The sequence below is a fragment of the Myodes glareolus genome, chromosome 11, assembly GCF_982192425.1.
Source record: "Myodes glareolus chromosome 11, mMyoGla1.1, whole genome shotgun sequence".
Taxonomy (NCBI): Eukaryota; Metazoa; Chordata; class Mammalia; order Rodentia; family Cricetidae; genus Myodes; species Myodes glareolus.
Genome location: NC_142036.1, coordinates 60,711,871 through 60,840,154, shown reverse-complemented (window position 1 = coordinate 60,840,154; position 128,284 = coordinate 60,711,871). Strand labels below are relative to the sequence as shown.

The window sequence follows — 128,284 nt, the reverse complement described above, 5'->3', positions numbered from 1 at the left end:
CACTAAGAAAGGACAAACCATGGGTAAAAATGTTTACATAGGTTCACACTTAAATAAACACACGCAAAGACATACACATACTAGCCAGCTTCCTAAACTTGGGCACTAGACAAACCTTAATTTTCAGATAATCTCAGATGTGGGAACCCAAAAACATGAGCCTAGTCCACTTGGTCTGAAGGTCAGAGTGTTTGAGCTTGTTTTTGCTCTTTTAAAGTTTTTGACAACAGGTGTGGCTATAAAACAAGATATCCTGACCTAGGGTGTGGTTACTTGGTGCTTTGGACATTAGGATGGCCCATAGAGATAGATCCACCCCGATCAAAGGTCAAAGAATTCAAGCATACTTCTGCTCCTTCTTTTAAAATAGGAGGTTTGACTTAGGGAGTAACTATCTGCAGGATACTTGGTCTAGGGTGTGTTCACTGACCCAAACATCAAATGTTTTGCTCAGGAATGAATGGCTTAATGTATCAAGTATTAGAGCAAGTAACTGTTCTGTTTGTCCTTTGTATCATGTTAAAGCAGTCTGTTGTCTTCTTCCCCACTTTTGTATTGAGGTATAAAATGTACAGAAAATAAATGTGGGCAGAATTCAGCAGTCAGTATTTGCTAGGTGGCCCTCCCATTACCATCCTGTGGTTCTGTGTTTCTTTCTTATCTCTATTCCTCCTACCTAACCTTTCTAATCTTCATACCCCTGCCTGGGAACATACAAACCTGCTGTGACTAGGATTGCGGCAGAGGTCACCCCAAAAATGTGGGTTATGACACTGAGATTGAACATATAGAAAGAATCAAGAGCCAAGGCAAGTCCATCAGCTGAAGCAGACCCAGGGGCAGGGTGAGCCAGGTGAGACACCTTGGGGCTTTTAATTTTGTTCTCTAGTACCTTAACTCCCTTACCGTAGCCCTCGGTCTGTACTGAATTAGTATAATAGTAAAAAAGCATCATCATTTATTAATACAGAGCACAAGCACAGAAATCCAGGTCTAACAAACAAAGTACTCAGAAGAAAATGAAAAAGCTCAGTCTTTATCACTGAGTAACCAGAACCAGGCTTACAATGACTTGTGTGTCCCATCGTGTGCAAATACTCCATAAAATTTCACCAAAATTTAAGTTAAGAGCTATTGAATTAGTTATTATTCCTACATTAACAATTTTTCATAAAATAAGTCAAGAAGTAGTTTAAACAAGGCAATTACTGCTTCACAGTTTTGTTGGCTTATGAATTAAATGTTATTACTGAGGGTCACTAACAGACTACAGTCAAGACGTTAGGGCTGTAGTCATCTCAAGGATTCCCTGAGAAAAGGTGGGCTTCCAAATTCATTCACATGGTTCTTGAATAAGTTCAATTCCTTTTTGACTATTGGCCAAAGGCTGTGCAGAGTTCTTGGCCCTCTCTATCACCTGGTATATGTCATCAAATGAAGCTTTCGTGGGTACAGGTGTTTGCCAATAAATCTGTGACCTGAGTCCAGTCCCTGGGACCTATTTGATGAAGGAAGGAACTGAGTCCCCCAACTTGCCTTCTAGCCTACAGACTCATTCAGTGGCATGCACACTGTAATGGCTATTATTGGTTGTCGACTTGACTATATCTGGAATGAACTACAATCCAGAAATGTGATCCAGGTCTTCAAGCAGGAATACAGCATGCCTTTGATCCGGATCTTGAGGCTGGATAACAAGGGCTTTTAATACAGATCAGGAACCAGGAAGGCACACATCTTTGATCCAGATCTTGAGGTAGGAAGTCACACCTCTAATCTGTGCCATACCTTCTGCTGAAAGCCTATATGACAATGGAAGAAGGAAGCGTTCATTCTTCCTTACAGAAGACCAGCTGAGACAGCCGGCCTAGTGGGAATAAGCAACTACTAGATTCTTGAACTTTCCATTCACAGCTAGCCTTTGTGGGACTGCAGTCTGTAAGTCATTCCAATAAATTCCAATGTGTGTGTGTGTGTGTGTGTGTGTGTGTGTGTGTGTGTGTGTGGAGAGAGAGAGAGAGATTCATTCTATAAATTCTGTGACTCTAGAGAACCCTGACTAATACACATACAAATAAGTAAAAAAAAAAAAATATCAACAACAACAACAAAAAAAAAACCACACAGGTCAAAGGATAAGAAGGGTATGAAAGTGACCAAAAATATGTGTCTTTTATTGCTCAGTCTTGGAATTGATGTTCCATAACTTTAGGCATACTCTATCCCTGAGGGTCAAGGCATTAGGTCCATCTCACACTCAATAGGATTACACTAGGGCATAAGTGCCACGAAGAGGGGGAATTGTAAAGAGGGACACACTTTAAAAGGCTGCCTACCACACCCATGAAGATCAGGGGGGAGAAAGCGATGAGGACAGATGATACATAAACTACAGCAGGTATATGCTATAATCCGTCTACACACCGTAACTCAAACACAAATCTCCTCATTTGAAACTTGGTGAACCTAAAAGGTGCATGCATCGTTTTAATAAATGCTTAGTACTAGGAATATACCAAAATAAACCATTTTACCACAAAGGTATCTATGTTACCACCAGATAGGTGAAACTTGTAGGGGGTATCCCTTTTAACCACCTCAGGACACTTTGTTTCCATTGGAAAACTTCCCTTCTCCATCTTGCATGACTGATGGAACTGTTACCCACCAAGCCTGTTTGATGTCTGAGGAACCACATAACTGTGCTTTCCACAATTGGTCAAGGGGTGGACATAGAAGGTGTCCAGTGTCACAGTCCACTGAGCTCTGATGAAGGAGGCTGAATGGGCAGAGGTCTGATCTCTTTTCATTTTCAACATGAACAATAAGATGAGAGCCTACTGCTATCAGGAGCCACCTTTTCCTCCACAGAGTTGAGAGAGGGAGGGAGAGGGAGTGACGATGGAGGGGAGCAAGTCCATGATGTCATCCTGGAGAGCTCTTTTTGGCTTTATTCTAATCCTCCCAGCTTTATAATGCAGTAAATCTCATTTTTTCTCATGCTTGGTTGGGTCCTAACTTTTTCTTAGCACCCAGAGTCCTAATACAAGCCTATTTCTAGGCAACTCTTAGATTTCTGTGTGAGTCTCCCACAGTGAAATTCAATAGTTACTAAAACGGTTTATGAGAATACAGATTTCTAGGCTCTACCCAACCATGGATTCAGGAATCTCTAGTAGGGCAGAACCCTCTTATATAATAAATATTATTTTTTTTGACGGGGTCTTGCTATGTAGACCAGACTGGCCTTCACCTCATAATTGACCTATTTTCTTCCCAAGTTCTGCAATGGCTGGCATGTACCACCATATCTAGCTTCTGTATTGTTTGTTTAACAATTATTCTGTATTGTTTGTTAACAATTATTAACCAAATTGTTCTGAAGCCCTGTGAATGTGGCCAGCTACTAATGTGTCTCACATCACGTTTCTAATACTGAAATTGGAGGCATGAATCTTTCCATCTAGAATTCTGCAAAGGCAACAAATATCCCTTTGCTAATTAACATTAAGCCCTATTTTCTCCAACAGAAAAATCCATGAACTAACTGCTTGTCAATATTTATACAGCATCTGTTGATTATTTTTAATTCATGGCTAGATATTGTTTGGAGGACTATTACAAGCACAAATGTGGTCATAAATATTTGTTTAGTGGGCCCTCAGTTCTCTATCATAAAATTTTAAAAAATGGCACTGAGGCTGGGCTTCCGGTTGGTGAAACCTCTGACTGAGAGACTTCCCCAGATACACTGATGAAGCAGGCCCATGCTATGAATAGAGCATCTCCCAACATTTGTAATGTCACCGTGGTTTCTTTCCACTTAGAGGCAGCCATTTGACTGCTGACAGTTGACAGCCTGGTGCAGAAAGCTCAGGTTAGACCAGTTTATTTTCAAGAGATAATTTATATGCTATGCCAAGGAAAGAGAATGAAAACAAAATATCTACCACCTTTAACACTTGAATTCTTGTTGAAATCATCATATGCTTGCTACTCCATAAATCGCTTCCTTAAAGGAGACAGCTTTCAGGATTCTAACAAGGGAAGCTAGTGATCAACTGTCATTGATGCCGACCACTTGGGGTATAAAATCAGAAGCCAGATTTCCACAGGACAAGCACGCAGTAAGAAAATAATTTCCAGAGTTTGACAGAGATCATTATCTTCCATCCACGTTTCCTAGAATGGAAAGTTTCAAAATTTGCTCATGCCCTTGAAAAATTATGTCAAGGGCTCTCGTCATTAAGAGAGGAATTGATGAGAAATCAGTGGTGTGGTGAATTTTAACATCCTCTCGAGTACAGAGTAAGGAAGGTTCATTTCAAGATGAATAATATGGTTGGCAACAATTAATTGAATCAGCATAAGCAATTGAGAGGATCTGAATTACTCTCAGAACAAAGAAATGTATGTCTGAGAAGACAGGCCAATCACCCTCATCTGGTCATTACACATCATCTACATATATTGAAGTATCACTTCATACCCCATAAATATATATAACTGTCATGTGCCAATTAAAAATAAGCGTTATTGCTTTGTGGAACCCATTCTCTATGGAAAGATACCTTGCTCAGTCTAGGCACGGGGATGAGGAAAATGGCCTTGGTCCTCCCTCAGGGAGGTGATGGGAAAGACTTAGTTGACCTCCCAGAGGAGGCCTTACCCTCTCTAAGGAGAGGATAGGGGTGGGGTAGTGGGAAGGTGAGGGGAGCAGGAGGAGAGGAGGAAGGAAAACTGAGATTGGAACATAAAAGAAAAAAAGATTTCCTCTCTGAGGGTTAGTCTAGAAAAAAAGATATTAAAGGCTAATAGATCATGAGATCTCTGCCCTCAGGAAGATATTAAATGTAGCTCCCACAAGAGCAAGTGACCACTTCAAAAATGAGATGTTACAATGTGAATTTAGCTCTACCCCCACACCCTTGCATTGGCTGCTCTGTCCTCTCTGTCTGTCTGTGTCTGTCTGCATTCCTATCTCTCTCCCGCTCTCCCGCTCTCTCTCTCTCTCTCTCTCTCTCTCTCTCTCTCTATATATATATATATATATATATATATATATATATATATATGTTTGTGTGTGTAATTTTTTAAATGTTTATTCATTTAATAAGTGTGGATGCTTTGCTGGCATTTTTATCTCTGTACTTCAGGCATGCTTGGTACCCACAGAGGTCAGAAAAAGGCATCACGGCCCATGAGATTGGAATTACAGTTATAAGATACCTTGCAGGTGCTGGGAATCAAACTTGGATCCTCTGAAAGGACAATCGTGCTCTTAAACTCTGGGCCATTTCTCTAACCCCTAATATACATTCTTTTAAAAAACAAACAAACAAACAAACAGACTCCTGACTGACACATATTTCCTGAATACTGTCATTGATTTGCTTTAAAAAGAAATAATTAATGGATGGCCCTGGCAAGAAGAGACTCTTTCCTGATATTTAGCCAATTTTTCCCTCAAAACAAAACAATTCAGAAAGCAATTGTGCACATCATCCAATTATTGTCCATTAAAATATGTATGAGGACAACTAAAATTGTGTTTGGCAGACACTATGTACACAGATGAGCGCCCTAGCCAAGGGGTTAATTTGACTGGTTATCTGAAAATCTATTCACAAACAGCATCTTAGTGGGTTCAAAGATCAATAAATTACTAAAAAATTCAACAACAAACAAACAAAAAAAACTGTCCGTAAATCAAGGATTTATTTTAGAATTCAACCCCAACCCAATCATCTTGCTGTACATACAGAATATGGTACATCCCTCAGCTCACAGAAGCGGAAGTGTCAAACCTGAGAGCTCAGCCATCAGCCGCTCAGTATAAGCCCAGAGGCTTTTCTCTCTTTTGCTTGACTGGCATCTACTCTTGCCTCCCAGAACCTTCATGCACGGCAAGGAGCTGCCTCAAGCAGACTGATATGCCTGCTCCTTTAATATATTCATGATCTTTCAGCAACCCTTCATTCCACATCTGCCAGCAACGGGAGGCGCGACCACATCAGAAAACAGAGAAATTTTCAACTGCTTCAGCTCCTAAGGGTGTTTATGACATAGTAACATAAAAGGAGCACTTTTCCTAGAGATATAAGCAACTTCCCCTGTCCTGCAGTGAGTAGGTCTTAGGCTTTTCTGTTTTAGACTACCATTCCTACTATGGAATCTATTTGACTTTTAATTTGGACTGGACTCCCCACTCATCTCTTTCATGGTTCTGCTGGGTTTGGGGGTGGGGCTGAAAACTTTCATGGGGCATATGATGATGATTCCACTGTTGCAAAGCTGCCTGCCTCCACCAAGTCATCCAGAGCCTTTGCCAGTGGGACCAAAGGTGCTGCTCATTTGTAAGCATGCATGTTTTTATGTGGTGGGAAGGGCAAGGAGGCATTGTCTTGGACCACAGAAATATCTGATCTTCCATACCCCGGAGAGCAAAGAGCCTCCCACAAAAGGGTCTTATTTAAAAGGCCTTTTGCTCACAAACCCAACGGAGGCCCTGTGAATCAGAGAGCTTGGGAGGCATAAAATGTGAAGTGTGGTTGTCTGGGGGTCTGTGTGTGGCCAGTGATTTTTTTTTTTTTGAGAACAATAAGAGATCCCAGTAGCAGCTTTGGGTACATATTTCCAGGCTTGGACTTGTAGGGTTACTCAATATGCATTAAAACTAGAATCAACCAGAAGGGACATCTTAAGGTTGCTTCGACTGGGTTTGGTGAGCCTTTGAAAGTACAAAGTGCCTCTTTCAGGGTGCCCTAAGATCAGAGAACTTGTGACTGTCTGGTAGGGAGGAAGAAATTATCGTCAGTAGATGTGTGTAAGAAGGGAGCCAGTATTGGTCTGGATATGGCTTCTCTCCTGCAGAAGTCTGAGCTGAGAAAAGCGCAAGCTTAAAGGAGTTGCAGGAGCAGGGAACAAGGAGAGGATAAAGCTCATGAGAGAATATTGTTGAGAGCCTTTTAGTGTAATTCCTACCAGATGATTAACCAACCAGCTTAGGGCTTCCTGCAAGGAAGATGGACCTGCAGGAACTGCTAGGCAAGTTTCTCACCCAGAGAACCAAAGGCTCTCATTACATAGGCAAATGGGCAATTTGGCAGTTGAGTTCCAGGCTAGATGTGTGACTATGAGACAAGTGGGAAGGAAGATGTTAACATGTTGGGTTAAATCAGAAATGGCCCATGTGTCTAAGTATGTCTCCTGCTCCCTCCCTTAGGCTGATTGCCAGTATCTGTGGGTTTCAACTGAGCCTGCATTCCCTGGCAAATAAGCGCCCACTAGCACCCAGACCTGTGCTGGTGCCAGCTGCACACAGTCCCTTCCCAGGATAGAAGGACATAACCAGCAGGGTTAGTAAGACATTTAAGATTTGCAATTCAGCTAATCAAACCACAAGCACTCAGTTTAGAAAAGGTACCAGTGTCAAGAGCAAGCTTAAAATCAGCAAAATCAAGGGTTTTTTGTTTTGTTTTGTTTGTTTTGGGTTTTTTGGGGTTTTTTTCTGATTTTTAGATTGGTTTCTAAAGAGCAGTTGTAGGTTTTCAGTGGGCACACAAGAGTGTTTTGTTGTCTCTTAGTTCTGGAGTCCTTGGAGAGATTTAACCCGGTTAAGATAAATGCAGCTGTCTATCCCAATTATATTTACTGTCATCACAGTGGCCAGGGTGGCAATATAGGGTCCCTTCCACTTAGGAGTAAGTGTCTCTGACAGGGAGCCTTCTTTCTGAGTTTTGGTTAGTACCCATTCCCTGGTGTCGATTTTAGGATCAATGGGGCTATGATCTGGAGCCAGGAAATCCTGGATCGAAACTTCTCCAGTGCCCTTGGAAACTATTACAAATTAGTAAGATATTTGAGCATCTATCCAGTCTTGGGGTCTGCTATTAAGTTTTTATATAAGCATTTTAATTTGTGTTTTGGGGGTATCCCATGTCCTCAAGGTGATAGGGAGTATGATTGGCTATTATTCTCAAGTCTCTTGGCAAAGGTTGGCTGATCTGGTTAGCTCTTCCTACTTTTCCTGAGACCTCCAGGAAGAATGTAAGTAAAAATTAATGCCTGATGACTTTGTCATTCTTTGGGTCATTTTCAAGTAAAGGAGGGATCTGCTGTTACTTTGTAGCAACTGAGGCACTCCAAAGCCAGGGACAATTTATGTTAGAAAATAGTCTTTGCTACTTTTAGAGGTCTTTCTCTTCTGGTTGGCAGAAGCTTGTATCCACCCTGTGAATATTAGACTGAGATAAGCAGGAGATCTTGGGGACAAGTGGGTGGAAGGTTATGGCTTACAGTGACGTGAAGTGTTTGTGTCAGGTTGAAAGCATGCTGGGTTGTAACAGCTAGCTTTAATTACCAAATTGCTACAACCCAGAGTCGCAGGGGATGAGAGTTTCAAAACAGGACTACCTAAATCAGATTGGCTTGTAGACATGTCTTGATATTGTGGACTGTTTTGATTGCCTTAATTAATGAGAAAAAATGGAGCCCCACAGTGGGCAGCACCATTCTCTCTTTGGGGCCCCAGGCTGTACAAAGAGTAGAGAAAACTGAGCAAGCATGCCGTCTTCTCGCTGTCACCCCGACCGTGGCTGTGTTGTGACTACCCATCCCAAGCTCCTGCCACTGTGACTTCACCACAATGAGGGACTGTAACCTGGAACTCTGAACTAAAATAAACTCTCTCTCCCCTAAGCTGCTTTTCGTCAGGATAGTTTATCACAGCAGCAGAATCAAAACGAGGACCAGGACCAAGGCCATTCTGAAGAGCAGTTGCCTCTTAGAACTGTAAGGCAGTACTGGTGAAGAGTTTCCGTACATGTTAGAGGAGGGGGGTCCACACATTTTTACATAGCAGATGCTGAATAAGTCAGAAAGACAAATAGACCCTGACCCAAAAGAATCTGCTTGGCAAACAGGAAGAACTGCTTGCTAAAACTATTCCAATAGAACTAATTATTCTCCTCCAGTTTAGAAGTAAAATGGTATGTGCAGTTACATTCATTTCTGGGAGTCATAAGTAGACTACAAGAATTCTCCAAATTCTATTATAATTGCCAAACATCGAGAAAAGATGGGGAAAACATGTCTCAACTTATGTAGCCAGTCAGACTCTGCTGATATTTTTGTTCTTAGAAACACAGCCAGAGGAGAGCATTAAAGTAGTGAGTATACTTTGGCTCAAGAACAAAATAAAAATGTAATTACTCAGACAAACATGTTGTGATACAGTAAATTCATCTCCATAATAAAGACAAACAATGATGAAGCAGTAGTGGCTAGATAGCGCATCTTCCATCTGGACCATTAGGAGACGTAAAGAGAGATTAGGCACAGGAACAGATGCACATACTCGCCGAGAAGAGACACAGAGAGGATGGTTTATGGCGTTACAGCATTGAGGGAAGGGCGCTAATTATTCTGCTGGTGACCTGACACTTTACATTGCTATTTCCTTGGAATTGGAACATTCTCTTGAGTAAGAGCTAGCTGGTGAGATTCAGACAGTTTACGAAACGTACTAAGATCAGGAGACTCTGAAAGCTCCAACCAAGGTTCACGGACACTTTCCTCAAGGTTATAAAAAGTAGTAAGTAATTGCTGGAGAGAGATATTGAGCAGCAGAACCCCTTGCAAGGTTGTGTAGGGACCTCCAAGGCTACAACTTTTGTGAGCCATCTCCTACCTACCGTGGAGTGGACTACTCAGTCAGGCAGCTGCCTTTGAGTCATCCCGGATCCTGTAAGTAACTCCTAACCCACACACCTGGCCATGTTTCCCTTGTTTTCATATTTATTTGACCTGTTCGCAACTTCACCGTGGCGCTGAGTTAACTCTGTTGCAACCACCAAGTTGTCACTGCCGTTTGGTTTTCTCATATTTAGCTCCTCGTCTGTGAAGTGTTCTGGGGTGACCTCCTAGGTGGAAGCTGCTTGTTAGAAGCTACCCTTACTTACCATATAGCCTGCTACAGTTACCTACACTGGAAGCCAGAGTAGATGCGAGGATAATCAATAGTATCTCATATCTGTTCTTCCTGGGCTTTGGGAGGTGGCGAGGAGACAGATGGGTAGACAGCCTTCTGACACTAGCCCAGAGCCCTGTCTCTCTCCTCTTGTCTGTCTTGGTTTTCTCATACCCAACTACAAACCCTCTTATTCATCTGCTTCAGTGCTCCAGATTTTAATTTTTTAATTTTATCCTAACCTTTAATCTCCCTTTAGCCCTAAAGTTCATCCTTATCATAATAAATTATAATATGTGGGAGTTGCTTCGAGTCTTAACCAAGGGTCCCTTCCCCTCACTTTATTGACTACTGAGAACTAACTTCTGTTCCCTAGGTTCTGACCTACCTGCTTCTTAGCAGGTAACAATTCATATAATTGTCACAACCACCCTTGGAAAAAGTCTAAAAGTACCAGATATTGGTGAGCATGTGGAGCAAGCAGAACCCTCATGGTAGAAATGTAAAATCACACATCAACTTTGGAAGATAATGGAGCGATTTCTTAAAAAGTTAAATATGTGTCCACCATATAATCCAGTCCTTGCACTTTAGATATCCACACAATAGCAAAGGAAATGTGTGTGCATGTATATTTTCTTGCCCAAAAATATTCACAGTAGCACTCTTGAAACTAGGTTGAAACTAGACGTGCTCTAACTGTCCATCAACAGGTGACTGGGAAAGAAACTGCAGTGCATCCAAGCAATGAGATACATTTAGCAGGGGAAAAAAAGGAACTACCGTGCAGATAGAGGAATATCCAAACAGTTACACTGCATGAAAGGAAGCAAAGCAAAAAAGAGTACCTACTGTGACTGGATTTAGCTGACGCTTAAGAGGATGGAGACGAATGGGCACTAACAAAAAAAAATCAAACTTAGATAAGGAAGCAACTATAGAGGGGCACAGGATACCTGACAATGGTGCTCTTGTCCATTCGTGGCTTTACACAGGCATACATATGTCAAAGCTTGCCAAATGATGCTCTTTAGATATGTTCCCCCTGTCAATTATACCTCAATAATTGCTGTTTTTTAAAATCCTAGACTCGGTCATCAGAATTTGAGAGTGGAAAGGGAGAACAGAAATCTGTTTAAAGGTCTCAAAGACATTTGGGGACGATGTTAAGTGTGCAAGGAATCCATTCTTGCCTCCCCCCGGCTGGCTGTCACACACGTTAATAATACATCTCGTTGCTCTTCTCCACCCACCACCATCTCTGCCGGTTTTTAAGAAAAGGGTGAACTGTTCATTATATCTCGGCGAGACTGTGCATTAAATATATAGCCAACATTTACAGATATTTTAAAAGGGTAGTATTCTAGCAAGGTAGTATCGTGTGAACTTCTTCAACACAGTGATTTTCCTAATGTCTCATCAGTAATTCTCACCTGTAAGATGCAATAAGAAACTAAGAAAGCCAGAAATTACGAACTGGCTTCGTAGGGATTACTAGTTATTATTCTTTGGGCAGCGCCATCTTTTTCTCCCACGCTTAGAGAGACCTCTGCTTCTTCTCTCCCTTGTCTGCACTCAAGTTTTTTTCCTAGTCTGCATGCTTCCGTCTCCAGCGATATTTGCAGAAGGTCCTTGCATGGCCTTGCGTTATATCGTCACGCTCAGCCTGTGAAAACTCCCATCTGATGGGCTGGCCTGCAGCTCTTCAAATCTGCCGTCTTGTATTCCAGCGTCTGAACCCCTCCACAGTCTTTATTCAAAGACTGGACGGCATACTCTCGACATCATCTCCAGTTCTACTTGAGAGTGGAGGTAGTTTTCCTGAAAGATACTTTCCAGGTACAGGTCCACACAGGGCTTTAGCTCTTCGAAGACTAAAAAGATACTAATGAAAATTCATAGTTGGAAAATACAAAAACTATAGAATTAAACATCTCTAACTTGAACTTCCATCCCTGTCACTTGTGTGGAAACTTCTTTGTGCTATTATTTGAGCACTACAATGGGGTTTAAGCTATTTTTTTAAAATAGTATTCCCTTCCATTGTAAAATACAGCACTGTAGCCAGGTGGTGGCGCTGCAGGACTTTAAACCCAGCAACCCAGCACTCTGAAGGTAGAGACAGGAGGATCTCTGTGAGTTCAAAGTCAGCAGGATCTACAGAGTGATTTCCAAGACAGCCAGGGCTACACAGAGAAAACCTGTGTGTATGTGGTGGTGGCAGGGGGTAGGGAGGAGCAGGGGGCTCAAGGGGCTCACAGACTCTGGACCAACATCCAGGGAGCCTTTATGGGCCCCACCTATGCCCTCTACTCGTGTGTAACAGTTGCGCAGCTTGGTCTATTGTGGGACTCCCAGCAGTGGGAGCAGGGACTGTCCCTAAAGCTTTGGCTGTCTCTTGGGAGCCTATGCTTCATTCTGGGTTGTCTTGCCCAGCCTTAATACAACAGGAGGAGCTTAGTCCTAACTCAACTTGATATGCCATCCTTTGTTGACCCATGGGAGGCCTGTCCCTTTCTGAGCAGAAACAGAGGAGTGAATAGGAGGGAATGAGAGGAGAGGAGGGAGGGGAAACTGCAGTCGGAATGTAAAATAAATGACTAAATTTAATTAATAAAAAAAGAAACCCTGTCTCAGAGAAAAAAAACCAAAAAGCAAACAAAACAAAACAGAAACAGCATTGTGGCTAATCTTAAACAGTATTTAAGTTATCAATTCAACTTTTGCATATATATATTTAAATCAATATCTCACATAGTCTTAACATACTGAGAAAAAAAAAGGCTTTCGCTTTGTGAGTTAAGGATTCCAGAGACCTAAAATCAAGACTAGTCAAAAAATGGCACTGTTGTCAAAAGCCCAAGCAGCAGTTTCTCAGGGAAAACCCAGCCCATTTCCGGGTGCCCCACCCACTCTGTCACGCGGGACCCCACCCCTCTCCGCGAGGACCCGCCCTCCTACACCCGATCCCGGCTCTGATTGGGCGAGTCCAAAGGCTGTACACACAGCCGACACGCGCACGCCGGGCGGGGCCTTCGCGCGTGCGCAGCAGCGCGGCCAGCGGCTGGCCTGGCCGGGCCGCGGGGGGGGGGGGAGGGGGCGGCCGGCGGAATCCTGCTCCGTAACAAGCGACGCGCCGAGCCGCGCCCCGCGGTCCCGGCTGCGTGGGCCGCTCGGGTGGGGCTGGGCGCTGCGGCTGCGGTGGCTGCCGCCGCAGCGGGCGCGATGGAGGCCGTGCCGGAGCCCCGCACGCTCGCCGGGGGCGGCCGAGGCAGCCGGAGGGGCTGGTAGATGCGGCGGCCGCGGCGGCGGCGGCCCGGGCTCTCCATGAGCGAGCGGCGGTGGCGACGGGTGCGGCGGCACCGGCGGTCTTCGGTCCCGCGGGAGGTAGGCACGGAGGAGCCGCCCGCGGCCCCGGAGGCCTGGAAGCCGCGGCGGGAGGGTGGGCGTGGCCGCGCGGGCGTGGGCCCCTCCCCCTCTCCCCGGAGGACTGCGAGTCCGGCCACCCTCTGTTGTGCGGTGTTCGGTTCCCGCGACAGGTGGTCCAGTCCTCCGGGGAACACCCTGTGACCCCGGGCATGACAGTGTGGGAAAGGGGTCAGGTTGATGGAGAAATTGCGGTTGGGGAGTTTCCCAGGCTCGATGCAACTGAGGGAGCTGGGATGGAGGCAGGTAAGAGCCAGCGAACACATCCTCCAGTGACTCCGTGCCAGGAACTCAAGGCTATTTCAGTAAAGCTCTTTGCAGCCAGCTCTCCCTCCCCCCTCCCGTTGTTTCAAGTTATACTGCAATTAACGTTTGAACAACTGACCAGTTTATTGCTGGAATTTTAAGCGTGCTCAAGATCTTCCAGTGTTCCCTTAAAGTTAGTTTCGTGCTCTATATATCCATGCAGTCTGGGCGTTGCACATTATAATCATTGCTTTGCAGAGTTATGATCACTCTTCATTTGATCACATTCAAGGGCTAGCTTGAACAGAAACACCAAGGAGTCTTTCTTCCTTTCCGGTATATGATTTAGGAATCCGAACTCAAGCTCCAAAACCTTGCGACAAAATTCTTTAAAATTCAAGAGATAAAATGAAGATCATGAAAAGTGTTTCTCTTTTTTTTTAAAAAAAAAAATGCATTAATGGCCAAGGATTTTTTTTTTTAAACTCTAAATGAAACGGGTCATTTTTTATTAAGAAATGTGTTTCTTTCCTTGGCATCATATTTGCCACTCTGCTATTTCAGAGTAATTGATGAGAGCCCGTGTGTTAACATACTATATATAAACACCCGTATTACAAACTAAATATAGTACCAAGTAATTTAGAATGCAGTATCGTATCTCAAGTGGAAAGCAGTGTACGTGTTTAATGTACAACAGAATTTGCTAGTATCACAGAATGATTTTGAACTTAATTTTGAACATAAAACTTAGATTTATCATTGTGTTTATGTTGTGTTTAGGAGGGTGTGATATTTGAAAAGAAGGGGTGACCAAAATAAGACACTGGTGGTGTTCGCCTTAACCCCAGCACTTGGAAGGCAGAGGCAGGTGGATCTCTAAGTTCAATGCCAGCCTGGTCTACAGAGTGAGTTCCAGGACAGCCAGCCCTACACAGAGAAACTGTCGTGGAAAAGACACACAGAGAGAGAGAGGAAGAGAGAGAAAGAGAGAGGGAGAGACTAACTTTAGCCATTTCTTCCTGTTTGTTTCTCAGATATATCTCCTTTTCTTAAACTTTTCTGTAAAAGTGACATATTAGAAAGCAATATTAGAAAGCAATTTGTAGTTACTTTTTCCAAGTAAAGTGAAGCAACTTTTGCAAAACAATTTCAGCAAGTTCTGAGACTCTCGTAGCATGGCCTCTGTAGTTAACATGAAGACAAGCACAATTCTAGGTTGCAAGTGAATGGAAATAACAGCTGTGCTACTGTTATAAGTGCTGTGTTCGCTTGGGCTTTTTGGGGGAGCTTTTTTTTGTTTTTGTTTTGTTTTTTTGTCTTTCAAAGTCAAATGTGAGATTAACCTTTATGTAGAGCAACAGATCCTTATATAGTTGTTCAGTAGTATAGATACACTTTGCAGTATATATTTATATTTACTAATATAAAAACCAAGACACGACTCTTTTGTATTTGAAAATATATGACGGTGTCATTTCGGTTTCTTAAGTGGAACTGCCTATATTAACAAGGAACTGGAGCACACTTGTAATTGGGAAGGTAGGAAGAGGATTACATTAAGAATAAGGCAATTAAATGTAATATGTTTCTTTGGTTCCTGTTGTCACGTTAATGTTACAAAGTGATAAGCCATTCTTAAATTTGTATCTTTTAATAGCTTTATTTTCATTTAGAATTTATTACAAGGTTTTCTTATATCACAGATAGAAACTAATATAATTAATACAAAGGCCCATCAGATAGTCATTCTATACTGTAAAAAGAGGGATTTGGCTTGGTTTTTTTTTTTTAAAAAAAAAAGATTGATCTAATTTTATGTATTCAAATGTAGTATCTGTATATGTGTACAGTATAAATGTTGTGTTCAGAGATGCCAGAAGAGGGCACTGCACTGCCTGGAACTGGAGTTTCAGGCAATTCTAAGCCTCTGTGTGGGTGCTGAAAACCGAAGTTAAATCCTCTGCAAAAACAGCAAGTATTCTTAAACACTAAGCCATCTCTACAGCCCCCATTCTATTAAAAAGTAATACAAAACCTAGGTATCAAAGCTCATTTCTTTTAAATAAAAAGATATTTGTGGGGTTTTGTGTGTGTGTGTGTCTGTGTGTGTGTGTGTGTGTGTGTGTGTGTGTGTGTAGCGGACAGGGCACAACCTTTAGTGTCATTCCTTAGGCTCCTCTTTTTTTGAGACAGAATTTCTCAGTGGCCTGAAATTTGCAGTATTTGCAAGTTTGCTTGGCGGACTGGCCAGTACCCACCAGAGAGTCTCCGATCTCCTCTCAGCACTGGGAGTATAAGAGCTCAGCACCTAACACGTGTGTGTGTGTGTGTGTGTGTGTGTGTGTGTGTGTGTGTTCATGCATATCATGTGTGTGGAGATCAGAGGGCAACTTTGTGAAGTCAGTTCTCTCTTTCCACCATTCTGTGGTTCCCGGGATTAAACTCAGGTCTCCAGACTTGAGTGATATGTCTTGCTGTCCCAAGTTTTGGCCATCATCTTTACAGAGACCATGCATATTGCCCACACCACGCACATGCAAATGCATTAAATTATTGTTGTTAGTTTCATATGGGGGGGCACCTAACAATCTAATTTGACTCTGTAAGTAGTATTTTCCATTTAAAGATATCTGCTTCCATGACATGTTTTATTTTGCACTTTTAAAATGCAGGATGAAGACACTGTTTGAGGAGATCAAAGCATCAATTAAAAATAACTATAACCAAGATCGATCATTTTGGAGGCCTGTTCTTCCTTGGGGAGGAGTTTTTACTATCAAGGCTGGCCGCAAAGCAGTATCCTGTACACCCCTCTATGTTGAAATCAGACTGAAAAATACCTGCACCATAGATGGATTCTTGATGTTACTGTATGTCATTCTTAATGAAAATGAAAATTTCCCCAGGGAACTCTCTCTCCATTTCGGCAGGGAGTTTGTAGACTGTTTTCTTTATTTAATGGACACCTACAGTTTTACAACTGTGAAGCTGCTTTGGATTTGGGACAAGATGGAAAAACAGCAATACAAATCTGAAGTTCATAAAGCTTCATTAGTAATTGATTTGTTTGGGAATGAGCATGATAATTTTACAAAAAATCTTGAAAATCTCATGTCTACCATTCAAGAGAGTTACTGTTCCAACTGGCGCTGCCCGACCCGAGTGCAGGAAGACCAGCAGCGTACAATTAGTATAAAGTAAGTTGCCCTCAGGTCTGTTCTGGCACATTAGTTTGTTAATGAGCTTTGCTTGATTCATGTATCTGTGTACAAAACCACCCGATAACTTATTTGAAGCAAAGAAAGGAATTACCCAGTATGCAAAGTAAATCATTCTTGATGCAAGTTTACTGAGTTCTTTATGACAAAGTTTGAACCTCTTAAGCGTCAAAACGGTGTTTTGGAGTGTTTTATCTTTTGAATGGTTCTCTGTCAGGAAGGCTAGTTCTGTATAAACAAGAAAACTAAAAATACTCTTTGGTGGCGAGGCCAGAGAATATTTATAGGCAGAAACTCCAAATTTGGCTTCTCATATCTGGAGAAGATGCGACTAAGAATCTTTACCATTAAGTGGAGATGGTGCTGGGGGCAGCTGAGCAATTCTGATTTTCAGAAATTCACAGACCTCCATGATGCTGAACAATGGTGGGGAAAGCCAAGCGGGAAAGGCCTGGTGGAATGACGGCAAATTAAAGTCTCAGGGGACTGATAGGGAAAAGGACTGAGGCCGCAAGCAAATCGAGACATCTTCAGAGGTGAATTTGGCCCTCGTCAGGAAAAACGGCGTAATAGGTTGGACATGTACGCCATACATGCATGTGTCCATCTACTCGTATTGCTGACAAGATGGAGCTGGTTTGAAACCCACCAAGGGAAGTTTTTTTCTGTCAGAATGGACTGAAGTGCTTCATAAATTTAGTTTTTTAATTAGCATCTTGTCAATCTGTAAATGTTTTATAACTATAATTCTGTGCTAATACTGTTTGGTATTTCTCTTTCATCATAGAACTGTGGAACTTTTTTAAGCTTATGTTTTTTTGTTTGTTTTGGTTTTTCAAGACAAGGTTTCTCCGTAGTTTTGAAGCCTGTCCTGGAACTAGCTCTTGTAGACCAGGCTGGCCTCAAACTCACAGAGATTCACCCCCTCTGCCACCTGAGTGCCAGGATTAAAGGCGTGGGCCACCACCACCTGCCCAGCTAAGCTTATGTTTTATAATCTTATATTGAAAGCAGACTCTGAAGTTGGCAGAGCAAGCATTTCTAACAGATGAGACAACAAAATTTACAAGTCACAATTGTTAGTGAGTTTACTCTTGTAATCAGCTGCTGTCTGGATTCTGCATCTAACTTTCTACTCCTCAGAACTCATCCGCCGAGGCACTTTTTTTTTTTTTAAAGTTAAAGTAGCAACAACTGTATGCATCAGGATCAGTTTACAGGAAACCTTTCCATGCAGTATTTATTGAGTTCAGCTGCTTCTGTAGTATCTGCCTAAAACACAAGCCTGGTCAGGTATGTATGCTCTTGCATAACTAATGCCGACATGCAGTGGGTTGACAAAAGGATCATTGTGAGTTTGAGTCTAGCCTGGGCTATGGAGTGAATTTCAAACCAGCCTGGGCTAAAGTTAAGATCCTGACTTAAACAAAACAGCCACACACCCAAAGATATCAGAGGTTGTGTGTTTCATGTCATTTGTTCTGCTACAAGCAGAACAAAATGCATCAGCCTCTAAAATGTAGTATTCTGATAGTGTGCTGAACTGCTAAAGCCATTCTTGTTTGCATTCCGCTACTGTGTAGTCCTCCCCAAGAAATCCCACATGGAAACTTGATACGACTGGCTGTGGACGAGTTATTCTGTTCCAAGATTGAACTTTGTGAAGAGCGTGGGTGAGTACGTGGTAGACATTTGAAAGTATTTTTGTTGTGTTTTAAAGAAATTTAGACTGGTAAGCCCTTTGAAGTTAATACACTTCTAAAACAAGAATGCATAAACATTCATGTAACCTAACCATTTTTCAGTATTCCTAGCCTAGTTTAGTATGTCATCATATATTATGTTTGTTATCAGATATAAATATATAATATGGTACTATTGCCCATTGTTGAATACAAAGCAAACACCTGTTCTCTTTTTTCCTCATTGCTGAGTAGGCACAATAAAACCTTGGTTAACCGGAACTGGCTAATCAGGACACTCAATTAAATGGACTTTTTTCTGCAGTCCTCATTTAGGAGAAAGGTAAATAAAAACCAAAAAATTTAATACAGTTTAAAAAAAAAGTCAAAGGGGCATAAATATTTATCCCTATCATTTAGCAGTTTCTATGTCCATATTATTTTATGCATTAGGAGTTAATATTTAGAAGAATGGTCTTACAAACCGTCATAAAGTAATGAAAGATAAAAGATACATAAATTATTTTTAAGATCAAACAAAAATTTTAAAAAAGGAACCTACCTGCATACTTTAGCAATGAGTAAAGAAACAAATGATTATCTGGTAACTTAGTATAGTTAGTTATGTTTGTGAACCAGAAGACTGTGTCCTGAACATTCCGGTTAATCGAGATTTTACTGTAAAGTTGTATTTTGATTAGTACTTACTAATACTAAAAAAAAAGAGAATTAATTCATGTTAATAGAAGATCCTAAATCTAAAAAGAAGGCAGTTTTTTCCCTCAGTCATTGAAACCACCTTGAAGAGAAAACTTTATGGACAAATAAAAACTATTACAATGGTTCAATAGATTTATACTTTTATAACTCTTCATATAAACAACTGACTTTTTAAAAAGTTTTTAAAGCAACACTTCTAGTATAACAGATTGACTCTAAAAACCTCCAGGACTAGGAAAATCAGGTAATAAAATACTCATACCATTACCCATTATACTAGAATAACTGTGCTTACCAGAAGATTAAATACAGTTCAGAAGTGTTGAAAAGCCATTTGTCCCAGTATGATAACGTTCATGCCTAATTTTCATTTTAGGTGTGGTGGCTTAAGAGAATTTTCCCAACGAGTTTTCTGCCATGGGGCACCCCCTTTTGTTGTATTAAATATGCAGCATTGGAAACCTGAAGATCTGGCATATGTACCCTACTACTTGGATTTATCTGATCACAAGTAGGTAGTTTTGTTTATTTGCTTATATATATATTTGTTTATGAAGATAGAAAAAACTAGTCCACCATGTTTTCAACTAGCCATTAAGAAGATACTGTCAGCTGTACATGGTGGCACATGCCTGTAACCCAGTACTCTGAACTCTACGACAGGAGGATCCTGTGAGTTGGAGGCTGACCTCTTGTACATAGGGAGTTCTGGACCAGTCAGCTACACACTGAAACCCTGGTTCTAGATTAGACTGGGATCAGAGTTCACTATGAGAATGTCAATTACTAGCAGCATGCATAATGATTAGAGACTTGAAAATGAAATCTGATCTTTCTTTATTCATTGTCATATAATTTGCAGGTATTTGCTGGAAGGTGCCACTTTATTTAACAAAGAGGAACATCATTATTCTGCAGCTTTCCAGATTGATGGACATTGGATGCACTATGATGGCCTCAGAAATGTGAATTTAATTTTGTTAAATAAACCCCCAGAGTTTCTCCTCTTGTCATCATTGGTTTATATTCGAGCAACAGAGAAATAAATATAGACTGATGCTGAATTAAATTGTTTGCCCGCTTGCCCATGCTCCCCTAGGTGAAGGGCTCTTGTTCTGTATATACTTGGTATCCAAGGAAACAGTTCAACTATACTAGTTTCAGAGATGTATTTTTCATTGTTTTGCCCCAGGTAAATGTTTTATATGGAAGATCTATGCAAAATGTATTTTTAAGTATTTTCTGAGTTATTTTTATATAAGCATATGTTATGTTCAAATAAAATATAACTTGTGGCCTTTGTAATTTTTATTTATATATACCTCAACAGTTTTTACAGTTCTATCCTTAAATCCAAGACAATACTTTGTCATTTCAATTCTGTATTTTCCTTTTTAGATATCTGAGTAAATCCTAGGGTAAAAGTCAGAGCTTTCTTTATCTGGCTTTATTCCTTTGCCTTACCTCCAAAGTGCACTATTGGATTTAATAGGATTTGAATGGTCGGCTGATGGATGGCTTATTTTACCCATTACTTAGTTTGTTTTACCCTTTGCTAATTTTATTGTGGCAATTTAAAATATACATGAAAATGTTTTGTAGATGAAACCATTTCTATGTGGTAGTAAGTTGCTGTAACTACTTGCTGAAATGTGCGCCCATCAGTTCATTTCAAGCATTAAGTAAGCCTCTGACTTAAGTTAATGTGAGCATTACAGATATATTACATAACAATCCTAAATGTCTTATTGTTAAATGTAATGAAAATTACACTAAGTTATTTTGCAGACAAGGCCACTATCAAAAATATTAGGCTGGATATTAGTGGCTATAACTGGATATTAGTGTTGGACTAATACAGAAATGTGTACTTAGGAGGAAATGTTCAGTTTTTTATTTTCACAGAGAAAAAAATATTTAAAAAAAAATTAAAGTAACATCTGGTTCCTGATCATTCCATCAGGAGGCTTGGGTTTGTGTAATGCCACGGATGCAAATTCACAGCCTTTTATAGTTAGCAGAACACATGTTTTGTTATAAGTAACCTAAAGTCACTCATCTTTTTACAATTTAAAGGGAAGCTATTTTCAAGAATACTTGAATACTTGACGAACTATCACTAATTTTAGTGTTTACAATAAAATAACATTGTTTTTTATATTGGGTTGAGATTGGGGCAGTATATCTGAAGACTTTACATGACAACAGAGTTCACTGCCAAATACCAAACTGCTAAGGTTTGATTATAAATCTTCCATTGCTGTGGTGCCGTGCTGAGACAGTTTCCTATAAGAATGGGTCAATGTGGGTGAAATCTTGCTATCACTGTCTCACTTTGAGTAAATATGAAAATTGTTTTTAATACAAGAATAAGTGGCATTTTTTTAAAAAATCACCCAGGGTTTATTTAAATAGTTCCCCCAAATATGGTAAATGGGATTTAACTTATAGCAAGCTTTCCTAGTAACGTATTGCATGAATCAAACTATAAAAAAACACAGATACTAGTGTTTGCATACATAAATTGTATGGTTACATTATTAATGTCTCAGTTATTCTTAATGCAGATTCTTCAGGGAAATGCACTTTATTTGGGACATTAGCTTATTATACAATGACTTACCTACCTCACAGGGCTGTTGTGAGGGTTAAGATGTTAAAAGTTTTCACTACTTTGAACATGCTAATAAAACATATTTCTACCTCTTGTGTATAGGCAGTCTCCCAGATTCTCTCTTATAAACTTTTTTACAATTTTTAAAAATTAGGTATTATTATATGAAAGAAAATTAGTAGTAACACTTATCACTAAAGTGTGGTGGAATTTAAATATGGCCTCTGGGCCCTGAGTGGTTGGACTTGAGGAAAGGGCTTTTAGAAGAGAAATTACCCACAACTCTCAAACAGTGGATGACACCAGGTGAACTCAGCTACAGTATCTACAGAATGTGATGGTGGAGAAGGAGGATTCTCTTTTTAAATCATGTACGCTTTGAGAAATCAAAGAAAGGGGGTCAAAATAAAGGAAGTATTTCTTTAATCTACATGCCCCAAACTACCACTTAAAGGGGAAGAAGTAATTTTATAAATCTGACTAAACTTAGGAGTGGGTTAGGGTGAGTGGTCTTGTCTTCCACACTTGTCCCAATCTTAGATTTAGTTCTTAAAATTCGTTTTTGTGTGTGTGTGTGTGTGTGTGTTTCCGTGTAGTGTATGTGTGGTAAGAAAATTGTGTGTGTGTGTGTGTGTGTGTGTGTGTGTGTGTACACTCGTACTAGCTTGTGTACCATACAGAAAAGGATATGTGTGAGCATACGTGTATGTATGTATGTGTATTCACATAGGTGCACGTGTATTATCTTGTGTGCAGTACAGAAAAAGTAGAAACCTGCTTGGACCTTGCCTGCAACTTCATTGTTTGACTTGGGATTTTTGTCTCATTTTAAATAATGTATAAAGGAGTGGATATAAAATACATGAAGAGAGAAAAGATTTCTCTACTTAGTGATAGTTATTTTATGTGGTAAAGCTTTTCTGAAAGACTACATGGCGGGCTGTATAGAACTGAAGAGAACATTGCAAGGGCGCTAGGGCCTTGGAATAATTTGCTGGAAGCAGGCACAGTGCTTTCACTTATCCAGGCTGAGCCAACTCTAACAGGATAGTGAAAATCAATGTAGCTGAAGGCAGACATGCAGTTCAGTGGCAGATCACAGTGTTGGCATATAAACAACGGCCCCCAGTTGCTCTCAACCAGAATCGCCCATGAGAATGTCAGGTGACTGTCAGCTGTGCTCATTAAAAAAATATTATTACTGAGGTGTGTGAGTGTGTGTGTTTCTGTGTGTGCAAGCGTCGTCTCCTAAAGCTCGAGTTCTGAGTGGTCATGACCCACTTGATGTGGGTGCTGGGGATCAAATATAGGCCCTCTGCAAGAGCAGTCAGCGCTCTTAACCACGGAGCCATTGCTCCAGCCCCTCAACTGCATTCTTGAGAGCAACTCATAGTCAAAGTTGGAACTAACTAATATAGCCTGAGTTATTTAAATTGCCCATGAAATAAACACATGATTTGTATTTGAAGGGAAGCACCTATTAAAATATTGCGATTGAGATTTCTTGGTTGAGTGATTGCTTCCTAAATTCTGTTTTGCAAATGAAAAGATAGGCACAGAGAACTTCCACATTACTCAGGAGGCATTGTAGAATCTGTCAGCCTCATGAGCAACTCATGGAGAAAGGTGTAGAAGAGCATCATAAACTATATCTTACAGTCCTCTGTGAAAATGAAGAGACAGCTCATATCCACTGCACCACTTGCTCGCTCAGAATGACAGAGGTGCATACTGCTCTAACCGAATGTCACTGTTCTTGGATTCTTTTGTAAAACTACAGACGGGTCTCTTGTTTTGGGGCAGTTATGAGTCAGGGGGGTGTTTGTGTAAAAGATAGCATGATGGATGGATTACAGGAGACTGGAATAATAGGATGACTAGAAACTTTCCTGTGACTAAACTAAAATGCAAGGCCAGGAATAAAACCAGGAGCTGTGATGAGAGAGACTTCTACAGCAGTCCAGCTGAGCTTTGATACCCAGGCTTTTTATTAGCTTTTAATAGAGACGAAGCTTCCACGTTCCTATCACCCAGCTTCAACTATTAACTACATCTTTCTCCTTCGGCAGCTACATGGCATCTCCTTGACTCCACCTACTCTCTCTATATCTCTTCCAACGTGGTTAAATTCTGCCCTGCCATAGACCAAAGCAGCTTCTTTATTAACCAATGGTAATAAAACATTCACAGCACACAGAGGGGAATCCCACATCAAACAGATGATTGTGCAGTTGATTACCCAAGTACTTGAATTAGGCTGAGCGCTTTTTTTGTACTTCTTAACGTCTTGTTCAGATTTTCTATAAATTGAAATTTGGGTGTAGAGTTTTATTTAGTTCTATTTTGTTGTTGATGGTTTTTTTTAAAAAAAATTTTGCCAATTCATTCATTTTAGGATGTCTAGAAAGACAGCGAATCAGTTCATGATACACATACACCTGACAATCCCACTTCTAGTGATGCCAAGCTTAACTGAGATTTGTTAGGCTCTCTTTCAGATCTGTATACCTTAGCTCTTGGTGATTGCTGCTAGAGTTGTGAGCGATTTGCCAATCCTGTTGTTCCTTCAGTTCTTTCCTTTACTTTCTGGGATTCTACAAAGGAAGCATTCCAAAGTCACAAAGCAATCATTTGATTACCCTGATATATCATGGAAAAGGTTACTCTTTTCTTATTCCTTTTCTCCTTAATGGACATTAATTGTTTCTTTTTTTTTTTTAAAGATTTATTTATTTATTTATTATGTATACAGTGTTCTGTCTGTCTATATGCTTCCTGGCCAGAAGAGGGCACCAGATCTCATTACAGATGGCCGTGAGCCACCATGTGGTTGCTGGGAATTGAACTCAGGACCTCTGGAAGAACAGTCAGTGCTCTTAACCTCTGAGCCATCTCTCCAGCCCAATTGTTTCTTTTATATAACATATCTTTATTGATTCTTTGGGGATTTTACATCATGCACCTCAATTTCGCTCACTTCCAAGTACCCATATCTGCTTTTGCAGCATCCCCTCCAAAATAAATTTTTTTTAAAATTAAAACCAAACCAAACAATAACAGAAAAAAGCCTCTTTGCTCTTCTGTATTTTCCCGCCTCTCCAACATCTCTTCATTTATCTTAGTGGTGTTGGGAGCAACAGTGTGTCACACGGTCTACCCTTCCGTCCAATCAGCTTTACTTGCTAATGTTCATTGCAATGAGTCATTGATATGATTCACGGCCCCTGGTTTCTGTCATACCATCCCTTAATGAAGATATCTTCTTCCCTGCTCCTATATCCGCCCTTCCTCCATCTCAACCCTCCCATGCCCCCAAACTCTCCCCAATCCTTCCCTTCTCTCTCCCCCTCTTGCCTTCCCCCAACCCCACCCCACTCCCACCCTCACCCCCATGCTCCCAACTTTTGCCCAGCGATCTTGTCTGCTTCCAATTTCCAGGAGGATCTATATGGTTTTTCTTTGGGTTCACCTTATTATTTGCCTTCTCTAGGCTTGTGAACTATAGGCTCAATGTCCTTTGTTTATGACTAGAGTTCACTAATGAGTGAGTACATACCATATTTATCTTTTGGGGTCTGGGTTATCTCACTCAGGATAGTGTTTTCTATTTCCATCCATTGCATGCATAATTCAAGATGTCATTGTTTTTTACCGCTAAATAGTACTCTAATGTGTATATGTTCCACACTTTCTTTATCCATTCTTCCATTGAGGGGCACCTAGGTTGTTTCCAGGTTCTGGCTATTACAAATAATGCTGCTATGAACATAGTTGAACAAATGCTTTTGTAGTATGATTGGGCATCTCTTGGGTATATTCCCAAGAGTGATATTGCTGGATCCTGAGGTAGGTTGATCCCGAATTTCCTGATAAACCGCCACACTGATTTCCAAAGTGGTTGTACAAGTTTGCATTCCCACCAGCAATGGATGGGTGTTACCCTTATTTCACATCCTCTTCAGCATAGGCTATCATTGGTGTTTTTGATTTTAGCCATTCTGACAGGTGTTAGATGGTATCTCAAAGTTGTTTTGATTTTCATTTCCCTGATCACTAAGGAAGTTGAACATGACCTTAAGTATCTTTTGGCCATTTGAACTTCTTCTGTTCAGTTTTTGTACCCCATTTTTTAATTGGGTTATTTAGAATTTTAATGTCTAGTTTCTTGAGGTCTTTATATATTTTGGAGATCAGACCTTTATCTGATGTGGGGTTGGTGAAGATCTTCTTCCATTCAGTAAGATACCTTTTTGTCTTAATGACAGTGTCCTTTGCTTTACAGAAGCTTCTCAGTTTCAGGAGGTCCCATTTATTCATTGTTGCTGTTATTGTCTGTGCTATGGGGTTTATATGTAGGAAGTGGTCTCCTGTGCCCATGTGTTGCAGTCTACTTCCCACTTATCTCAAATATCACCATAAACCTTCATCCAGCAATGGATGGAGGTAGAGACAGAGACCCACATAAGAGCACTGGACTGAGGTTCCAAGGTCCAGTTGAGAAGGAGGGAGAAGATGAGCAAGGAAGTCAGGACTGTGAGGGGTTGGTCCAGCCACTGAGACAGTGTGCCTGATCTAATAGGAGTTCACTAAATTCAGCTGGACTGGGACTGATGGAGCATGTGATCAAACCGGACTCTCTGAATGTGGCTGACAATGGGGGCTGACTGAGAAGTCATTGATAATGGCACCAGGACTTGTTTCTACTTCATGTACTGGCTTTTTGGGACCCTAGTCTATTTGGATGCTCACCTTCCTAGGCCTGGATGTAGGGGGGAGGGCCTTGGACTTCCCACAGGGCAAGGTACCCTGCTGTCTCTTAAGACTGGAAGTGGGGAGGAGGGGAAGTGGGGGAGCAGGAGGGGAATGGGAGGGGGGAGGAAGTGGAAATTTTTGAATGAAAAAATAAAAATATAAAAAAAGAATAAGAGACACTAATAGTACTTACAAGGAACTACAATATATAGGAATATTCAAAAAATAAAATTCAAAATTCGGATCTCCCCATAAGGTAACTACCCCTCATGGAATAGCATATAGACAATTCCCATTTAAGAACTGACTTTGCATTGAAAATGTGTTATCAAACCTTGAGAGATCTTAAAGTATAAAATATATGCTATATATGTGAACTCATTAGTTTGCATTTTATCTTTTAAAACTTATCCTTGCTTGTTCCCCATTTCACATGTAATACATGTAATACCTGTAAGCATCACAGCTCAGATGGAAAGGTATCCTGGCTTCCAGGAGCCAAGGATACCACTAAGTCACACCACACAACAAACTTCATATAAGAGATTTATTGGGAGGAAAACAAACCAGGAGGGTGGCTTCCTCTGCTCAGGCAAGAAACAGCAACATACTGAATAGGATACAGGGCTTATATAGAGTTTGCTGGGGAGGGGTGGAGCTTTCCAGGGTGGAGATTGGTGGTATTTCATGCCCAGAGACTGAGATTTTTACTCTGTGGAGTGGGGACAGGGTCCAGCAGTTAGGGCAGTTAAGAGTGTTCTGTAGTTGGAACCTGGCAGTTAGAGGTCTTTGGAGAAGGGCCTGATCACTCGTGTGGCTCAAGGGGCTTACAATTCCCACACATACATTTGTTTAGATATGTATGTACATTATAGGCTAAGATCCACTCATGAGGGAAAACAAGAGCTTTTGTTTTCTTTCTGAGACTGGGTCATCTTGTCTGTTATACATACTAAGTCCATCCATTTTCTTCTGATTTCATTCTTCTTTAGACCTGAATAACTATATATATCAGATCATTATCCATGAATCTTCTGATGGACAAACATACATGACTATGGTAGGGTATGGAGTTCTATGGTTATATGACCAAGAGTGGAATAGCTAATTCATATAATAGTCCTTTCAATTTTTTTTTTGAGGAACCTCCACATTGATTAATTACACTGGTTGTATTAATTTGCATACCCACTGAAGTGAGTAAGGGTTCCCCTTTCTCAACATCCTCTCCAACATTTGATGTCAGAATTCTTGACAATAGCCTTACTGACTGTCATGAGGTGTTATCTCATAGATTTAATTTGCATTTCCCTAATGACTAGGAATATTGATACCCTTAAAAGTAGTTATTGGCCATTTTTGGTGGTTTTTTTTTTTCAAACTGTCTATTCAATTTATTAGCCTTTTGTTGATTAGTGGGTTTTCCCCCACCCTTGGTGTTTATTTTTACAGTTCTTTATAAATTCTAGATATCAACCTCTTATCTGAAGTATTATAGCTGGTAAAGATTTTTTTTCCCATCTTTCAGCTGTGTGTTCTGCTGAGTTTCCTTTACCGTGTGGTTTCGATTGCTGTCTCAGGAATGCGGTACTCCTTTACTTCATTAAATGCCCCCCTTGCTTTAACTTTAACCAGATTTGTTCTATTATGAACTTCCTGGCTTTTTGAAAAAAATACAAAAAATATTTGAAATAATTTATAATATTGTCAAAGTGACAGAAATACAATGAAAGAACTTTGACGTGAATGATTGTTCCATGTTTCCTGTTCCTGTTTTTTTTCTGAGACAGGGTCTCCCCACACAGCCTATGCAGACCACCCCCTTTCTTCCTGGCCTTGAGGTCTGGTTTGGCTTGAGAAGGGTTTCTGCATTTCATTGAGTTTAGTTCTGACTCCTGCGATTCATCTGATTAATGTTTACCACCCCCTGGACACAGTTCTCCCAAATGAAACAACCATCTAGCACGTGGAAGACAGAACCCAAGAAGCCCAGGGGAAGGAAGTTCCTGGAGCAGAGCATTTTCTATTCTCTCTGTGTGGACTGGGGGAGGGGTGGTCTTGAGTACGACATCATTTCCGGTGGAGTGTAGCACAGGGTTAATACCACCCTTTGACCTTCTTTCATTACCTGCAATTACTAAATTGATCTTACAGGGACTCCTGCGTAATGTGGATGATCTCTGGGAAGGCCGTAGGGAAAATGAGCAGAACTTTGAATGCATCGCTTAAACAAGAAATTAATTTCACTCTGGCATGGTGGTGCATATATTTTAATTTCAACATTTGAGAGGCAGAGGCAGGTGATCTCTAAGTTCAAGGCCACTTTGGTCTACATAATGAGTTCCAGGACAGCCTGAGCTATGTAAACAGACCCTGTCTCAAAAACAAAAAACAAAAATAGCACCCTCCCAAAAGAAATTAAATACTGAAATTAGCCAAATTAACCTAATTCAATACCAAAACATTGAATAACTCCTCTGAAGATGCTTCTTAATATACTTAACTTCATGTACAATACATTTTAAATACTTTAGGCTGTATCTGTTAAATTCCAAATTTAAGTCTGAATTTCCAACATCAAGAAGGTAGGCATAACATATGAAGTCACAGAAACTGGCTCAACACACTCAGGGCCTACACGGGTTCAATGCAGACAGAGCCACAGCACTAAGGAGGGAAGTGCACACAAGCTCTCATCCCTAACCAAGAAGCAACTTTCAGTGGATAGCCATTGCAAAGGAAAAATCAGTTTTCCCCAAGGGATTCTCTGGGTATATTAACCACACATGACCACAGGAGTAAGGCCCATGCTCAGTGGATGGTCAACACAAGACAAACTCAATGGTATTTTTGTAGTCTTTTTTTAAATCTCAAATTGCTTTGTGCTTTTGCTTTGCTCATTTTGTTGGTCTTTTGTTAGTATATTTTGGTTTCTATTTTTGTGCATTTCTTGTTCTTTTTGCTTTGCTCTTTATTTGTTAAAGCTAGAACACGAGTTGGGCAGATAGGAGGAGCTGGGAGAAACTGAGGGGAAAAATGTGTCATAGAAAAAATTTAGTATTTTTTTTTTTTCAAACGAAAAAATCAGGCAAAGGACAATGAGCTGGCACTCACATAACTCACAGTTGAGGTGTCAGGCTGGCCATTGTCCCTTGTCAAAAGGGAGTCAGCCCCTTTAGGAAAATAAAAACTATACACTGTGAGGGGGTTAGGAAGCAGGGGAAGTGGGGTGGGACAGAGAGTTGGGGGCGGGGGAGAAAGGAGGAGCCAGGGAACAAAAACTACAACCTCTGTTAGAACAGCTCCCAGGGATTTGGGTGAACCAACAGCTGGGAGCTTGCTGTGGGCTCCGGATTCTGGGCCCTCCCTTTCCTGGCTCATTGCTGGGGTATCCTCCCTTAGGCAGGCTCTTTTTCCCCCCAGTGGATTTTTCTTCTAGATGTTGTTAGGAGTCCAACCTTGGAGCAAACTTTAGGCCTTCTTCAAGGGGCTGGTCCATTCCTGCTTTTCAGATCTGACTAAGTTAACCTGACTCTCCTTCACTAGGGTTACAGGCTCGTGCTGTGAAACTTCTGCACCTTATCTTTTGAGACATTCATTCATCCGTCCGTCCACCTGTCCATTCGTCCAACCATGCAACATCCACCTATCCATGCACCCGAAACAGCTTAAGAATTACTTAAGAGCTGAACATGACAAAGACTAGTTCAGTTCACAATAATTATTTCATGATACAAATGTACATTTTTCAGTTTTATTTTAAACACTTCACATTAAATGAAATATAACTATAACCATTACAGAGCATTACCACAATAATATGCACAAAGAACTCTTAAAATAAAATAAAAAAGAGTACAATCTTCAACAAGTTAAATGCCACTTTACTATGTAAACAAAAATAAAATAAAACCCTGATGCTAAAAGTATCTATTTAGAGGTAAAATACAGGTACAAAAACATTTAAACATGAACCTTACTGACAACCAACCACACTCTTTGCAACAGAGGACACCGACTGGTTCTCCACATCTACAATGCTTCAGACTCCTGTTACAATCACAGCCATCTCTGGTTCATGACACGACACAATTCATAAGGCAAATATAGAGGCATTGTCATCCAGTTCTTTAATTTCACATGAATATTAAGGCAAACTTGGAACTTTTTGCTTGGTATTTTAAAATATGTGGGACTTTACACATGATAACTTGACAAAATTAAATGCAGAAGACATGTGGGTAAGTAATATGAAAGGCATGGGTGACAATTTTTCTCTCTGCAGAGATGTAAACTGGATTTTTATTTGACCATTTTCACACTAGTAAGATTTGTAAACGTTTTCTATTTAAAATGTATTAAATTTATTTTCCAAATGTGAATATCAACACTGAACTCAGTACACTGGAAGTGAAGAGCCAATAAATACCCAGTCACAGAATTATTATCTCATTAAATCTTGTCTAATTAAAATGCTGTATACAGTGGGAAAGGACGGGTTAAGTAGCAGACCAGGACGGTAACTTGACATGTCACACAGCTGTGTAACTTTCTGAATTGAAAGTCTAGAGAGGCTATCATAGATTTATTGAACTTTAAGCAGTAACTTTATTGTAGAATCTGACTTTCCTAAAAAATGAGCACTTTGGTGACAGTACCAGGAATCCAACACTGCAATTGGAAAACAGCAGAACTTAGCATGAGATATACATGTATTTTCCTCAGTGTTGCCACAGCCATGATGTTCTAGAAAATGAGTTTGTGTGTGTTTTTTCCTAATTGTGTTTTTCCATTAGAAAATATACCATCCAGGAAATAGAAAACGCTTTACTGAGTGAGGTAACCCAGACCCAGAAAGAGGAATATGGTATGTACTCACTCATAAGTGGATGCTAGCCATAGTTAAAGGTCTGTGAGTCTATAATTCGTGATCCTAGAGAAGCTAAATAAGAAGGTGAACCTGAAGAAAATCATATAGTTATCCTCCTGGATATTAGAAGTAGACAAGATTGCCAGGCAAACTTGGGTGCACGGGGGGGGGGGGTTTGGAAGTAAGGGGAGATGGTTAGGGAGATGGTTAGGGAGAGGGTAGAGGGAGAGGATTGGGGATGGCTTGGGGGAATGGGAGGGGGGAGGGAGGAAGGAGGAAGGATGGTTATGGGAGCAGGGAAGTATATATCTCAACTAAGGGAGCCATTTTAGAGTTTGCAAGAGACTTGATCTGGAGTGGTTCCCAGGCCCAAGGATAGGTCCCCAGATTGTTCCCTTGGGCAGTAGAGGAGAGGGTGCCTGAATTGGCCTTGGTCCATAACCATAGTGATGAATATTTTGCATGTCACCATAGAACCTTCATATGGCGATGGATGGAGATAAAGACAGAGACACATATTGGAACACTGGACTTAACTCCCTAGGTCCAAATGAGAAGCAGAAGGAGGGAAAACGTGAGCAAGATAGGCAGGACCAGAGGGAACCTTCATCCGATGATGGATGGAGATAGAGACGGAGACCCACATTGGAGCACTGGACTGAGCCCCCAAGGTCCAAATGAGAAGCAGAAGGAGGGAGAACATGAAAAAGGAAGTCAGGACCGCGAAGGGTGCGTTCACCCACTGATATAAGGGGACTGATCGAATGAGAGCTCATCAAGGCCAGCTGGACTGGGACTGAATGAGCATGTGATCAAACCGGATTCTCTGAATGTGGCTGACATGGGGGCTGACTGAGAAGCCATTGACAATGGCACTGGGTCTGGTTTCGTCTGCATGGACTGGCTTTTTGGGATCCTGGTCTGTTTGTCTGTCTGTTTGGATGCTCACCTTCCTGGAACTGGAGGGAGGGGGGAGGAACTTGGATTTCGCACAGGGCAAGAAACCCTGACTGCTCTTGGGAATGGTGAGGGAGGAGGAGAGGGAGTGGGGGGAGCGGGAGGGTATTGGGAGGAGGGGAGGAAGTGGAAATTCTTTAAATAAATAAATAAATAAGGAAAAAAATAGAAAAAAAAAGAAAATATACCATCCAATACCAAGACACATGGAAATCTTTTTTCTAAAGGAGCTATTTTTTATTTGTGTGTGTGTGTGCGTGCGTGCGTGCGTGCGTGCGTGTGTGTGTGTGTGTGTGTGCGCGCGCGCCTAGACAGGCCAGAAAAGGACATCGGATGCCCTAAATCTGGAGCTGCGGGTCAGTTGTGTGCCTCTCTGGGCCCTGGAAACCAATCCTGGGTCCTCTGTAAGAGCAACAGCTAGTCTTAACCAATGATACATCTCTGCAGACCCCACATGGATTCTGTAAACATCACAATGTTCACAACTCTGGCTTATGTCATTAAAACCTAACTGGACACTAAGCATTTGTTTGTATATAAACTACGCTTCATGTCCCTTCCTATGACTTTAGATATAAGGAGTTAGGTTACAGATTTTCATAATCATTACCGGAGTAAATGAGCTCCACTACAGTTCCCTCTTTTGAGTGAAGAATGTAACCTGTCTACATTTCAAGAGATGCCACCACAGCACCTAACATGGTGTCTCACACATATATAGTAGATCCGTCACATATGCCCAACTACTAAAACTTTTCAAAACCAAGTACCAGTTTCCTATCATTTGATACTACATCCTATAATTTGATATTCATATTTAAAACAATATTAGCAATTACATAAAATTTGCAAATAGCCTTTGGGCTTCCCTTAAAAAGTTCTATTGCTACATACAGTAAACATTAAATAGCCAAATGTCACACACACCTCCTTTGACATAATTACAGACGACATGTAACATTGCAGTTGACCAGATTTCTGTTTTCCTGTCACTCTTTTCCAAAATATTTCTGGGCAGTTTTAAATTGCTTTCAAGTTCTTGATTGAATATATGTACACATAGACATGCAATAGTATTGAATGCATATGTGTATATATACATATATGTATGCACACATACATTTTCCTAAAAACATTAAACCTGGGGATGTTTAATCTGACACTTCATCCTTTGTTGCACAGGAAGCGTGGAGCTGTACAGTCACAACCTACCAGCACAGTACACGGTATTCACATGAAACACCTCAAGCTTGAAGAGAAATCTGTGGTAAACTTTCCAGGTGTCAGGACACACAGCAGCTCTGGTTCCTATGAACAGGAGTTCTAAGATACCATGTATTTCTAAAGTCTGAGCGCTATTTCTTCTGCTTTGTATGTTTCTGTACTTTGTTGACAGAACATGATCCTACTGTTGCCCAAAATGTTTTGCTTCAGTTTTAAAGCAAGATAAAACTTAAGATTAAAAATATTTGTCAGTACATACTTTTGATCTAACTTACCAAATGGCTATGTATTTCATACGGACTGCACACTGGAAACAATATACGAGCAAAGCGCTGTTGAAGAGGATGATTAGAATAGATGTGTTTATATCTAAAATAACTTTCTAGTCTTTCGAATTCACTCACTTCTGGGAGGAAGAGATTAAAAGTAGCGTAACAATACATTTAATAATTTGACTGATATAAACAAAAACATTTAAGCTGGGGATTTAAAAGTATGTGCTGAAATCAACTTTAAAATGCTTTTCTTTAACTAAGGTTTAGGTCAACCATAATAGTGCACCTTATTCCTAGTCAACAGATTTATTCAAATCAATGAAATAGTTATTGCTATGTGTCACTATGGTATTCAAATAAGCGACATAGAAAATACTTAGTTGATGTTATTAGCTTATCTTCAGTTCTAGGTTAAAAGAGACTAAAAATTACTTGCAAGGCTTCATAATCTGTGCAAATATTTGTAAAGCACGGTGCTACTTTATGACTAAAGATGATTTTACATAGTTTCATAGTATATTCTCAAATCTACAACGGGTAGTTCATGGAAGAACAAGAAAAACTACAAGTTGCCTGACTATAGTCTTTTGAGTAATAACATATATGCTAACAGGTACAGCTAGGCTTGTACTTACAAATGGCTTCTTAACAATAGTTAGATTAGTATGGCACTTAAGAATGCAGGACAAGCTTTTCTTCTTAGGAAAAATATTCACTGGTCTTGTAGAAGTTATAAAGAGAGAGAGAGTAGGCAGGTGAAAAAGAAAAAAATAAAGGAAATGAAAACAAAAGTACTAAATACGAAAATCCAAGTACCAACATAGTAACAAAATCAAGTTAATGTGTCTAAGACTAACAGATGTTCACTAAACCATGCTAAAATAAGTTAACTACTTTTTAAATAAGCGGTCAGTGGCTGTAACAAACAGTTTTGTTTTGAAAGACAGTTTCTTTAATCAAAGCACAACCATATTTAGAACCATTTATTCAAGTAAACATCGAGTTCCAGTTTTCCTCAGTAAGTTAAAAATCCTCAGTGACCTCGGAAATGAACAAAGTAACTGCACACCAGCCTAGCAGATGTATTCACTGCATGTAGTTCTGTGCTGCAGGGCAAGGAATTTCTACAACAGGAAGAAAATCAGAACAAAAAAAAGCATCATTCTTCACGTCACCACTAAAAAACCATGGAGTATAACTCAAGCCATTCTGACGATGTTGGAGGCTAACATTAATAGACTCACTAACACTTTTCAAAAGCACAGATGAAATCAAGCAGTAAAAATAAAAAAGATTATCATAGTACATCATGCATCTCACACTGAACACCCAAATAACATTGGTTATAGCTTTGTTATACATCCTACAGTTAGCACCATTTTTATTTGAACACTGAAAACAAAATTAAGACCTTAAAAAAATTAAAATTAAGAATATATGAGAAACACAATATGTATCAAGGGTGGTACTAAACACCTTTCAAATATATTTACATTGACTGTCCAAAGCCTGCTGGGTAACACTAAGGAACTGAAAGAGACTTGATTACTTTTCTATCTATGCTTCCCAAAGCATAGATGAGGTCATTCAGCCCATATAGAAAAAGCATAAACAATAAATATATCTTAAAACAGGGCTCTAAACATGATAATAAAAGCCATTGTTTTGCAACCTTATCACACTATTAGCCCTAAAGTCAATTAGCAGAAAGAGCCCTCAGAGGACTGACATGTTATTTACAATCCTTAAAAGTACCCGAAGTAAAAGCAGCCCTTTTTAAAAAAACAATGTGAAGCATATGAATTTATATTCCACAATCACTATCCACATTCTATGCAATCATTCACTATACTCCAAGGTCTGAAGCGTCTCTCATCCTAGTAAATCATGATACAGATAAGAAAGAAGAGCTTAAACTATTAGAAACAAAATTAAAAAGCAGCAAGGTTTTCTCTAAATTTAGGAATATAAAAACTAGTTTATCCCAGTCTTAGTGGAGAAAAGTGCACAATTCAATTGGTTAGGTCTTTCCTTTTTTTTTTCCTTTCTTTCTTTTTGTTTTTTAATTATTGATTCACTGATTAATCAAGAGCAAGTCAAACTATTTATCAGTTCAAAGTACCCAACAAGCTTTTGAGTCTTCATGCCACTTCAAGTCACAGAGAAAGCAGTGCAGCTTTCCGGTTCAGGACACTGGGCGTTCTTTCTGTGGCACCACCACGTGCAATGTCCACGAGTTCACACTTCTCAAAGTGCAGTCAATCCAAAATTGCAGCGGCAGTATATCATGCCAGCTGAGTCCAGCCATGTATCTGAGATAGGGTCGTATTTCTGTACTGTGTTCAGGTAGGAAGACCCTGAGTGACCACCGACTACATAAAGGTAGTTATCAACTACTGCAGCACCAACTCCTAAGACGGGGAGAGAACAAACAGGTTCATTATGAAGTAGACTATGCCTCACTGAGAATAATTTATATTTTAATTCATTTTGAAAATTCATTTCAACAATCCACTATAATTATACAGGTAATATAGCAATATAGACTTACTAGAGAAAACAAAACCAAAATCAAACCAAAAGAAGAACCTTTCACCAAAGCAGTCAGCTGCCTTCACCATGCCGTCTGTACTCTACTCTCCCTCCCTCCCTACTGCAGGAAAGTAATTGGCCTTGGTCACAGGGTACAGTGTGAAATTTCAATGTATGCAAAGAAAGTGCGATGTTGGATCAAGGTAACTGGCATACTTATTTTTTTTTAACTTTTTTGTTTGTTTTGTCCTTGAACTTACTTTGTGTATGTGTAGTATATGTGTGTAGGGTGTGTGTGTGTGTGTGTGTGTGTGTGTGTGTGTGTGCGCGCGCGCGCACGCGCGCTTCTTGAAAGAAAGAGATACTGATAGTTTCCCTCCATTCCTTTCTTTGCTGTGCCTCTCTCTCCTCTCTCTTTTCTGGATTGCTATCTCTACTTAACTTTAAACTCTCCCTATTATTTCTTGTGTGTATGTATGTTATATGCAAAAGTATAGGTATAGGTGAGAACAGATATCCATACAAAATCAAAAACAAAAACCCTACCAGTAACAACCAAACTCTAGATGCCTAGGCCCCCAAACCAGTAGGAATATGGAAGCCAAAGTCTCTCTATAAAGTAACACTCCTAACAGCAATGTTTTGAAATCCTGAAAAAACAAAACTTAGCTGGTACACAAGACAAGAATCTCAAAACAGAAATTATAAATATGTTTCAAGAACCCAACGAGGATACAGAAAGAAGAAAATCATGGTGAGGGCACAGAAAATATCCTCAGTAAAATAAATCACAGAAGAAAACTCCCCAACTTATGAAAGAAATGCCTGTTCAGGTAGAAGAGATCTGTGGAACGCCAAGTAGACAGGTCCAGAAGATACATGTCCATGACTATAGAGATGACACTAGAAGGAATACTTCAGTCTGAGGAAGGGATAAGCATACTCAAGCGGTCACAGGGAACAAATAACACCAGGACATGAAGTCAAATGAGATCTGAGAGGACACCATAGAACTACCAAAATGACAGGAGTTATACACACCTTTCAATAATAACTCTAAATATTGATGGTCTCAGTTCCCCAATAAAAATACATGGTTTGGCAAAAATAAAACAAAACCAACCCCCCCCCCAAAAAAAAACCACAAAAAACAAAAAATACATTAGGTCAATGGGATAGAATAGAGGACCTAGAAATAAATCCCCACAGCTATAGTCACCTTGACAAAGGAGACAAAAGCATACATCTGGCTTTTTGGGACTCTAGTCTATGTGGATGCATAGCATCCTAGGCCTGGATGTAGGGGGAGGGCCTCGGACTTCCCATAGGGTAGGGTTCCCTGCCCTCTCTCAAGCAGGGAGGGAGAGGGAGAAAGGAGTGTGGGGGAGCGGGAGGGGATTGGGAGGAGGGAAGGAAGTGTAAATATTTAAATGGAAAAATTAAAAAAAATGGTGTTGGGACAATTAGAAATCTGAATGTAGAAGAACAATACTAGATGCCAGTCTCTCACACTAGACAAAAATCCATTCAAAACAGATCAAAACCTTTCAAGTATGATATGAAGTTCTGAAGTTGTAAGAAGAAGACAAACAGAAAATGGTTCAAGTCAGAGGCGTTAGATGACAACTCTCTGAATAGGAGCGCAACAGTTCAGCAAGCAGTAAACAGTAAACAAGACTGGACAGCAAGCGGAGCTACTACCAGAGTGAAATAGCAGCCTGCAAAACAGAAGACAATCTTGGCTAGACATTTATCTAATAAGGAACTAATATAAAGGACTCAAACAGAAACCCAAATAATTCCATGAATAACTGAGCAAACAAACTAAACAGAGAACTCTCAAAAGTACAAACCATAAATACATGAAAAATGTTCAACACTCCTTAGTTATCAATGTGATGCATATCAGAGGGATATTGAGATCCCACCTTACCCCAGTGAGAATGGGGTAAGTGGCTAATATTCAGGAAAACAACACCTGCTAGAGAGGACATGGGGAAAAGGAACCTACAGACCATTGGTGAAAATGTAAATCATTCCATCCATAACTGAAATCTGAATGAACTCCCCACAATGCGAAAAACAGAACTACTATAGCATCCAGCTATCCCACTTCTTGGTACACATCCAAAGGAAAGAAAGTCAGCATGTGATTAAAAAATATCCGTTCACTCAATGTGAGAGGCAGATGGAGTCAGGAGAAAGGGCGGGAAGGTTACAGGTCAGACTGCAGCATGGCAACATGAAATCAAAACAAGGCCACAGAGAACCAATTTCTGTAAAATCTTCTCTGACCTCCACATACATGTACTATACTGTATGCCTGCTGCTCTCGCCTGCTCTCTTTCTCTGTGTATTTGTCTCTGTATGTCTCTCTCTCTCTCTCTCTCTCTCTCTCTCTCTCTCTCTCTCTCACACACACACACACACACACACACACACTTAGCCCTGCATACAGGGTTTCATGAGTTAACAGCTAAGACACAGTTCAGTTCTAGAATATTTAACAAGCCTGGGTTTCAACCCCCAATGCCACAAAACAAATAAACAAAAGAATGAGTGAATGAATGAATAATTACCTGTCCTGGGCTCTTTCATTGGTCTACACACTGTCCACTGATTTTGATGAGGGTCATATCTTTCAATGCTTGACAAATGCGAGACACCATTATGCCCACCTACCACAAAAATAAAACCTAGCATAACTCCAACGCCAAAGTGAATCCTTTTATCAGCCATGGAAGCAACCATCTCCCAGGAATCCTTACTTGGATCATAACGTTCCACACTGCAAGTATTTACATGAGGAAGAATTAATTCATAGGTCATTTTGTTACTTTTTCTGCTAAAGCAAAACTAAAATACACAGTTTAAAAAGCTAAGTAAACAGATAGATAAAAATAATAGTAATTTGTCCCAACTGTTTAGGCAACTGCAGATAAGATTTCAGGTATAAAAGTTTACTTTGTGCACAGGATATAACAATAGCTGCATGTTATTCTTTTATTCAGTTATAAGATATCCATGAGGTATTGGTTGTAGAACCAATTTCATGGATGCACGCATCCCTCACACAAAATGGCAGTGTGGTATATATAAGCACAAAACTTTTTCATTAGATTGCTCTCAATGAGTGAAATACCACTCCAAGAGATAAAATTCTTTAGAACATCAATTTTAAACAAAGGTTTAGAACTATGATTCATCGTACATACAATCAGTAACTTGTAAACTTTACTTTTCTTACCTAGATTTCTCCTTCATTCCAAGACTATACTAGAGTACAGAAACTCTCATGTTCATCCTAGCAGTGCACTGACATGTCTATGTGTTATTATTAGTTATGTATGACCATTGAATCCAAAAAGGAATATGAAATAAGATCTTAATTTTAAAATCTGCTTCTTTAAAAAAACATACTATACATACATAAATATGACTGTGAAGATACCACAGGAAAGAGAGAAGCACGTGAGACATGGCTCTTTCCTTCCACTGTGGGGTCCAAAGACTGAACTCAGTTTGTCAGGCTGGCACAGTAAGCACATTTACCCACTGAGCAATCTTACTGGCCCAAAATTTTAATGTTGCGATGTTTTATAATGTACTGGAATGCATGAATTGCACTTCTACTTGATTATAATAAGCAATTTAAGAAAATATCTAAAATGTAGTTCATTACATTAGCTGGAAATAAAATTTATTAGGAGAGATTTGAATCTCAGTGATAAAAAACAATTACACTTGGGACAGTCCAAATTCCCAAATGTCTGTCAATATTACTTAAGCATATTTAAAAAGTCGATTCATAAGCACAAGTTATTTAAAATTCAAAAATGACTCTAAATCGTGATTCTGTAAAAACCTACAAATGGAAGCAATTCAGTTATCATGTTAAATACCTGTTCATGTGAGCAGGGCCATACCCTCCAATGGCGTATATCATTCCATCCAGAACAGCCGCAGCAAAACAACTTCTTGTGGTTGTCATTGGGGCCACCGGCTGCCACTGTCTTATTTTTGGGATGTATTTCTCTACAGATTGCAAGTAAGACTGTCCGTCATAGCCACCTAAAGCATAAAGTTCTCCTGCAAGGACCACTACTCCCAGGGTGCTTCGGCTCTCGTTCATCCTCTCTAGAGAAGTCCAGGTGTTTGTATCAGGATCCCAACACTCCACTGAGTTTTCATGTTTTCTGATAGTGACACCGGGACGCACGTTCGTCTCAATACCACCTATAACATACACTTTTTGGTCTAAAACACATATTCCAAATTCATAGCGAGGAATATTTAGAGGCGCCAGACCAATCCAAGAGTCATTCTGGGGAAAGTACATCTCCACGCTAGTGAATAAGCAGAAAAATAATAGATTAAAAAACCCAAATGCTCATTAACAAGAATGTGAACTTGTTTTAGTAATCAAGGTCATGCAAATCCAAACCACAATAAATCATGATGTACCTTCATAACCACTGCCAAGAGTGTTGTGCAGACATGGACATACTGTGGCAAAGAGCATAAACTGGTACAAACTACTCTGGAACACAATTTTATCTAAGAAATTTGAAAATACATACCTTCACTTAGAATTTCATACTTAAGGTGTCTCCTCTATTGAGTATCTACTATAGACAGTTTGGTAGCAGGCAACCAGTAATGCTCAATGGAGCACAAGACAATAATTCATCAGAAAGAAAATGCTAAGTAAGGTGTAGTATACATCTGTCCCATGACTAAGAAATCACCAGAGACCAATCGCCTTTGACTCCATGGGCTGTGCATACTGGGTAGGATTTAGCAGCATAAGGCCCAAGAAAGCCTTAACTCTTTGTATGGTTTTGTTGGGTTCAGGCCACTCAATACCTCACAGTATGTGGAGTCTTATGGCCTGTAGCTCTCCCATCTCCTAGTTGCTCAGCACTTAAGGAGCAGCCTCTCTGCAGCTGTTCCATCTTTACCACAGATCTACATACCTAGGCCTATCATTGTTTCTGTTTTCTATTTAAGTAGGAAAGCCCGCCGTTACTGTGTTCTGAACCTCTGGTGAGTCAAGCTGCGTCTGGGCCTGCTTGAGCGGCAGCTGGGGTAGTCAGAGCACTGTGCTGAGTGCTGTGCCCAGAGTCCTGAGGCGGCCTTGGTCTGCAGGTTTGTGCAGCGTGCCCTGGGCCTTTGCCTAAAACTGCTCTGCCCTCCTAGAGCTATGGCTCTGTGGTAAGAAGAGCAGCCACAAAGACTATTAACATGCTGTCAGTCTCTCTTCCTCCTGCTGGCAGGTTCTGGCATCCTTACACCCTTGCTGGCATCTTTGGTCTGTGGGATTCATATGGTCCCAGCTGTGGTTTGTTCTTAAGCAAACCTTTTCAACCCTTGACAATGCAAAGGCTGTGAATTTCTCAACTTTTCCATTCTAATCCTCACTTGATTATAAATCCGATCTTTGGGTCATTTCTTTCTTCTCACATCTTAAGCATATTTACTTAAAAATAGCCACACAGCAAAACAGCTGCTTAGAACTTCTTTGGCCAGATAGTCTAGCCTGTTAAGCAGGGGGGCAGTGTTAGTAAAAGGAGAGATACGTTCTTCACAAATTTTTAAGTTCTTCACAAGTTCTTTGCAATTGTACAACAAGGGTGACATTTCCTCCAAGTTCCCAGTCCATGTTCTTCGTATCTGTCTAAGACTACATCACAACCGCCCTTCTTCTTCTCCCACCCACCACCCACGCTTCTCCCAATATGCCGGTCATGTACAGTATAGGTACACCTAGGAAGATTCAGACTGATTCTTCTTCAATCTAGAACTGTTTTTAATGTTTGGTCATAAAAACCAAGAAAAAATCCTTCAGATCTGATCAACATGCATCCTTTACCCAGTTTCCAAAGTGCTTCCACACTTCCAAGCATTTGTTACAGCAACAATCCTGCTTCCTTGCACCAATGGTTCTGTCAGGTTATTTTCTGCCCTAACAGAAAATTACCGATTGGGTATAATATAAACAATGGAAGTTTATCTGGCTCATGGCCTTTAACACTGGGAGGGCCTGGCTGTGACAAGCACATTTTTTTTTTTTTTACTACATAATAACATAGTAGAAGAAGCTATTGGCAACACACAAAAGGGAATCAAAGGAGCCAAACTCCTCTCTTGTAGAGCAAATTCACTTCCATGGTCATGCTAAATACTGCTAAATAATGGCTAAACAGCCCGGGGGTTCTTACAAAATAAGATATTTGGTTAGAGTAAGAAAAAAAAAAACAAAAACCACCTCACAGTAGAAATGAAACCAGAAGGTCTAAGGTGGATTACCCAGAATTTATGGATTTCCACTTACCTAAATCATGTTAGGTAACTCATTGAAACAGATACAGCACAAAGGTACTCATCCTAATGATTTTGAGTGCTGTTGTTCTTGTTTTTAATTTGAAGCAGTGTTTTACTATGTAGGCTTGGTTGTTTAGAACTCCTTCGGTAATGCATGGTGACCTCAAGCTCATGGCTATCCTCCTGTCCCTGTCTCCCAAGTCCTGGGATTATAGGAGTATAGTACTACACTTGGCCCCCAGTAAAGTCTTCTAAGGACAAACGGTGATCAGTTATATTGATACTTTCATGGGACGAGTATAAATCGTGCTGCTACTTATCCATCTGAGAGCTAACATATTCACACAATTACTTAAATTAGTCTCAATTACACTATCATCCTTATTACTCCACCTAGGGAGATGCTTGGTTCTTTTCTTAATTTCCTAAACTACCTAACCAACCCACTTTCTTCTCTAGCAGACCTTAGTTAGTCCTACACCAAAAAAAAAAAAAAAAAAAAAAAAATCCAGAGAACAGGATCTCCTCAGACCTTGCTCTCATCGCTCTGCTCTACCCGAACAAATATCCTAGTCTTCCCCCTCTTTTCTGTTACTGTCCTACGATCTCAAGACCTGTCCTTGTCCTATCAGGAACCATCCTTTGTCCTGCATCTTCAGCCTGCTCCCCTCTTTATTTTGGCATCTTCTTTCAAATATACCCAATGTTTCTATTCAAGAACAAAATCTAACAAAATCAGACCTTCCCAACTTGTGCACTGCTGTCTTCACAGCCACCTTCTTCACTCTTTCTCAACAGGGTATATCTACAACATTCCAACAGTTCTGCTGTCATCAAAGTCATTAGTGGTCTTTATACTGCCACATGTAACAGCTACAATCATTATCTTTCTGAACCTTTTCTATACACTTTAATCTGTTGATCATATTCCCTCCTTTTTGACAAACAAATTCCTTGAGGTCCATGACACTATTTACTCTTGGTTTTCCATCTCTAAAATGTTGCTGGATTGATATTCATTAATCAATCCTTTGTCCTTTCTGTATGTTCTTACTGGGGAAAAAAAAAGAACATTTATTCTGGTAACAGAGTTCATCAGAGATGTCATTGTTTAATTTATACCTCTCCTCCCCCACCCCCTTGGTCTTCCGAGGCAAGGTTTCTCTGTATTTTGGAGCCTGTCCTAGAACTAGCACTTATAGACCAGGCTGGCCTTGAACTCACAGAGATTCCGCCTATCTCTGCCTCCTGAGTTCTGAGATTACAGGCATGCGCCACTACTGCCCAACTTAATTTATACTTTTCAATTATGCTGTGGGACTTCCAAATTTCGAGACAAGACTACTGATAAATGCATTCATATCCAATAAGCAGTAGGACATTTTTACTTGAATATTTAATAGGTACTCAATCTCCATATATCTGAAACTGAACACACTGTTCCCTTAAAGTGGCTCCCTGTCTTGTATTTCTCCTTCTTGGTGGGTAAACCTTCAATCCATCATTAACTACAAAAATCTCATCCATATTTGCTTTCTCCCTCTCCTTCAGCATCCTTCTTCTCTATCCATCTAAGAACCAAATCCCATCAATTTACTCTCTCAAAACATCTCTTAAACTACCTTATTCTCTTGCCCATCCTTTCTTTCATTAAGACATTTATTCTTGTTATATGTGTATGCTTCCATGCCTGGTGCCTACAGGGGCCAGAAGAAGGTATCTAGAAGAGGGTGTCAGATCTCTTGGAACCGGAGTTACAGATAGTTGTGAGTGCCAAAGGGTGCTGGGAGCCTAACCTGGGACCTCTGCAAGAGCAGCCAATACTCTAAACTACTAGAACTTACATCCGGCTCCCCTTGCCTGGACTTCTACAACAGCTTCTTATCTACCCACTCCGAGGTTAATCCTGGTTCTTCTGAGTTTCTCTAAAATGCAGCCAGAATGATCTGATATGAAAATCTGATTATTACACTATCCCCTTTAAAACTCTTTTGTAACATATATAAACATCTTCTCATTGGCATACGGTAATATCAGAAATGGCTTAGGTGGACAACCACTCACTAGTCAGTCAGAACTTTTGATTTTTCGCTATCAAACAGCTTTTATTTTTATGACCTATACTGTACCATGCCTTTGTCTCTGCATTCCTTATCTTTCCCTTCTTTGCTTGACTCTTATTTTCATTTCAAAACTTACCTTAGACACTAACTTCCATACAAAATCTCCCCTAAGTTGTCCAAATGGAATAAATACTCCTCCTTAATAATTGCACAGAATTATCTTTATCAATGCATTAGTATACTATATAAAATATTTAGTTTTTCACTAAATTATGGATTTATTGAAGACCCTTTACCTAGCACCGTTTGGTGTAGAATTAAACTGAATAATCATCAGGTTGGTTCCAATTTTTCCATAGTTATTAATAATGCTTCAATAAACATCTTCGTAAAAATGATATTTTAAAATTTACTATGATAGACACAATGAGAAAAAGATTATTAGATGTAAATATAAGAATATTTTCCTAATTTTCAATGACAAGTTCATTGTTTTTAATATTTGAGAAACCAAAAGGAAATTACACAAGAAGTTTTATCAATATATATTCATATTTGAAATTTTGTCACGTCAATTACTCAGTTCATGCCAATAGTCCTTTCTTTTAAGCCTGAGTCAATGAATTAACATGCGTGAATACCGCAAGCAATACTCTACTTGTAGACCAATCTTAAAAAGAGTACTTTTAGGCTAGTAAGGAAATGCACAGTGAAACTTATTTAAAATTAGAATAAATGAATTGTTATTGATGATATAACAAGCTTCCTACAACTGGAGAAAGAAAGTAGTTAACCAAAGTTTTGGAAATGGCCAGAAAGAAATCCACAGTATTGAAAGAATATATCAAACATCAACATTTTCATGAAGTGACCTGTATGAAAAGAAAGACAAAGAACCTCAAGCTATGTTGTAAGTGTCAAAGGGTGACTTGCATAGAGAACTAAATCAAGGGTTGACAAGCCACAGTCATGGCCTAAAATTCAGTCCATCTATTTTTGCAAACAAAGTTTTATTGGAACACATCCATGCTTAATCATTTATATACTGTCTATGGTTGATCTCATCTCACAAAAGTGGAATTAAGTAGATGCAACAAAGACAAGAAGGCCCACCAGTCTGAAATACCTTCTACTGGGCTCTTTACAGAACAGACTGACAATCCCTGCTGTAAAATATTAGAAAAATAAAAACATTTTTACAATTGTAAAAAATAAAAGCAATTTCACATGGAAGTTATTTATGGTAGTTTATTTTCTCATTTCCTTGATGTTCTTCTAACCAACTATTTTCATTCTCCTCCGCCTGCCCTCATCACAGATTCCTAGCTCTCTTCTTGAACACATTGCTGGAAGGAAGACGAGAAGGAGAGAGTGAAGCATAAGGATAGAGGAAAGGGGAGAAAAAAGAAGAGGCGGAGAAGGAAGTAGAAATAAACATTAGACAATTAGTATATAACCAGGATAGATCAATGTACACATTTGGGGTAAAGGAAGGACTAATAATTGAGTATAATAGAGAATGTATGGAAATATGATTAAAATATTCTCATAAATAATTTAGAAATAAAAAGGAGAGAAAGAACATCAAAAGAGCAAATGAAAGGAAAATAAAAATATTTCTTAAATACAGAAAATTAGCACATTTAAAAAGCACAATATGTTATTGTATTACTCCTTTAAAAAACCCATTTATTTACCTATCCAAACAGGCAAAGAGTCCAGATTTTCCTCCTACTGCACACAATACTTTGGGAGCACAGCGCGGTCGTGTCATCAAGACTGTCTGATGTGAGAGTCTATGTTCAGGCATGAAGTGGTACTTTAGGGCTTCATTTAAGAGATGTTTACAAGTACGATCATCACGGATAAGGTGATTTGCTTCATAAAGCCTAGTGAGGAACTTAACACTCAGCAATGGTAACCGTACACTGTTCAGCAGCTGTGCTAAGTATTTCTGGCGTTCTTGTACATCATACTTGATCCAAGACTCTAATGCATAAAAAACTGACTCTTCAGTAGCTACATTCAAGCAGTCATTGGAGACAATTTCATCCAAATCAGCATGCGTAAGCTCAAAAAACTCTTCTGTCTGGCAAACAGATTCAAAATTCTGGCATATGTATTTAGTAGCCGCCAAATAAAGGTCATGACAACCATACGTCTCTGCAAAACGGGAAATTCCAATACAGTTACCAGGGTCAAGCTGGCTTTCAAGAAATGCACAACATTCCTTCAGGACAAGTTTTATCTGGAGTAGGTTTGCTGCCGGCAGGAGAGATTCAACCGTGTCCTGAGAAATGAAAACTGTCCCCGTGTAGGCATACTCCACGAGGGCCTGCAGCGCAGCTTCATCAATGCACTGGAACTCAACCTCACTGTTCTCCTTCTCAGAGAGGTTCCCAGTGAACATAGCCTTGAAGTACGGGCTGATGCTGGCAAGTACCACTTTATGAGCATGAATTTTAACATCACCGACTCGAAGAATGATGTCACAGAGTTCGTGATGCTGACGAAGGAGATTCAAGCCCTGCAGAAGTTGTTCTGAATGCAAGTGGGTTAGGTTAGCAAGCATGTAGGTCGGGGCTGTGTGGTCCATCTACAGAAAGTAAAAGACACAGATGGTTATTTCAAAATGCCATGCCAGTGTGAGCCTGTGTCCCAAAGTGCAAAAGTCCAACTTATTTATTCACTACTTTGCTGGGTTTTAAACAGTGAACATTAAAACAGAGGCTTTTAGAGATAAAGGAATTTAACTATCATCTAATGCAACTCCTTTGTTAAAGAGATTAGGAAGTGAAGACCCAAACTGTTCTAATGATAAGGCCAAACCATATGGACTTTTAGATATAAACTAAATGTTCCATTATTTTTATTAAAGACTCAGCAAGCACTACAATAAAATACAAACATATAGAGAAAAAATTGCTTACAGCCAAATTAGTTTTGAAACTCTCTTTTTTCAACAATAGCACCAATAATACCAACTGACAGTGACTTTGCAAAGCATAAAGTTCCATATAAAGGATATATAGCACATATGGTTCCATATCGTACATGAGGTTCACTTCATTAAATTGCCTCTTCCTATGACCTCCATGCTTACTAATTCATATTCTTTCCCATAATAGTCTTTCATCCCAATAATGCTCATATGAGTATTAATGTTACAGCTCTCTATAAAAGGTACTATCTCTCAAATGTTTTCTTAGTAAGTGTTAAGTAAGGCCTATAACCTTTCCTTTTTCAACCTTCTCAGTCTAGGTTAATATTAAATTTCTCTAAAAGTCTATTCCTTTACATGAGGTTAACTTAAGTATATATGTGCAGATTTGTAACCCCCCACTCTCATTTGTCTGATTTAACAAAGAGAATCATAGCCAGGCTGAACAGTGAACAATGAACAATGTCAATGGAAAATAGAAAGGTTGAAAAGCAAGAGCTAGATACTTTATAAGAACATATTTCTCCCAGACTAAACAATTACATTCCGAATTAGTTACAAAGACCTACAAATAAGATTCCAAAGATAGAGAACTGGACACTTATCTCAAAAGTGAGACTAAATTTTATAAACAGTCTAAGAAGATTCATCTTAACTCTAGATAATACTCTAAAATTAGCATGGATATGATTCGTGATTGCCTTAAATGGATTAAGTCAGTCTAAAGGGCACATCAGAGACTTCATTTCTTCTCACGGTGAGCTTAGGGTTTTCTATCCAAAAAGTGTATTTGTATTTTTAGAGATTAGCAAAGAATTTTACTATGCCTCTCAATATTTTTTTTAAAAACAAATCTAAAACTATAATTTAGTCCAGGTAGGCAAATAAGCAAATGCGCAGTGCATACTACTAAAAGAACAGGAACTGGGGGGGGATGATTCTAGCAGAGGACTGTAGAGTCAGGGACTGGGGGGGGGGATGACTCTAGTGGAGGACTGTAGAGTCAGGATGACCATACTCTGGTTCTGCCCATGTCCTTTGTAGTGACCATGAAATGACCAAGATGGGCAGAGAAAACACTGGACAACAAATTAAAGATCCTAAAAGACCTGACATTTAACATAATTTTAATAGGGATTAAAATATCAACATTCCAAAACATCGGCACAAGCATAAAGGAGAGAAATAACTGATCTGAGAGATGGTTTAAGGGTTTAGGGATTTTAATCTCAGTACTACTTTAACACCTAATCTGATGTGGGTTTATAATTCATGGAATGTTAGAAAGGAGACTTTGTTCTGAAATGTCAGTTCACATAGGTGCACAGACTTTAGGCATATCCTGAAGGGAACTGAAACAAACCAGACAACCCACTGAAGAGAATGCAGAACATGTCGAATGAGTAACAGAGCTGAGGGTACGGAGTCTAGAGAAAGGGAAAACTGAGGGTTATGTGGTAAGCCAGGGGATAAAGGCTTCTCAATTATAGTGAGGGTGAATTGAGGATTAGCTGAATTTATAAACACAAGATGCTATAATAGTGTTGAACAGTAAGGGTCTCAACGATTGCATTAACTTTGTCTTCATTACTTTTTAGTTGTTTACTTGAGTGGTGTTTCACTTTCTATGTTGCACTACCTCTTAGCATTAGATAAGGAACTCATTCTAGGGTCTGTGGTACAGGTGGTATAAAAGTATAACACAATATAACTTGTAAATAACATGTGCACACATACAATACATAAGCACACACATGTGATACATATTACACAGATCCAGAGAGGCACAACAATATAATTTCAAGAGACTTAACTCTAGAATCAGACTGCTCAGTTTATAGTATTGTCTAAACTGTTTAATAACTGTATGACCCTGTGAAGGTCACCTTAAAGCCTTGGTTTTCTCATGTGCACAGCACAGCAAACAGTATTAAAAGGGGGAGATGTCTTTCTGTTGCAGGCATGTAGGTACCCAACACTTATTAGATGTTACTTATCAGTAACAATATTAGCCTTAAGAAGACTTTAGTTTTCCCACTTAAAAAGTAACTCTCTTCTGTGTGTACCAAAAAAGGAAGGGAGCTTTCTTACTATCTACTGGGGCAGGGCCAATGTCTAACTATTCTATCAGTAAATATGCAGTGAGCCACGTGAGGATTTGGATATGTTAGATTTAGACAGTTTACTTCTTAGGCAGCAGAAAGAACAGCTCTAGAGTAAACTGCCTAGATCCTCGACCCACACATAGAAAAGGACAGTGGCTGACAACAGAAGCTGGCTACCTGACTTCCTACTAGTTCTTAAAAATCCCAGCCTACACTCTGAAGTTGAGCAGTTTTCTATTCGGTGACTCTATTCTAAAAGGATGTGGGTAACCCCTCACCTGTGGACATCATCATAGCAGGAGTGTAGAAGAACCTCGCTCACGACACACTTACAGGACAGATGGAAAGGCCAGTGAGTGGTGCCCACATTAGCTCCTAAGAGCCCTCTGCGTCTCTAGGGTTCCTGGCTCATGCAGGGTCAATAAGGTACTACAGCTGCATCCACACACTTACATCCTTAAGAGTATGTCTTCATCTCATTTTAGCCAATGTGCGAACTATTCATTTCCAACATCAGTTTATTTCATACCAGATTAATAATAATAACTATCAAAAATTAAAATAAATTAAAATAGATGAAGAAAGGTCCTTGGTAAAGAACACTTGTACACACTTCTTCCACGTACTGGCCAGTAGGTGAAAACGCTTTGCTATTCAGACCTTATGGCTGAGTTTGAGCTGATCCCCAAAACTCACAGTGAAAAGAGAGAACTGACTCCCAAAAGTTGTTCTCTGACCTCTATACCTGTCACATTGTTCTTTCTTTCTCCCTTCTCTCTCACACAAACAGTAACTGAAATTAAAAATGTTTAAACTAAAAACAACTATTGGGAATTAAAGTTACATAGTAAATCATATTTTTAATGCTAAACTAAAGTAATTATAAATAAAACTTTAAAAGGGGAAGGTTAAAATAGGAACTTGAAATTAATGACACACTAGGTTTATCATATTCCATTATCAAAAATTCTAATGTGACCTCTTTCCTTTCTCAAGAAATATGTCTTAAAAATTTATAGAAGTTATTCAGCTATAGAGTTTAAAACATGGTCTTTGTACCAAAAGTATCAGTATCAGTATCACTTAGGGGCCTAATAGAAATGAATATTCCTGTGTTCCATCGTGGACAGAGTGAGAAAGCACAGAGCAGAGGGAGGCTACATAGCCTGCTTCAGCTCTCCTCACAAGTTCTATGCTTGTGAACCCTGAGCATTTCTAGCCAGAATATTGCAAAGTTTACTTGTAACTTGGTCAATATTCATAACTATTATTATATTTGGTTCTTATCTATCCATAAATGTCTAAAAGTAACTCAAAGAAAAAAATATTTCTAATCTTCAAACCCCATGCTATAAAATAATTTTACTATGTTTCTTTATTTATCTCAGTAACAGTCTTATGGAGAAGGAAGGACAAGTTCCACTGAAAACAGGAAAGAACAGTGAAGAAAATATGAACTAGAGCCAGACAGGTCTGAGTTAAGTCCACATTTGGCTACCTAACAGCCAACCTACCTAACAGTGGGCGACCTTGGGCATATGTTAATTTAATATACAAATACATTTAATATGTAATTTCAGAGCTGAGACTGGTGGTTCACACCTGCAATCCAAGCACACAGATGGCTGAGCAGGAGGATTTATGATGAGTTCCAGACCCACCTGGGATAAAGGGTGAGATCCTGTCTCAAACAAATCTAAAAAAGTAAGGCTATAAAGAACAAAGGATAAATGTACACGTATGTAAACACCCAGATCACATAAATACTGTATCAGGGCATTAGAACAAACCAAAGAGGAATCCAGGCAGCAACAACTCCCTTCTGTTGATGGTCTAAGAGTTGATTTGATATACTGAATTGCCTCTACATGCTAGTCATATTTTTGTTTTAACTTTTGTTAAAACAAATACTTAAAAGTACTATATATGTATGAACTGAATTAGTCAATACTGAACAAACAGTATCAATGTCTAAGTTTCAACAAGGTAACAGCATTGTAGTTCATTTCTAATGATATTCATGCTGTGTCAATACCATATTATGTTAAAAGACTTCACAATTTTAGGCTCTAAAACCAAGATAATAAAGATAAGGCTGCGAGTTTAGTACCTGTCTACTTAATTAACATCTAAGCTACAAAGAACTGGTGCTGAAATCAGCTGGGAGGCAATTAACTGCCACCATATAAATATAGATCACAGCCACAGCAAGTAAATAGAGAAGAAATGAGAGTATACATAATGTGATTTAACAAATCAGATTTTTATCATAACTGCTCTGTCATTAAATTTTTTCCCTTTGTTCAGCTTTCTTTAGAGTAGAATTCAACCAGTTATAATATATGCTTATCATCTACAGAATAAAGTGGTAATATTGCATGCTCCCTGAAAATTATTTTTATTATATCTAGAGAAACAAAAGTAAAATCACCTGCCTGTCACTAACATGAATCCTTATGTTTTAGGTTTGGAAACATAAAGCAAAAAGCAAGGGCTATATAGGGAGACCCTGTTTCAAAACAACAAAAACAACAGCTCATAATTCCTTAACCTAATTAAAAGCTCTGACACAATTAACAAAATTTGGAACAGAAACAGAAAAAAAGGTAGATAAAAATATATAATCAAATAATACATAAAAATATAAAGATTAATTATGAAAGAAAATCAAATTTTATCCCAGTTTTAGCACCCTTTTCCCTTTCACCAATCTTCCAAAAGCTCTAAGCAAACAGTTAAATTGACTTTCTTCTTCTGATCCTTAAAATAGATCTAATACAAATGAAAAATACAGAACCTCGATCTGTTGTTATGAGTATTAGATGAGTTAATATTTGCTAAATATTAGCACAGTATTCAGCACATAGCACACAATAAACGGACTAAATCATTGGTTAATAACCTTTCATTTTCATTGTACTTATTAAGAACACCTTCTTAAATTATACACGTCCTTATTGTCTACAGAATTTATTTTCGTTTCCATTACTTCAGGGATGTTTATAAAATTTGGGTAAGAACACACAAAGGCATAAAGTGAACTTTTTGTGGAATAGAATATTTGTTTAACTATGTAAAGATGTATTGCATTTGTTTTATGTTGCAGAATAATTAGCTATGTAAAGATGTGCTGGATTTGTTTAACTATGTAAAGATGTGTTGGATTTGCTTTACTTTGCCTGCTTAAGGCCTGATTGGTTTAATAAAAAGCTGAATGGCGGGGCTGGAGGACAGAGATAAAAAATAAGAGGAGGAATCTAGGCTGGAGAGAGAACGAGGAAGGAAGAGGAGATGCCCAGGGCCAGCTATCCAGTTGCCAGAGCAGGAAAGAAAGACATACAGAATGAAAGAAAGGTAAAAGCCCCAAAGCAAAATGTAGATGGAGAGAAACAGGTTAAATTAAGTTATAAGAGCTAGTGGGACAAGCCTAAGATAAGGCCGAGCATTCAGAACTAAAATTAAGTCTCCATGTCACGATTGGGGGCTATTGGACCAGGAAAACGTGCTTCAGTGATTCATACGACAAATTCATTACCTCTGACTCTGGAAATAAAATATGCATCTAGAGCAAATGTGTTCACCCTTCTTAAGAGCAGCTCAAAGGATGAAGATAGGAAGCACATACCTTCCTGCAATCTGCTACCTTAGTTTAAATTATTTGGAAATCTTTGAAATTTTGCCTAACTCAAATTTGCAATTTTCAGTATAGCCGCAACTACTTCCTTTCAATGTTCTGAGGTTGACTTTTACAACAGAAAGTGTATTTATTATTAAAACCCTGCACTTTAGCACGTCTTTATTCCCAGCATTTGAGAAGCAGAGGCAGGCAGATCTCTGAGTTGAAGGACAGCTTGGTGTACAAAATGAGTTCCTGAACAGCCAAGGCTACACAGAGAAATTCTGTCTTGAAAATCCAAAAGAAAAAAACAAAACAAAACAAAACCAAAAAAAAAAAACCAAAACCAAAAAACTCTGTTCTTTATCTTAACTCTATTATTACACATGAATGCTTTTCTAGTAAATACAGAAAGGACTTCAAGACTTCAAAAATAAGACTAAAAGAAACTTAAGTACTTTTAATAGCTGTAAACAAAATATATACTAAACAGGACATACACTCTATAAGATCATTTAACAGATAGTAAGTCACGTGACAGTGAAGTCCCATTTCCTAAATAGTCACAATCGATCTGATGTATTTCCAGATCTTCAAGGAGATGTAACATAACAGACATAAATACAATCTGTAACACACACTGAGCTACAGGGACCTGAGAGGAAGAAGGACTCATCTTGCTTTGCTCGAAGGAAAAGGACAGGGCAATGCTCGATTTATGGGTCCCGGCCTTTTGAGTAGTGTTGTTTATAGAGAGAAAGGATCATTCTTATATTTCTGCCATAACTAATAATGAAACTATTCAAAACTAAGTTCCTTTTCTTTGATACTGATTACCACACAACCTTAGTCTGGTTAGTAACTTGGCTTCCTAAGTTCTTAGATACATGAAGAGTATGCTGGAGTTTTCAATCTGAAAATTCTCATCCCCAGAAAGAATTACCTTCTATTCCAACATAAACTGGCATTCTAACGTGTACATTCTAATGTATACATCATTCTCCTGTTTCCTTCAGTGTGGACTAGGCTCCTGAAGTCTGAGCACATATGAATAGAATAATACATTTAAGCACCTTAGGTTGGAAATAGGAATCTGTCAAGTTCTCCTCCATCCCCTTACCCCGTGCCCCCAGCCCATGCTTTTTTTTTCGTAGTACTCTAAATATAATCCAGAACCTTGCATATACTAGGCAAGTGCTCTACCAAGACCCAGCCACTTGGCAGTCGCTCTTTCTCACTGACAGGTGTTAACAGTCATCTCTTGTTTTTTTATTCCTGTCCTTATCCTGCCTCTAAAAATAGAAAAGGGGCAAGGACAGCAGGGTTTTTGTTGTTGTTTTTCTAGTAAAATATATTTGCTAAATCAAACTTGGATAGATCCACTTACACATCAAAATGGTCAACGAAGGCCAGCTTTTCCCTAGTAAGCAAAGCTTCAATGTCCAGCACAGTGAAACAAGACCAAACAGCAGCCACAGATCACAAACTACAAAAGCTAATGAGCAAATTAGCTAGGCTTGAAACCAAAGCACAGGCAACAGTGTTATACAGCCTCGATGACTATATGACTATTTTTCAAAAAAGAAAAGAGAAATCTATGATATTTAGATTGTGCAATAATAAAACAACGATAAAATTTCAACTTGCAGCACCAGGAGTATCAATTATTGTTATAAAGCATTTTGTCACACGTGACTCGATTATTGAAAGATTTCAAAAAGCAATATAATGGAGTATGGTCGCACTCGGTTTTAATCTCAGCACTTGGGAGGCAGAGGCAGGTGGATATCTGAGTTCAAGTTCAGCCTGGTCTATAGAGCTGGTTCCAGGACAGCCAGGATTACACAAGGAAACCCTGTCATGAAGAAAACAACAACAAAACAAAACAGGAAAACTAAGTAATTCAAGGGACATCCCATTTGGTACAAGGCAGGGCAGAAATACTTGCATTTGAACATAAACTTTGAACTTCAAACTTAGAAACTTAGTCTTTTATCACTAGGTCACTGAAAAGCAATTGTAGTATTTCTTTAAAAGTCCGCTTTCTCCTCCCCCTCCCCGAAATCTGTCTTTAAACCTGGAACGGCAGTGCACACTTGTAATCTCAACAGGTCGAGACGGGAGTTCAAGGCCAGCCACGTACAGCGATTGTCTGTTTCAAATACTTCAAATACAGAAACAAAAGTTGCTCTTTCATACCCAAAGCGTTTGACCTTACAGGAGATACACTTAATTCTCCTTATGGTTGCATTTACAAAGGGAAAACATCCGTCAGCCATCACATTCTCAGTTCGTTTAAAATGATGTCTATCAACCCTAAATCCTCTGGGCGGAATTCTCTTAGGGCTGTGATGGCAAGAACTTGCACCACAACTGAAATTGTCTAGCGATCTCCGTCTCCAGGAGATTGAAAGACTGCAGAGGCGCTGGAGGATCCTACTGGGAGACTGGAGAAGTGCAGGTGGGGCGAAGGGGGTGAGCCCCACAGAGGATACCTTGGAAAGATCTTAAGCACCTCGTCTAATGCAAAGTGGTCAGCTAGCTATAGAGGGAAGGTACAGATTCTGCACCTTCTAGAAAACTGAGTGATGCAGACATGAAAACTGACAGAAGCCTTTAACACTCCACAGCCAGCAGGCGACGAGAGGAAAAGGAAGCATGGAAGAGGAAGGCGGGACAAGGAAGATCCCCAAAGACTAGGAATATTTTTTAAAAAAAGATAGAGAAAAAAGGAGAAAAGAAAAAAGGAAAGTACTCTGTCTATAAGACTGACGTTTGACATCGATTGCGTTCTCCGGTACCGATGAGTAGTCTGCTGGAAGAAAGACTCTCACTCAGGAGTACAGAGTAAACCGCTTCCAATGGTAACCAGCCCTGCAGAACATGTCGCCTCTGTGCCCGGTACAGACTCTTCCTCTGGCTCATGTACACACGGGCAACACTCGGCCGAAGCCTGCACCACGGGATAAAAGCAAAACGGAGAATACCTGAGTCCCAGGAATAACACCTGCAATGACAGGAGGAGGAGCCACGGAAACTGGAACCGGGACAAGAACCTCACTTGCGCTGGTCAAACCTCAACTCTTACGGGTGGGGCGGGAAACTTCCGCTCCGGGCAGGGAAGCGTCATTTCCGTTTAAGGTCTTGACCCCGCCTCACCGCTCTGGCAGCGTTCCAACATTCCGACTTCCTCTTCCTGGCGTCTTCGGCCACGGCTTCGCTCCCTACGTGGACTACACGACCCAGAATGCACCTCGGGAGGTTGATTTCCGGGTCAAGAGGTCCGAGATGGGTGCATCACCATGGAAGCGCTCGGTTTGGTCACGTGGTGGCCCTGGTTACGCCGGGTGGCGGCTGTGGGGTCCCGGGCACAGGCGGGGGCCATTTTGCCGGAGGCTGGCTCCGGGAGTGGAGGGCCCGAGCGGCCTGGTAGCTGATCGGAGCCGTTCCTTGCCATCTCTGCACCTCGGGCCTCGGAGAGGAGCTGGAAGGCTGGGCTTCATCCAGCCCTCCCGAGACGGCAATGGTTCCCTCCAGCCGTCGCTACCCGACGACCCTCCATGGCGGCCGCACCTTCCGAGCTGCTCCTGCCGCCGCCCCTTGCAGCCGTGGGTTCCTATCGCCTCCTGAGCCGCAGTCGTTCTTCCGCTCCAGGGAATGATGGGCGCCGAGCTGGGGGCACAATGAGGGGCGAGAAAAACTACTACTGCCGCGGGGCTGCCGGGGACCACGGCTCCTGCCCCTCGACGCCGTCGCCTCTGACCTCGACCCTGCTCTTGCAGGCGGAGGCCGTGTCCAGTAGCTGGTCGGCGCCCGGGAGTGGGCTGTCAGGAGGAGATGAGGAGGAGACGCGGCTCCTTCAACTCCTGCGCACCGCCCCGGATCCCTCCGAGGCGTTCCAGGCTTTGCAGGCTGCCTTGCCGCGGCGGGGCGGCCGGCTCGGTTTTCCCCGCCGCAAGGAAGCCTTGTATCGGGCGCTCGGCCGAGTGCTGGTGGAAGGCGGGAGTGATGAGAAGAGGCTCTGCTTGCAGCTCCTCTCGGACGTTCTTCGGGGTCAGGGGGAGGCAGGTCAGCTGGAAGAGGCCTTTAGTTTAGCGCTTTTGCCCCAACTAGTTGTCTCGTTACGAGAAGATAATCCAGCCCTACGGAAGGATGCGCTGCAGATCCTGCATATATGTCTCAGGCGCAGTTCTGGCCAAGTACTTAGAACGCTTATACAAGGCCTGGAGAGTCCAGATGCCCGGCTTAGAGCATCCACCGCGCTGTTGCTCCCCATCTTGCTTACTCCTGAGGATTTGTTGCTGGGCTTGGATCTCACTGAAGTAATAATATCTCTGGCCCGAAAGCTTGGCGATCAAGAGATGGAAGAAGAATCTGAGACAGCGTTCTCCACACTTCAACAAATTGGAGAACGGCTTGGTCAAGAGAGGTTTCAATCCTACATCTCTCGTCTGCCCTCTGCTCTGCGAAGGCACTACAATCGCCGCCTGGAGTCCCAGTTTGGAAGTCAGGTTCCTTATTATTTAGAGCTTGAAGCCTCTGGGTTTTCTGAAGATCCTGCCCCTTGTATAGCGACTCTTTCCAATAGCAATCTGAAATTCGGGATTATTCCTCAGGAGCTGCACGCGAGATTGCTGGATCAGGAAGACTATAAGAACAGGACTCAGGCTGTTGAAGAACTAAAACAGCTGTTGGGAAAATTTAACCCAAGTTCTACCCCTCATTCTAGTCTTGTTGGTTTCATTAGCTTATTGTATAATTTGTTAGACGATTCCAATTTCAAAGTGGTCCATGGCACACTTCAAGTTCTGCATTTGCTGGTTATTCGCCTGGGAGAGCAGGTCCAACAGTTCTTGGGACCAGTTATAGCAGCTTCTGTGAAAGTGCTGGCCGACAACAAGTTGGTGATCAAGCAGGAGTACATGAAGATCTTTCTAAAGCTAATGAAAGAAGTAGGCCCTCAGCAGGTGCTCTGTTTGCTCCTGGAAAATCTTAAACATAAACACTCCAGGGTCAGAGAGGAAGTCGTGAACATTTGCATCTGTTCCCTCCTGACCTATCCCAGTGAGGATTTTGACTTACCCAAACTGTCTTTTGATCTTGCTCCAGCTCTCGTCGATAGCAAACGCAGGGTCCGCCAGGCAGCCCTAGAAGCCTTTGCTGTTTTGGCGTCATCAATGGGCTCAGGTAAAACCAATGTCCTTTTTAAAGCTGTAGATACTGTTGAGTTGCAAGATAACGGAGATGGAGTGATGAACGCCGTGCAGGCCAGATTGGCCAGAAAGACTCTGCCACGGCTAACAGAGCAGGGATTTGTCGAGTATGCCGTCCTCATGCCGTCTTCTGCCCAGGGTAGGTCCAGCCATTTGGCACATGGCGCAGATACAGACTGGCTTATGTCTGGAAACAGAACTCAGAGTGCACACTGTTACTGTGGTGAGCACACAAGGGACAGCATGCAGCTGTATGGATCCTACAGTCCAACGATCTGTACCCGAAGGGTCTTAAGTGCTGGGAAAGGGAAAAATAAATTACCATGGGAAAATGAGCAGCCTGGAGAAAACCAGACCTCCAATTCAAAGGACAGTAAAGACACAGAGCAGGTATGCTTAATTTTCTTGAGTTGAAAATGAAAGAATTTACAATGAAAATTTTGAATTAAGTGCTGATATCGGACATCCCTTATAGTGGTACGAGTTATGTAAGTCCATTTGATAGGGTTCCTTCTTGGTTAATTTGAGGATAAATATTGTAGGAACAAAAAATGGTTTCAGTTATGGCTTATTGTTTTCATCATGTGACTCAGTCATACAACAAGCACCAAATACCTAGTACGTACTGGATGAAGAACTAATTCCAGTTCCAAGTGGTTTCTAGAGAAGGTTGCAAGCTGGCAGTTCACCTGTCCGTTAAGTGCTAGACTAGAAATACAGAGTGCTGTTGAATGCCATCGCAAGGAAAAATAATCCCACTAGAGCAAATCAAAAAAAAAGCCTCCTGGGTTCTGATCTTTGAACTCAGGTTCCTGTCCCTGAAAAGTTTTTGTTTTAAAATGTACAAATCTACATGTAAATTCAGGGTAAGTCACTACTCATGTTCTACATCTGTATTTGCCTGTTAACATCTTGCAATATTTGCTCCATATTTTATGAACCATTTGATAGTAAATAGCACATATTTTGGGTTTCATTCCTTAATATTTTGACATACATCTCCTAAAATAAGTTATTTTATAACTGTATTGCTGTGCTTCAGAATATTAATAGTAATTGAATAGTATAAAGCTTTTATTTAAACTTCTCCATCTGTTCCCAAACTGTGCTGTATATTTTTTATTTTGCTTTTATCATCAAGATCCAGTCATGGATGTTGTGACTGTTGTCTTTTTATCTAGTGTTGTGTCCCTGCTTGTTTTTGGGGTTTGTATGTTTTTCCATGGCAGGCCCCTTTTCTTCCCAAAGGCTGGGGCAATTGTTTTGTGCACTATCTCACATTGTAAATTTATCTGATTGTTTCAGTATGATTAGACTGAAGATAAAAATTCTTAGAAAATATATTGTCTAAGTAATGGATACCACACAGTGGGATTGTCCCACCTTGAGGAACACCTCATTTTATCATTTGATCTAAACTGATAACAAGATCCAATACAAAGGTATATTTTCCCCATTACTATAGATATTACATTGAGACCCTACAAATACCTCATCAATATTTTACTCATTGTTTTTGACATCCAGTAAGTATTTTTACTTCTATTAGTTATTACTTTGAGGGCTACGAAGAGTGTAATTAAAGACAAAAAGCATTTCTTCTATATTTGTTGCCTAAAATTCTTTTTTATGTGTAATTTTTTATCTATCTTTAATTTTTGCTCCTTAAAATTGAGTTTGTTTTTTTTTAAAGATCTCTCTCTCTCTTTCTCTCTCTTTCTGTGTGTGTGTGTGTGTACATGTATGTTCATGTGTGTACAGGTCTGTGGAAACCAGAAGAGGGTGTCAGATTTGATGGAGCTAGAGAAGTTAAAGGATTCTGTGACTGGCAGTGTAAGTGCTGGGGACAGATCTCTGTCCTCTGTAAGAGCAGCAAGAGCCCTGAACTGCTGAACCTTCTTTCCAACCCCAAATTTAAGTTTTTTAAAATTTATATACAATTCAATTTTTTATTGAAAATCTTTCATGCAATATATTCTGATCAAAGTTTCTCCTCCCCCAACTCCTCCCAGCTCCCTACCCATCCAGATCTACAGTTTTTCTCCCATTAGGAAATAAACAGTCAGCTAAAAAACAACAATCCAGAATAGGACAAAATAAACAAACAGGAAAAAAAAAGCCAAAGAAAAAGCACAAGAAACAGTCCAACACATACCAGAAACCATAACATATAAGCAAAAGATCTGTAAGGTTTAAAAAAATGCCCCAACAAAGCACTATGGGACAAAACCTGTCCAAAATACCATTTAGTTCATTTTGTATTGACCATCAGGTTAAGGTTTTTGATGCTGAATTACCCATGTTTGGCCAATGACTGACTCCTGTGATCTTTGGGCGTGACTAGTGTTTGAGTATTTTCTTAAGATACAGTACCAAGGTTTACCTGGTATTTTCTTGTTTCACACTGGGATCTGCTGTTTTTTCCTGTAGGATCCTAATATTGGCAATATGATAGAGTAATATTTCAAAACCAAATTCTGCATATGTTTTTGCTCAGTGCTAATTCTTGCCATTACAGATCAGTCCTTGGCGGGCGGGCGGGGGGGGGGGGCAGGAAGTATCTTCTGTTTTAAAATGATCTCCTGAGTAATCCCAATTGAATTGTGCCATGTGGGTTCTTTGCCATTTTCTTTTATTCCATTTTTGGTCTTCATTCTTTTGTAACCAAGAGCCTAACTTCCAACATCATTGGAAATGAAGTTCAAGATTTCTTTGTGGTTCTTTTTGTTGTTTTTTGGTTTGGTTTGGTTTGGTTTGATTTTTTTTGGTGTTAGTTCTTTTTTTGTTTTTCCCCCCTGAAATAGGGTCTCACTCTGGTTCTGACCGTCCTAGAACTTATTATGTAAACCAGGCTGGCCTTGAACTCACAAAGATCCACCTCCTGAATTCTGGCATTAAGGGCATGTGCCTGCCGTTCTGTCCAGGTCCATAGTTATTGTGTGCTGTGAATTGTCACATAGTTTTATTAAGACTCTTCAGAGAGTTGGAGATGTAGCTCAGTGACACAATGTTTGCCTGACATGGCCCCTGGTTTCTTCTCCAGCACTACAAAAATGAAATAAAAGCAAAAACCTAACAACCAACAAAACTTTCAATAACCTGATTCTTTGGCAGGGGCAAATACTGATGCTCCTTATGATGGATTTATACCCCAGTAACCTTGTAACTTGAAAATGTCATAAATATCTGGCCTACTGAACGTCATAGCTTAGAAGCCTGGTATACTGTGGAGAAGAGGGTATTTCTGCTTATGACCCTGGGGCTAACTTGGTACTGGTCAGCGTTGCAAGGAAGGACCAAAATTCAAAGTACTACTTCTAATGAGTGCATATTGCTTTTGAATCGCTATAAAATAAAAATTGTAAGTCAGGGATTTACAGTTTATACAATGCATTTTCACGTTTAGACTTCGTGCCACACGCAGTACTGAAGCAGATGTTTGTTCTCATTTCTCGCCTGTTCTTCCAAAGGATTGTATTTAGTTATTTATTTCTCGTGGTGCTGGGATTGAACCTGGGGCTTCAATGTACTTGGTTATGCATTCTGCTAGGTTATATGTCCAGTTCCATCTTTTTTGTTTGCTTGACTTTTGTACTGAGGATTGAACTCAGGGCTTGTACTTGCTAGGCCAGTACTTTGTTGCTAAGCCAAATTCCTGGCCCTCCAATTCCAAATGTATAGGTTGCTTTGAAAATAGTTTTCAGATTTATATAGTCTGTTTATATGATTACTGCCATGTATTATAAACATTAACTGGTAGTAGTTAACTTTATGTAAGAATTGTTCTTAGGACTGCTTGCCCTGTGTCTAAGATGTCTAAGATGTTTAGTGAGTATATTAAGATTCTGTTCTGGTGCTCGCTTCCGCAGCAGGTATACTAAAATAGGAACATACAGAGAAGATTAGCATGGCCCCTGCGCAAGGATGACATGCAAGTCTGTGAGGTGTTCCATATTTTTTTCTCTTTAGAGGGATATCTTGCTCAGCTTAGATACAGTGTGGAGGGCCTTGGTCCTGCCTCAAAGCAATGTGCTAGACTTTGTTGGTTTCCCATGGGATGGGGGGGGGTGGGGGGGGGAGGTAGAGGCAATGGGAGGCTGGGAGTAGATTGGGATTGATATGTAAAATGAGAAAAGATTGTTTTTTTTAAATAAATAAATTAAAAAGAAATAAGTGCTAGAGAGAAGTCAGTGTTAAAAAGTGGATTCTGTTCTGGCTGGGTGTGGTGTGGCGGCACATGCTTATAGTACTGGTACTTGGGAGATGGAGGCAGGCAAACCGGGCTACAGGATATCTATATCAAAATGCTAATACTAATAATAAAATGATTCTGGTGCTGACCATAACAACAGAAATCAGAAAATAAGTACATCTCTGAAATGCCAATTTGGACTAACTTACATCAAAAGCTTCTGTGGTGAAACTGGAATTTATCATAGTAATCAAGTTGTAGATACATATTCAGAAATGCCTGTAGAAGTCCATTGGAAGTTATGTAAAATGAGGGCATGGACTTAAATAGATACACATTTGAAAATGTACACCTTTTAAAAAGTGTATATATGTATTATTGTTGCTGTTTGTTTTTAGAGCAGATTTAGGGTGATAACTGCAGTGGAAAGCACATGATTTGTGAATTCCCTGCCCACACTTACTAGCCTGCCTCCAGCACACAGGTGGTAAGCACATCACGGTGGCAGAGTCAGCGAAACCGCAGTAAGATGAACTAAAACGTTCGTCCTTTACATAAGGCTTCTCTCTTGCCTTGTATATGCTATGGGGTTTTGGCAAGTCTGTGTGCACGGGACTCTCTGTTGTGGTCACATAAGGAATAGTTTGATCGCCGTACATACATAACCTCTGTGCTATGAATGCTCATCCCTGCTCCCCTCTCCATCCCTTATTTCCTCACATTTGCCTTCTGAGTGGCATGAAGTTGCATCTGTGCCAGCGTCCTAGAATGAGGTAGGAAGTGGGCCTTATGCATCTGCCTTCTAAGGAAGACTATAGAGAATTATAATTCCTTCCACAAATGGTGAACAGATTTCACTAGTGAACACGGCTGAGCGTGGTGCTTCCTGCTCCCGAAGGTGCCGATTCAGTGAATTTAGAGGTAAATCTGCTCAAAATAGGTTTCTTCCTAATATTGATGTGATTTGTGTGCTTTTCTTTAGTTTCTGCTGTTAGAAATATGTGTCTTCTATTTGTAGCCTAACTAAAAGCTTATCAGTTTTATTGATCTTTTCAAAAAGCCTCCCTCTGGTTTTCATTGATTTCTGTGCTAATTTTTGTTACTTTTTCCCTCTACTTTTAGTTACTTGTTCTTTTTCTTGTTTACATTTTATTTATTTTTTGGAAGGAAGTAGGGGAACATTTGTGCCATAACACCTGTAGGGAAGTCATAGGACGGACAGCTTGAGGGAGTTGGTTTTCTCCTTGAGCCATGTGGGCTGTGGAGATTGAACTGTGGTCATCAGGTTTGGCTTCAGTCTTTACCTGATAGCCATCTTGCTGGCCCAACACTTCAATTTTTAATGATGGAAACAATTTTCTCATTCCAGAAACATCTTTATCTAATTTGAAATTCATTTAAATTTCGCTTAATATTTCTTCTTTGACTTAAGTGTAATTTTGAAGTATATTATTTGATTTCCAATTATGGGGGTTTTTCTTTTTTTCTTAAGTATTATCTTTATGTTGCTTAACATTTTTTGTCTTTTGTAGATTTAATTGGGAATTGTTATGATTCTGTTTTCTTTTTCAAAGCTTATCAATTGTTTTTCAATTTTTCCTCTTTCTTTTCTCTCTTATTTATTCTCTATATTTTATGCTTGTTGGTTTTCTTTTAACTCTGTTTTTTGCCTTACAATTTGTAGTATGCATTTACAGACATGATAAATAGAAACATTAATAGTATCGTTTGGAGTTGTTCTTGGAACAACTAAGACCAAAAAAAATAGGAGCTAAAGATATGATTCAAAGCAAGCTTAAGAACACTTACTGCTCTTTTAGAAGACCTGGGTTCAGTTCCCAGCACCCACATGGTGGTTCACAACCATTTGTAATACCCTCTTTTGAGCTCTCTGTACAACATACACATTCATGGTGAAAAGATAGACATGCAGACAAAACACTCACACACATAAAATAAAAATTTGAGAAAAGAATAAAGGAAATTTTTATTATACCTCATTAATTGTTTTTCTAGTGTACTTTGTGTCTATCTGTCTCCATCTGTGTGTGTGTGTGTGTGTGTGTGTGTGTGTGTGTGTGTGTGTGTGCCCGCTCGTGCATACCTGCATGTGTATATCAAGAACTTAACCTATTGAATTTTCTTTTTATATGAAGAACTCTTAACATTTGTTGTAACACAAGGTCTTACTGGGAGTTTGCCTCAGTTTCTGTCTGTGGATGTCTTTTTGTCCTTTTTGTGGGTTATTTCTCAAGATTCAGAGTTCTAGGTTGGTGGTGTTTGGTTGGTTTTCCCTTTCTGTTTCTTGGCATTTTATTTCACTCTCTTTCTTCTTACTTCCATGATTTTCGAGGAGTCGGATGTGATTTTTACCCGGGTCTGTGTAAATGACGTGTTTTTTCTCTCCTCCTCCTGCAGTGTTCTTTGTCTTTGATTCTCTGTTCTATAGCTGGAAAGTGATATGTTTACACATAGGTTCTGTGGCATTGATTTGCATTGGTGTTCTATGAGCTTTGTGGTCTTGTGATTGGGTTTCTGACATTAATTTAGGGACATTCTCAGCCATTATTTTCTCAAATATTTCCTCACTTTGCTCCTTTTTTGTTTGTTGCTCCTTTTATAGTTTCCCACAGTTCTGCATATTCTGTATATTTTAATCTTTTTTCCCCTTTTAGTGTTTCATTTTAGAAGTTGCTATTGTCTAGACCATGTAAAGCACACACTGACGGCATTCCCACCTCTCTTCCAATGGTTTTTTATCTTTCTTTCTTTACTTTCTCACAATTGTCAGATTTCAGTTTATATTAACATGTTCTTGCATTTTTGTCTGCTTTTTCCTGTTTAGCCTCTTACATGTTAATTATGGGTTTCCTTTTTTTTCTTTTTACTCATGGCCTAATTATTCCAGCCTTGTTGCCATATTTGATGCTGGTTCTAATGCTTGTTCATTTTCTTCTAACTGTGATGTTTTTCTTACTAGGTTTGGTTTGGTTTCGAATTTTTTGTTTTGTCTTTTTGTTTTAGTGTGTCTTATAAGTTTTGGTTGAGAGTTGACTGTGGTGTACTAGAGAAAAAGTAAGTGGTAAGTGGTGTTAAAGTGTGGGGAAGTGTTCATTAGTCCTGTAGTTAGGACTTGGTGATACCTGTGCTCTGGATTCCGAGATTCACCTGTGCCTTCCACTTTCCAGCCCAGTTATGTAGCACAGGCTGCCTCAGGGAACTGTCACTGACCGTTTCCCTTCCTTTGGACCACTTAGGTTCTGGGGGCTTCAGCACATCAGGCTTTGCTTAAAAGGAAAAGCTCCTCAGGGCAGGCCTTGGTAAGCATAGAAAAGCTCTGTGTATTGCAAAAGAATTGGTAATATTTTCTCTTTCCTTGGCAGAAACATTAAACTTTTTCCTTCACTATTCAGTGTGAAGTCAGGATAGAGTTCCTGGAGGCAAACTCAGAGAGGAGCAGGGACTCCACTGTGCATTGCTCCTGTCCCTAGAGTTTTAGCTTTTCCCAGTTGCTGGTATTGAGCCTCTAGCAATTTGTTAATTAACAGTTCTTTTCCCTATTCTACCTCTGTCTACCTCACAGCTGTCTGCTTAGAAGTTCCGCCTGTCGCCTGTCAGTTGTAATTCTGAGTATCTACCTGTTTGCTGCCATTTGACTTTCATTGAATATCTCTGGTGGATTTAAAACGAGTCCGCTTAAGTTTACACGTTTTGAATGGTGTTACAATTTTTCAATTCCTTACACACATAACTCAGACTCCTTACCTCTGTGTGTGTGTGTGTGTGTGTGTGTGTGTCCCCATGCTTTCATTGTTGTGTGTCTGTTTGTAGTACTGGTATGTAGAGTCTCACACACGGAAGGCAAATATGCTATTTTCTCTGTAGCCCTCCTTGACACTGTTTCAATTTTCACAGTTAGTAATGTAATTACACAGTTTATGTAGCACAAATAATAAAGACCCAGAGCCAGATATTGGGGTTCAGCTTGAAAACCAGAAAAGCAAAGCAGTCAAACCACTAGAGAAGTCTCACCACTACTACCAAGGCTGGGCGACTTCAGACTAAGCAGCCTAAGCCTCTCTTTCCTCGCCTTTTATATTCCCTGAGTGCTTTAAAAGTGTGTGACTCCCAAGGACTGGGATTAAAGGTGTGAGGCACCACCACCTGGATTTGTTTCTGCATCGGTCTTGTGTAGCCCAGGGTGACCTTGAACTAAGATAGCCACCCCCCCTCTACCTCCTTCCTGGGATTAAAGGTGTGTGCCACCACTGCCTGACCTCTAATGGTTAAACTTTGCCCTTCTGCTATTCAGGCAAGCTTTATGTATTAAAACAAAATATCACTATAAGTTTAAAGTCAACCACAATTACTTTATTAGTTCCTTTTAGTATTAGTCCCTATTTTTTTAATAGATGGATACAGTTTTGCTTCAAATCTGTAATAGAATTCGTTTAAGTTGTAAGTTTCAAGGCATTCATGAAAGGAAAAGTTGGAATAAATTTCTAAAAGCCATTAATGATTATTCGTAGATGTAACACGTGGGGTGTGTGTGTGTGTTTGTGTGTATGTGTGTATTCTGGTTGTCATTAAAACTGCCTTTGTGCTTAATAAATGCTTTTAAATGTGTCATTAGTTTGATGAGTGTTTATTTAGTTCTTTTAGCTCTTTTTAATATGCCAGTCATTAATGATGTGATAAGACACATGACTAAAATATTATAATCATAATTTAATTTAAAAATTTTAAAGATCAATTAGATGCTTATTGGAGTGCTTCAGTATAAACTGATTTTTTTGTTTGTTTTGTTTATGAGAATTAGCATGTATCAAGATTTGACAAGTGAAAGATGGATGCAAGAAATTCTATAAAGGATATACTGATAAATTGCTGAAATAAAATGGAGAAAGGATGGGAATAGCTCTACAATTGAACAAGAGGGACTAAAGGCATATTAGACCTGTGAATGGCCATAGATGACCCCAAAGTTCTGCTGAAGGAGGACACACTGTACTAGTTATGTTCCAGACTGCTAGGAAGTCTGAAAAGAAGGAGAACGGCAGCTCTGGAAGCCGTGCGGTGAGACCGTCTCTGAAGAAGAGCTGATGGGTTCCTTATCAAGAGAGGCGTACAGAGTAATAGAATGCTAACAACTGTATTAGTTACTTTTCTGTTGCAGCGACAAACACCAGGACCAACGACAGCAGCTTATTTAGGCTGACAGTTGCAGAAGGGGCATCCATGATGGTGGGGGAGACATGGAGACAGGTTGCCAGAGCAGAAAGCTTTAACCCTAAAGCATAAAGCAGAGAACACTTTATGCTTATGAAATCTTATGAAATTTATGAAATCTTAAAACAGCCGGGCAGTGGTGGCTCATGCCTTTAATGCCAGCACTTGGGAGGCATAGGCAGGCGGATCTCTGTGAGTTCGTGGCGAGCCTGGTCTACAAGAGCTAGCTCCAGGACAGGCTCCAAAACTACAGAGAAACCCTGTCTCGAAAAACCAAAAAAAGAAAGGAAGGAAGGAAGGAAGGAAGGAAGGAAGGAAGGAAGGAAGGAAGGAAGGAAGAAAGAAAGAAAGAGAGAAAGAGAGAAAGATAAAGAAATCTTAAAACATACTTCTTCCAGCAAGGCCATACCTCCTAAGCCTCTGCAAACACCTCCACCAGCCGGGCCTCATTCGGACACTACAAAGATCAGCTCTTGCTCATTTAAGGAATAGTAATCGGTGAAACCAGTAAGACAAAGCATGCTTACACCTCAAAGGTGAAAGAGAAGCAAAGCAAGGTTCTAGAGCAAAGTGCAAGACAGATAAGGCATGAGCCATCCTGTTGAATGTACTACAAGCTGAAGCAGGTGAAATTGAAGAGTAGGGTTTCTTTTACATATTGCACCCTACTCCTTGTATTCTAGAAGTACTTTAAATTTTTAAATTTTATCTTTCTTTAATATCTTTTTTTGGGAGGGAGTTCTTTTCAAGACAAGGTTTCTCTGTGTAACAGTCCTTAACGTCCTGGAACTAGCTCTTGTAGACCAGGCTGGCCTCGAACTCGGAGAACTTTGCCTGCCTCTGCCTCCCAAGTGCTGGGATTAAAGGTGTGCACCAATATAACCCAGCTCTTTAATATCTCTTATTCATTTTTTTATTTTTTGGTTTTTTTGAACCAGTGTTCTTCTCAGTAACAGCTCTGACTGTCCTAGAACTCACTTTGTAGACCAAGCTGGCTGCACTCAAGAGAACTGCTTGTGTCTGCCTCCCAAGTGCTGGGATTAAAGATGTGCATAACCACTGCCCAACTCTTTTTATAAAAATTGTATATATTCACATAAAAAAATTTGCAGAATAGGAAAAAATAAAAGTTTTTCACAATCTCACTGCTGAAAGAGATTTTCATGTAGTCAATATTTGGGGGTTTTGTTGTTGTTTGTTTGTTTTTTGAGATAGGGTTTCTCTGTATAACAACTCTGGCTGTCCTGAAACTTACTTTGTAGACCAGGCTAACCTCCAACTTCCAGAGATCCAACTGCCTCTGCCTCCCAAGTGCTGGGATTAAAGGTGTACACCATCACCGCCCCTCAATATTTTGTTATTGTTTTAATTTATATATAAAGGTCAGGTCTTATTTCCATAAATGAAAGTGTACCCCTTTAGAAAATGTTGTATTTGTCGTGAGTGTATTGCCTGTGCCTAGGTATGTGCATGTGTGGTTGCTCTGCAGAGGTAAGCAGAGAGTACTGGAACTGGACTTAGAATTGTGAGCTGCCATATGTGTGCTGGGAACTAAATCCAGGTCCTGGAACAGCAGTGAGAACATTTAACCACCAAGACACTTACAGCCTCCAAGTGTGCACCTTTCATGTACTTTATTATAAACTTTTTTCTTTAACATCAAATAATCTGTAGTAGGGGTCCAGTGGCTATTGGTAGTAGTATATCTAATGTCATAGTCTGTTTAACTCATCTTTTTTCAGAGTTTAGAGTTTAAAGTTTTAGTTTTATTTCTAGAACTCAGAGAATTACTTTTTCACTTTTAGTTTCTTAGTGAATTATCTTTCCTTGACATATAAACTGATAATAACTTTCTTGTTATATTCTGACTTAACATCATAATTATGTAGTTACCAGGTGTTTTTTTTATCAAAATAAAAAATTTATATATTTAAAGGTCATTTTGACATGGAAAAGAACCTTTTCATATAGTATAGAAAGTAGACTATTAAGTTAAAAGCATGGAATGAATACTGAGGAAACAGGCTGTTAGCCTTGAGTAGGCGTCTGTCTTTCTGACCATGTTCCAAGACAAGCTGGAGTTTATAGACCCTTTAAAGCACTTCCGCTCATTGCTGTTCTTCCTGATAGTTAACACGAACGAGTCGTGATACCTTTCTCCTTGGAACTGGCCAGACAATATGATGGTGGTAGGAACTGTTTTTGTTTCCATTTTTAATACTATTTCATTTTAATCTTGTTTCTTTTTTTAAAAATACATTTATTAGTTTATGCATGTGTGACAGTATGTCACAGTGAGCATGTGGTCAGAGGACAACTTGAAGGAGTTGGTTTTCTGCTTCCACCATGTGAGGGTCAAACTCAGGTCATCAGACTTGGCAGCATGATTCTCTGCCCGCTGAGCCATTTCTCCAGCCCATGGTGTTGGGTTTATAACAGTACTAACCACAGTACTTTTCCCTCTTGTGGCAGCTAAGAAAAACATCAAGCAACATAGTACTATGAGGACATAGGAGAATGGGTTTATTGCTGCTTACTTTTGAATAAGAAAGCCCTGATATAATATACAGAGTGGAGAATCAGCTGTAAATTCAGCAGATAGACTCTGTGGTTAGCACTGCAGATATTAAGTATGAAAGGTGCAGAAAATTTAGTCCCTGCATTCATATGTGATGTATGTGTTTGTTATGTCTTATTGATTGTATCTGTTACATTCCCTTGCTTCTCCATAGCAAGGTGTGTGTGTGTGTGTGTGTGTGTGTGTGTGTGTGTGTGTGTGTGTTTTAAAGTTAAGAAAAAGATGGGCTTTAGTTTACTGTTAGCAAATTTTAATGTGTGTATGAATTGCCTCAGGATCTTGTTCAAAACATAGATTCTGGAGCCAGCTAATGACTAAGCGGGTAGAGGCACTTGCCACCAAGCCTAATGGCCTGAGTTGGGTATCCACTACCTATTCGATGCAAGAGGAGCACTGACTGTATTCTTGTGTGAATAGGAAAAACTCTCCTTGTTACGTGTGGTGGCACATTCCTATAGTTCTTGAATTTCACATGTTGAAACAAGATTGTGAATTACAAGCCAGCATGGACTAATTTGAGGTCATCCTCTATAAACCAATCAGCAAATAACAGGCTTGGTAATGTATTTATAGCTAGGTTAGTAGAGTGCCTCCTAGAATGCATGAGATTCTGAGTTTAATCTCCAGTGCTTCAAAAACTGTGTTTGGTGACTTCTACCTGTAATGTCAACATTTGGAAGTTAGAGACAGAAATATCAGCAATTTAGGTCATCTTTGACTGTGTAGGAATTTGAGCCCATCTTGGGCTATGAGACCTGATCTCAAATCTTCTAAAACAAGCCACTTTGGTATAAGAGTTTGTCAAAATCATGAACAGCCTGAAAGTTATTGGTGTAAATATTAGAGTATCGCCAATAAGTAGTTTCTTTTTAAAATTCTAGAATTCTCTTTATATGAAATTTTTATTTTTAATGCTGTTAAAAAACCATGAAAATTATAATTATATTAATGGAATTGAGAACTGCTTGTTTTTTCTGATGGGGAAGCTTTTAAAAGAAAAAAGAGTCAGCCTGAATGTAGAAGAGTATTAGAGTTTGGAAAGGTAGTGGGGGGGGGATGGAGCATGAGTAAAAGAAGTTGAAACTAATGTAAAAATTATTGTAAATAATCTTTACTGGAGCTGGGCGGTAGTGGCACATGCCTTTAATCCCAGCATTGTGAGGCAGAGGCAGATAGATTTCTGTGAGTTCGAGGCCAGCCTGATCTACAAGAGCTGGTTCCAGGACAGGCTCCAAAGCTACAGAGAAACCCTGTCTTAAAAAACAAAAGCAACAAGAAAAACAATAAAGAGAATCTTTACTGGATTACCTACTATTTTATCTGTTAATATATATCTCTTTTTAAAAAAGAATCTTTACTAAGTTACCTACTATTTTATCTATTAATGTATCTTTTTTGAAATATTCAATTAGAAGTTCATTGTAATTGGCTTCGTTTAATTCCATTTGATCCTTTTATTACTACACATGATCAATTGTAGAAATTGTAATACTGAATTTTGAACAACTTTTTATCACTTATAGATCATGTGATGTTTATAAGAAAGTACCTGGAAACCATCAAGTACTCTCTCTCTCTCCCACCCTACCTCCTTCCTCCCCCCTCCTCTGTGTGTGTGTGTGTGTGTGTGTGTGTGTGTGTGTGTGTGTGTGTGTGTGATATACTTGGGTATTTTGTTTGTTGCTAGTCAGGCCTCCCACATGTTTGTAAGCACATGCTTTATTGCTGAGTACATTTCTAGCTTCTGGAGTGGTTGGAACTGGAACCTGGTGGTAACACTTTACCTATTGGTTTGTAGTAGTTATATTTGTGCTAAAGAATATTAGTACTGACTTTACCGTGCTGAGAAGAGTAGGATGCTTATTTGTTCTGTGATCTTCAGTTGCTTATTGACTGGCACTGAAAGGTAGCATAGAGTAGAGCTTATGCTGCTAAGCAGACTTTTTTTCCTTCGTGTTTTTCTTTCATCCTTTAATCATTATTTTGTCTCTTCTCTAATTGTCAGATACATATTATAGACGATTAAAGAAAGAATTGAGATATAGTAAAAGGAAAGTAGCGTTTTTATCCTGGAAGGAAAAATACTATGTGTCATACTGAATGAGTGTATTGCATACTCAAAAATATTTTTCTTTTATCTGAGTTTTGTAATTGGATCTAAGTTATGTTGTCATATTTATTACCAAGGAGGCTTAGCAAAAATTTACTAACTTACTCTCTTCTCAGTTTTCAGCTCATGACCTCATCCCATCTCCAAAATTAAAGCCATCTCAAGGAATGCCAGTCAATGATGATTTGTGTTTTAGCAAAAAAAGGTCATCAAGAAACTTATTTCAGAGTAGTCGGGATTTTAACTCAGATTCAATTCCTATGTGTGGTGCTGGTAAGTAAATGTTTTGGATAATAAGTATGTTGAACTGTTAAAGATTCCCTAAATTTCATTATTCATTTGAGGGCCTGTAAAAACTATGTATAATCCAACATGCAATTCATGCTCATTGAAAATTAATAAATGCTCATTGAAAATTGGCTAAAACGCGGGCACTTTGACCCAATGTCTTCATGAGATCATAGGCCTTCTCCTTGCAGGCTGTTCATAGTGTAGGGCCCTGGTCATTTAATAAGCCTCTAATATTTCTTGAGCATCTTTACATATCAGGTACTTTTCTTAGTGCTGGGGATATAGCTTTCAAGAAAGGCATACCAAAGCCAAAAAAGATTGTATTCTATGCAGGATGTGGTGATGCACACCTTTAATGCTGGTACTAGGGAAGGAGAGACCAGCAGATCTCTGTGGGTGCCAGACCTTGTCTACAGAGTTTCAGGCCAACCAGGACTACATGTGAGACCCTGCCTCAAAAACAAAGGAAACAGAAAAACTTCAATTCTAGTTGAGCAGGAGAGCAAATATTAAATGAATGTAAGATTTGGTAGATTAGATGGTGATATGGAAGAGGAATAGGAATATTTCAAGCTATTTCATTAAAGGCAGCCATATTCAGGAGGGGGATATTTGAGGCAAGGCAGCAGATATGAGGAGAGAAGAACACGTGATTGCAGGGCAGAGTAACTGAGAAAGGTAAACGGAGCACTCTTCACAAAGAGCAGACTAGTATGATAGAGGTGAAAGGAAGGAGTACATGGCTGAAAATGTACGACCCTGGAGGTCTCAGCTGCCAGAACTCTTAGATGACTGCATTCTGAGGGAATCTTAAAGAAGTGCTGTCACGTGTCTTCTGTCCTCCAGGCTTGTTCTGGATATTACATTTAAAACAGGTGGAAGGAAGACAAGGGAGAAAGGGAGAAGCGATTGAGTTGCTTGTCATAACCCCGGCTAAGGTTTATAGACGATTTAACCAGCATGGCAGTGAATGTAGTGAGAAGTGATTTGATTCTGATTACATGTCATAGGTAAAATTGACATGATTTACTGGTACATTTCTTACAGAGAGTGAGAAAAGGGAAATAAAAATATAATCTAAGAACGTCTGCCAGAAAAATTGAAAAGATGTTTAATTGTGTAATTGTCATAGAAAGTAGGTGTTTATCTAGGCATGGTGACGTATGCCAACAGTTCCAGAACTGAGGAGACAGAAGAGCTTACTATGTAGACCGGGCTGGCCTTGAGCTCACAGAGATCTTCCTGCCTCTACCTCTGTCCCCAGAATACTCTTTGATCTGTGAAGACAAATTCCTCTTATTTCTGTGTGTGTGTGGGGGGGGGCAAGCAAGACAAAATAACATTGTTACTGGGAAATCTGATTATTCATAAGAGTTAAAGTTCAGAATATAGTTATAACAATGTTTATGAAATATATATTCATAAAATAACACTTACTTTCACTTTGTTTTTGCTGTTACCTCCCTTCAAAGGTAATACTGCAACTCAGCAGACAAGTCTTCCTGGGAAATGTGGGCAGCTTGGACTGTCACAGATAGGTAGTAAAACTGGCAGTGTGGGTTCTGACTTACAGTTCCTGGGAACAGCCAATCAAGATAAAGGTATTTATAAATATATACGGTTCTGACACTGGCTCACGTACTACTTTGTATGATCTTTATGAAAACTTGTTACAATTTAATGATACCAATGTTTTTTATAATTGTTATTCTAAATTATTAGACTTTAATTTTGATTTAAATATGACTAATTAAAGTTTATAAACTGATGAAAGCTAACATAAATTGAAAATAACATTAAATTAGTACTATGTGCATGCAGTTATTTAAATTTAAAGCTAAGTAGACTTTATTGTGTCTTTTTAGGAACAATAACTTCCTGACAGGTTGTTTCAGATAAGACAGGATATAGAATGGACATGGTGGCTTATGCCTGTGTTCCGAGCAATTAGAATGAGGCAGGAGAATTGCCATGACATAAAATCTGGGCCAGCCTGGGCTTCAGGGTGGAAACCTGTTTCAAAAAAATGAGAATAAATGTAGAGATATAAGAGGATATGTGTGTGTGTGTGTGTGTGTGTGTGTGTGTGTGTGTGTGTGTAATCACGGCTTGTACGCTAACAAGTAGTTGTGAAAATTGATTTTATGGTACCTTATTAGAACACTGCTTGCCTAAGACAGACTCTGGGTTCCATCCCAAGAACAATTATTTAAAAAAACAAACAAACAAAAAGCTGTGCCTGTTTTTCATGTGCCTTTAATTCCAGCACTAGGAAGGTGGAGTTAGGAGGATTAGGAAATTCAGTGTCAGCATAGACTATGTAGTGAGTTTGAAGGCAACTTCACAACAAACAAAAGATAGGACAAAAATAGTGCAGAAAGACAAGATGATAGAATTAAATCAGACTCATCAATAGTTGCTACCAACATAAATAAGTAAAACTTACCATGTAAATTATAGTGATGGGACTGGGAAAATGGCCCAGTTGTGGAAGTACTTGCCTTGCCAGCATAAGGACCTTTGCTTGCAATCTCTAGCACCCACGTAAATGCCAAACCCAGGACAGTGTACCCGTGATGCAAGTGTTGACAAAGCAGAGAGAGGGCGATTCCTCTGTTTGACTGCTACTGTTGCTCTTGAACCTCTTCAGCCTAGTTCAGAAATAAGGTGGAGAGCAGCTGATGACCAGAACTGGTCTCCACACACATGTGCCTGCACTAAGGAAATAAATCATTGCAGTCGAGGGCTCTTCCTCTGAAGTGCCGTTTAGAGAGAGAGAGAGAGAGAGAGACAGAGACAGAGACAGAGACAGAGACAGAGACAGAGACAGAGTGTTGGAAGATTACAGGGTAAGAATACAGCTCCACTGTAGAGAATTTACTTAACCCACGAAAGACCCTAAGGTAAATACTAAACGTCACACACTTTTTAAAAGTTATTGTTTAGAAAGTATCAAAAGTAAGTTGGGAGAAGATAAAGTGTGGGAAAGGTAAAGCTAGACAAATGCTCAAGTAATGTGTTGATACAGAAATATCTCCATCAAAATTATAATGAAAAGAATGATTCGCTAAACATTCTCTTAATGCATGTACTTGAAATAAATATGCTTACATGGATACAATTTTATAAAATTACAAGAAGAAAATAACTTTATAAATATGGTAGACTTTTCAGTAGGATAAGAAAACTTTGGATTCAAAGGTATGAAATGTTAGTGCTCAAAATTATTTGCATGCCTGACACCACATAAACTCATAAATGCTATGTGAGGGAATCTGAATGTAAAAACGGAGAAGCTTTTGAACTCTGAGCCTGTGTGTAGCTGCAAATAACTTATTCTGTTTGTTTTGTTACAGTATATGCTAGCCTAAATTTTGGCAGTAAGACTCAGCAAACGTTTGGTAGTCAAACAGAACGAACTTCTTCATACTCTGGTTCAAGTGCAAGCCCAGGACCCTTTATCCTTCCATCCTATCCCCTCTCATCTCCTCGAGCTAGTCCAAAGCACACATCTCCTCTTTCTGTGTCTCCAAAGAAATCTCAAGATAATTCCATTAGTTTCTCAAATTCTTGGCCTCTTAAAAGCTTTGAAGGACTATCAAAGCCAAGTCCACAGAAAAAACTTGTCAATCAGAAATCATCTGACCCTACAGGTAGGAATGATGGTAAAGATTGGTGTTTTATTTAAGTTTATTTATGTTTGAATTTATGCTTTGAAGTTAATATATAATGTTAGATTTTAAAACCTGGCTAACTATATTTTCTTTTGACCTACAAATATTTGGGAAAGTAAATACAATAAATTTAATAGACAGTAAATAATTACAATTTATTTGAAATGACCATTTCTTTACTTACACTGCCACTTTAAGATGCTTTTTCAGAACTCAGAAAGTAATAATGCTTTAAGAACATATTGCTTAAGGGCCTACTGACAAATTTTTATCATTACAATAAAAGTATCATTCACATTTTACTGTAATATATATTCATGTGTTTTATATTCATTAAATGTTTATTATTTGCTAAAATTATTGTAAAAATCTGTTATTTGCTGAAATATTACCTCTTAATAATATGCTATTTATATAAAATCATGATATTAGCATCATAAAATCATGATATTAGCAATCGGACAAATCCAGTTTCCAAATGAGACTATTAAAAGTGTTCCTTATATATCCTACATGCTTTCCTATCCTCAACCTGTAATATAAGATATTCTCCTCTTGAGATACCCACACAACTAGAGTTCAGTTTATAACCACAAACTCCATGCTTCCATACTCAGCCTATTTCATCGCAATATTCTCCTCACACTGATCCTTTACATCTGGTTACTAATTTCTTTGTTTTCTCTATAAGATCAAATATCCTATTGAAAACCAAGACTTGGATCTGTGGGTATAACACAGTAGTAGAGCTATTGCCCTTGCTCTATGTGAAGTGCTGATTTTGTTCCCCGAATCTCTGTGTGTGTGCAGCTTGTTCTCCCAGTCCCCAGTGCTGCTTCACACCTCCCCGCCCCTGAAGTACTGCTTTTAGAGTTACATCAAGCCAAAAATAGAGGCTTTCTGGCTTATTTTAGATTTTTATCATTAGCAAATATTAGTCATGATGACTGAAAATGTAGCTTAGTTCATGGTATTTTTATGTAATAGGCAGGGATTTCATATGCTTGTTTTTGTTGTATTTATTGAGGAACGTTGGTGCTTTTATTTCATCTTATTTTACATAATAGTCTGTTTCTAATATAAGATAATCATAGTAGAACTTTCTTGTTGGAACTGCCAGCCTGTAGTTTAGGCTGTCTCAACTAGCTCTTACAACTTACATTAACCCATTTATATTAATATACCGTCTGCCAAGTGGCATTACCCCTCTTCTATCTTGCACCTACTGTTTCCTCTCCACTCTGGCTGGAGAGTCCACCTTTCTTCTTCCCAGAGCTTGCTCTGCCCAGAAGTCCTGCCTATACCTCCTTCCTAGCTATTGGCTGTTCGGCTTTTTGTTATACCAATCACAGCAATACATTTTCACACAGTGTACAAATAGTTCACAACAGATAATGTACTTTTTAATTAAAAAATACTATATTCTAAATACTTATGACTCAAACTTACTTCCTCTGAAAATAAGAGAAAATAAAATACATATTTTTCATATAGGAGAAAATTTCCAAGAAAAAAATACTCCAGTTCAACTCACACCTGCCTTGGTGAGATCACCTTCTTCCCGAAGAGGCCTAAATGGGACTAAGCCTGTCCCGCCCATACCAAGAGGAATAAGTCTTTTGCCTGATAAAGCTGACTTTGGGACAGTAGGACACAAAAAGAAACAGCCTGATGATATTTGGAAAAGTGAAAAAGATTGTCTTACAATTGATCTTTCAGAATTGAATTTCAGGGATAAAGATCTGGATCAAGAAGAGGTGAGAATCCATATCATTTTTAATCATTAAAAGCCCCTTTAATATTCTGATATATATCTGTATCTTTATACACACACATATATACTTGCTGCATGAGGGAAAATGGTACTTTTTATACATAAAGTTTTCTTATGTATAAAAATAATTTAGGTTGAGGTCTGGTAATATAACTCACTTGTAGCTCAGTTTAGAAATTCCATGACTTTTTAGAGATCCATTACGTTGAGGTATAGCCCTTGCAGGTTTTAGGTGAATTTCATAGTCTACAAAATGGCTTACTCATAATACATCTCCAGAATATAAGGAGCTATAGAGCCAATTAGTTTCTCTCACTTGTAATCTGTGCTTTCTACTTTGAGAGTCACTGATTCAATATTAACTGAATTCATACAATATCCCGTCATTGTTGTTTATCAAAAATGTCATGGTTAGTAAGTAATAGGGGGAGTTGTCTTCATAACAACTTACTGCCTAATAGTTGTTTATTAGCCCAAGCAATGAATCTAGTTTATTCTGTGCACATATTAGCATCCATTTTGTTTGTACTAACTGAGGATTGGCTAACTTGGCAAAGTTAATGGAGTTCAAAAAAATCTAAGGATACCTCTTTCTTTTTACGTATATGAATTTAACCTTATGAGTTGTTTTCTTTCCTTTCCTTAGATGCAGAGCTCTCTTAGGTCCCTTCGTAACAGCGCAGCTAAGAAAAGAGCGAAGCTGAGTGGCAGCAGCAGCACTTCTGATATCGACAGTCCCGACTCTGCAATGAAGCTCGAGCTGACCATGGACTCCCCATCCCGATCTTCCTCTCCAAACGTCAGCTCTTACAGTGAAAGTGGAGTTTATAGCCAAGAATCGTTGACCTCTTCTCTTTCTACAACTCCCCAGGGGAAGAGAATAATGTACTTTATTTTCTGACATGTTAATAGTCACCTATAATTGTGATCTAGACCTTAAGCACTGTATCTGGAAAAGACTTAAAGCCATTTAATGCTCAGTTCTTAAAGTGTGTAAATACAGCAGGTGTGGTGGTGCACACCTTTAATCCTAGCACTGGGAAGGCAGAGGCAGGCAGATTTCTGTGTGTTTGAGTATAGCATGGCCTATTTAGCGAGGTGCGGCTGGGTAGACCTATATATTAAGACCCTGTTAAAAATGAAACAGAGTCTAAATAGCTTTAAGATATGGTGTGGCAGTTTACACATAGACCTGCCTTGTTTGCCTTTAGTGGAATAGGGATAGAAAGGGGGTGTGACTGTCCCAGTAACTTAGCTCCTAATTATCATGGGCCTTGTACCAAATGCCAGTTGTTTTCCTAACATCTACCCTAATACTCTTTGTCCCTTAACTTTTCTAGATCATTTGCTTTTTGGCCCATTATTTATTTATTTTTTTTTTAATTTTAACACATCACGAATTCACTCTAGTTCATGAGTAAGTTCTTCCCAGCTATTGCTGCATTATTTCTAATATCTTATTGCTCTAACTTCATAAATCTTGGCACTCCAAGATACTGGTAGCTCAGGTATCCTACTGAGGACAGGGCCTGCCTACATAGTTCTGCTGGAGTTCAAGTCCTGTCTTTCTCACACCAACTTCCCAGAAAGCCTCTGCTCTGAAAAAGTCACCTCCTCCTGGACGCTGGACATTTCTGTGACCTTGTAGAATTTGAAGTAATTTTCCCTTTATTTGAGACTGAAAGTCCACATACCGTAGAGTTGCCATGGTATGGGTAGTTAGATATATAAGTATATAGTTAAATAATTGCTAAATAGCTTCTCTAAATAGTAGTGTAATTTTATATTCCCATTGGTGATGTGAAAGTTATGACTGTTGCTTATTCTTGCTAAAATTTGATGTGAAACCTTTTTTGTTTTGTTTCCTTTTGACTTTATTTGGATCCTTGTTAATATAGAGATATCAGAAGTACATTTTTAAAATTATTTTCAATTTAATGAATTTAATAAACCTCTCACAAATGGAGGTAAAGACTGCCTAATTAAAGGAGAGGTGATGTTTTATTTCAGCAATTATAAAATGTAACTGAATTTTTATGTTCCATTTTAGGAGTTTGTCTTATATGGTTTTATCCTTCACATTTTTAACTTAAATCATGACTTATACTTGGAAACATTTCATCCCTGGAAATGCCTTAATTGTTCCTGCCTCGATAGAATATTGGAATATATTTACATAATTGATCTAGAATGACTTTAACAAAGAAACAGCTTACAATGAGCATTACACATGGAATATATATATTCCCTAGTGTTAAAAATTTGAAGCCAGTTGGGAAGAGAAGTTCATTTTGTATTTGTAACATTTAGAATTATGTATTTCTCCTTTTGTCTCACAGTTATTTTCTTTAAGTATTGAATACCTTTTAATAATTTATTTAAATTTATTTTATGCAAATTGGTGTACAAATGGTGATGTCAGATCTCCTGGAACTTGAGTTATAAACAGTTGTGAGCTGCCATGTGGGTACTGGGAATTGAACTGGTTCCTCCAGAAGAGCAGCCAGTGCTCTTTACTGCTGAGTCATCTCTCTTGCCCCTAAGTATTGAAGTCTTTAAGATGGGAATCCACTCATTGCCTTTAATGAATTTAAGATTTCTACCCTGAGTTTCACTGCTTTGAAATACATTCTCCTGGGGGATGTCAGTGATCTGAGGATTGAACAGAGCCTTGCAGATGCAGACAAGCACGGCATCACTGACTACTTCTGCAGCCTTTTTGTGGTTTTTTCCGTTTAATGATTTAGCCACATTTTCTAGTCTGCTATATAGTTTAGGATGGCCTTACCCTTGGAATTCTCCTGCCTCTGCTTCCCAAGTCTATAATAGTTATTCTTAACCAGTTTGTTTCTTGCCTCAAGAGTCATGGATAAAGAACATTACTACCTCCTGAGACAAGTCATCTCTCAGTGATGAAAGTGAAACTATTGGAAACCATCCTTCTCGAATGAAAAGTTTTCTTTCATCCAACTAAAATCTGCTCAGTATGATTGTACATTTCTAGTAGTCTAGAGAAATGGCTCTTTCCAAATCTTCAAAATGAGCCATCAAGATGATTCTCTGGGCAGAGGTGCTTTACCACCAAGCCTGATGACCCGTGTTTGAGCTCCAGGACCCTCATGGTGGAAGGAAATGATTCCTGGACTTCACTTGCACACATATTACTTACACACACACATATACACATACACTTTTGCATATACAAAGTAAATATTAAAAAATTAGTTAAAGCTCATTTTTTACTAAGGACATTGGAAAATATACATGGTAGCTAGCTGGTAAATTGTGTTGCTTTGTAAAATGTCTGTCACTCATTATATTATAATATTTACTGGGTTTCTTTGCTTTAGGATTTAATATTCTTTAATGGTGAAAGCTTGCTTTCTTTGTTAAGCAAGGCCCGTGGGCCTTCATAATATCTAAATGGTAGAGCAAAAAATAGTTTTAAGAAAGTGGCATTTACAAACTCAACCGTTGCTCCTGTTGATAATACAGTCTTGTCTGTTTCTGTCTGTGTAACAGTAGATTACATGTGTGTAGTGTTTTAGGAGATGACTTAGGTCTGCTTCCTAGGCTTGGTGGTATACAAATTTGATTTCCTCACTTGGGAGGCAGAGACAAATGAATCTCTGTGAGTCTGTATAATGGGTTCTACTACAGCCAAGACTACATAATGAGACTAGTCTCAAAGTCAAAGCAAAACAACCCCACAAGCAACACAAAAGATTTTTAGCCATAATTTTTCATTATTGTTTTCTGACTTATCTAGTATCCTAATATGTTAGTGAAAAGAATGTACAATGAGTGATATAAGTGTTGCACAGCTCTGAACTGTAAATGTTTATTCAATTTACTTTGTTTCATTAGGTCAGACATATTTCCAACATTTGGATCAAAACCTTGCTCAACAAGACTTTGTTCTGCAAAGAAAATCTCCCATGCTGCTGAACAGACTCCTAGTGCAGGTATCTTGTTTTTATAAATATACTTTCTTAAGAATATGGTTGATTTGTAATATAGAAAGTGATAGAAAATGCATTTTAGATTTAGGTTTTATACTTACCAATTTGCCATTAACCATAACTTATTAAAAAGCCATTCTAATGAGAGTGAGTATGACTCTAGTTTTGAAAGAAATATATTTACTTGACTCAGTCATTGATTTCCCAGGCTCCTCCAGAAAATATTTTTATTTAGCTGGGTGGCGGTGTCATACACCTTTAATCCCAGTACTCAGGAGGCAGAGGCAGGTGGATCTCTGTGAGTTCGAGGCCAGCCTAGTCTGCAAAGTGAGTTCCAGGACAGCCAGAGTTACACAGAAAAACCCTATCTCGGAAAACCAGAAGAAAAAAAATATATTTTTATTTAATTGCAGTGCATTTAAATCTGACTGTCACCATTTTGAGAGCTCACTTAGTGACTCTGATATACAACATAGTTTGAGAACATTGGGTATCACAGAAGACAAGTAAGGAAGTATGTATGTTATCTAGGTACGATTAGCTAAGACTAGTTAGCTGTTATTTGTTTACATGGACAAGAACAAAGTTATGGTATAAAAATACTAAAGACAGCACACCTTTCCCAGAGCTGTTTCCAGAGAATGTTTCTTCGTAGAGTTTTACAACTGTTACCGTAAATAGCACTGAATTTCCTAACTGATTTTCTTATACCATTAGTGTCAAATGTTAGTACAAACAATACCACTTAAAGCCAGTATCTTCCACCAATATCTAGATTAACTGTTAAGACTAAGAATTTTTAAGAGTATCAGTTTCTTCTGTAAGGCTATTATAATTTAAAATGAGGTTTTAATTTTATTTTTTTGAGAGAAAGTCTCATGTAGCCAGGTGGTCTTCACTTGCTGTGTAAGTAAGGTTGGCCTTGAACAACTGTTTCTCCTGCTCTTATCTCACAAGAGTTCCTGTCTTGTGTGGTATAAGACCCCCATGCTAGTCTAGCTGATACTGAGGATCTAAGTTAGGGCTGTGTATGTGTAGCACTTAGAAGGGATACTTCTTTAAACTTGGTGAACTTAGCTAAAACCTTTGTCTGCTATTTTCCTAGCCCAGCTTCCAGTAGCTAGCACTTTTCCAACTATTTTGTTTTCATTAAAGTATTGTACTATTAATGATTTATATATTTTTATTTTATGTGCATTGGTGTTTTGCCTGCATATATGTCTGTGTGAGAGTGTTGGATCCCCTGGAACTGGAGTTAAAAACAATTGTGAGCTGCCATGTGAGTGCTGGGAATTGAACCCGAGCCCTTTGGAAGAGCACTCAGTACTCTGAACCTTTGAGCCATCTCTCCAGCCCCAAGTGTTGCATTATTTAAAAATGAAGTATATCCCTACTGCTTTCTGGTTTATAATGTAGCTACGTATGAAAATGGGCAGTGATGCAAATATATTGAATAGGAATTTTTATTTAATCAACATTATGTAACTCCAGTAGTGGTAAAATATTAGTATAGTATATACAGTTTAGACATTCAAATGTTGACTAAATTCTATGTTACTTATTAAAAGGACATAATAGTGTTATATTTTATTTTTTATTAGAGATATAATACTATTTGAGTATTTGCAATATGCTTGGCAGTGTACTAAGTTCTTTATATATGTTTGCTTTTTCTTTTTTTCTTTCTTCCTTCCTTCTTCTTTCTTCTTCTTCCTCTTCTTGCAGGGATGGGGATATAAACAAGGCCTCACTGGGTAGACCAGGCTGACCTTGAGCTTACCATATAGCTTGTGCTGATCTCAAACTCATGGAGCTCCTCCTGCCTCAACCTCCCAGGCACGAGGACTTTTAAAGCACACACCACTATGTCTAGCTCTCTATTTCCTACATTTAATTCATGTGACAGTTCTGGTTAAGTTTCTACTCTTCCCATTTTACATACATTAAATATCTTCCCAGAGTCTCTCTGCAGTTAAGTGGCAGGGCAAAGCCTACAGTCTGCTGAGTATGATACAGAGTTCTTAAAGGAGTTAACTGTCTCGTTAGCCAAACCAGGGGACACCCATCACGTGTGCAGAAGAGAAAGGTGTGAAGAATATAGGCCCCCTTAATCCACTGTTTTAACACTGGGAATTTTGACAAGTTAAGGATGTTACTTATTAATTTAATCAGTTAAGTTCTTGGGTTTTTTTTGTTGTTGTTGTTTTGTTTTGTTTTTTGTAGCCCTGGTTGTCCTTGAACTTTTTATGTAGTCTAGGCTTACTTCAGACTTCTGATCCTCCCATGTCTAATTCTTGATGCTAGAATCACAAGTGTCCACCCCCACATCAACTATAACACTCAATTATTTGGTTAACTCTTTCAAACATTACATTTTTTATTTCATTGAAAGCTACATAGTTTAAAATATGGTAAAACTTTAAAAACTACTAACATAATTTTCAATGATGTTGCTGATCTTTTCAAAAGTGTAGTCAGCAAAATAGACTTAGAAGAGAGATATACACCTATTGTAAATATTACCTAAATCATTTAAATAAATATGTATTTTATTTTATAGGGATTACAACATCCAGTGTAAGCATAATTGGTCAACGTATGAACTATGGGTTTGGATGTGGTGATTTTGAAGATGATAGGTCACATGACATTTCACCTAGTGCTTTAAAAATACAAAATAAGGAACCCCCAAGACATAAGCATACAAAAGGTTTGTAAATTTCATGACAAATTAATTTTTAATATTCAATATATCTAAGTCAGAATCTTCTCTAAACATTAGCAAAAAAAATAACTAAGAATTCTTAACTTTAAGGTTTTCAACTTATCATTCATTCTATTGATAGGTTTTCTCTGAAATAACTTTTTAGGATTTATGGTCTCTGCTGTTGTCTAAAGGAGCCCATGCAAAGGACAAAACATTAGTTAAAATTGGGAATCCCTGGGCTTTACCCCAAGAGCTTGCAGGTACATACATGCAAACAGATTTTCTATAAGACATTTCTTCACTCAGAGTGAGAACAGTCATGTGAATGTCTGTGTGAGTGTTAGCCATGGAGTCCAGACACGGCAGAAGGAAAGTCCTTCCCTTACTAGAATTTCTTGTTATCGCTAGCTCCTTAACTGTTGTATTTTAAAACTGCAGTAGTGAACAGGACATCAGGCGAGTGCTTTGTTCATTTCCCAAGTTACTCTATGGTAGTTGCATTTAAAATAATTTCTTAGCCAGCACAGTAGTTCCTACTTGTAGTCTCAGCATTTGGGAGCTTGTGACTGGAGAATTACCCTGAATCTAAGGCCAGCCTGGGGTACATTGTGAGTCCAATAAATAAAGAGCTGCTTTTTTTTTTTCCTTTTACATGTGACAGCTGTGAACCTGCTAAGACCAACATTTAAGCTGAGCATGGTGGTGCACACTGCAGTCTCAGCACTCAGGAGGCAGAGACAGGATGTCAGACATTTGAGGCTACCCTGGGCTACATAGTAAGACCCTGCCTCAAAAAGAATGACCGAAAGGAAAAGGAGGGGGGAACCTCTGGGCTTCATTACTTCTGATCATCTTAAATCACGGATGGGGAGGCAGCCGCGTGTTAGGATGTCTACTTATTTGTGTGTGGAAGTAACCCAGTTTAGCCTAGAAAATTATGCTTTGGCTTGAGATTGATCTCTTGTGTTCTGGGGCTTGAATTTTGTTCTCCACTTTCACTGCTTGCTTCTGATGATGATCGCGTGATGATTCTATGATTATGTTTCTCTCTTCTTCAACCCGGCCTGTGTAAGCTCCTCAAAGAAAGGAAGGTTTCTGTTTTGTTGTTGATCTCTGTGGTAGCTAATATATACGAGGTATTCTAATTTTAAATATTCATCAAATTAATTGATTTGGATTTATTATGAAATAAATTTTTAAAGGCTGTATTAATATCCTAAAATATACCACAGTGAGTACTTTTTAATGTGCCGTTTTGCCTTCCTTGTCTTTGTTTCTTTTTTTATTCCTTTTTCTTTTTCTTTTAGAATTTAAAAGATCATCAAATTTACAGCAGATTTCCAATTTTGACTTCACATCTACAAATACCTTATCAGAAGACTCAGTAGTAATTGTTGGAAAAGGTATTTCTAAGTTGTCTAGCTTTTAAATTTAAGCATTTACTACGCATAAGCAATATTGGTCAATATTAAATTGAAATAATTAAAAATGAATACTTAATTTTATATTTTTGCCCATTAATGAAACCATGGAGCATTTATGTTAGTAACTTTTAGAAGTTAGATACTTGTAAGGCAGTTTAGGGATATCTATAATAACTATATTATAGTTTAATGTCAAATAGGTTTTATCAGTGTAGCAATTAATGTAACTTAATGTGAAATTTCTTATTTCTAACAAAAATTCAAAGTGAGCCCTTGTTATATATTTCAGAGATGCAAGGTGACCTTGAAGAAACAAAATTGTCTTTAAATATTATTTTCTTTTTCTTAAATGCCGTCTTAGTTACTTTTTTATATCTCACAAAAATCTACGTAAGGGATGAAGAGTTGAATTTGGCCCCTGAGTTGAGATTATACAGTGCATTGTGGTAGGGAGTCGTGATGACGTCTGTGTAAGCTGGCTGCTCCCAGTGCATCTGCAGTATGGAGAGCAGAAAGACGAATCTCGTGCCGACTCACTGTCTGCTTTCTAGTCAGCCCACTCACCTTCAGGGTGCATCATCCCTCAGTTAGACTTCTCTGGAAATGTCCTTATTGACAAACCCAGAGGTATTATTTCTAAGATGATCACAATTTCAGTGGAGTAGATTTACTATCACAAGTTCACCCCTTGTCAGTTTGACATTCAAACACATCACTTTATGGGCTTTTGTTTATTTTCTTTCTTTCTTTCTTTTTTATTTATTTATTTTTGGTTTTTCAAGACAGGGTTTCTCTAGCTTTAGAACCTGTCCTGGAACTAGCTCTTGTAGGCCAGGCTGGCATCAAACTCATAGAGATCTGCCTGCTTCTGCTTCCTGAGTGCTGGGATAAAAGGCGTGTGCTACCACTGCCCAGCTCAAACACATCACTTTAAATCATAACATTCCACCTTTGGCCTGATAGGTTCATGATCATTTCATAATATAAAATATATTTATTCCAACTAACAAAATTCCAGTAGTCCTACCCTTAAAAAGTTCAGAAACTCTTCTGAGATTGAAGGCAGTCTGTTAGCATGAACCCCAGTAAAATAAAATACATTTAAAAATAAGATAAAAACCATGTTGCACACTTTAATATACAATGACACAAAGTAAACATTCCCATTTCAACAGGGAGTAATGAAACCAAGGAAAGATGGGACCAAAGCAAGACAGAAACACAACAGAACTGTCACCAGATCATGCAGCTATATGTCTGACATCTGTGGCTTGTGATCACAATATCTAGGCCACTGACTTTGAGTAGCCCTATCTTTCCAACTCTGCCACTTGCAACACATTGCCTTCTTCTTAGGCCAACTCCACTCTATGCATACAGCTTTCCTCAAAAAAATAATCCTGTGGTCCTGGGATCCCTAACGTTCTACAGTCTTCATTACAAATTAGCCTTTGCATTCATAGCTTGTCCCATGGTATCTATTACCGTGATAAAACTGACTTGGGAGAAGAAAGGGTTACAGGTTACAGGTCCATCATGAAGAGAAGTCAAGGCAGGAACTCAAAGAGGAACCTAGAGGCAGAAACGGAAGCAGAGACTGTGGAAAATAGCATCCCACCATGGTAGGAAGACATGAAGCAAGTGGCAGGCATGGTGGTAGAAACAGGAAGCAGAGACAAAGGCTATGAACCCTCTAAGCTGGCCCTCCTAGTGGCATACTTCTCCAGCAAGGCCTTACCTCCAAGACCTCCCCAAGTAGTATCAGTTAAGTGGGGACCGAGTGTTCAAATGCCTGAGACTGTGGGGAGCCCAGTTTCATTCAGCAGCCTGCCAAGGAGCCCCTTGCATGGAACTTATTCCTGTCACATACTACTTGGATACCAAATTTTCTGAAATCTTGACACAAGTTTCCATGGCCCTTTATCTTGCAATAATTTGCTTGATAATCTCATTGAATACTCTCTTCAAATTACCTCTAGACTATTTTGAAGATTTAGTCTGTAATTTCAATTTCTCTTGTGTCTCCGTCAATGTTCCATTTCTGTGAAGAGACATCATGACCAAGAGACATCATAAACATTTCCTTTATAAATGTTTCCTTATAAAGGAAAACATTTCATTGGAACTGGCTTACAGTTTCAGAGATTTAGTCTATTATCATCATGGTGAGAAGCATGGCAACATGAAGGCAGGCATGGTGCTGGAGAAAGAGCTGAGAGTTCTCCAACCTGATCTATAGGCAGGAAGAAAAGAGAGACTCTAGGCTTAGCATAAGCTTTTAAAGCTTCACATTCCTCAACCATAGACACACTTCCTCCCACAAAGCCACACATCCTAATCCTTTCAAATAGCAACACTCCCTTGTGACCACACATTAAAATTTATTAGCCAATGGGGGCCATTCTCATTCAAACATGGACATATTTTTACTTGTCTAGATTTCCATATAAATGTCCCTACCTCAGGATTTATGCTTCCCTTTCTTCCTTGTGTAAACAAATCCCAGTTTAAAGTTGTGCTCTTAGATATCTTCTTAAACACCTAATTCACAGCAGTCTATGAGCCTTCCCTTGAACCTCACTTAAAAGTCCAATTTTGACCTATATCTTCATGAACAGCTGTCTTTTTACATGGGTGGGATATTTGTATACTTCATGATTATTTAACATGTTTTATCATGTATTAAATGAAAAACCTTCAAATTTGTTACCTGGAATGCCATTATTGAAACTATAATTACTTGATGTTTGATTGATTGCAGGTGTATTTGGAAATCCAAATTCAGCACCAGCAACTTGCAACCAACCAGTGATATCCTCTTTGGAACATGAGGATTCATTCTCAGTGAAACCAAGCATTGAACCGCCCTCAGGGATTTATGGAAGAGCAGTCCCGCAAAATACCCCATCATATCTTGATGTTGAAAATGACAAAGATGTAAGGTTCTCTACTAATCTTTAGCTATGTCATTATTTTCTTTCTATGAGCTGTGGGATAGCAAACATCTTTTAATTAGCAACTTTAATTTTAGTGTGTGTGTGTGTCTACGTGTGTGCACACAAATGCACATGCTGATGTGGAAGCCAGAACATAGCTTTGTGTGTCGGTCCGCAATTTACACCTTATTTTAAGGAGCATCTCTGTCGCTGCACTGTGTAAGCTAGGCTAGCTGTTGCACAGGTTCTGGGAATTCTCCTGTTTCTTCTTCCCATCTTGCTGTAGGAGAACTGGAGTTATAGATGCATATAGCACAATATCTGGCTTTATTTGGCTTGAACAGCATACTCATTTTTTGTTGTTGTTTTTGTTATTTTTGTTTTTTGAGACAGGGTTTCTCTGTGTAACAGCTCTGGCTGTCCTAGAACTCACTTTGTAGACCAGACTAGCCTTGAACTCATAGAGATATATCTGTCTCTGTTTCTGGAGTACTGGCATTAAAAGTGTGTGCCACTGCCGTTTGAACAGTAAACTTGAATAACATACTCTTTGTCCACAGAGCTGTCTCCGCACTTGATTAAAATTTTAGGTAATTGAAATTTCTGATTTTTAATCACTTAAATTGTTGATATACAATATGTAAATATATAGTATATAACATAATATATAATATGTTTTATGCTGAACCTAATGTACAGTATATAAATATACATTATATGTTATATAATATATAACGTAAAATATATATTATATATTTTATGCTGAACCTGTGCTTTATATACTATGATTGTGAGTGTATATATTCCAACAGTGACAGACTGATACTCTTAAGCATGAATTTTGTTGGATAGCTGAACTATATAATTCTTTCAGTTCTAAAATAAGGATTGAAAACTGTGTAGTTGGTCTAGGATCAGATATGTATACCTGTAGTTCTGGCACTTTAGAAGAAAGGGCAGAAGAATCATGAGTTCACAGTAATACAACTACATAGAGAGGCCAAGGCCAAACTGGGCTATAGGAGGCCAAGACTAACCTGTCTCAAAACAAAAAGTATCATTTGTTTTATATAGACATCTAGCATGCTTCTGTATCTCTTTCTCTTTATGCATTCACACACACACACACACACACACACACACACACACACACACATACCCACACAATTTTCTAAGATAAAGATATTTTAAATGTTAAACTTTCTGAATACTTCCAGGTATGTAGGCAGACTTTTCTCTCCCACCAGCCAGTTCTAAATAACCACTCAGAGACTTACTATTAATTATAAATGCTCATCTGATAGCTAAGGCCTGTTACTAACTAACTCTTACATTTTAAATTAATCCATATATCTTATCTATCCTCTGCCACGTGGAGGTCCCTTCTTTCAACACAGCACATTCATATTGCTTCTTTATGTGTCTCTCTTGACTTTTCAGACTCTGACTTTCTTCTCAGCCATTTGTCTCTGCCCCCAAATCCCATCTAGCTATTGGCCAATCAGCTTTTTTTTTTTTAAACAATGAGAGCAACACCTTTTCACAGTGCTCAGAGGATTATTCCATAGTGTTTCCTGCTTTTTGTCTAATTAAAAAAGGAAGGTTTTTAACTTTAGCATAGTAAAATTATATATAACAAAAGCAGTTATCAAGTAAAAATTATAATATCAAGTCAATTTGTATTTTGCAAAATTAGAGAAAATACTCTATTATTTATCTTATCTTTGTGAGTCTAAAGTTTTTTACCTAATTTACTTTTCATCATAACAAAGGAAAACTGTAAGTTTAATTTTTTAGTCTTTAACTCCATCAAAGATCCCATAAGGGTGAAATGTTACCTAACGATGGGGACATCTGGCTGTCTGGAAAGTTACCCAAAGTTCTTCATTGGGGCATCTAACTTTGGCCTACAGACATAGTATATCTGACAGACATCTCTGAGAAGCAGGGAATTTTGAAGGACTGAAAAAGTTGGTCAGTTGCTTTTTTTGCATCCTGTTGGTCCAGTTTGGATGGTATACTGTCAACAATTGAGGCAAGGGCAGTTTCTTTGCCCAAATGGCTAGCTTTTGCCATAAAGAAAACAACCCCATATGGAGTTTCTTCAATGCCCTTTATCTTCTTTTGAAGTAAATTGATGCTGTCAGGAGCAGATGTGTCTCACTGTCATGAAAAGCCTTTGGTTATTAAACATATTAAATGTCACATTCTGTAGATATTTGAAGTGTTTGAAGACTATCCATCTAAATATATCCATGTATGACCTTAAAAACGTACCTAATGTAACTGACTATAAGTTTGACTATTATAGATGACTATTAATCTGTATTTCTTAATTATATATTACATTTTAAATGAACTGCATAAACACAATACCCTAAACAAGAGTAGAAACATACATACAGTATAACAAAATTAACTTTAAATTTAATCAATAAACCAAAATCCATACCAATGTAAAATATTTTGAGATTACTGTCTTTTAAATTAGGGTACATTTGATAATCTACCATTTTATCATTTCTATATCATATCCCCCATTTTTCCTTTAGAAAGAAATCTTTGAATTTAAGTCTAAATGTCATATGTAGGTGGAGTTTCTCTGTGGCTCAGCAGTTACTCCCAAATAATCATAGAGGCTTTATATTAATTTTAAATGCTCAGCCTGGGTACTAGCTAACTCTTACGTTTTTAATTAACCCGTATTTCTTATCTACCCTCTGCCACTTGATGGCACCTTCTTTCAACACTGTATGCATGTTTGTCTTGCTTCTTTCTGAATGTCTCTTGACTTCTCAGATTTTGCCCTTCTTCCTAGCGTTCTCTCTGCCCCAAAAATTCTGCCTTATTATCAGCCAATCATCTTTCTGTTAACAATGAGAGCAACACATTTTCATAGTGTGTAGAAGGGATATTCCACAGCACAGACATTTCAACTTCTTCATGCAGACTAAAGTTTCTATTGCAAAGTCTACTTATGACAAGATGAGACAAAAGAGAAAAGAAGAACAAGAGCTTTTTGATGGTAAAGATTGTGAAAGGAAAGAGCTGAATCCCTGGGAACGAATAAAACATACAGGAACTGAGAAAATGACATCTGAAAGTAAGTAATGTTACGAATGCTTGTTATTTAATGTGGGTGCATGAGGTCCAATACAGTTGTAACAGAGAACAGTGGAATAGATGGAAAGTAGATGATTCTGCCTTTGATTAGCTTGAAGAACTGGAAACAGGCTTCAGTTTTTTACATATGTGAGTATCTAAATTGTTTTTAAATTCAGGTTGACCTAACAGTCCCTTCCATACTCACTGGAGATATCCCTCTTTCACTTGGAAGTGCTATACCCTTGTTATAGTTGAGGTCATTGAGATAGTGGAATTTGTGTTAGATCTTGATCAAAAAGTCTCTCTAAGGCTAATGAGCTAGCTCAGAGGGTAAAGGCACGTGTTGCCAAACCTATGACCTCTGTTTGATCCTTGGAACCACATAATGAAAGGTGAGAAGCAACTCTCACAGGTAATCCTTTGCCCTCCAAAAGTGCACCATGGCGTGTGTACACAAGAATAAATGTAATTTAAAAAATTAAGTCACTATTGACCATCTAGTCTATTTGTCCTTTAGTATTTTTTGACTATATATTTTACACTTAAGCAAGAGTAGGTGCCATGATTTCTGGGGCATAGCTTTTGAGTGTTTGTGTGTGTTTGTCTTCATGTTCAGGTGTGTGCACTAATGTGTTTGTATTCATGTACTTGTGTATGGGTTTATGGAGGTCACAGGTTGACATTTAAGTCATTTTCTACCTTGTTTTTTGAGTTGAAGTCTTCACTGAACCTGGATCTTACAGAGTCAGCTACAATAGTTGGCCACAGCTGTAGGGATTCTTCTCTCTTTGCCTCCACAGGGCTGAGATCAGAGGCCTGTGCTGCTACATTCATCTTTTTACATGGGTTCTAGGGATAGAAATCAGGTCTTGATGCTTACGTGTCAAGTACTTTGTCTCCTGGGATGCCTTTAAGACCAATGGATAGTTCCTGGTTACAGTACAAACTACCAAAAAAGAATAGGTTAAATTGAACTGTTTTGTGAGCTTTGGTAAACATTAAGTAGTATTTCTTAATTACTTTTGTTAAACTAAACTTTGTAGACTGTATTTTCATCCTTAAATTTATGTTGAGTTTAAAGCCCATATCAAGAAATAGAAGAAAATTAATGTACAAATGTAATTGTGTACAAATTTTTTTCTTAAAGTAAAAATAGAAAGGTCTAGTGTATGCAAGAATTGCAGAACTCTTCTTGAAATCCTATGTGAATAGAGCTAATCAGATGGGAGGTGTTGCTATGTAAATTTGCTACCTAAAGTCATCACCCTACAACCTGTTAAAATAGGCTTTTGTGAAGTTTAGCTATTAATATTCTCAAGTAATTTCACCATGTTTTAATCTTATAAAAGCCAGGGAGAAGGAGCTGGAGAGATTGCTTAGTGGTTAAAAGCACTGGCTAGGTGACCTGGTTCATTCCAGCATCCCACAACAGCTCACAACTGTCTGTGACTTCAGTTCCAAAGATCTGATGGTCATTCATTTCTTGCCTCTCAAGCACTACGTGTGCACATATACACACACATGTTCACATATTTTGCACATGTATATGTGCAAAATACTCATACACATAGAATAAAATTTCAAAAGACATAAACATCCACTGGGTCAGTGTTACTCCACTAAGAGTAGTAGTAAAGTACAAACAGAAAAAAAAATCATAAATTTGGGAGTACTCATTGTTGCTACTGATGTTGATTGATTTTGTTTATAATGCATCCTTTACATTATATTTCTGAAACCTATGACTGCTTTCTTAAAGTCATTCATGTATTACTTAAACATGAATATACTTAGAAAATTGTGATGTAGGTCAACCAGAATTTAAATATTTTAATTCTGTTTATAGTTATAAGCATATAGGCAGTAATATTTTCTGATAACAAAGTTCTAGCTGGGTATATCTCTGTTTAAGAAGATTCCATGGGACCGGGGAGATAGCTCAGTAATTAAGAGTGTTTTAATTTGGTTCTTGGCAAAAGCATATCAGGTGGCTCACAATCACATATAACCCTAGGTTCATGTGAGTCTGAAGCCTCTGGCTTCCAAGAGTATCTACACTCACATGCACATACCCCACCTACCCACACATACAAACTCATTTTTTTAAACTAAAAATATCAGCAGTTTCCAGTTCGGTAGATTAGTGTTACTCAAAGGATGATCCTAGGTCTACGTGAACTTTTTGTTTTGAGACAATTCCGTGGTCCAGGCTGGCTTTTTACTTAGTGGCAATTCTGACTCACCTTCCCAAGTTCTGAAGATACTGGCTTGAACTACCATAGCCAGCTAAATAAATGGCTTGTTGCTCATCTGCCTTACTTAATGTCTTAGTTAAGGTTACTGTTGCTGTCAAGAAACATCGTGACATAAAGCAACTTTGGAAGGAAAGGGTTTTTTTGTTTTGTTTTGTTTTGTTTTTGGCTTACACTTCCACATTACTGTTCATGATCAAAGAAAGTCAGGGTGGGAACCTGGAGGCAGGAGTTGATGCAGAGACCTTGAAGGGATCCTACTTACTAGCTTTCTCCCATTGTCTTGCTCAGCCTGCATTCTTATTTGAACCCACGGAGTGATTCCACCCACAATGAGCTGAGCCTACATCAGTCACCAATTAAGGAAATGACCTACACCCTAGTCTTAGACACGCATTATCTCAATTGAGGCTCCCTCCTCTCTGATGGTTTTAGTTTGTATCAAATTGACATAAAATTAACTGGGACGCCATTACTCCCAACACGCCCCTCACAATTTCATGTCTTTTTCTTGTAAATCCAGAGTCCCATTAGTGCTGCCCATATGTGCATGAGGTTGGGGCTATCCACCGGAGCATAGTTGGTCGTGTTTTTAAGATAAGATTTTATGTAGCATAACACAGGCTTGCCTTAAACACACTGTGTAACCTCAGGTGACTCCTGGCCATTTTGTCTCTGCCTCCCAAGTGCTGAGATTCTAAGCATTTACTACCCTAGCTTTTATATACAGTTCTTTCAGGGTTGTAATGTTTCAATACTCAGTGTGTGCATGTGTGTGTGTGTGTGTCTCTCTCTCTCTCTCTCGCTCTGTGTGTATGTGTGTGTGTGTGTGTGTGTGTGTGTGTGTGTGTATACATGATGCCTCCTGGAAAGTAGGTCTGAACCAGGAGCACTAATTGAAGTGGGTTCATTTATTCTTTGTTTGGCACATCGTCTTCCTCACATGTGAGTTATTGCTTCCCAGCACCCACATTGAGTGGCTCACAACCACCTGTAACTCCAGTTCCAGGGGATCTGACACCCTCTTTTGGCTTCTACACACACTGGCATTTTCTCATATGTAATACATACACTAGATAAACTAAATCTAAAGAAAGAATAATTTGCAAAACATTCATCAAGGTCTATAATAAAGAACTCAACCAAGTATTGCTAATACACTGTTACTTTTGGATTTTCAATTTTTGAAGAATTTGTATGTATAATTGGTGTACAGCGTCAAATGAAAGTTCTCATTTTTTGTGATTTCAGCATTTCCTTACCAAGATATCACGGGTAATAATCTTTTATGATCATTTTCTAGTACCTAATAGTTCCTTTTAAAAATTATTCCATGAAAGAGAACCAGTGGATTTTTACTCACTTACAAAAGCCCATTCTTTGTGGTCTTTTTCTTCCCAATACTTAGCCCAAGTCTTAAATTATGCGTGCTCAAAGATGATGCTTCCCACTGTCTCAGGTAGTGCTTTATATCTGAGAACTGTGCAGTAAATAGCTGAGTGTGGGGAGGAAGAGTAGAGACGATGAAGGGATTGCGTGACCAGAATATATTATATATATGTATGAACTTGTCAAAGAATAAGTTAATAAAAATACTATATCAATAGAAAAGGTCTCTATTGATATGATAATTTCAATGTAAATGCTGTGTACCTTCCTTTTATAATAGCTGTATAGTAAAGAAAGTATATATCTGTGGTTTTTAAAAATTATACCGTATTGATTTCCTTTTGTTCTTAAAACTATACTTTTTTTATTTCGCTACCTCAGCCCCAGTCAAGCAACCTTTATGCGCATAGTATGCATCCATCAAAGTGACAGATTCCTAAGAGGAAATCCCAAGACCAAAATATCACCTTCAACAGGAAAGGGCGTCTGTGCTGGGAGGGGGACAGAAGCTTCTCCAAAGGGAAGGCTGCTCATAGTCAGTATTCACAGGGTAGTGGCATCTGGGTCCTTGGAGAGAATATGTGCAGCTAGAGACCCCCATTCTGTGAAGGGTTTTAATGAGCTCCACTGCTTAGAGAAAATAATGAACAAAGCATGATTGATGGTGGGATAAGCCCTAAAAAGGCAAACCCAAAACAACAATAAAAACCATAGATCTGGTTAGGTTCATGAATTTATTAATAATTTTGGATGTACCTCTTCCTTATGTTGCTAATGCTACAACTAAGTTGCTCTGTGTCACTCTTAGTTATTGAAATTGTAAGTCTTACCAGGATATTCCAGTTGCAGTATTTTATATGAGAAAAGAATGATTTTATATGAAAAAATTAGTATAAAAGATATAGTTTTAAATAGATGTGATTTGGAGTTATTGCAAAGTTTTTGTTTGTTTTAACAAACTAAATCTACTAATGTTATATGAGGAAATACTCATTTAACATCTATAGTTGAGTGTGTTTATATCTTTTATGTAAAGGTTCTTTGTTGCCTTATTTAATGTTTTGTTTTAGGTGAAACATCTGCCGGAGTCATACCACAGTATAAAGAAAGAATGTCTTCTGTCACTCATAGTCCAGAGATAATGGATTCGTTGGAATTACGACCGTTTTCCAAACCAGAAATAGCCCTAACAGAAGCCTTACGGCTTCTAGCTGATGAGGACTGGTAAGTTAAAACCGTTCTTAATATTATCCCTGTATCATTGAGATTAGTTTAATTCTTAGACAGCTGATGCTTTTCAACTTATTAATGTTACTACTTCTGCCCCAAATGTATTAATGTTTTAACTTATATATCATAAAAACATGCTTTAGCTTTATTATGAGTATGCAAAACTTTGGCATTAAATTGTATATCTCCATACACCCAAGTTTTGCCTGGCAATCTTGTATATCTCATAATTCACTTGAAATATAATGTATGACAAACAAATTAGAAACAACTGCAGTATTGGGATCATTGAAAATACCAAATGCTATATCTGCTTGGCAGTATTTGCGCTGTAGTATCTGCTGGCTGTTTTTTCTCTTATTTTCTTCCGTTCCGTAGAGTCTCCTGCAGTACTCTTCTACACTTCATCGGCCTTTTAGCCTCTGCTAGACTATGCTCATCAGCATCAACTGGGCTGTTGAACTTGGGTTCAACATGGGCTCCATGGTGACACATATGCTTGACATGTGCCGGCCCTTGGATTGACCCCAGTAAACCCCCATGCCAAGAGTGTGCTGTAACATATATTTCTAATTTCAAAATAAGTCTCCATAAGCTGTATGCATTTCCCCATTTCTACTTACCTTCCTCCTTAAACGGAGCATTCTCAAAAAAAATATGACCCATTAACTATAGTTTTACCTTGAGTTCCCCTTTTTAATCTTCTTTAATTGGCTTTCAATTAGGAATCCTTTCACTAAAACTACACAGTCACTATTTTGCTAAGCCTACACTATTCATTTCTTGGTCTCTCCTCTTGGTAAACTTTTTACTTTGCCTTAGAACAATCAGTCTCTTGGTTCTTTTCCTGCTATAATACCTTGTGATTCTTTTATTCTGTTTTCTTTTAGGAGTACTATGGAATTAAGTTCTCTGGTGTTCTCTAAGCTACTTTTTTGTTTGTTTGTTTGTTTTTCAAGACAGGGTTTCTCTGTAGCTTTGGAGCCTGTCCTGGAACTAGCTCTTGTAGACCAGGCTGGCCACGAACTCACAGAGATCTGCCTGCCTCTGCCTCCCAAGTGCTGGAATTAAAGGCGTGCACCACCACCACCCGGCTTAAGTTACCATTATTTTGTACATCAGGGCAGTCTTTCCTTAGCCATCATTTCTTGTAAAGAGTCAGAGAGCAAATATTTTTAGATAGCAGATGTCTCTATTGTGAGTACTCAACTCTGCTGTTGTATGTTAGAGATGTTGAGGTGGTGCATTCCTGTAATCCAGGAAGTAGATGCAGGAAAGTCAGGAGTTCAAAGCCAGACCCTGCTACATAATGAGTTTGAGGTATCCTAAACTATATAATTCTTTGTCCCTAAAAAATACAAGCAAAAGACAAAAAAATATGAATTTAAAAATTGTAACATGACGGCCAGCTTGTTAGGATATCTGTTCCCGCCCGGTACCCCACAGCCGGCAAATCCCAGAGAAAATCAATCACACAGAGATCTCTATAAGTTATAAAGCTGATTGACCCATTAGCTCAGGCTTCTCGTTAACTCTTATAGCTTATATTAACCCATTATTCTGATCTATGTTAGCCACGTGGCTTGGTACCTATTTCAGCTGTCAGCTTACATGTTGCCTCTTCGGTGGTCTGCGCAGGAGTGGCGGAGGGAGCTTCTGCTTCCAGAATACTCCCAGTCTCTTTGCTCCACCCCTACTTCCTGTCTGGCTTTCCCGCCTATACTGCCTGCCTTGCCAATCAGTGTTTTATTAAAATATGATTGACAGAATACAGACAATTCTCCCACACCAAAAAATGTCTAGGGATGGAGAGATGGATCTTTGGTTTAGAACACTTGTTTGCTATTGTAGAGACTTGGTTGTGATTTCCGGTATCCATGCGGTAGATTACAGTCAACTGTAACTACAGCTCCCTGGGATCTGACACACTGTTCTGAACTCCACGGGCACCTGCACTCACATATGAACATATACACGCTTATGTATAAAATAAATCTGAGCTGGAAAGATGGCTCAGTGGTTGAACACTAGCAGCGCTTCCAGAGAACCCTTTGACCTCCACAAAGGTCATGGCATATGCCCATGCTCACAGATAGTACACACAATGAACAGAGCAGCATTACCAGCTAAAGTTCTTCCATACTTCACTTTCTCTATACCTACCAGATGAAAACCATCAAATCTAGCTGGGCAGTAGTGGCGCATGCCTTTAATCCCAGCACTTGGGAGGCAGAGGCAGGCGGATCTCTTTTAATTCAAGGACAGCTTGGTCTGCAAGAGCTAGTTCCAGGATAGCTAGGGCTGTTACACAGAGAAACCTTATGTCGAACCCCCTCACCCCATCCCCGCAAAAAAAAAAGAAAAAGAAAACCATCAACTCTGGTATTACACCTAAATACCAGCTGAGTCCCACCGTCTTTGGTTCCTATCCACTGACTTTGTCTGACCCTTTAAGTCCAATAATGAAAGACAAATAGGAGCCCTAGAAATAACTGGTGGTGTTTTTCATTGCTTTTGAGTTGTTTCCTCACTAATGAGCTAACAGGTAGCTTTTTTTCTTACTATTTTTCTTAACTTTCATTTGTTATTTGTCTCCTACTTTCCAGAAAGAAGACGGTACTTTTACTGAAATAATACCTTAGCTTGACTCTTATGTTGGTTTTTGCTATTGAAAGTTATTTGTGGTGGTGGAGGTGGCACATACCTCTAATCCCAGCACTCAGGAGGCAGAAACAGGCAGATCTCTGAGTTTGGGGCCAACCTGGTCTACAGAGCAAGTTCCAGGACAGCCAGGACTACACAGAGAAATTCTGTTTAGAAAAACCAAAAAAATAAATAAAAAATAAAAAAAAGAAAAGAAAAAAGTTATTTACTTGGATTTTTAAGATTACTAACTATTAAGGAAGAAAATAGTTTCCTCATTGCCCCCTCCCAAAAAAAGACATTTGAGATTCTGTTCTAATTAAATACCATTTGAAAGATGATTTTGTCATTTGTCTGTCCATAGGGAGAAGAAGATGGAGGGATTGAATTTTATCCGATGCTTAGCTGCTTTTCACTCTGATTTGTTGAACACAAAGTTGCACGAAACAAACTTTGCAGTAGTTCAAGAGGTAATGTTTTCAGATAAATTGGGTGTTGTTTAATTAGAAATTTCCATAGACATTTACTTGAGTTTCAAACTGTTTAGACAATTCTATACTACATTTTGAGTGTATTTATATATGAAGTAGGGCTTTCTTAATTTGTAATATTTGATGTTGATATGGAGGATATATAATAATGCATAATCATGACCAGGTATGGTGGTGCAAGACTTTAATCCCAACACTGGGGAGGCAAAGCAGGTGGATCTCTGTAACTTTAAGGCCAGCCTGTTTTACAGAGCGAGTTCACATAATCAGATATCTTACTTTAATGTCAGAACTCATTCCAGAGTGATGTTGCTGCATTTCTGACATGTGGGGGGAAGTTCACGTTTCAAAGTTGTTTTTTAGGTGAAAAATTTACGGTCTGGGGTGTCACGTGCTGCTGTGGTGTGTCTAAGTGACCTCTTCACGTATCTGAGGAAGAGCATGGATCAAGAGCTGGATACTGCAGTAAGAGCTTTGCTGCACAAGGCTGGAGAGTCTAACACATTCATAAGAGAAGATGTGGACAAGGCATTGAGAGCTATGGTTAATAATGTCACTCCTGCACGTGCAGTCATTGCTCTTATCAATGGAGGACAAAGGTAATGTCAAAATAATCTTGAAATACCCTTAAACTAAAAATTAAATTATACTTGTGTGCACAGTGAGGATAGAAGCAAATTTTGCAAAAATAATTTCTCCATGATAAAAAATCATGTTAAACAGGAAAAGAGCCATAAATTTGTTTTTCTAATGATATCACATTTGTTCAAAATCTGGAGCTAAATAAAGTTTAACTGTTGTCAGTTATCTTTATCACTTCTTTAGAGTAAGATGGCAGGCTAGAAGCTGCCTCTGAGCCTGGTATGGAAATGTAACTCACAACACAAAGGCATTTACAACTTCAAAAGACATGATCAAGAGAAACCTCTCCATAATGAATTTTAGTCAAGATGTGAAAAGTTGTAATGAACCCCATTATTATGTATAGTTGATAAATGCTAATAAAAGTATTGTCAAAACAGGGAAACAATATTAAAAGCTATGAGGAAGGGGCTGGCAAGAGGGCTCAGCTGGCAAAAGCCCCTTGCCAGCATGCCTGATGACCTTTGTTTGATCCTCAGAACCTACATGGTGCAAGATGTGAACAATTCCCACCATCATCCTCTGACCTCCACACTTCACACAGCATACATACCCACACATGTGCTCAGAAGCACATGCAAACTCTTAAGTAAATTATTTTAATAATGACAACAAAAACAAATCTATAAGGGCAAAACACCAGCTTACCTAAAAGGCAGGCCTGTGAGAATTACATCAAATCTGTCATCAGTAACACTCAAAGCCCAGAAAGCGTGGGATGATATATTCTAAGCTGAAGAAGTAAATAATCGCCAACCTTGGCTGTTATTTATGGCGAAGTTATCTTTTAAATCTGATGGAGAAACGTGGACATTTCAACATAATGCACAAACTAAGGCAATTCATGGTAACCAAGCTAGCACCGAAGAAGATACTTCAAGGAGTACTATACACCTAAGAGAAAGAAAGTCTCATTCATGTGAGTACTGAAAAAATACATTTCATGAGAGGAGTAGATGACCTGAGAAAACCCACCACGTCTGGCACAGTAAGCAATCAAGCCCCTAATATGATTAGGGAGAAAGAAAATAACAACAGTCCAACCAACCAGAGCCAGTTAACAAAAATCATTGCGAACTGCCAACCTTTCCATAGGAACCGTAAATAGAAGTGAGCTGAACTCACCATTTAACAGATGCAGATCATGCTGGATGTGTTGCCATACACTTTTAATCCCAGCACTTGGATGGCAGAAGCAGGCAGATGTCTTAGTTAGAAATCATCCTGGCCTTAGCAAGGTCCTGGTTAACTAAAGCTATATAGCAAAAACCTTCGTCAAAATAAATAATAAATAAATAAAAATGAAAGATGCAGACCAACTGACTAGATTGAAAACCAAATCCACCTGTTCATAGGAAGTGCACACCTCACTGGGAAAGATACCAACTGAGAGGCAAAACATGGATGTCAACATCTTAAGCAAATGGAGGCCAGAATCAAGCTCGTACAGCTGTTTTGATACCAACTGCATTCAAATCAAAACTAACCAGGGATAATAAATAATAATAAATAAAGGGAACAGTTTATCGAGAAACTGTTAAGTAGCAAATGCACTTATTGTTGATACTCCTAACTTCAGAAGAGAAACACTAAAAGGAAATGCAAGGCCAGAAAGGTCTTGGTTCAGTACCAGTGTGCAACTTCATTGTCATACTCAAGTCTTTTGATAGGTCAACCAAACTAAAATTCACCAAAGAAACTTCATCAGATGAGGTGGCTCAGCAGGTCAGGTGCATGCGTGCCTGCTGCCAAGCCTGACTACTGGAACTCTATAGCTGGATCCGTGGTAGAAGAAGAGAAGTGACTCCTAAAGGTTCTGAAGGTTGTCTTCTCACCTCCACATATGCACTTCGACGTGTGTGCTGCCACACTCACACACATTTCCATGTCTCTCTCACACACACACGTGCACGTGTACACACACACACACACACACACACTAATAATAATAATAACAACAACAACACAGACCAGTTGGACTTAATACCTGTTTGCAGAATATTTCATCTCACAGGTGTGGAATATATATTCTTTGCAGAAGCCCATAGAACCTTCTCTAAATCACAATATAGGCTGTAAAACAAGCCTTAATACATGAAAAAGAATTGACAGTTTTGATGTATCTTCTTGGGTAGAGATAACTAATGTGAATCATTTGTCATTTCAGCCTCTCAGGGTGATTGATGAGAAGTTGTTAATTTTTTTCTTTCTTTTTATTCTTTGTTTCTTTCACATCATCTCTATCCCATTCATTTCCCCATCCCTTCGTATCAACCCCTCTGCCCCTGCAACCTCCCTGCCCCATGACAAATTGTTAATTTTTTTATCAAATTTGTTAAACTACGTCTGTTGGAAATAGTTCATGCCTCAACTTGGATTTGCATGGTGGTGTTTGCTTTGCAGCCATCTGCACATTGCAGTGAGAAGATGTACAGCCCAGCATTTGGCAGAGGTAGTAGAATTTATGGAACCTGAGCGTATTTTGTCTGGAACAAAGGATATGGCTGAACGCTTACTGCCTGCTGCTGCTAAGTTTGCTCAAGATAGCTCACAAGAAACCAGGTGAATAATTGGTAATATTTGCTAAGTCTTTTTTGTTTGTTTAAAAAATTTACACTTACTCATTTTGTATGTGTGGCACATGAGCATATCATGACATACATGTGCCATGGTGTGCATGTGAAGGTTGAAGGACAGTCTCTATCACGTGGTTTCTGGGGATTGAAATTAAGTCATCAGGCTTGGAAGCCAGTGCCTTTACTCACTGAATCATCTTGCTGGCCCCTAAATTTTAGAAATAAGACCTTAGGCCAGGCAGTGGTGTGGGAGAATTGTCTGTATTCTGTCAATCATATTTTAATAAAACGCTGATTGGCCAGGCAGGAAGTATAGATGGGAAAACCAGACAGGAAGTAGAGGTGGAAAAAAGAGAACAGGAGTATTCTGGGAAGCAGGAAGCTCCCTCGGCAGTTCTGCCCAGACCACCAGAGAGGAAAGATGTAAGCTGCCCTGCTGGAAAAGGTACTGAGCCATGTGCTAACGTAGATAAGGATAATGGGGTGACATAAGTTATAAGAGCTAATGGGTAGCCTGACCTAATGGGCCAATCAGCTTTATAACTTATAGAGATCTCTGTGTGATTGATTTTCTCTGGGACTTGCCGATTATGGGGTACCGGGCGGGAACAGATACCCCAACAAGCCAGCCCTCATGTTACAAGGCAGTGGTGGCACACACCTTTCCCAGCAAAAGCAGGCAGAGGCAGGCGGATCTCTGTGAGTTCAAGGCCAGCCTGGTCTCCAGAGTGAGTTCCAGGACTGCCAGAGCTGTTACACAGAGAAACCCTCTCTCAAAAGACCAAAAGAAAAAAAAAGGCCTTAGAAGGAGAAAACAAGGTTTTTAAAAATCTTAACATTTTTCTAAATGGAGAAATGAGGTCTCAAATTTGATTCTGAGGAGATTCTTAATTGCCAGTTTGTAAATGATACTGAGTAAGCACATCGTGAATTCTCTGAATATACAGATGACAGTTCATAATTCCTAGTAGTAAGTTTTTAAGTGACACAAGACTGTAATGGGCAGAGAAATAGCAGAACTTCATTGTTGTGCAAAAGTCAGGTAACATATTTAGGGAAAAATTACATTTTTAAAGCAATTTGATAAAAATCAAGGAAAGAGGTACAAATGTAAAATGCAAGAACATAGTTAACAGTGTATTATCAGCAGAAAATGGTATATTTGTACTTAGAATATTTCATGAGCTTCTGGTGACTGTTACTTGAAGCAGTTTAGGAAGATTAATAACATTCAACAAAAGAAGGCAAGATAGTATTTATAGCTTGATACTTACGGTGATGTTAAAGTAATTTTATTTAGTCAGAAGCCTAGATTAAGTTCCTCATCTACATCACTTCAGTAAGTTATTTTGTCTGTGTTGGTTAGGTTTTGTAAATTTAGGAAAGCTGGACATAGTAACCAGTATTGTCTTCCAAAAAAAAATTAGAATTTTCCAGGGGAAATATATAGCTTCTAGGAGTAATGGCACAAACCTTTAATCCCAATACTCAAGAGGCAGCAGCAGGCAGATCGCTGAATCAAAGCCAGCCTGTTTTACAGAGTGAGTTACAGGACATTTGGGACTACAGAGAGAAACCCTGTTTTGAAAATATAAAACAAACAAATAAAAACATTTAGAAACATTCAGGAGACCCAGACATAATACTACATACCTGTAATCCTAATAAAACTCAGACGCTGAAGCAGGCTGATTATCTCAAAACCAGGTTAGCCTGGTCTCACAGTAAAACCCTGCCTCAAACAAAATAAAACAAGAATTCAAGAGGATTAAACCATTGACTAGTTAGAGGGAGAAATAAAGGATTCTAAGTGGGTATGTGGTGTGTGTCTTTGTTTTACTTTTTTGTTTTGTGTTTTTCCTTTTTGTGCCTAAAACCTAATACACTCTAGGTAAGTGCTGTACCACAGAGCTATGCACCCGGTCTGCACTAAGCCTCTCTACTACTTCATGTTGTCATTATTTATAGTTAGAGAATGCAAAATTCTTCTAATTAATCTGTGAATTTCACTGTTGCTCATGTTTTTGAGGGCGGCCATTTGCTTTCTTGTTTGTTTCGGCCTTTCCTGTAGTCCTGAGCCTTATTTGTCTTCATATTCTAGGCTAACAAGTTGAATTGTTGTTGAAGTTAAGCTGAGTGGGCTGACTTACCTGAGCAGCTGTAGGACCTTCCTCTGTTTGTGGGGAGTCCCTGTTCGTTCTGTACTGTCTTCTCTTCTGCAGTTTCAGTACATCTGAAGAGATCTGGCTGACAGCCTGTCCTGAGATCACTCTAGATCCTGCTTTCACAGAACTTGTCAGCACAAGTGTGACTGTAGCTTATTTCAGGGCCGAGCCTCTGTTTGGAGTGCTACTGTGCTGCTAAGATCTCTGCTCAGGCATATCTCCTGTGTGCACCCCTATGGTGCCTGGCGTTCCTCTGTTAGATTGACATTTGGCTCCTTTACCCTAAAAGGATCATATTTACTTTTATCTAAAAATCCTAGTTTGAAGACCCACCATTTCAGTAGCATAGCAACCTTAATTGTGTCATCTAACATCGGGTTCATTTTTAAAATTTATACCTTAAATGACAGAAAATAGAATTTTGAGGAGTGGCATCTAGCTAAGTTTGAGTTAGGAAAGGAGAGAGTGAGTCGGGAGGATAGGATGTAGAGGTTAACTAAGGTCAGATGTTTGGCTGGGGGAGAGCAGCGAGGTCAGTGTGTGAGGAGGCCAAGACAGAGATGATGCGTTTTCATATAAGCTTGAATATGGACTGTACATAGTGCATATAAAAAACAAACAAGAGTAGCCATACCTTTGTGCTTTCCGTCTGACTCGTGGCTGAAAGATTTAAGTTGCAGTAACTTTAAAAAGGGGCAGACGGGAGAATAGGGAATGCTATTCGCTCAAGGACAGTCAGTGTATCTGAATTTCAGTGATTTACCTACTTAAGGGACCAGCAGTCTCTGTCATAGCCTCACCCATTGGGCAAAATGCATCCAGGACAGAAACAGTTGGTTACTGTATGAAAATGCACTAATGTGTTTCTCACATATCCATAGGTATTATGGTCGAAAGATGCTTTTCCTCATGATGGGTCATCCTAACTTTGAAAAAATGCTTGAAAAGTATATCCCATCTAAAGATTTGCCATATATTAAAGAATCTGTTAAAAATTTACGGCAAAAGGTATGTAAATTGTTTGTTGTGTAAAACAATTTAAAAAGCAAAGCTTATAAGCTAGGCTCTCACAGCACTTGAAAGAGAATCAAAGAAGTTCAGGTGATCCTCAGCTACATGTTGAGTGTCGTTCTACCCTTGACAACATAAGTGCCCAGTTTCAAAAGACCGGTCCGCACTCCAAATAAATAAATATATATTGGATTAAGAAATAAATAAATAAATACAAATAACTAATATATATTTTTAAAAGTGTAAAGAATAGTAACAACTGTTTTTTAGATCATTTCTATGTTACCCATCTTGAAGTAGAGTTAACCTGCAATTCTAAGTAGATATATGTGCTATTGGACTTGAAGAGTAAATGTTATTGCTTATTAAGATTTAAATTATGAGGCAGGAGCAATGGCTCAGTGGTTAAGACCATAGGTACTCTTCCAGAGGACCCAGGTTCAATACCGAGCACCTACGTGGAAGCTCCCAACTATCTGTGACTTGAGTTCCAGGGGACCCAGTATCTTCTTCTGAACTCCAGATACCAGGCAAAACACATAAGATGACAATATAAATAATTGTTAAAATAAGTCTTAACAAAAAACCTAAATGATAATAAGACACTGTTTGAAGAAAATATTAAGGTAATGTGTTAGGATATTGTTTGGTCTGTTACAATTGTAAGCTTGCATTATCGTTCTGAAAGTTTCCAACCATATGCTATTCAGCTCAGTACTTCATTCTGCAACTAGAATTTTTATTTTTTGTAAAATGAGGATAGGAGAAAAAATGAGAAAGCACATTTATTTTTAATGTGTTTAATGTATATTCTTATATTGTAGCTTTATGTCATTTTTTAATGACGAGCTCAGGAAGATTGATTTATAAGGGGATATTACAAAGATATATAGTAACAGGCGTCTTAGAGCTATTTTTCTGTCCGTTGATATTGACTATTTCATAGAGATTCTTACTCATGTAGAACTTATTAAAATAGCCGTGCAAACAGCTGACTAAAATGAAGTTGATTGTATTTATGAGTCATTTCCAGTATAATAAATAGAAAAATCTATAATTGTGTGTGTGTGTATGTGTGTATACCATGATAAGTATGCATGTAGGTTAGAGGACAGCAGTTTTCTCTTCCTTCCTGTGGATTCTAGGGCCCAGCCTCCACCCAGTTTTGGCAGCATTGCCTTTACCCACGGGGTCTAAAATGGTGCTAAACCAATGTGTGTTCTCGCTCCTAATTTATATAGAAATTCACTACTTACGAGTTATGTTTCTTTTCTGTGTACATTTTAAGCCTTGAGAAAAGTACTTTAAGTTTTGGAAAAATGGTTCAGTGATTAAACGGTGATACTGCTCTTGCAGAGGCCTTGAGTTCACCATCACAGTGGACAGCTCACAACTGCCTGTAACTCCACCCAGGCGATCTAATGCCCTCTTTTGGCTTCCATGGGCACTGGACTTGATGTTCAAATTCCTATATGTATATAGATAATCAAAAATAAAATGTAATCTTTTTTTTTAATTTTTAGAGAGTAAGACAGGGTTTGGTGGTTCACACTTTTCATCCTAGCACTTGGCAGGCAGAGGCCGGTGGAGTTCTGTGAATTTGGCTAGTAGTAGGCTGGTCTGAGTAGTGAGTTCCAGGCAGTTACATGGTAAGATCCTATTTAAGATAAATAAACAGTGACCATGAATTAGATCACTAATGGACAAAGCCCCGGGTTAATTCTCAGTACGGTGGTAAGGGGAGAGTGTGTAATCATACAGCATACTAACATACACTGTAAATTTGACAGTGCTGGCATCAAATCTGTTAGTTTACCATCAGACCCAAGGTATTTTGTGTATCTAGTACCTTTAAAAACCTCTATTATTAAACACTTAGCGTTTCACACATTTATCGTGTGTGTGTGTGTGTGTGTGTGTGTGTGTGTGTGCAGTTGTGAGCATGTCCTCATGAGCTTGTGGAGGTCAGAATTACTTTGTAGTATTGGTTCTCCCCATTCAATTCTACTTTTATATAGGTTTCAGTAATTGAACTCGGGTATCAGGCATGCACAGCAAGTGCTATTACCCACTGAGCCATTTCTCCAGGCTCTGTTAAACACATTGTGTGTTTTAGCAGGCTGCTTTGAAAAGCCGCTGTGTAAGTTAATGCACTGCTATTTTAATTATGTCCCCCATCGACTTTGTATTTCCTTACAGGGTTTGGGAGAGATACCTCTAGATACGCCGTCAGCAAAAGGAAGGCGATCTCACACTGGCAGTGTTGGACACACGAGGTCATCATCTGTTTCTCGAGATGCTTTCAGTTCGGGTGAAAGGTAGTGTAATCAGAAGTCCACACTATTTGAGAAATGATCCTCACCATCTCAACTTCATGTTCTCATGACCTAGTTCAGTAGTATTTGTCAAACTTAATGAGTCTTAAATGTTTAGTAAGAACCTAGAAAATCTGAGATGACTAACTTTAATTGGACAGTTATATATACCTGGAAATTTTACATACGCCTTAGTGAAATTGTAGTGTTACTGAACTTGTCAGTATTAGGCTTTCTTATACAACCCAGAACTACCTGCCCAGGGTTGGCATCACCCAAAATGGGTTGGGTTCTATCAACCACTCGTTAAGAAAATGCCCTACAGACTAATCTTGTGGAGACTCTTTTACAGTGACTCTAACTTGTGTCAAGTTGACATAAAACCAGCCAGCAACATTTTCTATTTTTTATATACATATGCCTTGAAAATTGTCTATGTATTTCAGTATAAATTTAATAACAAATTCAAGTCTGGACTTGGCAGGTGCTCAGACCTGGGGCTCGGTAGGGTGTCTTTTCTAGCTTGCATGAAACCCGGGTCTGATGCCCAGCATCTCATAAACTGACAGTCCTAACACATGTCTATCTTCCAACACTTAGGAGACTGACTCTATAACAATTCCGAGCTCAGCCTGGGCTCATTCATTTAAATATAATTTTTAAAATTTTTGCTGGGTATGTTGACTCACACCTGTAATACAGCTCTTGGGAGACTGAGGCACAAGGGTTTCTATGAGACCAGCTTGGACTACATACCAAATTCCAAGCCAGAATGAACTACAGAATGACATTCTTTCTCAAAAAACAAAATAACAAAATGCTCTTGATTTCAGGCCGGTGTGTTGGTGTACTCCTGTAATCCCAGCTACTATTAAGGCTGAGGCAGGAGGATAATGAGGTCAGTGGCCACCTTGTGAGACCATGTCTCCAGCAGAAGTGAGGACTGAAGGGATGGCTCTTTGGATGCAGTGCTTGCTGTGTAAACATGAGCACCAGAGCTTCCGTTGTCAGAATTGATACAGAGTAAGACACAGCACCACTGTGTGCTACCCAGTGCTGCTCCTAGATGAGAGCAGAGACGGCAGTCCTGGAAGCTCACTGGCCAGCTATTCCGACATCTGCAGTGATACAAACACAAGGCACCTTGTCTGAAACAAAGTGGACAGTGACCACTGACCCCGAAGGTTGTCCTCTCACCTCTACATGAGTGCCATGGCATGTGAGGGCCTGCATTTCCACACATGGTGTGCACATACATTGTACGCACACACAAACATATCAAAAAAAATATGTTTTAGTAATGCTGGCCACTCACAACATAGTAGCTGTGATACAAGGTTCCAACAACAACCATAGGAAAAAGGAAGCTCCTAACATTGAGGGTTTAGAGATAAGGGTCTCAGGTTAGAAGGCAGGGTCTCTGACCTCATCAGACTAGTAAAGGGATTAGGTAAGGTGTAAGGCAGTAATGTTGGCACTGAACCCTGTTGTTTTACCTGTATTGAAGCTGCTACACGTTAGGAGTTTAACAGCTCAGGGAAGGCACTAGATAAGATAAAAGGCATGGCTAATATCTTAGGTGCAGCATTTGTGACACAGGATTCCAGCCTCTTTGCTTATATTTTATTTAAAAGATTAGAAGGAGATAGGCCCAAGGGATTTATGGAGTTTGATGTCTTACTATTTCCTGTTGAAATTAGAACACTGTAGGAACTAAGATAAAATCTCCCTTCTTCATCCCATACCAGTTGGTCAGGGAATAGTATTTGTATTTGTGCATCAAGAGGATGCTCTCCAAGTGAGTGTATGTGGCATGCTGCACTGTGGTCTGAATGAGCTGAGGTTACAGACAGCTTAGAAAAGGGCCTTTCAAGTACCAGTTTTACATCCTGTGTTTTAGATAAAGATTCGTGGTGTGTATATGTGTGTGCATGTTCTTATGCATGTATATGCAGAGGCTAGAGTTGACATTCAGTGCTTCCCTTTGTTACTCCACATATTATATTATATTATATTATATTATATTATATTATATTATATTATATTGCATTAATTGGTTTGTTTATTTGAAACAGGGTCTTTCTATGTAGCCCTAGTGTCCTCAAACTCAGAGATCCACCTGCTTCTGCTTCTTGAGCGCTGGGATTAAAGATGTATGCTCCCACATCCAGTTTAAAACTGCTATTCTTGACCAGACTTGGTGGTGCACACCTTTAGTCCCAGAACTGGGTCAGCAGAGGCAGGTGGATCTTTCTGAGTTTGAGACCAGCCTTGACTAGATTTTTCAGGGCATCCAGGATTTATAGTTGGACCCTGTCCCCAAATAAATAAATAAAAATAAAGAAAGCTTGTGTCTGATTTTCTGTAGACTTGGACCCATGTGCCTTTGTTTGGTGTCTGTCTGTAATCTCAGCCCTTAGTAAAACTGTGCTGAATTTGGGGGCCCCTCCAGCCATCCCTACTCTTAGGGCTTCCCCACACTGGCATGCTGTATCATTTCTGAAATTTAAAAACTGAACTTATAGTTAGAATTTTTAATTTTAGATTTTGTAGGAAAGTAAAAATGAAATCTGTCTTACATTTTAGGGAACTAATTGAAGTTCGAGAAGCCCCCAGAAAACCAGCTCCTCGAAATTCCTTAGAAAGTGCTGAGTACATTAAAGTCATAACAGGCTTATTAAATGCAAAAGACTTTCGTGATCGTATTAATGGGATTAAACAACTTTTATCAGATACTGAAAACAACCAAGAACTTGTTGTTGGCAACATTGTGAAGGTAAGAAAGTTAATTTTGTTAAGCATTGTGTGTGTGTGCATATGTGTGTACATGCATGTGCGTGTGTAGAATTCAGAAGACAGATTTAGGAAAGTAGTTTACTCCTTTCACACATGGGACCAAAGGATCAAATTCGAGTCCTTGCTCTCAAGATTAATTTTCATTTGTAATCTAAATGAAAAAAGCATTAATATAGCAAATTACTCAAAACCATGGAACTTTATTTATGTTATTTGAAAGTATTAAAAATAAGTTTAATAACAGGAATGGATTACATAGGATTTGCTATGTTAAAAACATGCTGGGCGGTTAAAATGTAATAGGAAAAAAAAACAAGACCTTGGTCATGTAGGGGCTGGAGAGACAGCTTTGAAGTTGGGAGTGCTCGTTCTTCCAAACGACCTGAGCTGGGTTTCTAGCACCCACTCTGACAGCTCCTAGCTACCTGTAATTCTGCCGCCTCTGGCTTTGAGGAAATCTGTACTATGTGCCCATTGCACAAGCGTACACATACACACAGTTAAAAATAAACATATTAGAAAGAAAAGAAGACAGTCAGTAGAAACTTCTTACACATTGGTAAGCTTGGTATTCTGAGAGTTCTCAGCCTGGCTTCAGTAAATATATATTGAGAGAATCAATACATCCTCTTAACAAATGAAAATTTAAGAGACCTAATATTTGTTTTATTATGGTTGTTAAAACTTTTTATGTGTTTTAGAAATCAGTAAATAAAAATAAGATATTATACTTATTTATATATTTACATAATTTTTATTTTAATGGATCTTTAGATAAAGAAACAAGGGCACGGAGATTAATAATCATTGTGGTATGAGCACGGGCTACTTCTGTTTTACTAGAATTTTGTTCAGTTAATTCTATTAGTAATTTATTAAATTCCATTTAGAGTTGGCATAACTACATTAAACTTGACAAGCATACCATAATTACTTCTTAATCCAGTGAGTCATTTTCTAGTATCTGTTAAAAGTAAATCTCTTAGTTAAATTTTTTTAACATGAAAACTTAAAATAAGTAAGTATAAGGAAAGATTAGTTAATAGCCTTAGCTTCATAGAGTAACTCCTTGGCTGCCTTGATTGTAGCTTAATGGTAGAGCACTTATCTAGCATGAAAGCATAAGACCTTGGCTTTGATTCTTACTGTAGTTTAAAGGAGGAAGTTGATATTACATTTAATTGTCCTACCAAAATTAAATCAAAATTATGCCGAATATCTGTGGTAAAATTTCCTTGTCTTCTGTTCTGCATAAAGAGATTATAGGAACTTTCCCTAAGTTCTTAGCATCAAATGAGGCTGGCCTGCATCTTAACTAACAGCACATTGATTATGTTTGCAGTCAGTCAGCCTCCTATCAAGCCACATTTGTAGCCCTCGTTTATTAAACATCTTTGGGATGATTTTTACTACCTGTAAACATTTAAATTTGACAAATCATAAAGTTTCTATTATCTGAGTTAGGTTTAAATAGGGTATGTGTGTGATGGCCAGTTGTGGTGGTGGACACCCTTAATCCCAGCACTCAGCACGCAGGCTCAGGCAGAACTTGTAAATCCGAGGCCAGCCTGATCTACAAAGCAAGTTCCTTGACAGCCAGGACTGTTACATAGAGAAACCCTGTCTTGAAAAACAGACAGACAAACAAATAGGGTGTGTGTGTGGTGTGTGTGTGTGTGTGTGTAAAGAGTAAAGTAAGAGAAATAAGTAGCAAACAAGGCTAATGTAAGAGATATAAACATTGTTTTACTTTAATTTACCAAATTATTTTCAGATCTTTGATGCTTTTAAGTCTCGACTTCATGATTCCAATAGCAAAGTGAATCTGGTGGCTCTAGAAACAATGCATAAAATGATTCCTTTACTTCGAGACAACTTGTCTCCTATAATCAACATGCTAATTCCCGCAATTGTGGATAACAATCTGAATTCCAAGAACCTGGGCATCTATACTGCTGCCACAAATGTTGTTCATGCACTGAGTCAGCATGTAGGTAAGGAATCTCAATTGGTATTCAGATGATTTTGATTTTACTTCCTTGCTTTCCTAGTCTATGTGTTTTTTATATGTTGAAATAAATATTTGTACGTTACTAGTATATCCTAAACTTTTTTCATAAATTATTTTCATGATACAGTATTTAAATTGACTGTGTTTTTCACTGAGTTCTAAATTTTTTTTGCCTCATACTCATGAAATTAAATGGATTATAGATTTAAATGTCAGTATAACATTAGCTATATTTTAGGACATTACATGGAAACATCTTCAGAACATCACATAAACCTTTAGAAATCATTCTAAAAGCATGATCTATGCATGTCAATAGACTGGACTCAGAGGGTGGAAAGACTGTAAGAGTCAGAGGACCAGGATATCTGTTATAAAATAGTGTCTTCTATATATGTCAGGGAGTTGCATCAGTTTAATACTAACAATATGAATATGTAAGGAAAATTGGAACAATGTTATTACCAGTTGACATGCCAACATAGATAGGGGAAATCTCACAGGACCCCACTGTTAGATGAAGAGCCTCAGGCAATTATTGGCTGCTATGAGAGGGAGACTATCTTCTCCAAGGATAAGTCCGTGATAGGTTTTACAATCCTAAATGGTCAGCCCAAAACACATACACATATGTGTAGGACATCATGGGCTCAACTGTATATATATACAATTATGTATGTAACAGTAAGAAAGAGATTATGAAGTTGAGAGGGAGTGGAAGGGGTATAAGGAGTTGGAGTGGGTAGAGTGTTTGTGATGGCAATGTTGTAAAGATTCATACATGAAATCCTCAAAAAAATAGTGTTAAAAAAACTTCAGTTGTGGTGATGAGATATCTCAGCAAGTAAAAGTGTTTTTTACCAGGTATGACAATGTGAGTTCTATCCCGGGGACCCACATGATGGAAGGAAAGACCCCTCCAGCCTTTACAGAAGCCCCTGGCTGGCCTGGAACTCTCTGTAGACCAGGCTGACCTCAGACTTACAGAGATCTGCCTGCCTCTGCCTCCCAAGTGCTGAAATTAAAGGCATGAGCCACCACTGCCTGGCTAGATGCAAGCTTTTAAGGGACCATTCCCAGTAGCACTGAACAGAGCACATCCAATATAAGATGTTATCCAGCAAGGAAGCTTATTAAAGACAAAGACTCTTCCGTGGATTCTCATGTGTCTGCCTAGGAGGTGACAAAATATCAGACTCCCTGAAGGAAAGCAATCTTCTATGTAAGTCATTTTATATGTTCAGACAATATTGTTATGACTGGGATTGAATACAAAGACAGATACCAGGCAAAATCTTCGGGATGAAAGGTCAAGTGTGAAGAAATCAGATGCAAGCAAAGCAAAACCTTTTTTTTTAGATATCTCATTATGTAATGTGCACACACAAAATTAATTTTTTTAATTTACAAAAGATTATATTAAGCAGCTAAAGAGAAAAGATGTATCCTGAGACAGAATACCTTAGCATAGTAGACATAGCTCATATCTAGAATATATAAATAACTCTCAAAATTCACTCAACCTTGAACAAAACAGATCCAAGTAGAAAACAAGAAAAAGACATGAAGAAGCTTTTGTCTGAGGAGGACATACACATGAAAAATATGCCCACAAAGATATCCAGCATCACTTTACCTTAGTGAAAAGACACTACTCACTATATGAGTGTAGTAGGAGGCCGCTTGTTCATTTCCTTGCCTCCCAGACTCCCAAAATAATCACACAGAAACTGCATTAATTACAACACTGCTTGGCCTATTAGCTTATGCATATTTGTAGGTCATTTTTAATCTCTTAAATTGACCCATTTCTATTATTTTATATTTTATCATAAGACTCTTGGCCTACTGGCAAGGTTCCAGCTGGCAGCTTGCGTCTTTCCCCTCTGGCAGCTCCATATCATCTTTCTGACTCCGCCTCCTTTCTCCCAGCATTCAGTTTAGTTTTCCCTGCCTACCTCTGTTCTACCCTACAATAGGCTCAAAACAGTTTCTTTACTCATCAACCAATAAAAGCAACACATATACAGAAGGACTTCCTATACCATATGAGTATTAGAACAGCTCAATTTTTTTTCTTTTTAAGTGTGTCTGAGGCTAGAAAGATGGCTTACTAGGTAAGAGTGCTTGTTGCTAAGTCTCATTCCCAGGATCCATGTGGTGGAAGGAGAAAGCTGACTCTTCCTGACCTCATACTTTATCTGTTGCACACATGTATCTAAACACTTACATGTTCAGACATATATACATACATACATACTACACACACACACACTCACACACACACACACACACACACATTTATATTTTTTTTTCTTGTTTGTTTTTTTGTTTCTTGAGACAGAGTTTCTGTGTATATCTCTGACTGTCCTGGAACTGGCTCTGTAGACCAGACTGACCTCAAACTCGCAGAGATCTGCCTGTCTCTGCCTCCTGAGTGCTTGGATTAAAGGAGAGGACTGCCTGGCTCTTGAGTGCATTTCTAATGAGAGTATATAAATAGTACAGCCACTCTAGAAAGAATTTCATGTTTCTTTAAAAACTGTTGGGCCTCATAAGGCCTGGGCATGAGGCACAGTATAACTTTCTGAGCCTAACTAAAGTTTGGAGACCTGTCTCTGGCTATAACTTCCACACAGCACAACGTGACCTAGGCCCACCTCTGCCCAGTCACTGCTAACGTGGCAGAATATTATTGGCCCTTGTTCCTTGTTCCACCTTGACCCTTTCTGGATTTCCCACTCCTCTATCTCAGCCTATGTAAGTTTCTTCCTAATACAGTTAAACGAGATCCTGCTTTGACAGACTCTTGACTCAGTGTGCGTGTTTCTCTCTGGTGGCCAGAGGGGAGGTCTGAGTCGTCCACCAACCTGCTCAGCCCCAGAGAAAGTCCTGCAGGTCCGGCTCTGCCCCTGCCTTTTCTGCCACAGAACCCAGCAAAAAAACAAAATATAAACTTAGTGTAAGATATCATTTAGACTATATCCAACTTATGGCATATCCATGGAACACTGTTTAGCGATAGGAAAGAGCAGACTTGATACGTGGGTTGATTTGTATGAATCACAGGGCATAATGCTATTTAAAAAGCTAAACTGAAGTCATACTCTCTTTTGTTTAATTTACTCATATTTTCAAAAGGACAAAATCACTTAGGTGATGAACATTCTAGTTGTTCCCTGCATTGATGGGTGGTAGGGAGGCAAGTATTGGTATTTTTATGTTTTACATCTTAAGTGTTCTGTTCCTCACTCGATGGCACTGATTGGAGATTTTAGAAACTTGTGAAGGCTGAACCCATTTTAAACAAATGGTTGAATCTTTGGAGACACACCCTTGAAGGGAATGTTAGGACCTTAGCCTCCTCTCTCTTCGCTTCCTGGATTCCATGAGGTGAGCTGTTTATACTACTGTAAGCCTCCATGATGTCCTGTGCTACCATAGGCCCAAAGTAAGGGCTAAGTGAACATGGACTCAACTGAGAACATGAGCCCAAAGCAACCTTTTCTCCACTTAAGCTGATTCTCTCTTGTGCTTTATCACTACAGAAGGGGAGTCATTAGCACGGTGTTTATGGTGAAGAAGCCCTTCTTATCATATTTGCTGTATAAATCATATTATATGTAAAGAAATGGAACAGGCTGGGCAATAGTGGCTCATACCTTTAATATTAGCACTTGGGAGGCAGAGGCAGGTGGATCTCTGTGAGTTCGAGGCCAGTCTGGTCTACAGGAGCTAGTTCTAGGACAGGTTCCAAAACTACAGAGAAACCCTGTCTTGAAAAACCAAGAGGGGGAAAAAAAACAAAGAGAAAGAAAGAAATTGGTGGAATGGAACTATGTACATTCATTCCTTATATTGATTTTTTGTTTTTTTGTTTGTTGTTTTTCGAGACAGCGTTTCTCTATATAATTCTGGCTGTGTTGGAACTTACTCTGTAGACCATGCTGGTCTCAAACTCGGGGATTTGCCTGCCTCTGCCTCCTGACTGCTGGGATTGAATGTGTATACCACCACCACCTGGCTTGATTTTTTCCTATAATTATGTAAGATATAGCCTTTCAATATAAAAGGCTTGGTCTGTACTATCTTTACCACTTCTTGTGAATCTTTTGAATTCTGGAGAAGGGAAAAATTATGTAAGTATAAAAAAAATTCTAAAAATACATTAAATGTAAAAACTACTTGTCCTTAAAAAAACATTTTTTTGCTGGTATTGTTTTGTAATAAAGCCACCAGCATTTGAAAGTAAGATGCCTAGGAGATTGACAGCACTTTCCCTTCTATACTATGTGATAGTTTCTTTAATGCTTGATGGGTACTTTTATTTCATCTTTGTCACAAAAATATGACTCTCATAGAAAGCTATGGTAAGGATTAAGTATGCGGACTTCTTAAATTGGTATGTTTACATTGTAGAAATTATTGCTTTTTCCTGTTCATGCTGTTTAATCAAAATTATTGGGCGCTCTTTCTTAGAAATGTCTCTTTTTCTATTTCAGACAATTACTTACTTCTACAACCATTTTGCACAAAAGCTCAGTTTCTAAATGGAAAAGCAAAACAAGATATGACAGAAAAACTTGCTGGTACATAATTTTAAGTAATAATTTTTAAAGTAATATGCTTTTATTATGAACTTTATAGGAACATATTCATTGTACTTAATGTAGAGTTTGTGGACAAGCATTTTCATGCAAGTATGTTGTATACGTTGGCCATATGTCACTTCCCACTTTCTCCCCTGGCCCCTTCCCATTACTCCCATTCAATCTTCCAGGCCAGACTTTCTTCTACTTTCACGTCCTATATACATAAGGAATTTGGGTTATCTACATGAAATTTATGACCCATAAATGAGGGGAAACCTGCAATATTTGACTTTCTGAGTCTGACTTACTTTGCTTAAGATGATTATCATCAGTTGTGTCCCTTTTCCTGCAGATGATATTTTGGATAAGCTGATGGGTATTTCCATTTAATTCACCATAGCTGTCAATTTAGTATCATTGCTATACGGAATAGAAATAAATTGTATTAGTAGTCTACAGAAGAACCTTTTAGGAGATGTACTTCCTCCAAAATATTCTTTTAAATAACTCTAGGACTGAAAGTGTAGTTCTATAATTGATTGCTTGCTTAGCACTCTGAAACACCCTGTGTGATGCACAGCATTTTGGATTCTTTCAAAGAGGGAAGATGAAGATAAAGAATCTGCCCTTTGTTAGATGGGCATTGACGTCAATGTGATGCTCGTGGAGGATCAGTTCAGTGATTTTACGATGAACACTCCATGGATTGAGCTCTATAAATTGTATTTAACTGCATTTTGAAAACATTGACGTTTACTATAGGTTTGATGTTTTTTTCTCTTTAGCATTTTATTTTCCTGAACTAGTTGTCACATATGGCCCTCTGACACCTGAAGATCCCAGTCTTTACAAGTTTTGCCTAGTTTTGTTTGTCTTTAAGGCCTAATCTTTTAGGACAAATAGCCTAGGGCAGAAGCCCATATTTGGGATATTTGTTATTTAACAGACCTTGAATTTACTTTAGGGAAGCTCTGACTATTGCCAATGTTTTGTATTCCAGATATTGTCACGGACCTTTATCAAAGGAAGCCTCACGCCACAGAACAGAAAGTGCTGGTGGTCTTATGGCACCTCTTAGGGAATATGACACACAGTGGCTCCCTTCCTGGAGCTGGCGGAAATATACGAACAGCCACAGCTAAATTGTCAAAAGCACTTTTTGCACAGATGGGTCAGAACTTATTAAACCAGGCCGCATCTCAACCACCGCATATCAAAAAAAATTTAGAGGAATTGCTCGATATGACAGTTTTAAATGAATTATGAGTTTTTGATGAGATAGTTATGATGAACAGACAATTTACATGATGACAAATGAAATTTTTTAAAGCTGTATTTTGCATTTTGAGTGCCTGCGTTTCATGTCCAGTAAATTAATTCATTGACTATGTTTATTTTCAGCCTATCTGTGAGTACAGATCTGACCTTCTAGCCATCACATGAAAACCTGAAATACTTAATATAAACTAGTAGTCATGAAATCAATCCATGGCACCTGGGATGAACTAAATTTTCAATGTTTTTGAGACAAATCCTGCTCATTTGCACTATTCTATAGAAACTGCAGTTTATTGCCCCATTTGTACAATTAGATTTGTAATTAAAAATATACTTTTTATTATGTAATCATGTTCTGCTATGTCTCATTACTCTGCCTTGTTTTATGAAATGGAAGAAAAGTCATTTAACTATGTTATCACAAAAAAAAGTTTTGTGTGCTGTTTGTGCATAACATGTTTCTGAATCAGTCTGCTAATATGATTATGCAGTATTAGCTTGCTATTGCTGCTGTGTTATTATAGCATATTTGCTAAATTTTTGGGTTTAATCATCTGCACAATTGTGAAATTAACAAGTTATAATAAAGCATGATGACCAAAGCTTAGAAAACATTAGCCATTTGAATGCACGTTTAAGAAACGTGTTGAATATAACTTTATTTTTGTGTGCAAACACTAAATTTTTAATTTCTGTATGTCTGTACATTTATAAAGGTGTTATTTTGCTGCCCAGTTGTGTAATTCTCAAAAATAGTGCCAGGTCTTCTATAGTTTTTCTCAGAATTCTTGGGCTTACACGTACTGTATGCATCCTAAAGGAGAAAAGGAATGTTATAAAATAAAAGGATTTATTTCTGTAGATGTGTGACGGGTGTCCTGTTTTTCTAACTCTCATATATGTTAAACTGAAAACAATGCTTTAGTACTGACCTGTTCTTCGTTTCATCTGCCCTATCAGTGGTAACCCAAGAGTAGCCCCAAGTTATCATTCTCAAATTATAGGAAATTAGCTATGTGACACTGAGTGAGTCTAGGCTCCTCTCCTGGCTGCTAAGAGCTAGGCTAGATGCATCCTAAGGCCTTCTCTTGTTCTAAAAGTCCGATTCTCTGGTTGTCCTTTTTTTCTTTGTGTGTCAGTGAGTTTCCCATCTATTTCGCTGCCCCTGGGGAGGGGTGCGCTCTGGGAGGAAGCCAGGATCTTGCAGATGTAAGTACGTACTCTGCAGCCCTCTACTCAACTCTTCCAGCTGCTGTTGCCAGCGTATGAAGCGGTGCTGTTTGTGTGTATCTGTGACTTTTGAGCAAACAAGCAGAAGGATGAAACTGTTTGAAGGTCAGCGAAAGGACAGTGAAGACTTAAATTACTTTATAATTCCATAGACCGTATATTTTCTTTTAAGTAAACTATAGGCCTGTAGTTTAGGCTTGTAAATTACAGACTTTCCTGAGTATGGTCAGAAAGTAATTTTTTTTATGTTATATTTTGGTGCTGGACAATTGTCTATATTCTGTCAATTATGTTTTAAATAAATGCTGATTGGCCGGTAGCCAGGCAGGAAGTATAGGTAGGACAACCAGACAGGAAGTAGAGGCAGGTCAATGAGAACAGGAGAATTCTGGGAAGGAGGAAGCCCATTGTTCCCTAGTCTTTTCCCAATCACAGAAGAAGGAAAATGTGATTGCCCTGATGATAAAGGTACCAAGCCATGTGGCTAACATAGATAAGAATAATGGGCTAATATAAGGTATAAGAGTTAATAAGAAGCCTGTACTACTGGGCCAATCAGTTTATCATTAATATAGACCTTGTGTGATTTCTTTGGGGCTAAACGGCTATGTGACCTGGTGGGAGGACAGAAACCCTGACAACAATATTTTTATTTAATTTTTTTTCATTTTACATACCAACCCCAGTTCCCCCTCCCTCCCCTTCTTCTGCCCTCCACCTTGCCACATCCCACCATCCATCCTCTCCTCAGAGGGAGTAAAGCCTGCCTTGAAGAATCAACAAAGTCTAAATACCAAGTTGAAACAGGACCAAGCCTCCCCCCCCATCCTCCCCCTCACCTTATCAAGGCTGAGCAAGCTATCCCACCATAGGGAATGGGCTCCAAAGAGCCAGTTCATACACCCAGGATAAGTCCTGGTTCCCACTACCAGGATTCATCCACCCAAACAGATCAAACCACATAACTGTCACACACATTCAGAGGGCCTAGTTCAGTCCCATACAGGCTTCCCATCAGGTTCTCCAGCTGTCATTCCAGAATCCTGAGCTGCCACTAGCTCAGGTCAGCTGTCTCTCATTTTCTCCATCATGATCTTGACACTCCCCTTGCTCATATAATCCCTTCTCCCTCTCTTCAACTGGACTCCAGGAGCTCAGTCCAGTGCTTGGCTGTGGACCACTACATCTGCTTCCATCAGTTACTAGATGTAGGTTCTATGATGACAATTAAGGTAGTCTCCAATCTGATTATAAGTGAAGGCCAGTTCAGGTAACCTCTTCATTATTGTTAGTAGTCTTTGGTGGGGTCATCCTTGCAGATTGCTGGGAATTTTCTTAGCACCAGGTTTCTCCCTAACCCCATAATGGCTTCCTCTATCAAGATATCTCTTTTTAAGCCATGTGGTGGTGGTGCACGCCTTTAATTCCACCACTCGAGAGGCAGAGGCAGGCAGATCTCTGTGAGTTCGAGGCCAGCCTGGTCTACAAGAGCTAGTTCCAGGACAGTCTCCAAAGCTACAGAAAAACCCTATCACAAAAAAAAGGCTATCTCTTTCATTGCTCTCCCCCTCTCCCCTTCCCCCAACTCATCCATCCTGTTCTCTCATGTTCCTATCCCTCATCTCTTCCTCCAGCTCCTCCAGTTTACCCAAGAGATATTAACTATTTCCTCTTCCTGGAGCCTACCATGCATTTCCCTCGTAGGGTACTCCTTTTTACCTAGCTTCTCTGTTAATTATAACCTAGTTATCCTTTGCTTTACGTCTAATATCCACTTATGAATGAATACATACTGTGTTTGTCTTTCTGGGTTTGGGTTACCTCATTCAGAATGTTTTTTTTCTAGTTCCATCCTTTTGCCTGCAAATTTCAAGATGTCCTTGTTTTTTGTTTTGTTTTGTTTTTACTGCTGAGTAGTACTCCATTGTGTAAATGTAGCACATTTTCTTTATCCATTAAGTTGAGGGCATCTAGGTTGTTTCCACGTTCTCATTACGAATAATGGTGCTATGAACACAGTTGAGCATATGAGTGTGGTATGAGTGCATCCTTTAGGTTTAAGCCCAAAAGTTTTTTATTTTGTTTTGTTTTTAAATGTATTTATTGTGTATATAATGTTCTGTCTGCATTTTGCCTGCACACCAGAAAAAGGCATCAGATTTCATCATAGATAGTTATGAGCCACCATATGGTTGCTGGGAATTGAACTCAGGACCTCTGGAAGAGCAGTCAGTGCTTTTAACCTCTGAGCCATCTCACCAGCCCCTGCCCAAAAGTTTTTAAGAACTCTGAAGATAAAACTTCTAGATTAAAATTATAGCTTTTTATTAATTCTGTAACCAGGATTATAGTTAAATAATTGCAAACTGCATAAGTAAAGGAATATTTTTTGCATATGTTTATATTTATATATGGAGTTGTGAGAACACTTAAAGCCTCAAGCAGTTTGCAAGGATACATTAACATTAATCGAAATCATGGTATACAACAGATGTACAAAAGTTATTTCAAGTGAAGCTTGGTGTCCTTTAATGAATTCCCCCATGAGTTCTGCTTACTCCCACTTCCTTAAGTTCAACCATTTTAGGTTACACGTTAGATCGTTTTAGATTACATGTTAGGTTATGTTTGTGTCTGCACCTGGTTTATTTCACTTAGCATAATGTTCTCCATTTACACCCAAACTGCTATAAATGACAAGGTTTCCTTTATTGACTAAGGAGTGTTCCATTGTGTATCTATCATATTTTCTTGAATCACTGAAGGATGCTTAAATGACTATCTTCATTAGGGTTATTATTGCTGTGATCAAACACCATGGTCATAAGTAAGTTGGGAAGGAAAGGTTTATTTGGCTTACACGTCCCCATCACTGTTCATCACTAAATGAAATCAGGACAGGATCTCAAGCATGTAGTTAGAGACTGCTCGTTCATTTCCCAGACACCCAGCCCCGAAATAATCACACAGAAACTGTATTAATTGCAATACTATTTGGCCGATAGATTAAGCATATTTCTAGCAAGCTCATACATCTTAAATTAACCCACCTCTATTAATCTGTGCATCACCATGAGTTTGTGGCCTCATAGCAAGGTTCCAGTGGACACCAACAGGTGTCTTTCTCCTTCAGCAACTACATGGCTTCTCTTTGACACTGACCACTTTCCTCCTCTATCTGTTTGGAATTCCTGCCTTGCCCTATTTGTGCTGCATTAAGCCCAAAGCTTACTGCTGCTTACTGGCTTGTTCCCCATGGCTTGCTCAATCTTCTTTCTTATAGAATCCAGGACCGCCAGCCTAGGGATGGCACCACCCAAAATGGGTTGGGTTCTTCCACATCAGTCACTAATTAAGAAAATGTCCTAACTCTTGTGTACAGCCTGCTCTTATGTAGGCATTTTCTTAATTGAGGTTCCCTCTTCTCAGATGACTTTAACTTGTGTCAAGTTGACATTAAAACCATTCAACACAATGGGCTTCGTATTTTTTATACTATGAATAATTCTGTAATGTGGACATGAAGAAATATCCTTTATCATATCAATTTCAATTCCTTTTGCTCTCTACCCAACCATACGCAAATTTTCAGAGCATTGTGTACTAGTTCTATTTTTAAATTTTGAAAATGTTCAAATTTTTGTCATATTGTATGCATAATTTAAATTCTCATCAATAAGATACAAGGTTTTTTTTTCCCCCTCCATGTCTCTTGTCTTTGGTAGAAAGAATGCTAACAGGATTGTTGTGACAACTTATTGTGGTTTTGTTCATTGTCTCCTTGCATGATTTGAGATAGGATTTAGCCTTGAAGCCGTGATCCTTCTGCCAATTCCTCTCAGTGTTGAAATTACAAGTATGAGCCACTTCACCTGATTCTTCATGTGTTTAAAATGTATTCTTTTGTGACTAGTGATGTTAGCCAATTACTTTTTTTTAAAACATTACACTTCATGTGTGTGTTGTATGTGTATATACAAACACACAAGCTACAGCGTGCATGTAGGGGTTGGAGCATAACTTGCAGGATCCTTTATTCTTTCACTCTGGGAGCTCCGACAATAGAACTCAGGTTGTCAGAATTAATGTCAAACGTCTTATTTCTGACCTCTCCTGCCTTCCCATTTATTTTCTTCTGTTGTTGAGTTGTGTGCACATTTAAAAAATAGTGTTCTTTGTTTTCTTGCTAGTTATCTGAATTTCCTATCAAAGGTGGACCTTAATCCTTTATCAGCATTGTGGTTTGGAAGTATTCATCTCATTTCATATGTTCTCTCTTTACTGTTACTCATTTCCTTTTCTGTGTGAAAGTCTTTTGAGGTTTGGTTTGATTTGGTCTGGTCTGGGCACAGGCTCTCGATACCTAGCCCAGACTGGCCTGGAGCTCCCTTGTTGCTCAGGCAATCCTAGAATTTATGATGATCCTTCTGCCTCAGTCTCCAGAGGCTGAGATTATGGGCACGTGCAGAAGCTTTATAGTTTGATGCATGTTTATGTATTTTTTTTGAGATCTGTGATTTTGAGGTCATATTTTCAAAAACCTCCAAGACTTTAATTTTTTAAAGATTATTTTATTTTTATTTTATCTGTATGAGTATTTTGCATTCATATATAGCTATGCACTGTGTGAGTATGGTACTTGTGAAGGCCAGAAGAGAACCTCAGATCCCCTCGAACTGGAGTTAAGGATGGTTGCTAGCCACTTTGTGTGTGCTGGGAACGGAACTCAGGTCCTTTGCAAGGACGAGTGCCCTTAAACCCCTAGCTAACTCTCCAGCTCCACTTTCATGAGATTTTTTTCAAGAAAACGTGGAGATGGCTGAGCTTGGAACATCGTGCTAAGTGAAAATAAGCCAGACTGAAAAGGGAAAATACTGCATGAGCTCACACTGAAGGAATAAGCCAAACCAGAAAACCCAAAGATGTAATTATAGAGACTAGAGCAGACAGGATGGGATTGGCAGTTAGAAAAACAGTGGTTATAGGGTTGAAAATATGAAATAGTGCATACATATCATGAACAGATGTAGCTAGCTAATGTACCACAAGAGGACTGTAGTTAACAGGACTGTGTTATTAGTCTATTAAAGTCATTTGGGATTCCTGTTGAATGAATATGCTTCAGCTGCTTCTGCCCCATACGTAGACACCAGGGAAACCCTGTGAGATAACGAGTGTGTGAATTTGCCATAGATCTGCTTTCCTATCTGTGAAACCCATCATATACTAGCAGAAGAGGATGAAGAGGAGAAGGAAGAAGAAATTGGGGGGGGGCTTCCCAAATGCTGAGATTACATGACTGTGCCACCATAGCTCAGCAATGCTATGTTTTGAAAAGCATAAAAAATAAACCTTGTCCTGCATAGTCCAGAAAGAATCACTTTCTCTTTTACCAATCTAGATCTTAGAAAGAAGTAGAGAGAATATCAAAATTAGGATTTGAGAACTTACTATTTACAAAGGTGGGCTTTTGGAAAATCTGGGGTCTGGAAGCAGCAGCAGCTGATGCGGAGACAGACACTTGCATCAGACCTGAGACCCCTGAACAGAGAAGGGGAAATGAATATCCCATTTTACTCCTCCACGCCATTCAGTCAAGGACAACTGGCGAGACCCAACAGGAGCCAGGAGCAAGGGAACTCACTGATACAGTGTGTAAGATTCAGTCTCCAGAGAACAGAGCAGACTAGCTTAGAATTGCTCAGGAGGAGGAAATGTATTATGGTAATAAATAACCCTTTCCTCTCTAGATCTTCTTGTTCTCAGAGTCTAAGATCAGTTGATTTTAAGCACTGTGTTATAGATACCGGGCTAGACTAAAAACCACTATAACTAGACTATAAACCACTAATGCTTTTTCTTTGTAATGCTCGTAATTGGGATATGAAATTTATTTTAAGGTAGACTGTGGCTCAGTCTATTTTAAAAGTGACTTATGCATTTTTTTCTTTCTGCTGTTCCTGTTTTGAGTCTTGTATAGTCTCTGCTCACCTCAAATTCATACAGTTGAATATTACCTTGAACTCCTGATTCTTCTGCCCCTATCCACCAAGAGTGATTATAGGCGTGCACCACGATGCCTGGGTAATTTATGTTTTCAGTGGTGAGAAACACATTTTAGGCTAACCATATGGAATGTTTTAGATACTTAAGAACTCCAGTGCTGTGAATTATTGGGACCTTGAGGATAACAGTGAGTTAGTGTGACTGTTAAAGACTGCCCTCTTTTGGCCTCCCTAGGAACTGCAAGCATGTTGTCCACATATATACAGGCAGGCAAACAGACGTGTAAAATACATCTTAAGAAATATAGTGCCGGGCTGTGGTGGTGCACGCCTTTAATCCCAGTAGACGGATTTCTGTGAGTTCGAGGCCAGCCTGGTGTACAAGAGCTAGTTCTAGTACAGGCTCCAAAGCTACAGAGCAACTCTGTCTCGAAAAAAACCAATAGATAGATAGATAGATAGATAGATAGATAGATAGATAGATAGATAGATAGATAGAGCCCTCTCTTGATTACTCCTTCAGATGTTAAACACTTAGTGAAAAGCTGCTGATTTTTAGGGAATCCAAAACTGCACACCGCAGAAGCAAAGGGAAAGTGTGACCATTCAATGGAATGGAAAGGTAGAACGAGGTGAGGAGTTGGTTATTTGGGAGCAGAGCTAACGGCTTTAAAGCCATCTTAAAAAGAAACATTTTCGGAGTCCGATTCCAGAGGGCGAGCTAAAATCCAGTTGTGATTTTACTGAACCCCAGACAGGAGAGACTGGTGATCAGTAAACGTGTGCTCGCTCAATGGTTACAGTCTTACTGGGAGAAGACAGAATTTTCAAAAGATATTGAAAGGTGGGGACCAGAGTATATGCAACCGAAGACGGCTGCTAAGATCGTCGACACAAAGCTCCTCTCTCTACCCAGACAGCATGG

The 128,284-nt window shown here is 38.9% G+C and overlaps 3 protein-coding genes and 1 non-coding gene across 11 annotated transcripts; 3 read left to right on the top strand and 1 right to left on the bottom strand.

Moving 5' to 3' along the window:
• Positions 1 to 13,222: 13,222 nt before the first annotated feature.
• Positions 13,223 to 21,978, top strand: Dorip1 (dopamine receptor interacting protein 1). The gene is made up of 5 exons (XM_085697592.2): positions 13,223 to 13,357; positions 16,318 to 16,842; positions 18,447 to 18,536; positions 19,642 to 19,776; positions 20,128 to 21,978. Exons 2-5 carry the CDS (start codon positions 16,319 to 16,321, stop codon positions 20,309 to 20,311), a joined length of 933 nt encoding a protein of 310 aa, XP_085553718.1. The 5' UTR covers positions 13,223 to 13,357; position 16,318; the 3' UTR covers positions 20,312 to 21,978.
• An 8,393-nt stretch (positions 21,979 to 30,371) lies between these two features.
• On the bottom strand, positions 30,372 to 56,668 carry Klhl28 (kelch like family member 28). 3 transcript variants are annotated; one of them, XM_048415871.3, is made up of 5 exons: positions 56,526 to 56,668; positions 46,574 to 47,472; positions 40,392 to 40,835; positions 39,069 to 39,277; positions 30,372 to 36,368 (listed from the first exon to the last, which is right to left on the bottom strand). In XM_048415871.3, exons 2-5 carry the CDS (start codon positions 47,470 to 47,472, stop codon positions 36,205 to 36,207), a joined length of 1,716 nt encoding a protein of 571 aa, XP_048271828.1. In that variant the 5' UTR covers positions 56,526 to 56,668; the 3' UTR covers positions 30,372 to 36,204. The 3 variants fall into 3 exon arrangements, with proteins under 3 accessions (XP_048271828.1, XP_048271827.1, XP_048271829.1); XM_048415870.3 differs by lacking the exon at positions 56,526 to 56,668 and adding an exon at positions 56,312 to 56,483; XM_048415872.3 differs by lacking the exon at positions 56,526 to 56,668 and adding an exon at positions 54,384 to 54,469.
• A 202-nt stretch (positions 56,669 to 56,870) lies between these two features.
• Positions 56,871 to 120,985, top strand: Togaram1 (TOG array regulator of axonemal microtubules 1). Of its 6 annotated transcripts, XM_048415862.3 has the most exons (22): positions 56,871 to 59,141; positions 60,513 to 60,584; positions 72,977 to 73,133; positions 74,624 to 74,752; positions 76,508 to 76,804; positions 78,320 to 78,582; positions 79,246 to 79,484; positions 82,467 to 82,564; positions 85,122 to 85,271; positions 86,576 to 86,671; positions 89,454 to 89,629; positions 92,578 to 92,731; positions 97,445 to 97,598; positions 100,612 to 100,717; positions 101,102 to 101,337; positions 103,784 to 103,942; positions 107,003 to 107,129; positions 109,332 to 109,450; positions 112,034 to 112,223; positions 114,018 to 114,237; positions 118,757 to 118,843; positions 119,847 to 120,985. In XM_048415862.3, the coding sequence occupies exons 1-22, from the start codon at positions 57,099 to 57,101 to the stop codon at positions 120,110 to 120,112; spliced, it is 5,538 nt and encodes a 1,845-aa protein (XP_048271819.3). In that variant the 5' UTR covers positions 56,871 to 57,098; the 3' UTR covers positions 120,113 to 120,985. The 6 variants fall into 6 exon arrangements, with proteins under 6 accessions (XP_048271819.3, XP_048271820.3, XP_048271822.3 ...); XM_048415863.3 differs by lacking the exon at positions 60,513 to 60,584; XM_048415865.3 differs by lacking the exon at positions 85,122 to 85,271.
• On the top strand, positions 62,605 to 62,710 carry LOC125388107 (U6 spliceosomal RNA). Its single transcript, XR_007228120.3, has one exon. It is a non-coding gene; the product is annotated as a U6 spliceosomal RNA (small nuclear RNA).
• Positions 120,986 to 128,284: the final 7,299 nt, after the last annotated feature.

What these genes read in the sequence shown, in the direction of transcription:
- Dorip1 (XM_085697592.2), top strand. Translation starts at nt 16,319, where the DNA reads ATGAAGACACTGTTTGAGGAGATCAAAGCATCAATTAAAAATAACTAT. An exon ending in GAACTTTGTGAAGAGCGTGG is followed by an intron (nt 18,537 to 19,641) that starts GTGAGTACGTGG and finishes TTTTCATTTTAG; the next exon opens with GTGTGGTGGCTTAAGAGAAT. An exon ending in TTGGATTTATCTGATCACAA is followed by an intron (nt 19,777 to 20,127) that starts GTAGGTAGTTTT and finishes TATAATTTGCAG; the next exon opens with GTATTTGCTGGAAGGTGCCA.
- Klhl28 (XM_048415870.3), bottom strand. An exon ending in CTCTTTGCCTGTTTGGATAG is followed by an intron (nt 40,836 to 46,573) that starts GTAAATAAATGG and finishes CTTATTCACTAG; the next exon opens with CGTGGAGATGTACTTTCCCC. An exon ending in AATGAAAGAGCCCAGGACAG is followed by an intron (nt 36,369 to 39,068) that starts GTAATTATTCAT and finishes TCCCCGTCTTAG; the next exon opens with GAGTTGGTGCTGCAGTAGTT.
- Togaram1 (XM_048415862.3), top strand. Translation starts at nt 57,099, where the DNA reads ATGGCGGCCGCACCTTCCGAGCTGCTCCTGCCGCCGCCCCTTGCAGCC. An exon ending in AACAGCCAATCAAGATAAAG is followed by an intron (nt 74,753 to 76,507) that starts GTATTTATAAAT and finishes GTTTTGTTACAG; the next exon opens with TATATGCTAGCCTAAATTTT. An exon ending in TTAAAAATTTACGGCAAAAG is followed by an intron (nt 107,130 to 109,331) that starts GTATGTAAATTG and finishes ATTTCCTTACAG; the next exon opens with GGTTTGGGAGAGATACCTCT.